The 118,370-nt window shown below is 39.2% G+C and overlaps 5 protein-coding genes and 1 long non-coding RNA gene across 11 annotated transcripts in view; 4 read left to right on the top strand and 2 right to left on the bottom strand.

Annotated features, from left to right (window-relative positions):
- The window catches only part of CACNA2D2 (calcium voltage-gated channel auxiliary subunit alpha2delta 2), a 731,412-nt gene extending 722,662 nt beyond the window's left edge, over nt 1–8,750 (top strand). The window contains exons 33-38 of the mRNA XM_070735804.1: nt 1,221–1,273; nt 1,675–1,730; nt 2,616–2,739; nt 3,338–3,447; nt 6,464–6,552; nt 8,622–8,750. Of these exons, the coding sequence (XP_070591905.1) occupies nt 1,221–1,273; nt 1,675–1,730; nt 2,616–2,739; nt 3,338–3,447; nt 6,464–6,552; nt 8,622–8,750 (561 nt within the window). The remainder of the gene's footprint in view (nt 1–1,220; nt 1,274–1,674; nt 1,731–2,615; nt 2,740–3,337; nt 3,448–6,463; nt 6,553–8,621) is intronic.
- Nucleotides 8,751–13,237: 4,487 nt separating this feature from the next.
- On the bottom strand, nt 13,238–23,104 carry LOC139160633 (uncharacterized). Its single transcript, XR_011557981.1, has 3 exons — nt 22,991–23,104; nt 18,523–18,822; nt 13,238–13,899 (listed from the first exon to the last, which is right to left on the bottom strand). It is a non-coding gene; the product is annotated as an uncharacterized lncRNA (long non-coding RNA).
- Nucleotides 22,984–29,605, top strand: TMEM115 (transmembrane protein 115). The gene is made up of 2 exons (XM_070738738.1): nt 22,984–24,514; nt 28,099–29,605. The coding sequence occupies exons 1-2, from the start codon at nt 23,661–23,663 to the stop codon at nt 28,304–28,306; spliced, it is 1,062 nt and encodes a 353-aa protein (XP_070594839.1). The 5' UTR covers nt 22,984–23,660; the 3' UTR covers nt 28,307–29,605.
- Nucleotides 29,606–35,249: 5,644 nt separating this feature from the next.
- On the bottom strand, nt 35,250–48,806 carry CYB561D2 (cytochrome b561 family member D2). 3 transcript variants are annotated; one of them, XM_070738746.1, is made up of 5 exons: nt 48,413–48,806; nt 45,058–45,362; nt 42,794–42,831; nt 37,283–39,613; nt 35,250–37,185 (listed from the first exon to the last, which is right to left on the bottom strand). In XM_070738746.1, exons 2-4 carry the CDS (start codon nt 45,182–45,184, stop codon nt 39,110–39,112), a joined length of 669 nt encoding a protein of 222 aa, XP_070594847.1. In that variant the 5' UTR covers nt 45,185–45,362; nt 48,413–48,806; the 3' UTR covers nt 35,250–37,185; nt 37,283–39,109. The 3 variants fall into 3 exon arrangements, with proteins under 3 accessions (XP_070594847.1, XP_070594848.1, XP_070594849.1); XM_070738747.1 differs by lacking the exon at nt 48,413–48,806 and adding an exon at nt 47,373–47,431; XM_070738748.1 differs by lacking the exons at nt 35,250–37,185; nt 45,058–45,362; nt 48,413–48,806 and adding an exon at nt 43,908–43,935 and having other exon boundaries at nt 39,016–39,613.
- On the top strand, nt 48,545–75,238 carry NPRL2 (NPR2 like, GATOR1 complex subunit). 4 transcript variants are annotated; one of them, XM_070738740.1, is made up of 12 exons: nt 48,545–48,869; nt 51,896–51,981; nt 52,650–52,741; nt 52,886–53,054; nt 53,710–53,818; nt 54,534–54,670; nt 60,259–60,356; nt 62,316–62,352; nt 69,790–69,883; nt 69,970–70,087; nt 72,154–72,296; nt 72,604–75,238. In XM_070738740.1, exons 2-12 carry the CDS (start codon nt 51,904–51,906, stop codon nt 72,669–72,671), a joined length of 1,143 nt encoding a protein of 380 aa, XP_070594841.1. In that variant the 5' UTR covers nt 48,545–48,869; nt 51,896–51,903; the 3' UTR covers nt 72,672–75,238. The 4 variants fall into 4 exon arrangements, with proteins under 4 accessions (XP_070594841.1, XP_070594843.1, XP_070594844.1 ...); XM_070738742.1 differs by having other exon boundaries at nt 48,579–48,869; nt 52,631–52,741; XM_070738743.1 differs by lacking the exon at nt 48,545–48,869 and adding an exon at nt 48,896–49,076 and having other exon boundaries at nt 52,631–52,741.
- Nucleotides 75,239–78,504: 3,266 nt separating this feature from the next.
- On the top strand, nt 78,505–114,798 carry ZMYND10 (zinc finger MYND-type containing 10). The gene is made up of 12 exons (XM_070738739.1): nt 78,505–78,662; nt 82,627–82,735; nt 84,593–84,709; nt 85,459–85,512; nt 87,087–87,239; nt 88,225–88,313; nt 94,807–94,907; nt 107,735–107,907; nt 109,046–109,171; nt 111,007–111,128; nt 111,452–111,577; nt 113,507–114,798. Exons 1-12 carry the CDS (start codon nt 78,565–78,567, stop codon nt 113,616–113,618), a joined length of 1,380 nt encoding a protein of 459 aa, XP_070594840.1. The 5' UTR covers nt 78,505–78,564; the 3' UTR covers nt 113,619–114,798.
- The last annotated feature ends 3,572 nt before the right edge of the window (nt 114,799–118,370 follow it).

Genomic DNA, 118,370 nt, shown 5'->3' on the forward strand with positions numbered 1-118,370 from the left:
CTTCCTCACTTAACTTAAAAGATGGATATTTGTCATGAACAAATTGTGCTAGACTAACTTTATCAAACTTTTGAGGGATTAATTAACTTAGCGGACCAACCCAACCTGCTAAGTCTGTATTTTTTTTAGGCAGGTGTATCAACTTTCATCTGTCCCCATTTTTGGACACTGGTAAAATTTGCTGTTGTTCTTCTCTGATTGTATGAAACCTTACATAACTGACCCTATTGCTACTCCTTCTCCATTCTTCTATTTAATTGTTTTTAAGAGTATGTTGCTTCACCACAGTGCCCTTCTGGACACAAACATATAGTGACATGGCTGATAGCTGTAAAACAGCAGAGTCATTTATAGGTTTACTAATTAAGCCTTTGATAACCTTGCAGGAATCTAGAAGGGAGGGGTGGCAAAAGAGAAGCATTGCAGAATAGATATAGCAAAACCTCTAGCACTATTTGAGAGCCAGAGTCCACACATGTGAATTTGTAAATGATGAAGCATGATAGTGGTTAGAAAAGGGCAACTTTAATGTAGCAGACCTCATGGATACCATCTGGATTGTATAGTTGTCCCCTTCAAGTAGGCACCTACTATAGTTACCAAGACTGGCCATTCTGATCATCCAACGGAATTGGAGTAGCCCAGCATTCGTGAAGGAAGAAAAGTAGGGTTTGTCATACCTGTTAATGACTACTTCACCTTCAACCACAACAACACACGAGCACGAAATCGATTTAAACTAAATGTCAACCGCTGCAAACTTGACTGCAAAAAATACGACTTCAGCAACAGAGTAATCAACGCCTGGAATGCACTACCCGATTCTATGGTTTCTACTCCTAATCCCAAAACCTTTAGCCTTAGACTATCTACAATTGACCTCTCCCCCTTTCTAAGAGGTCTGTAAGGGGCATGCATAAGCACACCATTGTGCCTACCGTCCCTGTCCTATTGTCTTCTTTTGTTACTTTTTATCATTACTTATCCAATGTTTTATTTGTACAAATGCAGTACTAGGGAAATCAAAGCTCAGTGAACTGCTGTTTCTCATGTGTTAATGACAAAATAAATAAATAAATAAATAAATAAATAAATAAATACATCATTAACACATGAGAAACAGCAGTTCACTGAGCTTTGATTTCCCTAGTACTGCATTCACTTCCTAGTAACAACTGTTTCCTGTTTAAAAGCATACTTCTTTATTTCTTTATATTTAGCCAACCATGGCAGATTTTTTAAACCTGGCTTGGTGGAGCTCAGCAGCTGCATGGTGAGTCTTCTCTTTTCTCTACTCTTCTTCTCTTCTCTTCTCTTCTCTTCTCCTTTCTTCTCTTCTCTTGTAGTTGATGAGATAAGCTACAAAACATGATGTAACAAAGCATGAATCACTCTAGGATAGATCTCACAACCTGTTACCGAAACATTAGTGGAATTATTTAAAATAGCCATTTTATTGGGTTTTTAACATTTTCCTACATACATACATACATACATACATACATACATACATACATACATACATACATACATACATACATTTACAAATATTTACATATATTTTGTTTTTGACTTGGAGATGTCAAAAGAACATTAATTCAAGGAACCTGTTTTGTGTTGTGACATGCAGTTGTTTTCTTTTACAGTCACCTAATTGTTATTTCTTTCCACAAGGTCTCTATTTCAGCAGTTCTTGTATGGGTTAGCGTATAAAAGCTGGTTTCAAACAGGTAACAATCCCTATTTGTATATTTTTTTCAGCATCCACCCCAAAAGATGAAATGACAGGAAGAAGCATTGTAAATTAACTATAGATGTATTAATATAGGAAGTGGGGGGCGAAATCAGATGTTATCTGACTGTCAGTTGCTCCTTCACAACTGAATGGTTAAGGGCTCTAAAAAGCATCCCCCACTTTGTGTCTTTAATCTTGAGAAGCAGATTGTTACCTAGTTATTCTGAGTGCAGTTTTAGGGGCACAAACATAAAATCTGCACACATAAATCTTCACCAAACCATATTCCAATAAATCTGATTTATCATGACAAAAAGTGAGTGGAACCACCAATAAGTTGCTAAATTGACCTTCTGCAGTGGAAAAAATAGCAGATGTAAGTTAATTTCACAAGGTGGATTAGTTGGGCAGGGGAACCCATCAGGTTTTAATGTAGATTAGTAGAAATTAGCAAAACAAAAAGCAATAACAAGGTTGATAGAAACAACTCTCTAGATTTCCCCATTCTGGCTAAGGAATTCTGAGAGTTGAAGTCCACACATATTCAAGTTACCAAGGTTGAGAAACACTGCTCTAGGCTGAGCAGAGAAATGTTATAATTCTACAATAAAATATAAGTATCTATATAAATATACATTAAAATGTTATACTTCTGCAATAAAATAAAATAAAATGTCTACATAGAAAAAAGAAACAGTATGGCAAAAGAGTACGGCAATAAGATAAATTGTTGGATTTCCCACCATACATTTTTGCCTTAGTATCTGTAGCATTTGGCACAAGCACAGCTTTAGTAAAAATCAATCCAACCAGATGAACTGCTTTTTAGATGATATCTGCTTTTATTTGCGACTCATTATATGTGCCTGTGTCAAAACAGATGATGTTTCAGCAGACAACATGGAATCTAAGGAGACCAGCTGCATCATGAAGCAAACCCAATACTATTTTAGTTCTGTTAACTATACCTACAACACCATCATTGACTGTGGAAATTGCTCTAGGTTAGTACAAAGAGCCCCACTTGTTAGTAAACATTGGTTCTTCAGCTCCGTCCTTATAACTATAGGAGGGGAATGACCTTCTCCATCCCCAACAAGATAGGCAGCAAATATAGTTAGATATTAGATAGATAGATAGATAGATAGATAGATAGATAGATAGATAGATAGAAGATAGATAGATAGATAGATAGATAGATAGATGATAGATAGATAGATAGATAGATGATAGATAGATAGATAGATAGATAGATAGATAGATAGATAGATAGATAGATAGATAGATAGATAGATAGATTATAGAAGATATGGTATAGATAGAAGGGGGGATGGATGGATGGATGGATGGATGGATGGATGATAGGGATGAGAGACATATGCATGAGAGAAAGAGAGGGAGGGAGGGAGAGAGAGGGGGAGATGATACATAGAGTTGAATAAGGTAGTCATAATGGCTGCTTCAGAAGCTGAAGCTCTTTACTAAGGAAAAAAATCCTACTATCAAAGCATTTCTTTACGGAGCACAACTATTTAAATTATGAAGGATAGGATAACAGGATAGCAGTACTTCATCTTCTTCTTCTCTCTCTTTTTTCTCCAGACTGTTTCATGCACAAAGACTTGCTGGATCTAATCTTCTATTTGTTGTAGCAGAAAAGCCAATATGCAATCAGTGTGAATCCACAAAACTTCTCCAAGCAGAGATAAAAGGTATTGGGAATCAATTGTGTTCCAGATCAGCTACAATATAATATATGATAGGACTATTATTGATTGATTTTTGTTGTATTTTGTTTAATAAACATTACCCGAGATACATTTCCCATAAGTAGTTTGATGCTCACATTATCACAAATAGTTTAAACATACAATAATCTGAGCTCAAATACATTACAATTTTGTAGACTATATAGATAAATGTGAAAGTGAATTTTGTAACAATTTAAGACAAACTACATTATATCAGACCAAAGGGCAACTGGTCCATTAATCCAGTGTTTCCCAACCTTGGCAACTTGAAGATATCTGGACTTCAAGTTGCCAAGGTTGGGAACACTGCAATAAACTATACCTGCAGCAGTGGAGTGTTCTCTGAGCCTAGTTGTTTGCTTGCCGACATTTTATTATCCAGCTAGGTAACATCGATGCTCAAGATTCATATCTTCTCTTCTATTATAACTGCAATAGCCAAACAGATTTATGGACAATCCACTACACATTCATGTTCTCCAAATCATCTCTTGTAGCCAGTGATACTCAGAGATACATCAGATAATAATAATAATAATAATAATAATAATAATAATAATAATTTATTAGATTTGTATGCCGCCCCTCTCCGAAGACTCGGGGTGGTTCATAACAATGATAAAAAACAATATTATAGTGGCACAAATCTAATATTAAAAGAAATAACTAAAACCCTATCATATTAAAACCAGACAACACATACATACCAAACATAAATTATAAGGAGCCTTGGGGAAAGATGTCTCAAAACCCCCATGCCTGGCGGTATAGGTGGGTCTTGAGTAGTTTACAGAAGACAAGGAGGATGGGAGCAGTTCTAATCTCCGGGAGGAGTTGATTCCAGAGGGCCGGTGCTGCCACAGAGAAGGCTCTTCCCCTGGGGCCCGCCAGACGACATTGTTTAGTCAACGGGACCCGGAGAAGGCCAACTCTGTGGGACCTTATCGGTCACTGGGATTCGTGCGGTAGCAGGCGGTTCCGGAGGTACTCTGGTCCAATGCCATGTAGGGCATAGTAGAAGTAATCCAGAGTTGTCATGATTAGTTGACACCTAGCCAATGATGAACTTCTCTGGAGATCCAAGAAGAGGAAGAAGGAACCTGCGGAACTTCAGTGTCATGTAGGATTTTCATGCAGTTTTAACATCATATAGTATAAAATTTATATAGTTTAGATCAGGCTGAAGACAAACTGCGTAGAACTAGAGCGCTGCACTGAAAGCTATGCTGTTATGTCTTACACGTACACATGTGTTCCCCTTATCCCACTGCAAGGAAAGCAGTTTCCTCCCTTCCCTGTCAAGCATCTTTTAGGAGAGAAAATCTAGTAAAAAAAAGAGAAAGGCAGCAAGTAGTAACATTTAAAAGGAGGGGAGGACATTTCTTGTTCCATTCCTGTTTCTTTCTCTCCCAAAGCAGAGTGAGTTGCTGGAGAGAGCTATTTTCTAGTGCACTCCTGTTCCTGTGCTACAAGGCAGTGTTTCCCAACCGTGGCCACTTGAAGATATCGGGACTTCAACTCCCAGAATTCCCCAGCCAGCATTTGCTGGCTGGGGAATTCTGGGAGTTGAAGTCCAGATATCTTCAAGTGGCCAAGGTTGGGAAACATTGCTATAAGGCAACCCAACAATCAGCTGAGCAATATACTTTTATGTATTACATTTTTGTGTGTATGACAAACTGCCCTGGAGTCAAATAAGAAGCCATCTATTTACTCATTGTTTAGATTTTTTTTTATTTCTAGGAGCCCTTTTAAATATACAGGCCGTTGAGAATTTTGGCAAAAATAGTACTATCACTTTTTTTTTCCCCTTCCACCAGCTACCATTTTTTGGATTTTTTAATCTAAAACTGTAATCTAGATTTTTAAATATTAGATTTGTTACTATGTACTGTTCTTCACCATTGTTGTGAGCGGAGAGAGGCGGCATATAAATCCAATAAATCTAATCTAATCTAATCCACCATTTACATTGATACAACTACAGACTTTGGAGAGAGGGAAACAAAAACAAGACAGTGAGGAAAGACAGAAACCAAGCACATACATAGAACTGTCTGGTATTTGAAAATGTAAAACAAAACATAGATTGGAATAACAGTTCAATATTTGGAGATGGGTTTAATATTTAATGCGTTCCGACTTGACAAATCCAAACAATCAGGCACTGTTGAGGCAATCCAGTCTCTTAATGCAGTGGTTCTCAACCTTTCTAATGCTGCAACCCTTTAATACAGTTCTTCATGTTGTATAGGTCACATTGGCCAATTAGGTGTCCACGTGTTGTGGGAAGATCTGGTGAACACCGGCTGAAATTTCCTTGGTTCTTGTTATCATCCAGAATGCACCTTCCAGTTTATACCTGTCTGTTGGCAAAACTGCAAAGCAGTGAAAATGAAAGTAGTTTGAATATACAGTGTTCCCTCGATTTTCGCGGGTTCGAACTTCGCAAAAAGTCTATACCACGGTTTTTCAAAAATATTAATTAAAAAATACTTCATGGTTTTTTACCCTATATCACGTTTTTCCCACCCGATGACGTCACATGTCATCACCAAACTTTTGTCTGCCTTTAATAAATATTTTTTAATAAACTTTAAAAAATAAACATGTGTGTAATAATCTAAATGGTTGCTAAGGGAATGGGAAATTGCAATTTAGGGGTTTAAAGTGTTAAGGGAAGGTTTGTGATACTGTTCATAGCCAAAAATAGTGTATTTACTTCCACATCTCTACTTTGCGGAAATTCGACTTTCGCGGGCGGTCTCGGAAGGCATCCCCCGCGAAAATTGAGGGAACACTGTACTTCAAACCTTGACATTGTTCATATTAGTAGTCTATTTTTAAATCTTTTTTTTAAAAAAAATTGTTTTATCCTAGAGAATAAAATAACCGTATTTTTAATTTTCTAATTCACATTGTTTAAATCTGTTTAATGTTCTTTTATCTTCTGCTTCATTTGCTTGACAACGCAAAGCTCCTCCAGGAGATCGCAATCAATGTGAGCTAGTAGAGAAGCCACGTTACCGAAAGGGTCCCCGCATCTGTTTTGATTATAATATAACTGTAAGTAAAAGGAGGGCTAACTAATGCAATTGTGCGTGTATGTGTGTGTGTGTTTCTCTGTCAAATCACCCTGGTATACCCAAATATGGGAGAGAGCATATTGCTTCGCTTTTGCCTTACAGGCAAACTGCCTAGGTTCAAATCCCAGTAAGGGTATAGCTAGCTGATGAGAGCAAAATAGCTTGAAATAGATCTATATTAGTCTCCCTCCATTATCATTATCAGCAAAAATATGTTTTTTTAAGAGTGTGTGTGTGCTGCATATGTATATGTAGGTCTTGGCATATTTGGGTCTTTTTCCGTGTAAGATTGATAGAATCTTAGAATTGTGATTCTATCAATCTTACACAGGAAAAGACCCGAATATGCCAAGACCTACATACCTATTCCTGTGAAAATCTACAAAAACAAATATATATAAAAGCAAATATCATAGAAAATAAAAAGAGAAATAGTAAATAGTGAAAAAAGAAAGAGGAGGGGAAAGGGGAAAGGGAGAGAAGAAAAGGGGCAAATGAAATGAAAAAGCTGTAATGAAGCTGGTTCCAGTCTTGACAATCATTCTAAGTACATTTTGGGTGGGATAAAATTTTTATTGTTTTTCCACATCTTACAGAGATTCAAATTCTCATACCTCAAATTAAAATACAATACAATATCAATAGCCAAATTCTTAATCAAAGAATTGACAACATTGAACAGGTCCAAAGATGGGCTACAAGAATGGTGGAAGGTCTTAAGCATAAAACGTATCAGGAAAGACTCAATGAACTCAATCTGTATAGTCTGGAGGACAGAAGGAAAAGGGGGGACATGATCGAAACATTTAAATATGTTAAAGGGTTAAATAAGTTTCAGGAGGGAAGTGTTTTTAATAGGAAACTGAAATTAAGAACAAGGGGACACAATCTGAAGTTAGTTGGGGAAAAGATCAAAAGAAACATGAGAAAATATTATTTTACTGAAAGAGTAGTAGATCCTTGGAACAAACTTCCAGCAGACGTGGTTGGTAAATCCACAGTAACTAAATTTAAACATGCCTGGGATAAACATAGATCCATCCTAAGATAAAATACAAAAAATAGTATAAGGGCAGACTAGATGGACCATGAGGTCTTTTTCTGCCATCAGTCTTCTATGTTTCTATGTTTCTAAAATGTCCTAATTATTTATGCATTTTATTCTGGCACACATCGTTCATCTTGTGCTACCTCCTTTTCAGATTTTATCATCCGGATTTCAGAAATTAATTTTCGCTTTCATTTGAATTCAAAATGCTATTAGCTATCCAAATGTCTCTTTTCTTTTTGCTTTTATCTACTAAAACTATTCCGTCGTGCTTCAATCCATTTCTTGTATTCTTACTTAACTCATTCCTGATTTTTAAACCCTCATTTTATTGTAGCTGCCCTTAACAAAAATACCCCCTCCAAATTTACTTTTCTTTATATCACAGGAAATTCTAAGTACATTTGATTGTGCCTCTGCCTCTAGAAAATATTCACTTTTAACTGACAGAACAAAGGTTATTGGACTCTAGAACCATTAATACAGCTGTTCTATTTTTCCTGTTTTTGAATTGTTTCTTTTTCTAAAGAAAATAATAGACTAGAAAACAAGTGTGCATGACGAGGGGCATAGTAATGCCTGCACTAGATGCAATTTTGATGAATTATTCTATGTACTGTATACCTGATAAAAGACCATTGAAAGAACCTCTGAAAATTAATTCTAAAATAAAATGCGGAAAAAAAAAACTTGGCATGAATTTTGACTTTTCTTAACATTGGTCTGGATGTCCTTTTAATCTCATTGTGTTTTGTTCTTTATCCGGAAAACAGTACAATTTTATTCTTTTCCCGGTAATGAATCTATTCCAGAATCCTAGATATTCAAAGCTGTTCTAATAGAACAAGGGATATAGGAGATAGAGTCTTGGATAATGCACAAATTTATTTGCATGAACATTTTGCTTAAAACAAACAAAATTTAAAAATACATATACCGAATTTCAGCAAGAAAACAAACCTCTCTCTCTCTCTCTCTCTCTCTTCCTCTTGTTTCTCTAGGAAGACACTTCGGATTGCGGCAGAGGGGCCTCCTTTAGACCTTCCTTGAATATCTTGCTATGCTTGCAGTTGCTCCTTCTCTATTTGACTGCAAGTCACCATTCGCTGCCCTTGGCATTTTGCCTTTGAAACGCCCATTTAGCTTAACCCATCCTTTTTATTTTACGCACATCATCATCCCCTCCAGACTTGCTAGAGGATGACTTCTGCCTAGTCCCATCAATTCTGGCTGCACCTTGGCATTCACTCATGAGGATTGTTGCTTTCTTTACTCAGAAATCCAGAAGTTGTTCTTGGGTTTTTTAATCCTTTTCCTTCATCAATCCTTGCCTTTCCAGTGTCTCTGCACAGCAGGTTGTGCTAAAGAGAGCTTTGATATGACAAGGGGAAGCATGGACCACCGTGATCTTCTCCACGCAGGGAACATTCTTGAGCTTTGATTCATTGTTCCCCATTGAGCTGTTGGCCAAATACAAAGAACATGGCCCCATGGTTTTATTTTTCCATTGAATCTGTGGAATTCTGGGAGACCTTTGTTAGTTTTCTTGTGGAGGACTTTTATTATGGTTTTAAAAGAATTTAATCAACAATACTGATGATACTATTTTGTCTGAAATAATGTACCTTCCCATTCCAATAATGAAAACTGCAGAAACAACACTGATCGTTATAACCAGGAAAAAAATGGAGTAGCCTTGCCAAATTGATTCTGTAACCTAGCAAATCTTTCAGCCAATTCCGGTAGCTTTTCAGACTCAAAGTAATCTTACAAGATCACCCCAATATCATCCCACCTGATTCACTATGAGGTTTCCAAGGCCACTGTTATCTCTGCCTTTCAATAGGTGGATCCCATTGCCAATCAATGGTGAATTGTTTTCATCCTAAATGGTTTAATCTAGATCTTAAAAACATCTGATTTTGAAGCATTTACCCTGATAGATTATAGTATTTATTACCAGCAACAAAGAAACATACACAAATGCAGAGGGTATCACTTGAACGTTAAGGTCAGTATTATTCATTTAAACTGCTTATTCTGAAAGGACGATTTGAAAACCAAGCAGGGCAGAAAGAAGAGGGCATGAAGATCCTTTTGCATACTATTCCAGTATTCCATGTATGGTTGGAAGATGCAGCAACTGTGACAATCTTTAAAAAATGAATATCAAGATAGAATTTTGGTTTAAATCCAGCAGGCCACGTTGATTATTTTCCTGTTTCCCCATTTCTCATTTGAACTAACTGAAAACCCCCAATATGAGCTATTTTAAGAGCTGTTCTACTCCCCAAATCACAATGAAGTCTTCAGTTTGTAGCTCTGCAGTATCCAATCTTTAAGATAAGCCAATTATTGAGATGGCGTAGTCAAAGATGAAGTCTTTTTTCTTCAGTTTCTTTTCTTCTAAACTTTAAGGAATGTTGTCCACCCTAGCGAAGGCATCACTGTGTGCCAAACCAACCCATGATGATGATGGCCAAAGTTTTTCTTCATATGCTTTGTGTAGAAACCTAACTGCACCCTTTAGTGTCTATGTACTTGAGCTGGGGGAAGTGGAAATGTGCTGCTACACAATGATGGCTGTTAAAATATCTACCACTAAGCTCAGACTCCACAAAGCACCTCTGAGGACACTGCAAGTGTACATTTCACATCTGGAATTATTTTACGTGGTTGCAACGGCTGAATAACTAAAGTCTAATGAAAGTCTAAAGTCCAAAAAAAAAGCAAATTTTTAGGATTTATCTGGAGCAGGTTACCGGTCTTTGTACCTATTAACTAATGCACATAAGGTAGCAAATACATCTTGCTTCTCATTATGAATTGAAATGCCTGCAGTCCCCTGACAATTCCAGAAGATCCTTCTCATCAGCCAAATATACCCCACTGCACTGCCTCTACACTTGAAATAGCCAGCAAAGTGAGAAGAATCCTGGTTAGTTTTGTTCCCGCTTAATGTTGTTCTGGACAATAGAGGGAACTGCAGAACAGCATGATGTAACTTCATCAGGGAGAAACTATTGGTTGTCACACCAAGACCTGCATGGTGTTATTCCCCTCTCTGGCGAACAGTGACTGCCATTACAAAAGCCTGCTAAAATATTGTACACAGCGATGCGCTCACTTCAACTTCATTTTCTCCATTCTTCAAACCAAACTTCTTTTAATCAAAAAATGCCAGTGCTATGGATTTCATTTGCTTTGTTGCAAGAACATCTGGAAAGCAAACTCTAGGTCATTACTTCAACCTGAAAAGTTCTAGAAGACAGGCCAGTTTGATTAACAACTTCAGATTATGTTTGAATCAAACTTTCTGTGGTCTTAGTGTCGTGATTTAGTACTAAACCAGAATTTTGGAGAAAAGTCTCCTGATCTCACAACTTACATGATTATTCAGACTCTGCCATTCGCAGTGGCCCCACCTGTTGCAAACAATAGTGCAGCTTGGAAGGTATACAATTTTTGAACGCAACCCATTCCTCAGCCAATATTGGAGGCATATCAGACAAAAGTATTTACTGATGTTCTTAGAAGTAAGATTTCTGTGGTCTTCATAGTATAAAGAGTCAAAAAGCATAATATAGCTGTAATAATTATGGTTGTAAAGTGCAAACATGTGGTGCTTGGACCTATTGTAGAAAAAAATACTTGAGAAACCTGGAAGTAGAACCAAGGGTGCACTTGCTTGCTTTTCAGTAAATTTTACTCTTGAGACTAGGAAATTCTTAATCTCTCAAAAGCTAACTTCATTCAAATTCCTTTGTGTACATATAACTCTCCTCCAAGTGAATCCTTGCTTTCAAGTAAGCACCTAACAAGACTTCTCCTTCCAAGTCTACATTGTTTTTGTCCAGATTGCTTATATACACAACAATTGCACTGGTGCTAAGAATAGTAGTTCTGCTTCATTGGCTTTGTATAGATTTCTACAGACGTAAACTGGGAGATTATAAATATATTATAATTATTATAAATCTAACTATTCACAATCTACTGGTTGTGAATAGACTCTCGGAATCTCCCTGGTCTCTTCTGAGCAGAAACTACAAAACTGTGCCAAATGGTGTGATTGTTTTGTGATGTGGGCAACTGTGTGTGCTTGCTAAAAAAAAACCAAATTCATTCCACGTTAGTCTGAGTAAAACCTCTCGTCTTCCTAATGCCACGTTGTCTGACTGTTCGGCTAGTGCTCTGAAACCAGTATCTATTCATCAGCAACAGATATTCAGAGAAGGAAAAATTTAGAGCACAAAAACTACACACAGAAATGATATTGGACCTGAAGTGCTTTTCATTCATACAAGAAGCTGACTGCATAACATGGCCTTTCCCTGCTTTTGAATACCTTACCATATCACCATTATCAATGGCCATGACACACCTCTTGGTCAGCCATAAGACTCTTTACTCTTGCTCAATTATTCAAGCTCAAAACTTACATGTGCTGGGGTTAAATTGGTATTCTTTTCATCCTTGACTGTTGGCCCGTGCCTTCCACGATGTTAGGGTGGTTTGGTTTTAACATACCCAATGAAATTTTATAGTCACAATGAAGCACATTTTGTTGTTTACATACATATACATGCAGACATGTTTATGTATGTAATAACCAAAGACAGATTTAAAAACATAACTTAAGTGATTCACAATGGTGCAAGTATATCTTGTAATTTTATGGGTGGTTGTTTTTTTTTTCCTTTCTGGAGGTGAGTCTGTTTTCAGATATCCTTATTTTAAGAGGACATTTATGTTGCAAATGAAAGCGCTTGCTTAGTCCTCTGGCTTCTTTCTTTGTAGTCCTAGATTTAGAATTGCTTGCTTTAAAACACATTTTTAAAACTCGAATCATACATATCTTTAAAACAATAATTGTTGTTCTAAGTCTGAAATGCCAAGAAATCTGAAGGCAGTAGGGGAAAAATGGTTTAGTTCCATTATAGGTTCTAGCCAATGGCTGCTAAGCCCAGGCACCTTTTGTTTTAGAACTTAACAAAAAGTTAAGCTTTTGTTATATAGAGTCTCCAGAGAGGGGCGGCATACAAATCTAATAAATTATTATTATTATTATTATTATTATTATTATTATTATTATTATTATTATTAACTTGTTTTCCTTGAGCCTGGTCCAGATTGGATAAAACACTGAATTGATATACCTTTGTTGCCATGAGAGATAACGAATCTCAACTTTCAGAACAAGTGTTTATCTGGGAAAGCAAAGCTCTTGGAGAGGAAAATATGAGCAATGCTGGTAACAGAGCTAAATGCAGATGACCACTTATGGAACAGTATTATCCTTCCTAATAATTTTGACATTTGTTCAGCTTAAGCTGGAGTGCATTCACCTTCACTCTTGGTAAAAAAATCTCATGATTTTTAAATGTCTGGGTGCAATTCTAGCCAAATAACTCCCTTACCATTAGTTGATTCTAGACTCAAGTTCAGAAGGGGAGATGGCAGAATGGAGAATACTGGAAGTGAAACATAAAAATGGGCCCGAGCAGAAGACATATTGAACTTAGCAAAGTGGAGATATTGCCTTGATTACTGCATATCAAACATGATCCAGTCTCTTTATCAGTCAGGGAATAACTGAGTATACCATGTCCCCAAAAATGCTGCCCTGCCTCCAATTATTTCAGTTGTGATATATGCAAAAAACACTGGTTAGAAAAGAATTTTCTGTTATTTACTTATAATATGTTCAATGGTAATCCTTTCTCACATTTTTCACAACTACTACATAAAGGGAGCAAAGTTCCGAGCAAACTTTTCCAAAGTTAGAGAATCGGCATTTGGAAGATGAAACTATGGCCCATTTTTCAATCCAGGTTGATGATTCCAATTTTCGGAGAGGGGATTGGGGTGGGCGAGATCGATATTTGTGCATGAACTAATCATATTGCAATATGTGCAGGTCTGAACAGAAATACTTTGCTCTTTCCCTGCTATTGTAGCAAAATTTGCCTTCTGAAAATGAGCTCTTCAGATGTATGTGTAAATACAAGTTGAGTTAGGCAACAACCAGCTCTTTTGAAATGGTTGTGTAAACAGGAAGTGGAATGTCCATTTCACATAATTTGTGTTATCTGCAGCTTATCTTAGAGTCTGAATGGTTGGTGCTATGTCCCAGTCAAAATCACTTGTATATTGTCATTAAGTCTTCCTCCAGTCTTTTTTTCCCCCACTGATGATGGATGATGTTGGTGTTGATTGATAGGAGAAGATATATTGGGAAACAGGAAGCCAAGAGCATGACCATTTTGCTTCAGTCACCTGAGGAAATCAGAAGTTTCACAGGGGAAAAAAACCAAGCAGGAAATAGAATGGTATTATCCAAAACTGTTAAAGCAGAAAATATAGTTCTGAAAAAAAGTAAAATATGAGACTGGAAGAATTAAAATGAATATTCAATTGAAACAATAGCATCAGCAAAGAAAATCACATGCATTAACCATGCAAAGAATTATGAACTTGAATTAAGCCAATTTCCTGAATTCAGAGTAAGAAAAATGCTTTGGAGAAAATGAATTGTCAAAGAGTCGTCTTTAGAGAGCAAGGGGCTCTTATTTTGACCTTGTCAATCCTTTAGAAACTTTTTGTCTAGGAAAAGCAAAGGACTGTGTAAAAATAAATTCCATTGGCTCCATGTGCTGATTTCTTCATACAAAGACATATTAGCAGAGGTGAAAATGTAGTCATTTTTCAAATACCAGCCTAATTCCTTTTAAAATCAGTTTGGACAAAACTTGTGGTAGGGTAGAGATGGGAAAGGAAGGGGGAGATCCATGATCTTGACAAGGTCTTGAAAATTTGATTCCAAAGTCAAGGGACAAGGAGGCGATTCACTGATGATGACAAGGTTAAAGGTCATTTTGCTTGTAGCTTTTTAGTGTGTGTTTGGTTATGTATATGGGAACTGTGCTTTGACCAGATGGCTGGCTGTGTTACCAGGAGTGTATGTAAATCTGTAGTCTAGTTGGGTGCTGCTCATCTGAGAAAAAAAAATGAAAAATATATATATCTATAAATATATATTATATTTTAAGTTAAGAAAATAAAATAAAATGTCAAGTTGCTCTTCTTATAGCTGCTTGAATCCTATTCCTATCATTCTTCACTTAAAAAGCTTTCTTCCAATAATTCATTTTTTGTTACATTAATTTTGTTTTGTACAGAAGAGTTGAACAATTTTAAAAAAGACTAAAATCTTTGTAAAATATTGTGTGTGTGATTCCTTGTAAAATATTTTCAAATTGTTTATTACAGAGGATCAGTTATTAAATAATGTTCATATTTTCACTTCAAATGCAGTTGGTTTGTTTCTTGATTATTAAATGGTAAAACAGATGGACAGATAAAATTCTCTTATAGTTTGACAATTGCTGTTCCTGTTTCTCAAGAAAGAATTTTACTGAATGAAACAAAAAAATAAGACTCAATAGTTTGACAATCTATTTGAAGCTTATTCATATTTCTAAAATGGGGCTTAATTTATGGTCCTCTGTTAGTTCCATATTTGAACAAGAATTGTTTTTCTTCTTACCATCAGCAAACTTTGCAACCATAGCTTCCCCCTCCCCTTACTAATAACATAGACAGAAACAGAAATAGGCAATAGAATTATAACATGATATTCTACCAATTCTCCATCAGTCTATAATATAAAACACTGGAAGAGCTGCCTTTAAGCAATTTTAAATTGTTTTCCTTTGATATTTCTCTCAAAAATAAGAGCATCCTACTAATTGTCTTTTCCAGAGACTGTGCCATACACTGAAGGTTAATATTTGCAAGTTTGTGCCTTTTGTTTATAAGCAAACTTTTTTTAATGTACATTTCCATTTGTACATATTTGCCAAACATGGCTGATTATATCACTGGTGAATATAGAAGGATCTGGTTTCAAAATGTAAATACATCATATGATTAAACACTTTCAGACAACAGAACCTCTTGGGTTAATTTTTTTTTATTTTACATATCCCAAAAGAAAGGCCATTTTATAAAGTTTGAGTTAAACTGTCGTCAGCTTTGCAGAAAAGCATGTGGAAATGTTTGACTAATATATTTATGCATAAACAAAGCTTGTTATTTTTAACATGCCAGTGTCCTGAACAGGCATTGAGGGCATGATGGAGATGGCAATTATCCATTTTACAATTTCCTGGTGTGGTTGTCACATAGAGACAGAAATGGAGAATATAAATACTGTACCTAAATAAAATATTTAAAACCAGTGATGGCCTACGAACCAGAATGCTAAATTGCGCTTGCCACCGCAGCTCTTGCAGGACCAGCACGATTTTGCTGCTGCACCTGTGGAGGTAGCAAAATTGCACCTGTGTTTCAGCAAGGTTTTACCTGCGGCCCCATGCGCAATTTTTCTTCCTCCACAGGTGCAGCAACAAAATCACACTGGTCGTGCAAGAACTTAAGAGCCGCCACGGCGAGCGCAATTTAGCATTCTGGCTCGTAGCCCACCGCTGCTTAAGACTAAGTATAAGAATATAAGCAGTGAGAATTCAGAAATTTATATTAATTCTTCTGCACTAAACAAATAATGGATGGCAAACACAAAGCACCTGTATCACACAGTGCATTGGATCCACCCCTTCATTTATATCTATGACTTCTCTTACTCTCTGCTTGCCTGCGCTCCTTGGATTCGGTTGTTACCAGCTTTCTTGTGTTCCTAGAAACTTCTATTTTTGTAGACTTCAAACATCCTATGACCCTTGTTACGTGTAAAGCCCCAACATAAGATTCCCTGGTTTTGGTATTGGGCAAGCTCAGTGGTCAATGGGCCTTGAACAGGGTCAGATTGCCATTTCTGCCACTACTGATGCGCTGCACATGCGGCTTCGGTTCTCTTGCGTGTGTGCATGCGCATCCCTGTGTGTTTTTGCTTCTGTGCATGCAACGGAAGCAAAAATGTACTGAAATCTTGCAGGGGGGACACACGCGTGAGATTTCAGCAAAATTGCCCAAATCTCACATGTGCACATGAGATTTTTCTTCTGGGCATGTGTACAAAGCATAAAATCTGCTGGGACACGTGTGCACGTATGCAAGACAACTGAAGCGCTGTGCGCAGCACACCATGCGCTACCGGTGTGCCGTCCTCTTGTACCGGTAGCAACCCACTACTGGCCTTGCATAAGGATAGAATAATTCCCATAAAGAAGATACTAAAAACTTTGAGACTTAAAGTAAGTAACACAATAATCTTATCTAGACTTGTTTGAAGATTTCTTGAATATGAAATCTCTATGCAAATATGTTTCAAGATATGCTTCTGTTAAATCATTAACTATTTCCTCTTCCATTTACCCAACAAAAGACTGTATCGTGTATATACAATAAGTGATCTGGGAGAGGTAAACATATCTCTAATAGAAAAATAAGAAAGCAGTAGTTACTTATTTTGCATTAGTACACATACATTACAGTGATACCTCGTCTTACGAACTTAATTGGTTCCCGAAGGAGGTTCGTAAGGTAAAAAGTTTGTAAGATGAAACAATGCAATGTAAAACCAATTAATGCATGAAAGCAAAAAAAAAAAAATCACAAAAACGGCGCTCTGCTGGGCGCCGCCACCCGGCTGTCACCTTTTGAAACAGCCAGGCGCTTCTCGGCATTCTCCCGAAACGTGGACTCCAGGAAGGATGTCTTTGTGACGTCAAAGCTCCGTCCATGGAATTCCCTATTGGGATTCCCCACCTCCATTTGAGCCTCCCGACCGGTCGACAGCTCTGCTGCTCTTCTGCAAAGGTGACAGCCGGGCGGCGGCACTTCTTGGCATTCTCCGGAACCCGAATGCCGAACCCGAACTTTTGCTGAATTTCCGGGTTCGGCGTTCAGGAGAACGCCAAGAAGCCCCCCGGCTGTTTCGGAAGGTGACAGCCAGGCAGCAGTGCTTCTTGGTGGCCTCCCGAACCCAAACCCGAACTTTTGCCGAACCTCTGGGTTCTGCGTTTGCAGTGGCAGATTCATAAGGCGAAAAATGTTAGTAAGAAGAGGCAAAAAATTTCTGAACCCCAGGTTCGTATCTCGAAAAGTTCGTAAGACGAGGGGTTCGTATCACAAGGTACTACTGTACTGAGTTTACTGGAGCCAAGTAATGCATAAACATAAGAATATTATACTATATATATATATATATATATATACCTTACATTCAACATAAAAAACATGTATACTTTACATGCTATACATTTTTTCAGTTCTGCCCTCTACCTTAGAACTGTTTTATAATAGAGCAGCTCCTCAATATCAGGTAGTCTGATACAGCTAGTCCTTGACATATGATCACAATTGAGAGCTGAATTTGTGTTGCTAAGTGAGACATTTTTAAAATGAGTTTTGTCCCATTTTACGACTTTTCTTGCCAGCTTTGTTAAGTGAATCACTGCAGTACGAGCATTAGAAACACGGGTAAGTGAATCTACCTTCCCCATTGCCTTTCCTTATGAGAAGGTCGCAAAAGGTGATTACATGGTCCCCTAGCACTGCAAACATATAGATACGAATTGGTTGCCAAGCATCTGAATTTTCATCACGTGACCATGGAGAATGCCGCAGTGGTCAGATGTGTGAAAAAAGGTCATAACTTTTTTTAGTGCCAACGTAACTTTAAACAGTCACTAAACTGACTACTATAAGTCGAGAACTACCTGTGTTATCTATTGCTGCCATTTTCCCCAAGTAATTTGTGAGATGCACTTAACAACCAAAATATAGCACTCAGTTTTTTTTCTCTGACATTGCACCTTTTTCCTCCCTAAAAGAGGCTAAAATTTTGTGTGCGTCTTACACAACAAATGTAGCGGGTTTTTCCCCGAAGCTTTTTTTCCCCAGCCTTAACTAGATGCTAACGATCTTCCCAGCTCTTACCTTGCAGGCTTTTTCATTGTTACTCTCTCCGAATAATGTTTTTCCAATACTAAGTCTTTGCAGGCTTTTTTCATTGCTACTTGCTGCTCGCCTGACCCCGCGTTTTAGATGCATGCCACTCTTGGTTGGTGAAGGCACAGATGCTGAGTTATCTATAAAGGGTTACTTTTCATGGCATAAGGCTGGGTTATGTGAAGCATTGCCTGGCTCCCTTTATTTCTCTCCATCCACCTTGCCTTCATAGATTCTGGGTGCTTCATCATTGGAAGGTTTTTAAGAAGAAACTGGACAGGCACTTGTCTGAAATGATATAGGATTTCCTGCTTGAGTAAGAGGCTGGACTAGAAGATCTCCAAGGTCCCTTCCACCTCTATTCTGTTATTCAGTTAAAATTTGTATTTTATCTATTAAAATGCTATTTTATTACATTTGCTAAGCCCATCTACATTGTTGCCTGCAGTCTGGAATAGAATCCCTCTAGAGTAGGGCTGTCAAACTCCCGACCTCAAAGTACTTTTGGATTAGAACCCAAACAAAAATTTATGCTACACTATTTTTACAGAACTACAGGACTACTGGTTTTTGCTTAGAATATTATCTTTCCAAAATCTGAACAAGCATATCATTAATCATTTTTACTATAACAGCTAAAGCTGAGCTAAATACGATTTGCCAGCAGATGGTGCAAGTTTGAATGGGTGCTAAGAATTGTGGAGTTTGCCACCCTTCATACTTCTTGTCCAATAGGTGACAAATGCTAAAGCTTTACACCAGAAGGAGCTTTCCCAATGCTCTTTACAACCCCTTCTCTTCACCTGTTGCCAGTCAGTGAAGCTATTTCTCAATAAGAAAGCACTCTTTTGAATGTCTTCTAAATCTGGCTTCAGAAATAGCTTGGCTGACAAATAATAGATCCAGAAGGCTGAAGGATCAAACAAGAAGATCTCCAAGTGCTTGGCATAATTCCTTTTCTTCACCTTCAAATCGTCTTTCAGGTGATTTCTAAATATGGATATAGTTCTCTTCTAAAATAGAACTACGGAACTATTCAACTGCAAAAATCAGTGTTCAAAAATAGACAGGCTGAGAGGTAAAAAACAGGGAAAGTATAATAGAAGGTAATGATAAATAACAGGCGAGCTTTGTCTCCAATGGGCTGCAAGAGGATGATGAAACTGATTGATGGCTATAAAGAACTGGCAAATTGGAGCAGATGATTCATGTAATTGTGGTGAGTCAGCTGCTGTGACAATGCTAGGTTATGGTCACTCAAAGGAAAAAAGGGCAGTGTATACATGCAAAGCCTGATTAAAGGCTTATAACGAGAACCGACTGTCTGGCATATCACAAGAGGCATTGAGTTAACGTATAAAGTTGAAACTAAGCCAATAGAGTGCCTTTTAGATAACTCCTAGAGTGCCTACTAGACAATACTTTTTTTATCTCATGCTGAAAAATGTACAAAACCTTGGGGAATCTTTTGTTCAAGGTCTTGGCATTTTGCTAGCTGACACCCCTTTTGCTGCAGTTCTTCAATAAAAGGAAATTAACTCTGCATCTTGACTCTGGGCATCTTCATTGGCTTTGGTGCCAGGCTCAGACCCAATTTTAAGAATAACAATCTGGGAGTTCGTCTGGGATCTGCCATGCCTGAATTCAATTGGAGGCCAACAGAAGAGGGCCACTGAATGAGAGTGGCTGAAAGGTATATGAATAGTCTAAAACACATTCCCAATCAGTGCTCAGGACTGTGTATTTCTGCATACATCAGCCACACCCAGTTATAGGGGAAAGCCAGAGAAAATGTTCTCTGTCTTTAGAACATATAACTCCACCTGAGCAGATATTCAGACATTCATGTTCTAACACTGGAAGAATGCAGATTGATGAGGGGGGCAATGGAGCAGAAATTAGAAAAAGAACATGATGATCATCCCCATTGGGAAGCCTGCCTCACGAAGTTGTAGCGGAATCCAGATGATACTAAAGACACTGAAAGGCTTCAGAATTATCTGTCTTTGGTCCTGCACGGAATCCAGAATGGAGTTCCCAAGATGTACCTACCTGTAATTATGAAATTAGACAAAAGAAAAATTAGAGTCCTGGGGGTTTTCTCAAGAGGATATACCAGATTTTCAGGCAATACACTTATCTAAACCAGGGAATGGAGCATATCTAGGCTAGAGAAAAGGACTAGGGGTACATGATAGCAATATTCCAGTAAATTAAGAGGTTGCCACAAAGAGGGGGGGGTTATTTTTCAAAGCACCAGAGGGCAGGACAAGAAACAATGAAGGGAAACTACAGTGGTACCTCTACTTATGAACTTAATTCGTTCTGTGACCAGGTTCTTAAGTAGAAGTTTATACGAAGAAGCAATTTTTCTCATAGGAATCAATGTAAAAGCAAATAATGCGTGCGATTGGGAAAACCACAGGGAGGGTGGAGGCTGTTTCCTCCCAGATTCCTAGAGAGGCCACATGAAGGCTTCTTCCTGCCTTTTCTGGCCCTGTTTCCTCCCAGGAGATTCCTAGAGAGGCCCCATGGACGCTTCTACCTGCCTTTTCCGGTTACAATTTCGGAGGCTCGGGTTTGTAATTGGAAAATGGTTCTTGAGAAGAGGCAAAAAAATCTTGAACACCCGGTTCTTATCTAGAAAAGTTCATAAGTAGAGGCATTCTTAGGTACCACTGTATATGTAGTCCTCAAGTTAATACAGCCTGCAATAGAATGTAATAGAGTGTTTAGTAAGAGAAGGAGTTCAGGTATTTTGTTAATGATGCTTCTTGAATTCATTACTTTACATTTAAGATTAGCAGTGGTTGATATTGAGGAAGGAAGGGGCGTGCATACCTAGTTTTGGTTTGGGGGGAGGGCTTACATAAGAACATAAGAAGAGCCATGCTGAATCGGACCAAAGCCCATTGAGTCCAGCATTCTGTGTCACACAGTGGCCCACGAATTGTACATGGGGATCTTGAGCAGAAAGAGAAGGCAAAACCCTCCCTTTTCTCTTGACCCCCAAAAATGGTACCCAAAGGCAGGGGTAGGAAAAGTTGGCTCTTCTATGACATGTGGACTTCAACTTCCAGAATTCCTATGCTAGCATTATTGGCTCAGGAATTCTGGGAGTTGAAGTCCATAAGTCATAGAAGATCCAACTTTCCCTACCCCTGCCCAAGGGAATCCTGACTGCCTCAACCAACAGAGGCGGCACTTGGATATCCGTTTCAATAACCGCCGATACATTTGGCATCCATGAATCTGGGTAATTCTGCCTTGAAGCTATCCAAGCTGACAGCTGTCATGACCTCTTCTGGAAGTAAACCAATGACCCTCTGGGTGAAGAAATATTTCCTTTTATTTGTCCTCGCTTTCTTACCTATGAGCTTTAGGGGGTGCCCCCTCGTCCTAGTATTGTGTGGTAGAGAAAATAATTTTTCTCTATCCACTTTTTCTATTCCATGCATGATTTTATACGCTTTGAACAAGTCACCTTTTAAACAGCGTCTTTCAAGGCTGAAGAGACCAAAGTGTTGCAACCTGGTTTCCTAAGGGAGGTGCTCCATTTCCTTGATCATTCTTATTGCCCTTTTTTGCACCTTTTCCAGTTCCATTATATCCTTGAGGTGCGGTGACCAAACTGTACACAGTACTCCAAGTGTGGTCTTACCCTCAATTTCTACAGATGCAATGCAACAATTGCCAACCTGTTTTCGATTCCCTTCCTAATCATGCCAAGCATGGAATTTCCTTTTTTTTTTTACTGCTGCTGCACACTGGGTTGACATCTTTATTGAGCTGTCCACTAAAACCCCAAGATCCCTTTCTTGGGTTGTCTCAGAATGCTTTGTCCCCATCTTTTGGTAGGTATAATTGGGCTTCTTTGCCCCGATATGCATAACTTTGCATTTGTTTGATGATAGATAAGATAGGTAGGTAGGTAGGTAGGTAGACAGATGGAAAGAGACAGACAAGTGGTAGGTAGGTAGGTAGGTAGGTAGGTAGGTAAGTAGATAGATAGATAGATAGATAGATAGATAGATAGATAGATGATAGATAGATAGATAGATAGATAGATAGATAGATAGATAGATAGATAGATAGATAGAGTAAGAGAGAGAGAGAGATAAAACCACCCTTCCCTAAAACCGCTCAGAGATCAATTCCACCTGGACTTAAATAGGAGTTCACGGGAAACTCTGTGTGTGTGTGTGTGTATGTAGCCCCTCCACGGGCCATATCCAAGGCAGTTAATTTTTTATAGCCGACAGACTATATTCTATATGTCATGTGTAACACATGTGAAAAAATATGTTTTACACACGCACACGCATTGCCCAATCTCTCGCGCGAGAATTTGGGTCCCAGTGTATGCCGGAATCACCCTTGCGCAATAGGTGCGCTTCCATTTCCCGTCATGCACCCGGAACAGCTCACCGACCAAGTCACGCGTGCGCAGCTCTACCGTTTGTTTGCGTTGGAGGAGTGCGGACGTTGAGAGCGGAGAGCGAGGCCGGCCTGAAGGAAAAGGCGGAGGCGACGGCGGCAGGAGGAACGCAGCGGGCGTGCCGCCGTGGGGGCGGGGCCAGCGGGCGGCGGCCTCGAGAGCGCGACTCAGCAGGGAGAGGGGAGGAGGGAGAGATTTCTGCTTCCGGCGAAGGGAGGCCGAAGCGAGGCCTTCCTTGGCAACCTTCCGCCCCTGCCGTCGGGTTGAATGGGGCTGCGAGCGCCTCTTCCTCCACCTCCTGCAAAACGGCCCAGCCGAGCCTCCGCCGTCTGTGAAGCGCCGAAAGGCCGGACTTTTCCCCCCAAGAAGCCACTTTTGGCTGCGCCGGTCACTTTCGGTGGGACGAGGTCCCTCTAAAGGTGCCGCAGAGTAAAGGGGACTCCGTGGCTCCCGAAGCTAGGGAAACGCCGGGGCGGGGGAGGGAGCGCAGATGCCGTCCTTTTCGAACCGGATCCCCAACTCCGTTCGGGTCCGCTGTGGAAAAAGATGACGGAGCGGAGAGTGCGTCGGCGCTGAAGAGAAGAGAAAGGCTTTCCGGGGCCGCCGGTTCTTCACACGCACCCCATTAATAAGCCAGAAGACCCTTGGATCAAAGTCTCTGGACTCCTAGGACGGGTGGAGGGGAACCATGAACAGATACCTCCCGGTAGCCCGGCAGCATTTCCTGGCTGTGCTAGCCAGCACCAGTGTGGTGGTCAAATCTATATGTGCCATTGTCATTTTGCTCTACCTTCTCTCCTTTGCTGTAGACACCGTCTTTGGACTTGGGGTGACCCCCGGGTATCTCTTCCCGCCCAACTTCTGGATATGGACGCTGGCCACCCACAGCCTGGTGGAGAAGCACATTTGGGATGTGGGCCTAAGCCTGGCCACGGTGGTGGTGGCTGGAAGGTTGCTGGAGCCGCTCTGGGGCGCCCTGGAACTTTTGATCTTTTTTGCGGTGGTGAATATTTCAGTTGGGTTCCTGGGGGCCTTTGCTTATCTCATTACTTACATGGCGACCTTCAGTCTGCCTTACTTGTTCTCGGTGCGCATTTATGGGATGCTGGGTTTCCTTGGCGGCGTCTTGGTGGCCCTCAAGCAAACCATGGGGGACAGTACTGTCTTAAAGATACCTCAGGTGCGTATGAAAGTGGTCCCCATGCTCTTGCTTCTGGTCCTTTCAGTGTTGAGACTGACCACTCTTATCGAAAGCAACCTTTTGGCTTCGTATGGTTTCGGGGTCCTTTCCAGTTGGATCTACCTGCGTTTTTACCAGAGGCATAGCCGAGGGCGTGGCGATATGTCAGACCATTTTGCATTTGCCACATTCTTCCCGGAGATCCTGCAGCCCGTGGTTGGTTTGCTGGCCAATCTTGTGCACACCATCTTAGTGAAAGTGAAAGTCTGCCGGAAAACGGTGAAGCGTTATGATGTTGGAGCCCCTTCTTCTATTACTATCAGCTTACCTGGAACAGATCCTCAGGATGCTGAACGAAGGAGGTAATTTTTTTTCTTGAAATATATCCAGGTTAAACTTGTGTTTGATCTGTGTCGGAAAGGAAAAGGGAGGAATTAAGTGAACTTTTTCAAGATGAAACTATTGAAAATAATCCCATTTTAAATTGGAGTTTGGCATTTATGTGCCTTATGTATTTGAGGAAAAAATATACCTTTGATTTATTGAGCTTTCTTGTTTGCAGTTTGACTACCACTGAGAGCTCTGCCCTCAGAATATTCTATCAGATACCAATACCCTTCCAAGTTGATGCATGCAAAGCAAAAGTGTGAAAAGATACATCTCTCCTGTTCCTGTGCATTTTAAAACGATTCCTTTTCTTTGCAGCAAAGGAGAGAGAATATTTAAACCAGAACAAGAAGTTATAGTTGAGATTCAAGAGAACTGTGAATCCAGCTGAATTCTTTTAATGAGCCCACCCGCTTACTTCTTTAAACTTTCTATTGTCAGTATTGCCAACACTAGGAAAAGTGAGTTGTAAGAAAGTTTATTTTTAAACATAGATTTAAATAATTGTTTTCTTTCAGACTTTGCATACATATTTGACCCATATATTTATGGGGTTACATATTTATATAAAGGTAATCTCACAGTAGTCAGGAGAATCGAATACTGTGCAGTGTGTTATTACTATTTACAGCACTGTAATTAAAACTTGCCAATGGATTCTGCAGTTTGTTTATTTATTATTAATATAATTTATATGCCGCCCACCTCCCAAAGGACTATGGGTGGCTTACAAATACTGTTTGCATTATTTAAACTTACAAAGCATTAGATTTGAAAATAAAAAACTATTTAAGAACAAAGCATTTGTAAGCTATTTCTATAATACTAATAAGAAAATTGCACATAATTGTGTGTATGAAATCAAATGGTTGCCAGTACCTTGTTTTCTTTTTCCATAAAAATTATGTCTAAACACTTTTCTAAAATGATCCATTGAATTAACTGGGAACTTCACACAAGTAAGTAGACACACCCTAGTTATATATGCATTGCTTAGAGTTGAAACTTGGAACAATTTAAATATCAAACATTGGCCTTTTTTTGTGTAAGTATGACTTTGACCAAAAAATGTCTAAAAAGAGCCAAAAGGACATTACTTTGCAATTTATAGTCGGTAAAGGGAATTGTAGACTTGGAAATTCATAATACATATGTTAAACTTCTGGTACACAGGTAGTCTTCAACTTACAACCATTCATTTAGCAACAAAAGTTATAATGACACTGGAAAAAAAAAGACTTATCCCTCTTTTTCACTTGTCTGGTGCAGAATCTAGTCATGTGATCAAGGTACTTGGCAATTGGCATGTATTTATGACAGTTGCAATGTCCCGGGTCATATGATCCCCTTTTGCAACCTTACAAAATCAATGAGGAAGCCAGATTAATTTAACAACTGCACTACTGACTTAACTGTATGATTCACGTAACAACTGTGACAAGAAAGGTCGTAAAATTGAGCAAAATTCATTTAACTGTCAATAGAATAGAAATTTTGTGCTCAACTGTGGTCGTAAATCGTGAACTATCTGTACATCTAAAACAGGGTTGTAAAACTCGTGGCTCGCTGGCCGAATGCACCACACACAGACCACACCCATGGCCAGTAGTTTACCGAAAGGAAAAGTTGTGATGCATCACGTGACGACACTGTGATGATGCAAGCTTGACACCCCAGATCTAAAGCCCTTTTTAAAAGTCTGATTATTTTGAGTCTAAAATCTGGAAAATTTTAATTTTGTTCAAGAGTTTAGCTAACTTTATTAACTAACTTGATAATTAACATACTGTTTCACCTCAGCAGGTTAATTGTATTAAAGAAAACATTACTATGTTTTATTATTGTTATTATTATTATATTGTGAAATTAATATGAATGTAATAGAGCAAAACAAGACACAATCAGTTTGAGTAGTTAATACTTTTATTATATTAACAGTATTAAACGTTACATACCCTGGGTATGAAATGTAATTATGTAAAGCAAAGCTCAATGTTAGATTTTTTACTTATAAGGCTAAACTATCGTCATATCTGTTTTTAAAAGTTATAAAATGTGTCTTTTGTAGATGTGCTTTCGGTGACTTGCCTTTGCAGGCACTTCTGAGCTGTCTTGCATAACTATTTGATCTCTTGTAGTTTAGATATTTCAACTCACATTCTCTTCTGCCTGTAGTATAAAAGCTTTCTGCTGTTACTGTGGTTTCTGTTTAGTCTGAATACAAATGCAGAATAAATCCGTTACAGGGTTGGAGTACTTGCTTCTGTATCATAAGGGGGGAAAAGGGGAACTAGTTTTCATTACGAGAAATTTCACTTAAAAGCACAATATATTCAGTGAACTATTTTTAGGTTAGTTTTTTTATGTTTTCTCCTTCTCTATTCCATTGTGATATTATAAAACTATACAGTATTCTGAATACTTTGCACTTGTGAATCACAAATTAATACTTGCAAATGGGAGCAATTTATTTATCCCATTTTATGATTAAGGGAATTATTAAAGTGACAAGGGTTTTGCCATTTGAATTATTGTATGTACACAAGTAACATGGTAACAAGAGCACTAAGCACAAATCTGGCCAAGAATTCTTCAACTGAAATCTCGAGCCACTTTGGGGTAGAAACAGGTCGATATCCAGCCCAATCAAATTAACATTTGTAGTTATTTAATACAGTAATACCTCATGATACGAACTTAATTGGTGCAAGGAGGAGGTTCGTAAGAGGAAAGGTTCGTAAGATGAAACATTGTTTCCCATAGGAAACAATGTAAAGTCAATTAATCCGTGCAACCAAAAAACCCCCCGCAAAAAAAACGGCTTTCGGCGACTGCTGGGAAGCCGCGCGGCTGTTTTAAAAGGTGACAGCCGGGCTGGGGGGCTTCCCAGCAGCCTCCGAACGCCAAACGCGGAAGTTTGGGTTTGGCGTTCGGCTTCGGGAGACGGCTGGGAAGCCGCGCGGCTGTTTTAAAAGGTCACAGCCGGGCGGCAGCGTTTTTTTTTCCGGGTTTTTTTTTTTGGGTTGCACGGATTAATTGACTTTACATTGTTTCCTATGGGAAACAATGTTTCGTCTTACAAACCTTTCGTCTTACGAACCTCCCCCTGGAACCAATTAGGTTCGTAAGACGAGGTATGACTGTATTCAGTGAGAATATTTCATTAATTCAGATCTAGGATGTGTTATTTGAGTGTTCCCTTTATTTTTTTGAGCAGTATATTTAAGATGTTATACATTGTTTTATTATATGTTGTAAGCCGCCCCGAGTCCTCAGAGAGGAGCAGCATAAAAATCCAATAAATAAATAAATATGTTAAATGGATATTGCTGTAAATATTAACGTAGAAGAACCTAGATAGTGCACATGAATGTAAAACACTCATAGTCTGCATTAGATGGATGTGATGTGGGGGAAGAATTATTTTCAGTCTTGAGCTGTTTATATCCCCAGAGCTTTAAAGTGGTTTCAGTCTCTTCAGTAATGAATACTAGAACATTCCTGTTCCGTGGAATGCATGATGGACTGTTCAAACTTTGTACCATTTTTTTCATTGTAGACAATTGGCTCTAAAGGCACTGAATGAGCGATTGAAGCGGGTGGAAGATCAGTCAGCCTGGCCCAGTATGGAGGATGAAGATGAAGAAAATGCCAAGGCCGATACTCCCTTGCTACCTGAAAAGAGCCGGGACTCTGCCAGCGTTGGAAAAGCTTCCAGTCAAGAATCCAGCCTCATTACCTTTGACGATGCCCCCTCTCAGTTGTGACCATGAAAGATTTGCATCTCCTGTCTGCTCCTGCATATCAGAGCTGCTAATGATCCTTTACCTGCCCTCCCTTGTAGCGTTCCCCGTTTTGCAGGAACAAAACACTATGCCTCCTGGCTACTTCCTCCAGCATTTGTGAGCCACCTTTGGTTTTGCCAGGTCTTGGGACTCTTTTGGTGAAAACTGAATTGTCAAACTGACCTGAGAAGTTGTTTCATTTCTTCAAAAACGTTTTGAAATTAAGAGCTTCTCAGAACTGGCATGGGAGGAAGGAGGACATAGCTCAATAAGGAGCATCTCCTTAAAAAGACCTATAAAATTTGCCCCAGCCTACAGCTGCCATTGTGGCTATTAACACAGTGCTTGTGTTTAGTTCTTTTAATGGCAATTCTGGTTAATCTGAATGGAGTCTTGTATTCTCCAATCTGATGAATCTGTTCTACTTTGAGTTCTAAATGCTAAATTATCACATAAACCCAAAAATATCACAGAACAACCCCTTCAAATGTACAGCATTCTCCTCGATTGCGGTTTTACTTGGTGGCAGTGATTGTTGTCAATTATTTGGTTTTCTTTCAGAATTAGTTATTGATTAAATAAGCAATTTAATATTGATTAAATAAGCAAAAAAGATCTTCGTTGCTCACTTTTATTTCCAATATCTATGGGTTTCATAATTTTAAACCCTGCCAAATAAAACTGTTAAGTTCCCTCTTGTAGAGGCAGCAGTTAAAGCATTTTAATAATAGTAATGCCATTGCTGATTTTTTTTTTTAAAAAGGTGAAAGGATGCAGGCTGCAGCTTGCTTCTAATTGTCAGTTAATACTGGATAGGAAAGCATTGTGTGAGACTTTCCATAGGATTTCAAAAGGAAATTAATTTGATTTGTTTTTCTTCAATTACAATTATTCAAAGTATAAAGCAGCTTTTGTCTTTAGTGGACAACCAATGTATTCAAGACACTACTGGGGTAAATTTTTGCCACAGTATGTTGCATACTACTACTATTTTTTTATTTTTTGGCAGGAGACTGACAATTCCCTTGATGCCTAATTTTTCTTTGGTGAGATCATTAATCTCTTTTCCTTTGGCTGAGATTTTTTTATATGGGGCAACAAGTTCTGATATTTCTTGCCTCGATAACCAACTAAAGGTGACGAACTGGGCTTGGTAGCACTTAAAAGAATGAAAAGAGAATGTATGAAAATGTTAAGATAATTTTTTGAAGGACCATGATTTTTTTTTGTCAACCAAGAAGTAAAACACAGATTTCAGTATCAATAAACAGTTCTTTCAAAGAGTGCCTCTTGATTGGCTTTCTAAACCTCCTGTCATTCATCATTTGACCATGTTAGTTCCTATTTTCAAAAGAACTCACAAAATCATTTTCACTGCAGTCAGTATTATTTACATGAGAGGATGTTAAAATGCAGTAACAAATGTTGGTCTGTGAAGCCTTTAACATGCAAACTCCTGAATGTTACAAGTCTTGCTTCTTTGGTAGAGTTAAGCCCAGTCTGATTAAGATGATGTACATCCTTGTTCATTTCCTCATTCCATTTCACTACAGAAATCCTGCATAATAAACACTGTCCATTTTGAACTTGAAACCTTGAGTAAAAAACTGAACCATGATATCTTAAAAGTTCAGTGTTTCCTTAAAGTTGCAGCTGTCTCCTAATTGTTTAAAATTTCTAGGGTTGAAATTTAGGTTTTAATGCTTCTTTAGCTAATAGGAATTTCCCCAATAAACCTACAATTCTCAAAGTTCATTGTACAATTCTGTCAGCAACAAATTAACTTCCAATCTATCCAATTGCAAGTCTGGTTACCTGTATCTGAGTATAGTATAAGGGCAGACTAGATGGACCAGGAGGTCTTTTTCTGCCGTCAGACTTCTATGTTTCTATGTTTCTATTGCCCTTAGGTTGATTTATAACTTGTTACATCATCGCTCTTTATCTAAAATTTCATTCACAACTTGTAAGTTTAAAAACTTTTTTTCCCAAAGGGTTTCAAGAAGGCTTTGAAATTAAGTTGTTCTGGCTCTCTCTTTTATATGTGTGGGCATTGTAACATATACGTAATATAATGCATAATGTTAATCCTTAATATATTGTTATTTTCCTTTTAAATATAATCCAGATTTCTTTTATAACCAGCTTTCACAACAAAACGTAGACAATTTCTCTCAAAGATAAAAAAGTAGATGTTCTGTAACGAAAATGTCTACCGGAAAAATTAAGATAATATCCCTCACAGGAATATTCCCAGAGAATAAATAGAAATGAAAGAAATTATCCCTCTCTTTAGAGAAAAAAAAAGGAAAACCAGATATATATACAAAATAAAGTAGCAGTGGATTTTTTTGAGGCAGTCATGAGGAGGTAAGTATCAAGGTTCCAAATAGCATCCAAAACTAACTCAGACTCCAAGGCAAAATATTCTTCAAATTTCCAATTTATTAGCAGAGCCATGTTAGCACATCTGAGAGAAACCAGAATCTGCAGTCCCTGGGATTTCTCCACCCAGTTGAAAGTCCAAGTCCTTATCCCCAAACCCCCAAGTCCATGTTGATCAATCTTCAACAGTCAACCTGGCAAGAATCCACCCATCTGCTTCTGTGCAGGTGCAGGAGTGCGAAGAAAAAGGATGACCTTGACTGTCTAGAAAGAATTTATTATGGCTATATACAGACAGTCCTCATTCAATTCCCCCTCCCAAATTCCCACAGTAAAGCCGCCCCCAGTCCACGAAGAAGGACAGCATATAAGTCCAATTAATAAATAAATAATAAAGAATGTGCATTAAAATACTATGACGTGTAGCAGGCTTCAGCCTCACAGTAACAATGATTTGATGGCTCATACTGAAGTGAATTAGAAATACTTTCATTTGCTTTGCAAAATATTTTGATAGTAACAACCATTGAGAAAATCCAGTAAAATGAAAAGATACCTATTTTGTCACTTAGTTTTTGTGCTGCTATAAAAAGAAATAGGATTTTTGATCTAGAACGTATCTTTAAACTGCCTTCATTAATTTTCAGGTCATTCCTTTTATCTGCATAATTCCATCTTCAATGAAGCTTTCAAGGTCCGATTTGAATAGGAGCCTTATTGTTAGCATTAATAATTTCTTTGATAGTTTAAGGTGGTTTTGGAATGTAGATTTGTTAAGAAAGCTAGTCACAAATTCTTAGCCTTGAATTGCAGCCACAGCTGTTTGTCAGTCACGCCTCTTTGACAAACCTGCACATATTTCTCCATATGGAAAAAGGGGAAAGGAAAAACGTCATCCGTTAATATAGGGGTGTCAAACTCAATTTCATTGAGAGCCACACAGGGGTTGTTTTTGACCAGGGGAGGGCAGGGTGGGTGTGGCCAGGGTAGGCATGGGCAACTCAATGCCACTTGTGTCGGGGGACACCTGTGTTGGCCCAAGCGTTCTGCCAATGCAAACAGGCTCCTGAAGTCTGTGTTCAGCTGCGACAGCCTACTGCAACCCTCTGCCAACAAAAATGGAGCTTGGGAGGGCTCTTTTCGCAGGCAGAGGCATTGTGGGCCAGTCTTTCACTGTTTCCAGGATGGCCCATGGGCCAGATCTAAGAACCCGGATATAGCCCATGCATTAATATTTCACCATCTTCCCATTATTACTTGCCAATCTAATTCATGCTGACATCACTCCGGTACACTTGGGCTTTTTCATATGTACAATTAGCTGCATTCCTTCTGTTTTATTTTCAGTCATTATTAACATTTTTAATTAGCCAGATAGATTTTTTTTTAGATGTCTCCCATTATTTATCATTAGAAATTATGATTGTGTAATTTATAAATTCTTCGGGAATTTCTAGCTACAGTATCTTGAGCTTCTTTTCCTAGTATACCTAGCCATAGAACAGTAACACCTCCCTGGTTTTATTTATATCAATTTAACTGAATTGTAGAATACATTCAACTCATGCATGGCTTTTCATACATTGAATTCCAGCAGGCAATCACCTCCCAGGCTCCTGAATTGTAGTAATTTTATTAGTGAATTTTGCTGTATTGGCTGAGATAAGATCCACATTCTGAAAGACGTTTTCGGCAATGTACAGTGATACCTTGTCTTACAAACTTAATTGGTTCTGGGACGAGGTTCTTAAGGTGAAAAGTTTGTAAGACGAAACAATGTTTCCCATAGGAATCAATGGAAAAGCAATTAATGCGTGCAAGCCCAAAATTCACCCCTTTTGCCAGCCAAAGCGCCCGTTTTTGCGCTGCTGGGATTCCCCTGAGATTCCCCTCCATGGGAAACCCCACCTCCGGACTTCTGTGTTTTTGCGATGCTGCAGGGGAAACCCAGCAGGAGAATCCCAGCATTGCAAAAACAAATGCTTCGCTGGCAACGGAAGTCCAGAGGTGGGGTTTCCCATGGAGGGCAGCCTCAGGGGAATCCCAGCAGCACAAAAACAGGTGCTTCACTGGCAACGGAAGTCCGGAGGCGGGGCATCCCAGTGGCAGCGGTGGGTTTGTAAGGTGAAAATAGTTTGTAAGAAGAGGCAAAAAAATCTTAAACCCCAGGTTTGTATCTCGAAAAGTTTGTATGACGAGGCGTTTGTAAGATGAGGTATCACTGTATTTGGGGAATTAGTTGCCATGACTCTGAGGTTTGTGTTTCTTAAACATCTGTATTTTGTTACTCTCATCTTACTTCCCATCATTATTTTATGGTTTTTCCACTGCACTTTCCCATTTTATTTCATTGATATCTCTAGTTTACTGAGTTATTTAAACTGGTAATGAAACAAAAAAATCAGGACAGGAGAAGACAGTATTCCAGAGATGTCAGCAGGAACAGGAGCAGTGCATATAGATGTCTTTATCTCACATGGCCTGATGGTTTTAAAATATATGGCCATGTGTGAATGAAGTAAGACTTTGCTATTGAAAAGGTCAATATAAAACATGTTCAATATTTTTATATACGAGGATCGCCCAGAAAGTAATGCACCACATTTTTTTCTTCAACAATTATTTATTGAACACAATGAAACTTACACACAAGAATGTCTTCTACACTTCCTATTTTTCCACGTAATCTCCGTCTCGTTCTATGGACTTCCTCCAGCAAGACACAAGTGTGTGTCGGTACCACTCCTTTTTCTGGTCATGAAGCCATTTCTGCGCTGTGCAAATCATCTCTAATGGCCTCACCTTCTGTGGCCAGTGACTAACCGTACTTCTGTCGGTTCTCCATAAACTGTACACAAATGTTTGTGAATGTTCCCAACAGTTTATTTCTCCACAGTGAGAATGACAATGACAACATGCTGCTTGTAATGTACATCACTTACAGATAATAATAATAATAATAATTAATAATAATTAATAATAATAATAGTATTATTATTTATTAAATTTGTATGCCACCCCTCTCCGTAGACTCAAAGAGGCCATTTCGAAACACTGCTGCAGCTACACTATCTGTCTGAAGAAATGCAACATTTAGACACGCATCCTGACAATTCAAATAATGCATATCTAAAGTTTCGCATTCATACCATTTCTGTAGGCTGAGAAAAAAAATGTAGTGCATTACTTTCTGGGCAACCCTTGTAGTCAAATAGAAAATTTTTGATAGTCGGTTTCGGCTTATACTATAATTCAAGTTAACATCAGGAGTTGATATTTATTTATTTATTTATTTATTTATTTATTTATCAGATTTGTATGCCGCCCCTCTCCGCAGACTCAGGGCGGCTAACAGCAGCAATAATACAATGTAAACAAATCTAATATTTAAGTTAATTTAAAACCCCAATTTAGAAACCAATCATACATACTAACATACCATGCATAAATTTTATAAGCCTAGGGGGAGGGAAAGTCTCAATTCCCCCATGCCTGACGACAGAGGTGGGTTTTAAGGAGCTTACGAAAGGCAAGGAGGGTGGGGGCAACTCTGATATCTGGGGCGAGTTGGTTCCAGAGGGTCGGGGCCGCCACAGAGAAGGCTCTTCCCCTGGGTCCCGCCAAACGACATTGTTCTGTGGGACCTAACTGGTCGCTGGGATTCATGCGGCAGAAGGCGGTCCCAGAGGTATTCTGGTCCGGTGCCATGAAGGGCTATGTTGTGGCCCTATTGGCTGTCAGCAGAAATAGCAGCAGTCGGCAGGGAGAGGCGGAGCCTAGGCCAACTTAGGCAATTTTGGAAGACTCTGATGAGGAAGCAGGACCAGAGGCAGATACAGAGGCAGATACAGAGGCAGGGCCTTCTGTCCTCCCCAAGGTGGAGAAGCAGCTGTCTTCAGAGCCTGAGCTAAGTGAAGGGGAGGAATAGATGGGGCCCATCCCAGATACACATATGCATAGGGAGAAGAGCAATAGAAAGCAGTAAGCCGGCTCTCAGAAGACAGACGCTAGCTAGCCAGCCCCACCCTGGCTGGGAAATAAATAATTGGGGTTTGGGAGTGGCCGGTTGTCCCAGACAACCATTTGTTTTCCAATGTATATCTATCATATTGGATTCCTTTGCCAGAACCAAGTTTGTTGGGACTAATTGCTCTATATTTGAGGTGCCAATGGAATCTTCCTGCTGGGAAATAATAGGGAGTGAATTTGCCTCCGCCAACGTGAACAAAACTGTTCCAGCTCTGGCTTAAACAAAAAAAGGGTTTGTGTTACTTGTGAGAAAGCAGTTTGTCGCTGCTTGCAAAGGCTGGGTCAGAACATGATGTGTGAATTTATACACAGGTTCTAATGAACAGATATTCCAATTCTAATCATTAACGGACAATGTTGCCCTGAAACACAGGCAGAAATTTTAATGAAAGGGAATAAGAAATGCTTTCACAAAATCTAAATCCATCATTCCAATAATTTCTGTATGACCAAACAATGCAAAATCTATTTGAAGGAAGGAAAAACAAGCATAATGGCAATAGTGGCTACATTTTTAAAAAAAAATCTTTATTTCAGCAATCATAAAGTACAAGCTTCCTTTCCCCACTCCAGGCTTCAAGTGGTAGGTTCATTTACTACAGTTTGGTGACATATATTTTGTTTTCAATGTTTTCAGATAACAAATATTATTTCTGTTCCTTCTTACCAAGGCAGCAATCACTACTTGACCAGTTTAATGAGTAAACACTGGGTAAAAAAGTAGCATTAAAACCAGTTATAAACTGTTCATTGATGCTATTTATGAGATGATTAATCTTCCCTATGCTTTCAGTGCAAATACAAACTTTTGCTAGTGTATGTTTTTTTTAAACTATAATACTGCATGGCAAAATATATGTTGGAACACAAATAGCAGATACAGATATCTAAACTATGTACCACTAAATAAAGGCATTTAAGTGCTGCTTGAAAAGAGCATATCTCATATCCATTACACTATCAAACATTATCAATCTTTGATCTTGCATTTGCAATAGAGAATGGAATTAAAATTGAAGTTACCTGTGGCCATCTGAAAACTATAGGATTTAAGTTAGTCTGTTTCATTGACTGCAATGAATACATCAGTACTAATAGTTCCTCTGTGACACAATATTATTTCCCCATTAAAGAAGTGATTATTTTTCTCCCTCTTTGGAAAGCAGGTCTTATCCTTTCTCAGTAGTAGGATACAAAGATATATTTATTTAAGGAGCTCCTGGAAATAATATAAGCAGGAATTATGGTTACCAAAATTGTTTTAACAAACATTAACAAAATGTTCGTTAACAAACAAACTCATTATGGGAGGTCAACTGTTGCTGATTTTAAAAAAAAGCAATTATAGTTGTTTCCCCTTTTGGAAAAGCAAAGGAAAAAGTATAATCTTTTTCTAAGTTCTTTAAGAACCTCAGCATGCTTGAGAAGTGCTCTGATGTAAGAATTAAAGATGAATGAAAATGCTGATTATGCACATGTATTTAATCACATATGAACTTTTCTCAAGCTGTTTGCATGATATTGCTTATCTTTGTCAAAAAACTGTGCATATGAAACAATTCCAAGTTTTGAGAAATGAGAGGATTTCCTTGTCAACCAGGCCAATGCATTTCTGTCTGTAATTGCAGGATAAACTATCTAGTACTATTATTCCTTACTACTCAGATATTGAAAAGTTTGAGTCAAAATGAAGTATAATTTGCCTGATTTACTGAGCAGAGAATAAGAAGCCTTCCCCCCACTTTACAAGTCTAAAAGATGAGGTTAGCAGTCACTTGTGACAGATTCCCCAACTAGTTTCCTGTTGAGTTTTGGGACTACAGTTCCCATCGCTCCAAGTTATCATCCGTTTTCAGTAAGATCTCACTTTAGAGAACAGGAAACTATATAATACAATATGAGAAGGAAGTTCAGGAGTTAAGTTTTGTGGAAACTCTGGTGGAGTTACTTGTTCTTGCCTCTAAAAAGAAATTTAAAAGAAACCTGAAGCAGCACACTTTGCTAGCCATTATGTTAGTGCTATGGGGAAGGGTTCATCCATTCTGCTTAACTTTGGTTTCTTTTAACCCTGACTTGTAAAATAAACTATGGTGGCCTGGTTCATAAAACTGCCATAATAGTATAATTAACATAAATGTCAAAACAAAAACCAATCACATTGTAATTTAGTTTTAACTTAGCCAGCAGGCTTTGAAATTTCATGGGTACCAAAGCTGTCAGCTAATGACCTCTAAATTCAATGCATACTGCCAAGGAACAGATTCAACTCATCTTACACAAGCCCATCCCTAAAGCTGCACTACAGTGTTGAGAGTTCTGAGTTGAGAATTAAAACAGTTCTGATTACAGCATTTCCCAATCTTTTGCACATCTCTTTGGATTCATGACCCCTTGAATTTTTGCCATGTATCTTCTTTGCATGTGGGATAAGCCTTATTAGATCTTCACTTGCATATTATTATTATTATTATTATTATTATTATTATTATTATTATTATTATTATTATTATTTATTGGACTTGTATGCCGCCCCTCTCAGCAGACTCGGATATATAAACCAAGTGAATTTTCATCTGAGTAAAAAATATGTACTTTTAAGAATCGGCATTCAGTCTTTATAATAGTACATAGCAAGGAAGAACAAGATAAGTTGAAAGAAGGTTAGAGAAGAAATATGAGAGATTACAAGACAAGAGCTGCCAAGAAGAAGCTCCCTATTAACTATTAGTAGGGAAAATGAGATAATCAAATGTGAATTTTGAAAGTCATTCAAAAATTCTGGGTGGCCTTGACATTTTTTTTAAAGTAATAGGGATACAATAGTATTCTTCACCCTGCATTTTCTCATCTTTCTAAAACTGGTTTGTGCTTACTTCCTTGCCCCCCTAGACTGGTGTTTTCATCTCTAGTCATTTTAAGATGTGGAGATTTGAGTCCCAGAATGCTCTAGCCAGCATTCCCAGCTGATGTATTCTGGAAGCTGAAGTCCATATATCTTAAAATATTAAAGTTGGGAAACATTGTCTTAGATCATTCCTTCCCTATTCCATCTTTTGTCTATAAAATTGTAGTGACACTACAATTTAGAATTATAGATGTACCTGGCCATATCAAGAATAATCTAGATTCTCATGGGTTACTTGCTCCTGGATAAAGATACCACATGCTTTCGGGGGACATGTCTTTTGAAAACTTATTAAATGGTTAGCAAAGTAAACAACTTACTGTTATGCTCTGCTAATTTTCCTACTAGGCCTTAAACCAGGGCTAATAATATACAACCTGCAGAAATGGTTGACTATAATTTAAATCCTAGCAAGAATCAAGGAATGTATGTTCCTGTTTTCTCCTTTAAATTAAAGTGCCTTTTTATAGCTCTGCATCTTTTAACTGCAGAGCAGAAAGTCAGAATATTGGTTGGAAATAGAGTTGCAATAATCCCGATGTACCTAGAGCAGGGGATTAAAACTGGTGGCCCGCAGGCTGGATGTATCATACACTGGCCACACCTACCCTCATTTTAGGGAAGGGGGAAAGTCACAATAAATCATGTGACAACATGACACCCCAAGTTTGATATCCCGATCTAAAGAATGGAGGGACATTGGTTTTAAATGATACCTTTTATGCTGAAGAGCTGTCTATATCTTACAGGCTAACATGCATTTGAAATCCTTCCGGGGATGACAATATTTGAGAGAAGAACAGATAAGCTTGAGTAAGAAAAACAACAGATAAAGCAATATTCTGAAGTCTTTTTCTTCACATTTTCCACCTGCGCAAAGCAATTCCACTTTTAAAAAATGTAAAATATATTATTAGCCCTTTATCAGCACATATGATTTAGCTAATATAGCTGGATACACTGTACCTTCACATAGCATGTGGCTTTTAAAAACAAATGAAGAATTGACCATCAATGCAAACAAAAATTGAATACATTGAATAAAAGCCATCCTTTCGAAGAGGAAGTTTAAAAATGCCCACGCCTTAGAACTGAGCACGAATATGAAAAAGAAGTTACAGCAAGTTAGATTTACAGTTGTAGATGTATATGGCCAATCATGGCCAATCCAGAATAATTTAAACCAGAATATTTCATTCAGAGGTGAAGGAATACCAGTACAGCAAAACTGGACTCTTATACAATACTATAATAATTGTTATAGTTCCAGCAATGGGATTGCAAGAAACCTGGTTCAACAGTATAGGCATCTGTGCTATGGAGAAACTGAAGCTATTTTTAAAAACCCATACAAAGTTAGAGGCAGGTAGAAAGAGATTCTTGAGTTCCAGTACTGCTGCATATAGCTATGGATTCCTTCCAGATAATGCAGAAATAGTTCTGGGATCCCACACAGATGTCTTGTTTTAAGGCTGGATCCTTTTACGGTAGAGATAGGCATTGGTCACTTGGTTCATGATAACCAAACTGGTGAGAATAGGGCACAACACAATTAGATACCAGGAGATTCCAGTCACAGTTGTGGAAAACCACAGGGAACACATGCCCAGCATCAAGCTGGCACAACCAAGAAGATACCCAATCAGCCCTGAGGTGGCATGGTACAGTTTCAGTTTGCTCAGGGTCCAGTTCTTCATCAGCTTGGGATAGAGCAGGACCAGCCCACCCATGCACTGCAGGCTAGCATATACCACTGTCAGCAAACCAGTCTGTCCGTGCCAGGTGACAAAGTGCTCTTTCCCATTGAGGTACTTGTTATAGATGATAATAGCCAATCCCAGCAATGCACAGCTAAGAGCAAGCAGCTGCAAAGCCCAGTGGAAGCGGACCTTGGCCTTGCGGGAGAAGGATCGGAGGAGGGAGCTCTCTGGAGAGAAAGTCAGCAGGGCCTCTGTCATCAGGAAGGAAAACTGGGAGAAGAGTAGACAAAAAAAAGACATAAGGGTTTCCCACCTAAAGATTAGTTGCAAAGAATATTTATCAATACAGTAGTACCCCTAGATACGAGCATACTTCATTCCATAAGGGAGCTTGTATCTCCAGGCAACTCGTATTCTGGAACAAATAACTTTTTTCCCCTCCTAGATAACCAAAAGCAAGGATTCTTCCGCCACCTAGTGGACACTCGGCTCATATCCCAAATTTGAGCTCGGAACTAGAACAGAAATGTCTCTCCCCTTGTGGCTCGTATCTTGAAATACTCGCATGTAGAGCAGCTCGTATCTAGAGGTACTACTGTACTGTACTTCATGTGAAAATTTGGGAAACCGTCAGATATTTAATGAGACACTCATTTGTCAATGGAGGAGGCTCTATTGAAGAAGAACTACTCTACATAACTTTTAAATGAAATTCTGCAAAAAGTGAAACTACAGATTTAGAGAGACAGTACAGGCGAAACTTGAAAAATTAGAATATCGCGCAAAAGTTCATTTATTTCAGTAATGCAACTTAAAAGGTGAAATGTAATATATGAGAGAGAGACTCCTTACATGCAAGGCAAGATAGTTCAAGCTGTGATTTGTCATGATTGTGATGAATATGGGCTACAGCTTGGAAAGATGAGAGAAATGAGACCAAACAATGCAGAAGAGCTGAAAGCCACTACTGAGGCATCCTGGTCTTTCATAACCTCAGCAGTGCCAGAGGCTGATAACTTCCATGCCACGCCGCACTGAGGCAGTAATTGACCTCAAGATTGACTCAGCCTTCCATCCTTCCGAGGTGGGTAAAATGAGGACCCTGATTGTGGGGGCAATATGCTGGCTCTGTTAAAAAGTGCTATTGCTAACATGTTGTAAGCCACCCTGAGTCTAAGGAGAAGGGCGGCATAAAAATCGAATGAATGAATGAATGAATGAATAGGGCAAAAGGGACTCAAACCATGTACTAAGTACATATGCATGCTTATACTTTTCAGAGGTTCGATATTGTTCTATGTACAATCCTTGTTTTATTGATCGCTTGTAATATTTTAATTTTCTGAGATGGTGGATTTGGGGTTTTCATGAGCTGTACTCCATAATCGTCACAATTATGACAAATTACGGCTTGAAATATCTTGTCTTGCATATAATGAGTCTCTCTCATATATTATACAGTATTTCACCTTTTAAGTTGAATTACTGAAATAAATGAACATTTGCACAATATTCTAATTTTTCAAGTTTCACCTGTACGTAGAGAGACTCATTCTTGAAACAGGGCAGCAGAAGTGCTATGCTATTTTTCCCAACCTCCATAGTGAAGAATATTTACTATGCTGTTGCCCCTTATTATGTGCAACAAAGAATTCTGCCTTTTTGCATGAAAGGCAACCACATGTATGATTGTAATAGAATGAATGGGGATGGTTGTTTTTTTTTTTTTAAATGGGGGGTTTAGATTAGATTTAAATTAGTTTTAAGGTTTGGGTTTCTTACATGTTCTTTCTGTATTTATTCCTGTTTTGTAAGCTGCCCTGAGTTTACGGAGAAGGGCAGCCTAGAAATCCAAATAAAAGAAACGAAAAGAAAAAGAAATTGAACAACTTGTTATAAAAGAAAAGGTTGTACAGGTATCCCTCAACTTACAATCGGCCACCTAGGAGCTGTCCAAAGTTACGACGGACTCCCCAAAGGCTACTTATGACCTAGTCCTGAAACAACAGTTGCTGCAGTCATTCTGCAGTCATTCATCCTTATGAACAACAGTGATACTGCAGTGCCCTCCTGCCTGTTTCCCTATTTCCCCCCACACACACTGGGTCCCCACAGGCTTTGGATCTGCTTCCCATCCTCCTTCTTACTTAACTTTCCAAGAACTCCAGAGCTTGAGTTAGGGAAGCTTGGCAAGAGGTTTTTTTGATGGGATCATATCTTCCAAGTGGCCATATTGAATTGCCATTTATAAAATGGCAGACACTTCCAGGATTATCCCACATAGGGTTGTTCATAAAATAGCAACCTCTTTTGGGGTTGTGCTATTCTGTTTGTTCTGTTTCCTAACATGGTCTGTGCAGTGCTATGGAGAATGCCGGAGCTTTCCACAGTATTGCGCAATTCATATTAGGAAACCAGAATGGATCGTTCTGTTAGTGGGCCATAGTTGCCGTTTCAGAGAGGCCATAAGGAACTGTGTTGCTAGGCAACACAACCCAGCAGCAAAGCAATCCATAGTCCAGGAATGCTGAGGGATGGTGTGGCATGCCCTCCTTCCCCATGTGAGGTACAGAACTCTGGAGAGCTCCAAAAGCTAAATGAGTGACAGGGAACAGGCAGGAGGCCAAAGGCCTGTGGGAAACCAATATGGAGAAGGAGAAACAAGCTCAAGGGTTATGGGGATCCCAAGGGGTGGGAAGCAAAGCATGGAATGTTTTATGAGGTGAAGGAGGCCTTGGGAAGCCCAGGGTAAGTGGGCATGAACCACATGTCAACTTGCAAAGCTTTCAAGTTGCCATAAGTAGGAGGGGGGGAGAACTGATGGAGTTGTTGGGTAGTCCTAACTGAAACTACATTCCACAAATGCCTTTCTTGCTGATTGTGTCCTAGGTTATCAGAGTCAGCAGAAGAGGGTGTGGGTTTCACAGCCTGCCAACGTGGTTCATTGGAGAATGTGATTTATGACATGCCCAGGGAGGAAGGAGGAGACAGGGTCATGGGGTCCCTTAATCTACCTGAGGTCAGTTCTGACTGCATCGGAGCATTGCCGGAATGTCGCTGCTACTAAATGACTGTATTTCTTTTGACACTTGGCTTGCGGCTCATAAATTAATCAGGGCATTTTTCGGAAACTTCACACCAGGACCTCCAGGACTTTCCTCCCATTGACACTCTGTGTTCTGCTTAATGACCTACATAGTCATTTTAATAACTGCAGGGGCTGGAGGTCATTAAGCAAGATGCTTTCTCAACTGTAGGGCAGGTTATACTGTGGTCATTGGTCAAGGATTTCCTGCATAGTTATTTATTAACTGCATAGTTAGTTATTTGAGAAATGATAACCAATAGTTGAAAAAAGAAGTATTATGTATCTATTGCTTTGAGTTATTTATAAAATAATAAATGTGAGATAAAAAATATAGAAAACATAACCTCATTGGTTTGGCTTACCGCAAGAGACATTAAGAAAGGATGCCAGGAGAACAAACCTGGAAAGGAATGAGAGCAAAAATCAATCTTTGCTACCTAATCATGGCTGAAAAGATAAAAGTATGCTCCTTACATTCAATTCTTAAAGTTGAAGTCTTAAAATACCCTGGTGTGAGATAATCCAACCCAACATTTCTATCATAGTTGTGCCTATGCAGTTTATTATGAAGTAAATTTTTAAGTGCTAATTCATGAAACTCTGTACTACATAATATAATTATAATAAGGTAACAGAACATACATTTTCAGAATTAAATGTTAGTCAATTTGGTCTAGTGGTTAAGATACAAGGCTAGAAACCAGTAGATCAGTGATTTTCAACCTTTTTTGAGCCGCGGCACATTTTTTACATTTACGAAACCCTGGGGCACATTGAGCAAGGGGGGGGGGGCAGCTAAAAAAAGTTTGGACAAAAAAATCCTCTCTCTCTCTCTTCCTCCCCTTCACTCTATTTCTTTCTCCCTCCCTCTTTCTCTCCCTTCCTTCCTCTTTCTTTCTCTCTCTCTCCATCCCTTTCTTTCTCTTCCTTCCTTCCTCTCTTTTTTGCTCTTTCTCCCTCCCTCCCTCCCTCCCTCTATGTCTTTCTCTCTCTCTCCTTTCCTCCCTCTCTCTCTCTCTCTCTTTCTTTCTCTTGTTTTCTCTCTCTCTTGTTCTCTTTTTAGCTCTCTCGCGCTCTTTCTCTCTTGCTTTCTTTCTCTCTCTCTCTTGCTTTCTTTCTCTCTTTTTTTCTCTCTCTTGCTTTTTTTCTCTCTGAGCTTCGCGGCACACCTGACCATGTCTCGCGGCACACTAGTGTGCCCCGGCACACTAGTTGAAAAACACTGCAGTAGATCATGAGTTCCATAGGCCTGCCTTATCTATCAGAGCCAGCTGGGGGACCCTGGCCGAATCATTCTCACAGTCCTCTTGCAGGGAAAATAGGAGAAGGAAAGTGTGTTGGATATGTTCTCCACATTAAGTTACTTATAATAAATAATAAAGACAGGGTATAAATAAAATAAACATTATATTGATTCATAGTCTTGTTTCCTGTGTTCCTGCAAAATGATGTATGTTCTCAAAATTCTTTACTCACCATGGAAAATGGAGCTTAATCCATGTTAAGCCTTTGCATTGAAGGCTCTTATTTCACTGTCATCTTCCTTTCACTAAAAGAAATTGATTACCTTTTTTCACAGAACATACAGAACTATAACTAGATTGGAGAAGACACTGCTATGAATGGATGGACTTGGTGGGATGAAGCTCAGTTTATAGTCAATAAAACAAAAGCAAAGGCTACATACACCAACCAAATTCAGCACAGGCAATGCAGTATGGATGCAATCGGTCATCAATACAGATGATTATACATTAAGCATCCTTATGGCTAGAAATTGGGGGACCATTACTACTAGTTTCACTTTAAATATGGAGCCAGCTGGGTGACCTTGGACCAGTCACTCATTTACTCTTTTTTCCCCCTAGGAAAACAAATGCAAGCCTCTTCTGCATACCTCACCAAATAAACTGAAGACTTGTCCAAACAGTCATCAGGATTAAACAATGACTCAAAGGCATGCACACAAATATAATTTTTTTCTCTGAGAACTAAAGGTAGCATTTATGAATTTATTTCCCAACAATGTATCACAGCAATGATCCTATAAATGGGACTGGGGGTATGATGAAAATGTCAAAACTGAATTGGATTTGAACCTAAATAGCTCAAAAACAAAACCTTACCTCTCTACTCCCCTAATTGTTTTAAGTATCTATAGCAGTACATTTGAGATTAAAAAATCCAGAGTGGATTGTTGGTCAAAAGAGGTGACTAGAATTGCCAAGATACAAGTCTAACTCAACCAGGGAGGTTACTGACTTTTAGCCTGTTTTCCTCTTCCCCAACCCCCTATGCCCAACCTTGATCTACTAGCTAAAGTCATCATCCAACAGGACGATGTGTAATAGTGTACAATATACAGTAGAACCACTGGTCACAAATGCTTCTGACCATAACAATTCACAATTATTATTTTTGTGGCTGATTTCCACACCATTTTTTTTGTAAGCGCCAAATTTCCAAAATTAGCTTCAGGTCACGATCAAATCAGTTTGTGACCAAAGTTGTGGAATGAATTATGATTATGACCAGAGATTATATTGTATGTTAAGCAGTCCTGTCCATATTCCAAGTACTATTAGGGAAATAACACTGCATGGTCCTCCCTTTGCCCTTTACTTACTTGATCCAGGTCTGGTGACTATCACCATGACAATGGTGAATCCAAGAGAAACCAGGTGTGTAACTGCACCAAAGACAGTCCTGAGAGAGTGGTAAATCTGAGATTCCGTTTCAACTGTCAGAGCCATGTCTTCTGGAATATGAACAAAATGTTGGCCTTCCACTGTCCACTATTTATTGATCTTCTGTATTTATGTGCAAACCCTATCAGGTGTTCCAGAACATCAAAGTGAGGGAAAATTCGAGCACTACTGTCTTTAAACAAAAAAAATCTGCTTCAGGTTTCTCATGCTTCTGTCAATTATCCTGTGTAGATAAATGTAAAGAGACAATATTAAGAAAAGGAGCAAAATAAAAGAATCTAGAAAACCCAAGAATCGTCTTTAGTCTTCAAGTATAATCAAACAAAATGCTAGACTATAGAAACATAGAAGACTGACGGCAGAAAAAGACCTCATGGTCCATCTAGTCTGCCCTTATACTATTTCCTGTATTTTATCTTACAATGGATATATGTTTATCCCAGGCATGTTTAAATTCAGTTACTGTGGATTTACCAACCTTGGATTGTTCCAAGGATCTACTACTCTTTCAGTGAAATAATATCAAAACAGAGTCTTCATTTCAATGAAGGTTTGCCATCAAAATCTGAGATTTTGCCAGAAAGGAAACTAGGTTTTAGATATTTTTAGGCTCTTAATGTAATTTCTCCCTCTTCTTTTTCCTGGTCTCATTTTATGTGCATTAAGAATATGCTGACTTTTGAGGGTTGGATGGAATTTTTTGTTGTGGGTGGGGAAAAAGTTTTCTAAATCTTTAATATAGGGAGGGCTTCAGATTAAGAGAGGCTTTAGTTCCCTCCTGGAACCAAAGCACTCAAACTAAACCTATATGCCTGAAGGAAGCCTAACTATATCACTAAATGCTGGTTTAGCTCCATTGTTTACATGTAGAACGAGATGGTATCAGTATTGCAATATGCAAGTACAGTATAGTAAACTGCTGCTGTCAACTTCAACTGACATTCAGAAGTTTTGGGAAGCTCCCCTGACAGGGATTGGTAATAAACCACAAACCAATGCAAACAAACAGAAGATGGGAACCACCCAGCCATGGTTGGTACATGAACCCCAGTAGTCTACCTTATGATTAATTTAATTAATCACAAGATAATTAATTATAGTTTAATGTTGGTTTAATTTGAAAAACCAAATGTCAACAAATCACAGCTAAAATATGGATGGCTACTTTATGGTTCAGCAGAAATCATGTAAACATGACCATTAATCTCTTGAAGAAGCAAAACATTCACCTCTTCAAAAGTCATGCAGATGTTCCTTTCTGGGGCCTTTTCAAAACAAATATTGTGCAGCATCCTTTTCTATGAATCATTAGCCAGAACATTTCATCTTATGCTACATTTCACTGCCAGTACAACATCAGAGCTTTCCCTATAGAAGCCTTTAAAAATGTAAACATCACTTTTTGTTTCACTAGGAAATTACAATTTCTTGAAGAACAGCCTGCAGAATTACATGCCGCCTTTACTACATCTGTGGAAATGCATCTCAGTCATAAGCTATGAGGATGTTTGAATATGTATTAAGTTAAAGAACACAGCAGGGTTCATGTTCATCTATCATGCTGCCCATCTCCAGCCCATAGCAGCATAGAAGTAGATGGCAAACATTTGAAACTCTGAAAAATAACTTTTCAAGATAAAACTCTTGAAAAATTGTTCAGTCACAAGCACTAAATAGAAAACACCAGTGGATTATGTTTAGTTTTTATGCACTATACAGCTTGCAAACTGTATTACCAATCTGTTTACCCATCTTTATTGCTAATGATTATATAAACATGAAAATAATTTTTCCTCTGTTCATATTTACTGTTGTTAAGTGATTGTAATTTGCCCAAGGCTACCAAGTGAGCATCACCCTGAGACTTCTTCTGACATTTCAAAATCCATCCATTAAATTATTTGCACCTGAAGATATGGGCAAGCAATTTAAATATATAATCATGCACGCGTGAGTTTCTTACAAATTTTCATAGTGGAAACTCATTGCTAACGGAATTACTGTTCTATACATCTTGTAACAGCTATTTTGGAATCATACATTTATAATATGCAAATTCAATTTGCCACAAATTTGCTGTACCTATGGGAATGCCGTAATAAATCAAAACAACCTGAGTGGAGAATTAAATGCCAAGCTTTGTAAGAAGGTGAATTGATAGAGATACAACCTTAATTAAATGAAGCCATGGGATTAAAAGTAAATGAGACTAGAACCAAGAAATTTGACTGACCTTAAGGCAGGTTGACCTTACCAATAGGCTTTCATATCATACCTTGTTCAGGTATACCTAAACAAATAAAACATTTTACGTGCTAGCTTATTGGCCAGGTTCCTACAAGACGCTGAACCACGAAATAACACAACCCTCTTTTAGCCTAGGGCTGTTCTCTCTAATACAGTATTAAGGCAAAGAGACAGACATCAGAGCTTTCCTTTCTTTGAGGGCAAGGCAAGGCTCACTCTTGTGCATTTTGAAAAAGAAGACGAGGGCAGCCTGCATTTTGATCCTGCACTGCGTTATCTTAGCAGCACAATCGAAAGTGGAGGTGCCTGCAAGAAGGAAGGAAATGAAACATGAGAAGCTACATTGTCTAAACAGACAAACAGCTCTCAGAACTCCGTCCTAAACGACAATACACAGGTTCGAGAATCCTTTCTTTCGAAGGAATCCTTTCGAGAAGAGAAAGAGGAGGTGCCCATCTTCCGCCACACCTGATCTGACAGCACCAGGACACACACATTCTCCTCGGATAAAGCAGCCTACTTCATAATGTCTCCCTCTTATTAGTACCCATCTCATGTATATAAACAGCGTTCTATCTATGTCTAAGGTGTGTAGTACAAGAGATGTGGAGAGATGCCTCCACCAACCAAGGACTATCCTTTTTTTTGCCAGAATTATTTATTATTTATTGATTTTGTCCATTACACAATGGGGGTTATAGTGGGTATACACGTAGTAAAATACATAATGAAGATTATAGAGGATACACTCATAGTAAAATATATCTAAGAAAGAAGAGAAGAGAAGATATAGGGATATCAATGAAAGAAAATAAAAAAATATAGGAAAAGAAGAATGGTATAGGAGATACAGAATGATAAGCGTTGAGTTTCCTGGGCTGCTGTTCCACCAAAAAAAAGCACTTCAAGCCCTGGAAACCCCAGTCGGAGCCCGTCATCCCCTGCCCTAATCAGCCCAGGAGGCTTTGAGAAAAAGCATCCCTCTCCCCAGCTCCAATCCAATTGGGGAGATTCTAAAGAACTCACCTCCGCCGACCACAGCAGCATCGCAAAGGACCATCAACTCCCGTGGAAGCCGAGGAAGTATCTGACGCCTTTTGATTGGGCAAGTCCGCCCAGCATTGTCATATGTCCCACCCACACCGGCGCCCAGGCTCTGTCTCTAAGAGGCTGAGCAGCGCTGCCCATCATCGGGGTGGGGGGTGGGGTGGGGGAAACCCTCTCCGAGACAGCTAACTGCGCGACACGTGACAAGCTTCGCACGTTCGGAACGACCATTCTGGGCTTAGCTTTAAGTGCCGGATGGTTACCGGCGGCCAAGGTCGGCGCCGCGTTTGCGAGCGGAGATCTGCAGGGAGGTGGTCTTCCTCCAGGGCCACTGAGACGCAGGCGCTGTGAGATCGCTCCCTCCTCCCCCCCCCCGCTTTTTCCCTCGCCCGGTTGGAGTTTCCTTGCGCATGCGTGCTTTGGCGGTATTCTTCCGGTAGGTGCAGAGCCTGTTGGCTGGTCTTTGGCTACCTGTGTGTGTGAGAGAGAGAGCGAGAGAGCGTGTGAGCGTGTGAAGGCGCCCGATGCTTCCTTTCGCAGGCACACTATCTGGCGGAGATTTTAGGGGTTTGACGTGAACCCCAAGTTTAGGCAGCTTTCTGTTAGTTCAGGGGACCGGGCAGTGGCGACTTAAGGCTCACAGGTGCCCTAAACTCTGATATATTTTGATCCCCCCCCCTCCTAGTTTTATCAATTTTGTAAAACTATATAACTACGTACACTGCTCAAAAAAAAAATAAAGGGAAAAGTTAAAGAATCCAATATAACTCCAAGTAAATCAAACTTCTGTGAAATCAAACTGTCCACATAGGAAGCAACACTGATTGACAATCAATTTCACATGCTGTTGTGCGCATTCAATTTTGTACAGAACAAAGTATTCAAGTATAAGGGCAGACTAGATGGACCATGAGGTCTTTTTCTGCCGTCAGACTTCTATGTTTCTATGAGAATATTTCATTCATTCAGATCTGGGATGTGTTATTTGAATGTTCTTTTTATTTTTTTGAGCAGTATACAGTAGTTATAACTATAATATACAAAGAGCGGTTGTAGGAACTGGGCATGGGCAGTCTGGCAAAGAGATGGACCAGGGGAGACATGGTAGCAGTGTTCCAATGCTTGAGGGGATGCCACACAGAGGAGGGGGTCAGACTATTTTCCAAAACACCAGAAGGCCAGACAAGGAATAATGGATGGAAACCGACTAAGGAGAGATTCAACCTGGAAATAAGGAGGAACTTTCTGACGGAACAATAGCAATAGCATTTAGATTTATATACCACTCCATAGTGCTTTTACAGCCAACTCTAAGCAGTTTGCAGAAACAGCATATTCCCCCCAACAATCTGGGTCCTCATTTTACCCACCTCGGAAGGATGGAAGGCTGAGTCAACCTTGAGCCGGTGGTGAGATTTGAACTGCTGAACTACAGCTAGCAGTTAGCTGAAGTAGCCTGCAGTGGAACAGCTTGCCTGTGGAGGTTGTGAGAGCTCCAACACTTAAGACCTACAAGAGGAAATCTGTCTGAAGTGATATGGGACTCCTGCTTGAGGGGTGGGGGGGTGGACTAGATGACCTACAAGATCCCTTCCAACTCTAGTAATCTGTATCTATAATTTTTTTTTACAAATCTTCATTGGGCTTCCCCCCCCCCCTTTTATTAATTTTGTGGTGTGTCCTTTGGGGCTGGTGTCCTAAGCATGTGCTTAGTCTGAGTAATGGTTAATACAGTGTTCCCTCGATTTTTGCGGGTTCAAACTTCACGAAAAGTCTATACGGTTTTTCAAAAATATTAATTAAAAAATACTTCGCGGTTTTTTCCCTATACTATGGTTTTTCCCACCCGATGATGTCATATGTCATCGCCAAACTTTCGTCTGCCTTTAATAAATATTTTTAATAAACTTTAATAAATAAACATAGTGAGTAATATTCTAAATGGTTGCTAAGGGAATGGGAAATTGCAATTTAGGGGTTTAAAGTGTCAAGGGAAGGCTTATGATACTGTTCATATCCAAAAATAGTGTATTTACTTCCGCATCTCTACTTCGCGGAAATTCGAACGCAAAAATTGAGGGAACACTGTACACCATTGGGACCCATTAGGCCTTTCTTGAGCAATAATGCCCTGTAATTTAAAAGGAAATTTGGTTATTGATTAAAGGCAAAAATATCGTTTGATATTCTATATTTGATATTCTATAAGTTTCTTCCACCAAATCATTTCCATCAGCTCTTCTAAAAAGAAAAAAAGACGGTCAATGCCAGAATTGTGGGAATCAGTTATATTTAAAGAAATGGGGACTGGCTTGTTGCAATTTATGAACTAGAGCAGTGCTTTTCAAATTTGGCAATTTAAGAGTCATGGGCTTCGGCTCCAAAAATTTGGGAGAGTTGAAAACCACACATTTTAAAGTTGCCAAGTGTGAAAAACATTCAATAAATTGATGGACTATGGTAGGTAGATTAATCTCCAAATGCTGTAGTTTGCAAATTTGTGTGTGCATAAATGGGAGGATTAACAGAAACATTCTAATGAAAAATAGGGCACCTGTTTTCAGCCAACGTAGAAGATTGCTAAGTATAGTATAAAGCCATTCTCAAGGAGATGGATAGAGTGGGGAGACATACCTATTGTCCTGCATTCCTTTGAAAAATGTGGGCCTTTGGAAACAGCAGGGCTGTTTGTAGATCCTCTTTATAGTATAGTATTTATAGTGTTTCTATGCTGTCAATAGGAACCAAAGAGTGAATGCTACGGACTGCCTTTTTTTTTTCAAATGTATGAATTTTATTTGAAAAGATATTGATCATTCTCCTAGAAAGATTAACGGTAAAGGAAAGAATGCTGAAAATTCTGTCATTCACAGCTGCCAACAATTAGGGACTGCCTTTTATGTTGCTCAAAATAACAGTTTCGAATTGCATTTCACAAAATGCACTGATTATTCCTTCTGGCTCTTTTTGACTATGGGTGACTCAGATCTTGACAGTTGATCACTTTCTGAATGTTGTTTTGGCTCACTGGTGCCAAACTACCTGTAGAGCCTCTTAGATCGGCCTGCCCCAGATGACTATTGGACCTGTGTGATTAAACTATGTCACCTTAAGGATTCAGAAGTTAAGCAAACTCTGTTGCAGTGCCTGCACCTTTTGGAACAAAATCTCCCCAGAAATTCATGCAACTCTCACATTTAAGATGTTTAGCAAATTATTTAAAACCGGTTTATTCTTTCAGGTCTTGGATAGAGTAGTTTGGGAGTCCTCTTTAGTTATGTAATGTTTCAGTGTTTTGTCCTTTGTCCTCCAGTTGTCCATGATTTCTTCTTTACTTTTTTATTTGTAAGCCATGCAGAGTCACCGGGGTCAGGCCTGGAAATTGTGTTAAAAGAAAATAAGAGTTATTTTTTCCAAATGTAGCTCTTCAATCATTTCTGTGTATTTCATCTTTTTTTTCAGTTACAACCATGGAAATCAGCAGCAGAATCGAGTGCATATTTTTCAGTGAATTCCACCCAACACTGGGGCCTAAAATAACGTATCAGGTCAGTTGTGCAAAAGCTACCTGTCTCATTTGTTATTTTATGTTCTGATTGGCATCAGTTGTCCGATATTTTAAATTTGCTACAGAGGTAGGTTTCAGCAGGTTCTGATCAGTTCTGGAGAACTAGTAGTGGAAATTTTTAGTAGTTCAGAGAACTGGCAAATACCATCTCTGGCTAACACTGTCCCTATCTTTTCTCTGCCTCCCTAGTCCCAGCTGATTGGGAGAATTGGGGATTTTGCAGTAACCTTCCCCTGGAGTGGGGTGGGAAGGAAGATTTTATAGTATCCTTCCCCCGCCATGCCCACCAAACCATGCCCACAGAACTAGTAATAAAGAAAATTGAATCCCATACTGATTTGCTCTTTACTATTCTTGATTGGAGTTGAAGCTGAGATCTAGGAAAACATAGTGTTCGTTATTCATGGGGACCCTCTTTTGTCAGGATGTCTTTCATCAAGTGTATCAAAGCTTTTAATTTTGCATCTGCTTGTCTTTTTATCTCTGATTGCGCTATTTTGTTTTTGCAGTGCTGTATAAAATGTTTTTTCATCTTTGTTTGAAGACCATATTGCCATAGCTTAAAATAGTTTTGCCCTAAAAGTTAAGGTCATTATTTATTGATTTGTTTGTCTATTAATTATTTGCAGCTCTGTCTTGTTCCTGCAGGTACCAGAGGATTTTATTTCCCGAGAGTTGTTTGATACAGTGCAAGTGTATATCATCACCAAACCTGAACTCCAAAATAAACTTATTACAGTGTGAGTATTATGTATGAGCACTGTAAGAAGTATTGTATGAAGAAATACAATTGCTTGATGAAGAAATACAATTGCTCAGTATTTTGGGTGCTGGAAAATTAATTGTTTTCTTTCTCTTCTATCCCCTGCTCCACAAAAATCCAGTACAGCTATGGAAAAAAAGCTAATTGGATGCCCAGTTTGCATTGAAAATAAGAAATACACCCGGAATGCCTTGCACTTCAATCTTGGCTTCGTTTGTGATGCTAGAGCTAAGACCTGTGCACTGGAACCGATTGTGAAGAAATTGGCAGGTTATCTTACTACTCTGGAGGTTAGAAATAGCCTAAATATGATATTCTTCATTCTTGCTCCCATATACGAGTCCCAGCAACCGGTTAGGTCCCACAGAGTCTGCCTTCTCCAGGTCCCGTCAACTAGACAATGTCTCTTGGCCGGGCCTAGGGGAAGAGCCTTCTCTATGGAGGCCCCAAACTTCTGGAATCAGCTCCCCCTAGAGATTCGCATTGCCTCTCCCCTTCTCACCTTCTGCAAGAGTTAAGACTCATTTATGCTCCAGGCTTGGAGCGATTAGATCTTGGTCCCCGGCCAACGAATGTTTTGTATGATTGCTGTCTGAATGGGTATGATAGATTTTTAACGTTATCGGAAATTTTAGATTAGTTTACCTAGTTTAAATTAATTGGATTTAGACACTATATTTTACTGTTCCTTTTATATGTTGTAAGCCGCCCGAGTCCTCGTAGAGGGGCTGCATATAAATCCAATTAATAAGTAAATAAATAATAAATGTGTATAGAAAAGCTTAATTTACTTTTGAATTTCCATTTTATTATTGCTATGAAAAATATGCTCAGGTTTATTTGAATGAAGTTGCATTTTCTTTTAGTGGGGCACACAGTCGATCCATGCTACTGCTGCTAGTAATAGTTTGATTGTAATTGATCATCAATTCTGCTCTTTCCTAGCTTGAAAGTGGCTTCATTTCCAATGATGACAGCAAGCAAAAATTGATACCCATCATGACCATTCTACTTGAAGAACTGAATGCTACTGGCAAATGCACTCTGCCTATTGGTATTTTCACCAAGCATATTGTTACAAAATATATTTTGGAATGAAGCATATTAAAATTCAGGCTTGTGATTTTTGTGTAAGTCTGTGGGGCACATTTAGAAAGGACATTTATTATTTAGTGCTGCCTTCTCCACATGCTTCAATATGAGCAGGTAAAGTAGATAAGAATATGATTTTGCTCAACAGCAGGAAGAATTATGTACCAATGTTCTTGAGCAGTATTCTCTAGTCTAGTACCTCCACAGTTCTCAGCCAGTTTATGTCAAAGGTCCACTAAGTGCCAAAAAGTGTTGAATGTTGGTTCTTTAAAGGAAGTTCTTTCTGATGTTTCCAAATATACTCTGGCTCTTATAAATAGGCATGATTAAAGAAAAGATACTAATTGTCCTTGGGGTTTTGCATAATTTGAATATTCTCTCTAGTAGTAAGGGCAACATGCTTTAAGACACTGTGAATAGGCTATACAGTAACACTATCCTATTGGTTTGGTGTGTCTTTCACTTGGGTTATTGAATTACCCGCTGGTTTGAAAATTGTTGTACATACAACATTAAAACTTAATCATGATTGTAATGTGAGCACTCCTGTTGCACACACAGTCCAATTATGCCCTATGAAGTAGGGTCTGTTATTGTTGTACGATGTATTTCAATTCCAGGAGGCCTGTTGCGATAGTATAATCTTGCATTGAGATAAGCATTGCCCCTTTTCACAGATGAATCAAACACTATTCACCTGAAAGTGATTGAGCAACGTCCAGATCCCCCCATTGTACAAGAATATGATGTCCCTGTCTTCACCCAGGATAAAGATGACTTTTTAAATTCCCAATGGGACCTCACGACTCAACAGGTTAGTGCAAAAATTTAGCCTGAAATAGTCCCATCCATGGATTTCACAATAATATCAACATTGGATGAAGAACTTGCCTGCAGTTCCCACCACCACCACCACCATGTCCACCACTAATCTATATTTATTTATTTATTTATGATTGATTGATTGATTGATTGGATTTGTATGCCGTCCCTCTCCGGAGACTCGGGGCGGCTAACAGCGACAATAAAACAGTGTACAATAGTAATTTGGTATTAGAAATGATTAAAAATCCATTAATATAAAAACCAAATATACATACATACCGTATTTTCCGGCGTATAAGACGACTGGGCGTATAAGACGACCCCCTAACTTTTCCAGTTAAAATATAGAATTTGAGATATACTCGCCGTATAAGACTACCCCTCTTCTGTACATCATAGACCTGACTGAGTCTAGGTCTATGATGTACTTGCATTGAGAAAAAAATCATTTCTGAACATGATAACACAATATTTTAATTACTAATGATGAAGATCTTATTGTTAAAATTATGAATGAATTATTTAGAGAGAGAGAGCCAAGTGGGAGCACTCTTCTGTCTATCTCTCCATATGTCTCTGTCTATCTGTCTTGTCTGCCTCTCATATTTCTCCTCACCACAATTAAGTTTATTATTATAACTCATCATAATTTGTCAACACAAAAAGGTGAACCTGGCTATTTTTCTTTCTCCTACCATCTATTCTGCAGGTATCTTTCAGTCTAACATGCAGCATGCTGACACCTATGTGAGAATCTATTATGGAATGAGAATCTGTATGTGATATCATGATATGGCAATCCAAACAGCCCATCCATTTTTTCCTCTTTCCGCACTTTCTGTCTTTATCCTCTTGCAATGTCACTTAAACAGATTTTAACTTGTCGGGTTTAATTAGTGACCCTGCCAATTTTCAGTACTGTGCAGTGTGCTATGATACAGAGCAGGGTGAATAATATGACCTCAGCTTTTAAAGTTATTTTAAAATGTTGCCTAAGAAATATGGAAAGATGATTCTTTTTGGAGGAAAAGTACATTTTCAATGGTTAAACATAAGAACAAATACAAACAGGCAGAAATAAATGCATCCAGTTTAACATTCAATTTTGCAACCACTAATAATGTTGGTCAAGTAGGTACAAAAATACCTGGGGAAATGATCAAAGTCTGGGAAATGGCTCCCTTGTCAGTTAAAAGGAGTGCTGATTTACCACCTGCTAGAGCAGTGATTTTCAACCTTTTTTGAGCCGCAGCACATTTTTTACATTTACAAAATCCTGGGGCACACCACCAACCAAAATTACACAAATCTAATAAATAAATACATACATACACACACACACACACACACACACATAAATAACCCCCTCATATATACAATCCCATGTAACATCCCCTTATAAATACAGTCAATCATCAATCATCCCTCCTCAAATTTATACCACTGTCTCATTTCTGGGTTATTCTCCTGTCTTTCCCCCTTTTCTCTCTCATGTTTCTCATTTCTCTCTCTTCCTCCCTTTTTCCCTCATTCCTTCTCCCTCTCACTTCTCCTCTTTTTCCATCCCTGTCTCTCTCCCCCCCCTTACGTGTGTGTGTGTGTGTGTGTGTGTGTGTATACACACTCGAACCATTTCCAAAACCAGTTGAGGGCTGGGTTTTTTTTTCTCTTTTATTCTTTTCAAACACAGGTGTGGGCTGGGGGGGGGTGTTTCTTATTATTTGGGTGCTTTTTACCATATGCTTCAAGAATCACCTCTCTCCCTCTCTCTTGTTCTCTCTCTCTCTTGTTCTCTCTTATTTTCTTTCTGAGGCTCCTCCCACAACGGTGGCTACAGCGGCGCTGGTGATCCGGCCGCTAGCCGCTCCGAGCGCTGTGGGAACGCCCACCCCTCTCACAGTCCGGTCCCGGGATGACAGTAAAGGGGCTGCTTCCCATCCTCCTTCTCAGAAGGTTTCCTTCTGAGCAAGCTGGCAGGAGGATGGGAAGCAGCCCCTTTACTGTCAGCCCGGGACCGGACTGTGAGAGGGGTGGGCGTTCCCACACCGCTCGGAGCGGCTAGCGGCCGCATCGCCAGTGCCGTTGCAGCCACCGCTAATGTAAAGGGGCTGCTTCCCGGCGGCAGGAACTGCGGGGGGTAGCCGGCGTACGCTCCGGCTAACAAGCTCTTGCTGCAGCTATCCGCCGCTTCTTTCTTCTCCGCCTCGCCTCCGCTATTCCCGCCGCCGCCTTTGCTCTCCCCGCCGGGCAAGAGGCAAAGGCGGCGGCGGGAGTAGCGGAGGCAAGGCGGAGAACAAAGAAGCGGCGGATAGCTGTGGCAAGGGCTCGTTACGCCGGCTACCCCCCGCAGTTCCTGCCGCCGGGAGTGGCGCTCCACCCCAGCAAAGCCGGCGGCGGGAGTGGCGTCGTCCAGCAATAGCAGCGCTTCGATGAAGCCGGCGAGGGAGCTCCGGAATCGGTTGGCGCTCGCCCGACGCCTTGTTTTTTTATTTCCCCCTTTGGTTTCTCTTCAGAGGCGGGAGTTCGGGAGGCAAGGGAGCGCTCGAGGAGACAGCGTCTTGCGGCATCGCCTCCCGTTGGGTTTATGACGAAGGGACGCTCAGCAACTTCTTTTTCCTTTCGGCGCCATAGCCACCCGCAGTCCCCGGAGCCCGCGGGTTGAGGCAAAGGGCTGCGTTTCCCTTCCCTCCCTCCCTCCTGCCCCCGTCCTGAATGGAAGCCCCGCTCGGCCAAGCAGCCCGGGATCTCCGCCGCTTGCAAACCGGGCGGGCGGAGCGGACCCGCGCTCACTTTCGGCTCCGGGGACTGCGGATGGCTATGGCGCCGAAAGGAAAAAGAAGTTGCTGAGCGATGCCGCAAGACGCTGTCTCCTCGAGCGCTCCCTTGCCTCCCGAACTCCCGCCTGTGAAGAGAAACCAAAGGGGGAAATAAAAAAACAAGGCGTCGGGCGAGCGCCAACCGATTCCGGAGCTCCCTCGCCGGCTTCATCAACGCGCTGCTGTTGCTGCTGTCGCTGCCGCCTGAGGCGGCGGCACTCGAATCTGGCGTGGTGGAAAATCTTTGCCTGCCTCCAGATTTTCCACCACGCCAGATTCGAGTGCCGCCGCCTCAGGCGGCAGCGACAGCAGCAACAGCAGCGCTTTTTCCTTTCCCCGGAGCCGAAAGTGAGCGCGGGTCCGCTCCCCCCCCCCTCAATCCCGCTCCCGGCCTCCTCCCGCCCGCGGCTGTGGAATGGGCGCAGTATCCGGCCTATAAGACGACCCCCCACTTTGGAAAAGATTTTCAGGGGTTAAAAAGTCGTCTTATACGCCGGAAAATACGGTACATACCATGCATAGAATTGTAAAGGCCTAGGGGGAAAGAGGATCTCAATTCCCCCATGCCTGGCGGCAGAGGTGGGTTTTAAGTTGTTTACGAAAGGCAGGGAGGGTGGGGGCAGTTCTAATCTCTGGGGGGAGTTGGTTCCAGAGGGCCGGGGCCGCCACAGAGAAGGCTCTTCCCCTGGGCCCCGCCAGGCGACATTGCTTAGTTGAGGGATTAAAAACTGACTTCAAAATTTTTTTTTTTCCAAACAGGTTGAATATGTATGAACTTATTCAGCCTGTCCACACTAAATGTTTCCTTGTTTTGAGATTCAGGCTGCAATTTTGTGTTCTTAATAACTCTGTATTTATTAAATTGCATATTCAGTGAGAATATCATTCATTGGAATGGAGTTTTTTAAATAAGGGTAGCAGGATTCCATGAACATTATAAATAGCAAACAAAAAGTTGCAAATCATGGTAACATATCTGCAGGATGCTACAGCTGGTCTTAAAAGCAAACCAATTCCCAAGCAGCTGAAATGGGATAATGTGACAGCATTGGGATGCAGGAAGGTAACTTCAAGGATGGGTTGTAGGCATATTTTTTTGAGATCCATCATAATAGGTCATTAAGTGACCATATGTTAAGCAAAGATTACCTGCATTTTAGTTATCAATGGCAGATTAATTGAAAATGAAATTTACCTGTGCAGTTATTTGTGTGCACATGAAGAGAGTTAAACTCGAGTGAAGCATGTGGCTATAGAAATCAATATGAACACATTCCTTCCCTAAAACTAGGTATTTGCTAAGATCTTTGTTCAGCACAAAAGCAGCAATGTTTACATATGGTCAAAGTGGGAGAAATGTTAAAAGTGAGGCAAGCGGTGGAATCTTTGCCCATTTTCTGTATGCTCATAACATTACACATTCAAGGGGGCTAAGGCTTGTGGCACAATGCTAAAATGCTGCTTTGTCATTTTGATAAAGCTGTTAAGAGTCTGCAAATCCTGCTGCACCAAAGGAAATGGCTGTACAGGTAACAAATGGTGCCAGACATTGATATATGTAACACCACTTACTGCATGATCTACATTGGCTACCAGTATATTTCTGGGTGCAATTCAAGGTGCTAATTTTCACCTTTAAAGCCCTGCAATGGCTGGTGTCTGTGATATCTGAGGGACCACCTTTTTCCAAGAGTCTACCCATTCAGACTTTGGGATTGGACATGTTGCTGATCAGCCAGTGTTGGCTGGTGGGGACTATTTGACCTTTTCAGGAGTAGCTCCTGCTCTGTGGAATATCCTTTCAGAGATTAGAATGGCTCCAACCTTGTTAGCCTTTCATAAAGCTAAATAGGCTGTGTTTCTGAACCTGCAGTGCTAAATGTGCTAAGGGCCATTATTGTCAACTGCCCATGTATCTCAGCAGCTGAATTTATTTTGGATGTTTTTAGAGGATTTTTGTGGAGTTTTAAAATGTTTTGATTGTACAGTGGTACCTCTACTTACGAACTTAATTCATTCTGTGACCAGGGTCTTAAGTAGAAAAGTTTGCAAGAAGAAGCAATTTTTCTCATAGGAATCAATATAAAAGCAAATAATGCGTGCAATTGGCGAAACCTGGAGGCCAGGTTTCCTCTCAGGAGATTCCTAGAGAGGCCCCACAGAGGCTTCTCCCTGCATTTTCCGGCCCTGTTTCCTCCCAGGAAATTCCTAGAGAGGCGCCACAGAGGCTTCTCCTTGCCTTTTCTGGTTACAGTTTCGGAGGCTCGGGTTTGTAAGTGGAAGATGGTTCTTGAAAGGAGAAAGTACGTAACTATAAGTGTTCTTAGGTAGAGGTGCCACTGTAGTATATTTAATTGTAAGCCTCCCAGAATCATTGATTGATACTGCTGGCTATAGAAACTAAATGAATAAATAATTTTGAAAAATTCCAAAGCTAATGTTCACACCTGCCAATTCTGTCCAATTAAGCAATTAGTAAAAAGTTTGCAGTTGACCTTAAGTTGCCTTGGCCATCCACTTAACTGTAATTCATATGCAACAGTCACATTTCCTGAAATGGGAAGCTACATACATTTCATAAGCAAACAAAGTGAAGGGGCTTAAGTTAAGACACGCTTCTACTGAAATCAAATTGTTATTTTATATGGATATTTTCTCTCATTTTGTCTTTCTGATTTAGCTTATGAGGAAGAAATTGCTTATACTGGTATTTATGCATTTTTAACCTTATATTCATTGCATGCATCCTGTCTCACATTAGATCCTGCCATATATTGATGGATTTCGGCATGTTCAGAAAATATCAGCTGAAGCAGATGTGGAACTCAATTTGGTTCGAATTGCTGTCCAAAACCTTTTGTAAGTGTTAGGTGTGCAAAAGAAAAGGCTACTGGGATTGATTTCAGGAAAGGAAAGAGAATGCTTTTCATTACATTATTGTGACATGATGTAACATAATGTACCGTATAATATTCCAGCAACCATGCTTACATCCACTTTACATTGGATTCTGATTCTTTTTTGATGGTTGCAGAATTTTTCTTGTGTATTCATCCATAGTTCGCTAAGGTTCTTTTTTATCCTTATACTGCTACTTTAATGGCAATAGCATGGCAATAGCATTTAGACTTATATACTGCTCCATAGTGCTTTTACAGCCCTCTCTAAGCAGTTTATAGAATCAGCATATGACCCTCACAATCTGGGTCCTCATTTTACCCACCTTGGGAGGATGGAAGGCTGAGTCAGCCTTGAGCCGGTGATGAGATTCAAACTGCTGAACTACAGCTAGCAGTTAGCTGAAGTAGCCTGCAGTGCTGCACTCTAACCACTACGCCACCCAGCTCATAATCATCTTCCTAATATTTCCATAGGATTTAACTGACAGCTTTTCTCCACATAACTAAATTGGAGAAGTGGAAGTGTCATCTGACATTTATTAGTTAAGCAAGAAGCTGAAATGGCCTGAAATCATGAATTTAACTTTTGTAAAGTCGAAACAAATTTTTCTTTTGGTTTTTTTTTTCTTGTGCAGTCTAATTTTTCACCTTGTTTTTTGGCCCTTTATGTCACTTTTTCAACATTTTAATTCATTTTTTGGTCTTTTTTTCTGTTGAAATGAGGTAAGGAAGTATGTTTGCACACACAGGTATTGGAGTATATTTTATATTTCTGCATGGAAAATATTTTATTATTATTATTATTATTTATTGGATTTGTATGCCGCCCCTCTCCGAAGACTCGGGGCGGCTAACAACAATGATAAAAAACAACATGTAACAATCCAATTTAATAAAACAACTAAAAACCCTTATTATAAAAACCAAACATACGCACAAACATACCATACATAACTGGTAATGGCCTGGGGGAAGGAATATCCTAACTCCCCCATGCCTGGCCACAAAGGTGGGTCTTGAGTAATTTGCAAAAGACAAGGAGGGTGGGGGCCGTTCTAATCTCGGGGGAGTTGATTCCAGAGGGCCGGGACCGCCACAGGGAAGGCTCTTCCCCTGGGGCCCGCCAAACGACATTGTTTGGTCGACGGGACCCGGAGAAGGCCAACTCTGTGGGACCTTATCGGCCGCTTGGATTCGTGCATTCTTATGTATAAATGAGAATTGTTTGTATAAAACAATTGTCTTATAAGTAATATTCTGCTAGAGGTTCTAGCTTTGATTAATATTGAACCAATTTGGTGGAAGTTAAGGCGCCAGATTAGAAACCAGGAGACTGTGAGTTCTAGTCTCAGCTATGGAACAAAGACAGCTAAGTAATCTTGGGCCACTCATTCTTTCCCAGCCCTCAAAGAAAATAATGGCAACCCACTTCTGAAATCTTGCCATGAATAGTGCAGGAATTTTCCAGACCGTCACCAGGAGTAAACATGGATTCAAAAGCACATAGTTTGTCTTCCTGGCCTCTCCCAAACAAGCCCCCCCCCCGTGCCTTTTTTTTGAAGATTAACTTCTAGAAAGTATAAAAAAATATGCCTATATGCTCATAAACATAACACATTTATTTATGGGATCATGGAAGAATCTGGTCTAGTGATCCAATTACTATCCCACCACAATACATTTCAGTGGTTTTGACAATTCTAAGTCAACAATAGTTGTATATGTTTTATTTTGTGTCAATCATTTGGAAGTGGTGGGGAAGATTATATTAATTCACAGATTATCTTGAATTAATATCACATATCCAAACACTTGCTTCTCTATAATTCATTACTTTTCTGGATTTTTCTTTTTCTTATAATATACATATAGTTTTCTATGTTTGTTACTTTCTAATGTTGTTGTTTTTTATTGTTAGATACTACAGTGTAGTCACTCTTGTTTCAATACTTCAGGTGAGTAAAATCTACATATAGTATGATGAACTGAGATGATAAAATATCAAGTTGATAGACTGGCATGATTATGCATGATCAAATAGTGCTTTGTTAATGTTTGTTATCTGTCAAAGAACATAGTTGTTAAGGAATAGAACTCATACCCTAATAGAGCAATTATTTTTCCAATAATCCCTGCTTCAGCTCATAATAATCTGATGAGACATAAAAGGATATGCATAGACCCATACACTTATAATCTGTTACAGTATCACAAGAGAGAGTGTTGATCTGTCTTCTCCAGCTCCTGTATCTTTTCCCATTAGGCTTTAGTGGAACCTCAAAAAAAGAAAATTTGAGATTATCTAGTCCCATTTTAAATAAAAAAAGGAACCATAATTGCCATACAGGATATTTTGAGGTTTAAAAATCTCAGTTATTAATGAAATGTGCAGTCCCTGATATTTGATAACAATATATTTAAAGTACATGGGGGGCATGATGGTTATCATGGAAAGATGTATACTAATTGCCAAAAATGTCAAGAGTTCAGCTACTATCTTGCAGTGTAAAGGAAGGTGTCTTAGAAACTGTAGGAATTCACTATTCTAACCCACCTCGCTCAGGGAACAGAGATACTGCTGATGTTAGAAGAAGAAAATTGACTTTGGCACTCATCCTCCATCCATATCAAGGCCTTTTGAGTATCACGAAAGGGCAAAGGAGCACCTTATTTCTTCTGTGTGCTAGACTTTCCCAGCTCTCATTCTGTATCAATTCATTACTTTCAGATGAAGGGGAGCCAATTGCTTTTTAACAAGAGTAGGGATAGGAAAGAACATACCACCCTGGCTTTTGTTTTGCTGACAAGAGCAAGACTGAAGGTCTGCTGGAGTTGATGGTAGCAGAGAACTCGTCAGATTGATAATAGCTCAGATTGATCTGTCCCTTGGAGAAACCGGAAGCATCGCAACAATACAGTCTGGAAATAGCAGGCTCTATTGAGCCCAGCAAAATTCTAGGCTGACAAGCTACTGTCAGGGGGTTTTCATAGAAACATAGAAACATAGAAACATAGAAGTCTGACGGCAGAAAAAGACCTCATGGTCCATCTAGTCTGCCCTTATACTATTTTCTGTATTTTATCTTAGGATGGATATATGTTTATCCCAGGCATGTTTAAATTCAGTTACTGTGGATTTATCTACCACATCTGCTGGAAGTTTGTTCCAAGGATCTACTACTCTTTCAGTAAAATAATATTTTCTCATGTTGCTTTTGATCTTTCCCCCAACTAACTTCAGATTGTGTCCCCTTGTTCTTGTGTTCACTTTCCTATTAAAAACACTTCCCTCCTGGACCTTATTTAACCCTTTAATATATTTAAATGTTTCGATCATGTCCCCCCTTTTCCTTCTGTCCTCCAGACTATACAGATTGAGTTCATTAAGTCTTTCCTGATACGTTTTATGCTTAAGACCTTCCACCATTCTTGTAGCCCGTCTTTGGACCCGTTCAATTTTGTCAATATCTTTTTGTAGGTGAGGTCTCCAGAACTGAACACAGTATTCCAAATGTGGTCTCACCAGCATTCTATATAGTGGGATCATAATCTCCCTGTTCCTGCTTGTTATACCTCTAGCTATGCAGCCAAGCATCCTACTTGCTTTTCCTACCGCCTGACTGCACTGTTCACCCATTTTGAGACTGTCAGAAATCACTACCCCTAAATCCTTTTCTTTTGAAGTATTTGCCAACACTGAACTGCCAATACAATACTCAGATTGAGGATTCCTTTTCCCCAAGTGCATTATTTTACATTTGGAAACATTAAACTGCAGTTTCCATTGCTTAGACCATTTATCTAGTAAAGCTAAATCATTTACCATATTACAGACGCCTCCAGGAATATCAACCCTATTGCACACTTTAGAGTCATCGGCAAATAGGCAAACCTTCCCTACCAAACCTTCCCCTATGTCACTCACAAATATATTAAAAAGAATAGGACCCAGAACAGATCCTTGTGGCACACCGCTTGTAACCTGACTCTGCTCAGAATACTCGCCATTAACAATAACTCTCTGATGTCTACGCTTCAGCCAGCTGCAAATCCATTGAACTATCCAGGGATTAAGTCCAATCTTCACTAATTTATCTATCAGCTCTTTATGTGGAACCGTATCAAAGGCTTTGCTGAAGTCCAGGTAGGCAATATCCACGGCACCACCTTCATCCAACACCTTTGTGACATAGTCAAAGAAATCAATGAGATTAGTCTGACATGATTTGCCTTCAGTAAAGCCATGCTGATTTGGGTCTAATAAGTTATTGTTTTTTAGGTGCTGATTTATCCTCTTTTTGAGTAGAGTCTCCATCATTTTAACTACAACTGATGTCAAGCTAACTGGCCTGTAGTTACCAGCTACTTCTCTACTGCCCTTCTTGTGAATAGGCACAACACTGGCCATTCTCCAATCCTCAGGAACTTCTCCTGTTAACAAGGATTGGTTAAACAAATCAGTCAGGGGGGTAGCAATGACAGATCTGAGTTCTTTAAGAACTCTGGGGTGGATGCCATCTGGACCCATTGCCTTATTTATCTTTAATCGTTCAAGTTCTTCTAAGACATCGGCTTCTAAGATCACTGGAGCTGAATCCGTACAGCTGGAAGCAATGCTATATCCCTCTATAGTATTATTTTGTAAGGTGTCTTTTGAGAAAACTGAACAGAAGTAGCTATTAAAATGGTCAGCGATCTCCTTATTCCCATTAATGCATGTATTATTCCCGGTACTAAGCTTCGTGATGCCGCAGTTTTTCTTCTTCTTATCATTAATATATCTGAAGAAGGTTTTATCCCCCTTCTTTACAGATTTGGCAATTTCTTCCTCTTTTGAGGCTTTAGCAGCATATATTATCTGTTTCGCCTCCTTCTGTCTCATTTTATATACCTCCCTATCAGCTATACTTCCAGACTCTTTATACCTCCTATAGGCAGCCTTTTTTTCATTGACTATAGCCCTTACATCATTGCTAAACCATAGCGGTTTCTTCTTCCTTTTACCTTTAGTTATTTGTCTTACATACAGTCCAGTGGCTTTTAAGATGGCCTTTTTTAATACAGTCCACTGGATGCTCGCTCCTGCCATTTTATCCCTCCCCTTTAATTCATTATCTAAATATTCTCCCATTGCATTAAAATTTGTTTTTCTGAAATCCAATAATTTGGTTGCATTATAGGATTGCTCACAATGAGTTTTTACATCAAACCACAAACATAGATGGTCACTGCAACCTAAATTTTCTCCCACCTTGACATCTGAAACCCAATTCCCATTCGTAAAAACTAAATCTAGAATATTCTCCCCTCTAGTTGGTGTCTTAACCAGCTGTGCCAGAGCTGCTCCTGTAAAGGCCTCTACTATATTCTTACTTTTGCATGTAAGGGCACTGGGGATATTCCAGTCAACATCAGGCATGTTGAAATCACCCATAACCACAATATCTCCCTTTACTGCCATTTGGGTAATTTCATCCACCATCTTGTTGTCATATTCCTCGGATTGCCCTGGAGGCCTATAGATCACCCCAATTCTAATGACAGAACCTTCTTTATTTTGCATGCAAATCCAGAGAGTCTCTAGATCTTGACACGTATTTTGAATTAGTGTTGTTTTTAGACTTTCTTTAATATAAATGGCTACTCCACCTCCCCTTCTCTCTATTCTATCCTTCCTATACAGTGTATATCCTGGTATGGATATTTCCCATTCATTAGAATCCTTAAACCATGTCTCAGTTATGGCAACCAGGTCCAAATTATCTCTAGATATTATGGCCATTAATTCACAGAGCTTGTTGCTCAAGCTTCGAGCATTTGTGCACATTACCCGAAGAACATTATTTTCGTTATTAGTTTGCCCCTTATCATCAACAACTACATCTATATTATTTGCAGCTCCCTTTTCATAAGCTTCCAAAAACTGCTTTATCCTCATTGGTCGGGGACAGAAATCACCCACATCAGTTACATCTCTGTCCCCTTTACCTAGTTTAAATGCCTGTCCAAAAAAGTTCTGAATTCCTCACCGAGCACCTGGGTACCTCTGTATGATGGATGCAAACCATCCCTCTTAAACAACTCCCTATTAGACCACCTACTGACATCATGACTTACATAGCCAAAACCTTCAGCTTTACACCACTGCCTTAACCACACATTAAACTCTCTGATACACGTTGTTTTATCCTCTTGGCCACAAACCGGTAACACCTCTGAGAAAGTCACTGAATCAGTTATTTTACCCAGCTCCACACTTAGACATTGAAAATCTCTTTTTACTACATTAACATTTCTCTGGGACAAATCATTTGTGCCAAGATGCACCACCACATCAACGTTATTACCTTTACTCACAGTCTTAACAATGTTTGTAATCCGCCTCCTGTCCCTGCTGGCAGTGGCCCCTGGGAGACACCTCAGCACCTTAACCACATCCTTGCTCTGTCCCAAATCAACACCTCTAACGGTCGAATCACCCACAAGAAAATGTGTCCTCTTTTTATTTCTACTAACTGTACTTGATGGTTTGGTGACATTTACGACAACTTCCCCTTTGAACATCCCCTCATTCTCTGCCTGAGGGACCTTGCTAATATCTCCAACATCCTTACTATTTAAATCCGCAAGAACACTATAGGAATTCGATACAGAGAGACCAAAATTGCTATGTTTTTGCTCAACTGCACGCAATCTTCCTGAACCGACAGTTGTCCACACAGCCCTCCTCCTCGGGGGGCGCTGTGGAAGTGGAGGCTGGACACATGGCTGCATTACAGCACATGGCTGGGACAATCTTTCCACTTCTGACTGCAAGCTACAAACTAAGGACTGCAATCTAGAGATCTCGCCATCTAACCTAGATGTCCTTATGCAAAGAGGGCAGTACCCCAAGTTCCACAAGGTACTACGGAAGACAACAGCCAAACAAATGTTACACTGCACCAAGCCAGTCATCTTAACAATGTATTGAAATACAAGTACTTAGCAGGAAAATCAACAATCCCTATTGCTACCAAACTTTGCTGATTTTGGTTTATAGTTATATGATTCGCGCTCCGTTAGGCGCGCGGGCCACTACCTTCTTCTCCTTCTCTGTGATCTGAAGTGCAAATTAAAATGGCTTTTTCCTGCCTTTTATACTTCCCAGTCTAATCCTGCCCCAGCCTAATCTGATTGGTCTGTGTTTGAAAACAAACTGCTAATAAAATTGTCTGTAACAGCCAGTTATAAATGCCCCTTCTCCTTGAATTCAAAAAATGCAAATGCAAAAAGTAAACAGCACTACCTTCTTCTCCTTCTCTGTGATCTGAAGTGCAAATTAAAATGGCTTTTTCCTGCCTTTTATACTTCCCAGTCTAATCCTGCCCCAGCCTAATCTGATTGGTCTGTGTTTGAAAACAAACTGCTAATAAAATTGTCTGTAACAGCCAGTTATAAATGCCCCTTCTCCTTGAATTCAAAAAATGCAAATGCAAAAAGTAAACAGCACTACCTTCTTCTCCTTCTCTGTGATCTGAAGTGCAAATTAAAATGGCTTTTTCCTGCCTTTTATACTTCCCAGTCTAATCCTGCCCCAGCCTAATCTGATTGGTCTGTGTTTGAAAACAAACTGCTAATAAAATTGTCTGTAACAGCCAGTTATAAATGCCCCTTCTCCTTGAATTCAAAAAATGCAAATGCAAAAAGTAAACAGCACTACCTTCTTCTCCTTCTCTGTGATCTGAAGTGCAAATTAAAATGGCTTTTTCCTGCCTTTTATACTTCCCAGTCTAATCCTGCCCCAGCCTAATCTGATTGGTCTGTGTTTGAAAACAAACTGCTAATAAAATTGTCTGTAACAGCCAGTTATAAATGCCCCTTCTCCTTGAATTCAAAAAATGCAAATGCAAAAAGTAAACAGCACTACCTTCTTCTCCTTCTCTGTGATCTGAAGTGCAAATTAAAATGGCTTTTTCCTGCCTTTTATACTTCCCAGTCTAATCCTGCCCCAGCCTAATCTGATTGGTCTGTGTTTGAAAACAAACTGCTAATAAAATTGTCTGTAACAGCCAGTTATAAATGCCCCTTCTCCTTGAATTCAAAAAATGCAAATGCAAAAAGTAAACAGCACTACCTTCTTCTCCTTCTCTGTGATCTGAAGTGCAAATTAAAATGGCTTTTTCCTGCCTTTTATACTTCCCAGTCTAATCCTGCCCCAGCCTAATCTGATTGGTCTGTGTTTGAAAACAAACTGCTAATAAAATTGTCTGTAACAGCCAGTTATAAATGCCCCTTCTCCTTGAATTCAAAAAATGCAAATGCAAAAAGTAAACAGCACTACCTTCTTCTCCTTCTCTGTGATCTGAAGTGCAAATTAAAATGGCTTTTTCCTGCCTTTTATACTTCCCAGTCTAATCCTGCCCCAGCCTAATCTGATTGGTCTGTGTTTGAAAACAAACTGCTAATAAAATTGTCTGTAACAGCCAGTTATAAATGCCCCTTCTCCTTGAATTCAAAAAATGCAAATGCAAAAAGTAAACAGCACTACCTTCTTCTCCTTCTCTGTGATCTGAAGTGCAAATTAAAATGGCTTTTTCCTGCCTTTTATACTTCCCAGTCTAATCCTGCCCCAGCCTAATCTGATTGGTCTGTGTTTGAAAACAAACTGCTAATAAAATTGTCTGTAACAGCCAGTTATAAATGCCCCTTCTCCTTGAATTCAAAAAATGCAAATGCAAAAAGTAAACAGCACTACCTTCTTCTCCTTCTCTGTGATCTGAAGTGCGTTTTCAGACCGGATCTGTCCTGTAGGGACAGAGAAGAAGGAGAGGCATCTCGGAAGGCCAAGAGGGTGTTAACTAGATAAGGGAATAAGAAAGTTTTGGGGTAAGGGCAAATGGCAATATTGTTTAAATGTTAGAAAAGAGGAAGGAGATAAATAGAATTTTAAAACAGAGAAAGAATGTGAAATATATAAAAATTGTGTACAGGGATATTGTAAGCTGTACAAAAAATTTGACTTGAGCAAAACTCTATTCAGAAAGTTGTATGTTTTCCGTGTGTGTTAAAAAATAAAAATACCTTTATATAATAAAAAAAAGATTGATCTGTATCATTATCACACACACAAAAACTGTGTATTCTAGAGCTCCACATTTTAGAATGCAGGTATGTCAGAAGTTATGTAATCTCAGTGAGAAAGTTCTATAACCCAGAAGGCAAATTAACATACTACACTATAATCCTACTTCATACTACTTGATTATTTCATGTAATGCTAATATTATTATATGCCACTATGAACTCTGTTGAATGCTTTTAATGAGTAATTAATAGGAATCCCAGCAATAGCTAAAATGCTGCCACTCTGCCACTATTGACTGAAATCTCTTTTTTTTTCCCTTCCACAGTACTCAAATGTTTACTGCACAACTCCTAAAGTTCAGGACCTGGTGGATGATAAATGCTTGCAGGATGAATGTCTCCTATATGTCACAAAGCCAGGTAAAGAAATATGGCTGAAAGTGCAGTCCTGTTTGTATCAAACTACATCCTTGGGAGTTGAGTTGAACTTTTACTATTTTCTATAGGACACAAGCGAGCCAGTTTGAGAGATGTTTTCCAACTCTACTGTGGACTGAGCCCTGGGACAACTGTTCGAGACCTTATTTGCCGTTATACCCTCCAACTCCAGAGAGTGGATGAAAGGTAGAAAAACTTCCCCTCTCATCAGAAAACCAATAATTCAGTAACAATATATGCCACATAGAGCAATTAAAGGCTAAATGTGTCTGGTTTAAATTTAATCACTGTTGTCTTATCTACAAGGCTGAGAACTTTGCTTGAAAGCTGGATGAGATATATTCATCAAACTACAATTCCTAGGGCTCTATCTAGACAAGTAGAAAACAGCACAGTTCAGCTCACTTAAAATAGATATATATTTTCAGAACAAATACAGTGATCCCCCGCTCGTTGCGAGGGTTCCGTTCCAGGACCCCCCGCAACGAGCGGGTTTTCGCGAAGTAGCGCTGCGGAAGTAAAAACACCATCTGCGCATGTGCAGATGGTGTTTTTACTCCCACAGCGCTAGCGAGGAACCGAAGATTGGGGGCGGCGCGGCTGTTTGCCGCCGGCATGGGGGGCTTCCTAGCAGCCCCCCAAACCCGGGTTGGGGGTCCGGGGGGTGCTGGCAAGCCCCCCATGCCGGCGGCGACATTTTAAAATAGCCGCGCCGCCCCCAATCTTCGGCTCCTCCGCGCTGGCTCTCGGCGCTTTCGAGCTGAGTCCGGGAGCGAATTCGCTCCAGGACTCAGCTCAAAAGCGCCGATAGCCAGCGCTAGCGAACGGCTCCTCCGCGCTGGCTCTCGGCGCTTTCGAGCTGAGTCCGGGAGCGAATTCGCTCCAGGACTCAGCTCAAAAGCGCCGATAGCCAGCGCTAGCGAACAGCTTGTCCACGCTGGCTATCGGCGCTTTCGAGCTGAGTCCGGGAGCGAATTCTCTTCCGGACTCAGCTCAAAAGCGCCGATAGCCAGCGCTAGCGAATGGCTTGTCCACGCTGGCTATCGGCGCTTTCGAGCTGAGTCCGGGAGCGAATTCTCTTCCGGACTCAGCTCGAAAGCGGCGAGAATGAACCACGTGGGCGGGCAAAGGGCGGGCGGCAGCGAGGAGTTTGCGTGGGCGGTGGGGAAACTCCTCGCTGACGCCAGCAAGAGGGGGAAGACCCAGGGAAGCCGGTTGCCATCTACGCATGCGTGCCCATAGAAAAAACGGGCACGCATGCGTAGATGGTATTTTGACTTCCGGGTTGAAAAATAGCGAAGTACCCTGTTCGCAATGGTTGGGGACGCAATAAACGGGGGATCACTGTACTTCCTTTTCTTTCTTGTATCTGTCAGATCACATAATAACGGGCTAAATCAAAATATGAAGTTCCTTATTTTAATTTGTTTGCAATCCTATTCTTTTCAGTAAACCTGTATGTAAGAAGAGTCTGGTTATTTGCTTAGTAGCAGTAGCATTACTTAGTTGCATAAAATGACATTCTTGCTGCGTAAGTGTTCAGACTTGCCTTTTAGCATCAACTGGGCAAAGCATTTGTTCTAGAAAACTTAGAAACTTAGGGATGTCTGGAAACAGAAATAATTGTCCTGATCTATTTGTGTCCATCAAATATGTAACATTATACATCATATACTGTTTGCCAATTCTGGCAGGCAGAAATTTGATAAGAGTGTGCCTGTTGTTTGGTTTTAAATTGTCCTTTGAGCAATTCCCTATCCAAATCATTATTTCTACTCATTAAACATAGTGCATGTTTGAAAAAGGTTCTTCTATTCTTACAGCTTTTAATATTTATATTAAAATTTTCCATGCATGTGTGGACAATAGCAGAACAGGGGGGAAAAACAGTCCAAAAGAACACATTTTTGTACCAGCAATACCTATAGTATGATTCCTGCTGATCTCAAAATTGTTTTTAGCAGCTATCGAGATGGATAGCAAAAAAAGCACAGCACAGTGTTTTAAGAACCTTGGTGGCTCAGTAGTTAGAAAGCAGTATTGCAGGCTAACTCACTGCTCACTTCAGGAGTTCAATTCTGAGCAGCTCAGGGGTATGAGGATCTAGATTGTTGGGGGCAATATGCTGATTCTGTAAACCATTTAGAGAGGGCTGTAAAAGCACTGTGAAGTGATATTTAAGTCTAAGTACTATTGCTATCGTTATTAAATATTTCTGCATCTTTCTCTGAGCACATTTTTCTCTTGTTTAGAAAACTCATCCAATTTGGTTTGATGAAGGGTCTTATTCGGCGGCTCCAGAAATATCCTGTAAAAATAGTTCGGGATGAAAGAAGTCATCCAGCTCGATTATACACTGGCTGTCATAGTTATGATGAGATTTGTTGTAAAACAGGTAAGGAATCCATATTCCAGGTATTCATCTACTCAGAACAAATTAATAGATAACAAAGCAGAAACAAAACATTTAAAAAGTAAATAGGGGTAACATTATACCAAACAATTCTAAAGCCAGGACAATCTTTAGATCAGTGTTTCCCAACATTGGCAACTTGAAGCTATTTGGACTTCAACTCCCAGAATTCCCCAGCCAGCATTTGCTTTAGATAACCTGGAAAATATAAATCAGTTTACTTATTTTGTCTAAGCAATAAAATTATGCTAATGCTTTTTTTTCATTATTATTATTTATTTCTCTTTAGGAATGAGCTATCAGGAATTGGATGAAAGATTAGAGAATGATCCCAATATAATTGTTTGTTGGAAATGAGACTCTTCGAGACATAGGATAATTATTATGCCCTGTTAACTTTTAATTGGGTCACATGAGACGTTGCCCCAGGACTCCTCTGGCTCATGAAAAACAGCATGGCTTAAATTCTGGTAGTTCCTGAAAAAAATGTGATAAATGGATTTGACTCTCTTTGATCAGCAGAGATGCAGAAGCAGGCTTCATTCTTTTGTGGAAGTTGTGTTATAAGACACACAGGAGTATAAAGAAACTTCAGAAGGCTATGGTATGGAGCAAGGGATAAAATAGTGAAAATAGTTTGGAATGAACTGAAGTGGAAAAATGCCTAGCGGGGAATGCTGCGACATCAATTCTCCTGTTTACTCTGCTGCTTCTCAGCAGCAGAAAAAAAATCTATTCTGTTTATTACCATCTCATTCTGGATTTCCCTCCTTACTAATAACTATATGCTTCTCTATCATAATATGCCTTCTTTTTTAACAAAAGGGATCTGGATATCTCACTTGAAATCCTTTACGAGTTTTGAAAAAAAAAATCTGCAGATTATAAATAATGGATAATCATGCTAATGAAAAGCAAGCACACTCCTTTGGGGAAGTAAAATACTGGAAATAAAGATGCAGCATAATTATATTTAATATAATCAGGGTCAACCTATTTACCTTGTATACTTTTAAAAACAACTGGTTGTGAGAAAGAATGATGGGCCTCTTCTACTTTAGAAAGCTCATGGAAACTAGAAATATTTTTATGTGGAAATTTAATGCAATTGCAACAATTGAAAGGGAAACTAAACATAGCAAAGAAGTTTACAATCTCTAATTCATTATTTGATACTTTTCTCTTATAAATCAATTAAAGCTTTTCTCTCTGACGAAAACTTGATATACTGTATATGTATGGGATTTTGATAAAATGTGAGTGCTACCCACAAGCTGACTACTTTAGTAAAGATTCACAATGCCAAATATAGACCACAGTTAGGATCCACAACTCTGTTATGAAGCAATGTGATTGCAGAGTGAAACATCACATGATTAATCACAGCAATTCCAGCTGCAGCCGTGGAGCATGAGGTCACATGATCAAGTGTGACTTCCTGCTGGCTTCCCTATTGACTTTGCTTGTCAGGAACTGGCTGTGAAAATCGTAAATAGCAGTCACATGGCTGCAGGACTCTGCAATACCGGTAGTTGTAAGTGTGCACTGGTTGCCAAGCCCCAAACCTTAAATCATGTCAAGAGTGGGAGGGGGGATGATGCAGTGGCCACAACTTTGGGGATTAGTTGCAATCTCCTTTTTCAGTGCCATTGTAACTTCAAATGGCTAGTGAATGAGTGGTAAACTGGGACTACTGTACTTGTATTAATTTGAAAACATAGTGAGCACATTTCTCTCACAAGACTTCCCAGAAACACTTATCACATTTCCTTAGCTGTCTTTTTTATGTGGGTGATTCTGCGGCTGCAGCTTCAGAGACTTCCGCAGTTTGTGCGGTCTTAATGACCTGTTGTAAAGATGGCTCATCTTCAGTGAGGAGTTTGTTCTGGACAGACACGTTTCTCATTCCGAAAATCAAAACGTCTATCAATCTTGACTCGGGGTTGTCGAATTTGCATTTTGACATTACAGCGCGAAGGCGTGTAGCGTATTGATTTATCGATTCTCCCTCGATTTGAGTCATCCGGGAGAATTGGTGCCTATACACGATGGCCGGCTTGGTAGGTTTAAAGTGAGACGCCAATTTGAGTTTGCCAATAGCGGGTCGGTTAAGGTCTGAGCTAAATCATAGATTTCTGAGCCGCAGTAGTTTAAGAAGATGGCTCTCTTCTGACCGCTGTCGGCGTTTTTCATACCTGCCGCTTCAAGGAAGACCTCGAATTTCCCCATGTATTCGTCTCAGGAAGACTTCTTGGGGTTGAAATGGTCGGGTGCTTTTCCCACAGGCAGGTTATCCATTCTGGAAGTACGTAGGTAAGACCTCCTTCATCGCCCATGAAAAATACTGAGGCTGTAGTCAGTTTCAAATAGCTTTTATTCTCAGCATAGTAGAAACAACGTTACTATGCGGGCTCTAACCCAGGCGCGAATGACACAGTATCGGCTCTTCTGCTTTTATACATTGTTTCTTCCCGCTCAAAGTAACTGACACTTATTTGAATTTCCCGGGCATTTTAAACCAATCACCATTCAACACTTTATGACTCAACTATTTACATCATGGTAATAAATATTCAACAGGTGGGTCATTTCCAAATATAGCACTGGACTGTATCTCCCCTGTAATTTTCATTTTCTAAGAATGCTCTGTATACATACATACACACACATGAACATACATAGAGGATAGAGAGGCATTGCTGGAAATAAAAGTGTTGTTTGAGCAAATGTTCTTTGCAGTATGCTAATTTCTCATTACTTCAAAAATAAAGTATGTTAATGTCCACGTGTGCTATGCTATTTATGAATACAGTAGCAATATACAATATAGTTGCCAAATATGTACATCTTAAAGTCCTGTAACAGTTTTATGAACTTTTTGTATTCTATTACTGCTGCATTCTATTAAATTGACCTTGACTGATTGATTATGTGTCATTAATTTCAACTCTTAGTGGCCACACAGATTTGCTGCCTGAGTGTAACTTAAACTGATGGAAATTATTGTTTTAAAAATATATTTTCTGAATCTGTCATTTTTATTTTAGAGAGGTGCTTCCTAATTCTTGAGAGGGAAAAGAGATTTGAGTCTAAATAGTTGACCTTTTTGTGCTTTTTTTTTCTCTGCCAGCTTGATAAAACTCTTTGATTATTTATGTTTTGACGGTAAATAGCTGTTGAGCACATAAAAGAAGATTTTTGAATATATTATCATTTCAAGAAGAGAAAAACCTTAGGCTACCCAAGGGAGTGCTCTGATTTTTAAAAACTGCATTTGAGAATAAAAAGGATATGTTACCATTCTTGTAATTACAACCTATTGTAATTAGGGATTAAAGATGTAAGATGAAACCTGACATACGGTATTTCTATTTTGCCCTGACTGCAGCTATATTCATATTTATACTTTATTTAAGGGTCTCCCTCTTGCTGCATTTTGTTGTTCAAAATAATTCTATAAGGCAAGTTAGATACTGTTGTGGTTAGCTCTGGCCCAGCTCCTGCCCCAAGGACTGTGGATGTGGGGGAGTCATCCACATGCTGCAGGCCTGTTTTGCTCCCGGTGGAATCTGATGATAAAGGCTCCTCTGATCAAGAAGACATGAGTGACAGGGAGGAGGAGAGTGTGGCAGACAGCTCAGAAGGAGATCAATTATCTCTCTCCTCGGATTCGGAACAAGAGTTAATGATACAGCCACACATGTGGAGAGCGATGCATAGGCAACAACTGAGAGATTATTATAAAAGAAAATGAGGTCACCTGTGGTTGGGTGGGGCTATGGTAATTAGTGAGGCTGCTATAAGGAGCAGCCTGTGGGTTTGGCCATTGTGGAGGATTATCTGATCGTTGTGTTTCATGCCTGCTTTGCTGACTTCGATCTTTGTGTGCTGATTTTTCCCCGCTTTGAAACTAAACCAGAGCAAAGTGTGTTTCACTTTGTGAAAGAAGAAGGACTGTGAATTGCCTCACAGCTGCAAGCTAAGAATCTCAGAACTGATAAGGGACTTGTACAAATTACCAGTTTGTTTGGAGACGAGTGCTCTTTTCTATACAAAAAGAGTGCTTCGTTTATTTGCATTTTCAGTATAAAGAACATTGTTTTGTATTTTCAAACGTGTGTGCGTCTGAAATTGTATCTGTGCATTTTTGGGAGGATTCTACCAGAGAGCTCGACAGAACAGATACCAAGTAAACAATTCCAAAAGATCAAAGTTGTTTCATGGAGGGATTTGCATTTGCCCCCCTTAAATCCAGCCAATATTTCTGCTTGCTGAAGTCCCTGATCAAGATTAGTGCTCTTCCTCGTTTATGACCAGCACTCTGGTCATATTGATATCATGTAACAGGCTAGAATGTGTAATCTGCAGTTTACTGGTCTTGTGCAAGATTTGTTAGGTGTTGGAAATCTACTTTACTTAACCAAAAGCCAACCTTAAATAAATCTGGGCATGGATGGGGACTACAAGGGCTCTTTCATGCAGGCTGTGGAATTCTGAGAGTTGAAGTCCACACATCTTATTGCCAAGTTAGAGAAACAGCACCAAGACTAAATAGGGAAGATGGCCATCAAAACAATTGAGAGTCCAGAAATATTTCACAAGAAGAGTCCTCCACTCCTCAGATCGCAGCAGAGTACCTTCTCCTACCAGACTTGAAATTTTGGGCTTAGATAGCTTAGAACTACGTCACTTTCGATATTTATTAAATGTAGTTCATAAAATCATCTACCGCAATGTCCTACCTCTCAATGAATACTTCAGCTTCAACCGTAACAATACACAAGCACACAATCAATTCAAACTTAATGTAAACCGCTTGAAACTCAACTGCAGAAAATACAACTTGAGCAACAGAGTAAATCAATGCCTGACATGCCCTACCTGACTCTGTTTCCCCCCCCAAACCCCAAAATCGTTAATCTTAAGAATTTCTACAATTGACCTCACCCTATTCCTAAGAGGTTTGTAAGGGGCGTGCGTAAGCACAACATTGTGCCTATCGTCCGTCTTAGTGTCTTGTTGTCCTAATTTACCTTTACCTACTTTTTGCATTTGTTTATGTTCATTCCAATATCTGCTATCTTGCATATGTTTTGATAAATAAATAAATAAATCCAAAGACAGAAACAGATGCATCCATGAAATAGTTGTTGAAGTGTGGAACTCATTACTGGACTCCGTAGTGTCATCCCCTAACCCCCAACATTTTATCCTTAGACTATCCACGGTTGACTTCACCAGATTCCTGAGGTCAGTAAGTGCACTAGAGTGCCTTCCGTCCCCTGTCATATTGTCTCTCCTATATCTCCTATATCTTTTCTTCTATTCCTATATCCTTTCTCCATTCTTTCATTGATATATTTTATTCCTATATCTTTATTCCTATACTCTATTATCTCTTCTTTATCTGATATATTTTACTACCAGTATATCTTCTATAACCTTCATTGTGTGTTGGAATGAATGAATGAATGAATGAATGAATGGTTGAGCCTTGGTGGCGCAGTGGTTAGAGTGCACGCCGCTTCTGCTGACTGTAGTTCACCAGTTCAAATCTCACCAAGTTCAAGGCTGACTCAGCCTTCCATCCTTTCGAGGTGAGTAAAATGAGGACGCAGATTATTGGGGACAATATGCTGACTCTGTAAACCACTTAGAGGGGGCTTGTAAAGCACTGTGAAGCGGTATATAAGTCTTACTATTGCTAATTTAAGAAGGGCTTTGTGTTCTGCAAACCGGAGTATTGTAACAATTGGTCCAATTGATTAGAAACATAGAAACATAGAAGTCTGACGGCAGAAAAAGACCTCATGGTCCATCTAGTCTGCCCTTATACTATTTTCTGTATTTTATCTTAGGATGGATATATGTTTATCCCAGGCATGTTTAAATTCAGTTACTGTGGATTTATCTACCACATCTGCTGGAAGTTTGTTCCAAGGATCTACTACTCTTTCAGTAAAATAATATTTTCTCATGTTGCCAAAATGTCTGTGAAATGATTTATTCGTAGCCATTGATATGCGCATATTTAACATACCGGTATTTATTTATGGGCTAGTAGCACGTTGAGAGAACCAGCCAATGAAATCCCTGGTGGTCGCACTTTTAACTTCCCAACGCCCAACCGCCAGGAAGAAGCTGCCATGTTGAGGGAGCGCCGCTAGAGGGAGAAGAAGCCCCTTGCGGGGAGCGCGCGCTCGTCACCACGACAACGGCGTCCGGCCTTCAGCTTGTTTTGGCCGGCGCCATGGAGGATCCGTCGCCGCAAGTTTTACTGCCGGGCGAAGCCGAAATCTTGGTGGAGTCGCTCAGGAGTTTTCAGCTGCGGGATATCGGAAGCCATGAGTATGGGGGAGGAGGAGGGGAGCGGGTAGTGCGAAGGGGATACGGAGCGGCCCCGTAGGGAGAAATTCGCGATGGCAGGTTTCGGCTTTGCCTCGGGGGTTGAATGTCAGCCGGGACTACTGGCTTTCCTTCCTCGAGCATCCCCCCGCTTATTCTTTTACAAAAATGGAAGAAATATCCTTGCAAAATAATAATAACAACTTGTTAGGTTTCTGCCTGATGGCCGGCACTTGTTATTTTCAAAAGACTTCAAGTCGCGTTTTCTCATGTATTTGAGCGTGTGGGATAAAGGAAAGAACAAACATTAAGAGCCTTGAAAGGGTGGAGATGGGAGGGAGGCTGCCAAGACATTCTGCTCGAGTCTTCGGCATATAAGGGCGGCATATAAGTCCAAATAATTAATTAATTAATAAAATGAACTGCCCCATCCATCTAAAGGGAAGATCAAAACGTTGGGACAAACCCACTTTTATATCAGTTCCATTGCTGCAGTTGGAAATAAGAGTGGGCAATGAAAGAGGTGTCAATGTTTATATTCTAATGGAAAAGAAAATAGTAAGAAATATCACCAAAGCCATCAATACCTGGCTCATCTCTGTAGGTTGCTTGCTCGCTTGCTTATTCATTCATTCACTTTGTATGCCGTCCATCTCCCTAGGGCAAAGATGGCGAACCTATGGCACGGGTGCCACAGGTGGCATGCGGAGCCATATCTGCTGATACATAAGCCATTGCCCAAGCTCAGCTCCAACATGCATGTGTGCTGGCCAGCTGATCTTTGGCTCGCTAGAGACTTTGAGGGGGTGTTTTTGGCTTCCAGAGAGCCTGGGGGTGGGGAGATGGGGGAGGATGTTTTTACCACCCCCTGGCTCCAGGGAAGCCTTTGGAGCCTGGGGAGGGCGAAATACGAGCCTACTGGGCCCACCAGAAGTTGGGAAATGGTCGTTTCCAGCCTCCATAGGGCCTCTGGCGGGTGGGGGAAGCTGTTTTCACCCTCCACAGGCATTGAATTATAGGTGTGGGCACTCACGCATGTGCAATAGTGTGCACGCATGCTCTTTTGGTACCCGAGGGGGAAAAGGTTCGCCATCACTGCCCTAGGGACTCCAGGCTGCTCACAACCAAAAATTAAAACATACAGATAATATTGAAACCTCTAAAGAACAATTTAAAAACAATTTAAATCTAACTGTTAAAAACCATACATTCTGAAATAGTTATTGAATTTTATTATTGATTGATTGATAGATTCATTGATTGATTGATTTGATTTGTATGCCACTCCTCTCCAAAGACTCGGGGTGGCTTACAGCATATATTGCTAATTCCCTTAGCAATATTGACAATTATACTTGCCTCACAGAAATGTAGGCAGAGGTTTATTTCAAGTAAAGCAATTGCCAAAGAAGAAAAGCATCCAAATGGGCTGATTATGAAAAAGACAGCGGACAGCAAGCATTGATGCAGGTTAAAAAATTGGAATTCATTAAAAGTACAAGAAAGAAAAAGTGAATATCAAAATATTGTCATAAAACTAGAACAGTATGCTGGCAACAAAAAGCATTGCATAGTCAATTTCTACAAAAGATACAGAGAGAAGTGGATAAAGATAAAACCTAGCAATGGCTTATAATAGGAACATTTCTTTTAAAAATGAAGATTTGATTTTGGATAAGCAAAAGCAATTTATTTGAATTAATGTAGTCAAGATCAGACTTGGGAAAAACTATTCAAATAGCAGATCGGGCAAAGAAGCGTAAGAAAGCAACAGATCATATAGATTACACCAGAAGATTATAAACAATAATGTATCACAATTAACAAAATGATTCATTGAAACATCTCTAAAATTTCTACTTTCCCATTATTATAATCACTGTCACTTATTCTTAATTTTGTTTGCATTTATCTAAAAAGTGTGTTTCATTTCCATATCACATGAGCAGATTATGTATTTGATCTGAGATCTTTCTTTCCTCGTCTTCTCTTACAATAATTATTTCCCAAATCAGCTTTAGAAAGAGGTTTATAGCAAAAGGATTTACAGTAGAGAAGGCAATAGACTAATACAATTACCAGTGTCCATTCCATTGGCAGAGAGATATCATTGAATGACTCTGAAACAAGGGTTTTGTGTTTATTAGTGGAAAAATATCCTCCAAAGTGAATGAAAAGCAAATTCTGTTGTTTTTTCCACTAGTTTATTTTATTTTATTTCATTTATTTGTCAAATAAGTATTGGTATTATACATACATATAACGCTGTTTATATACATGAGATGAGTATTAATAAGAGGGAAAAAATAGGACAGGGATGGTAGGGACACTAGTGCACTTATGCATGCCCTTAACTCAGCGTTTCCCAACCGGTGTGCCACGAGACACGGCCAGGTGTGCTGCGAAGCCTAGGGAAGCTCCAGCTGGGCGGGGCGCTGCCGGTGCCGGACCGCCGGTGCCTCGGACCTGGAGCTCCCACTCGCAGCTGTCCCCCGGCTACTGCCCGATGCAGCTGTTTCCGGCGCTCTCCTGCTGGGCCCCAAAGAAGGAAGGCGGGAAAAAGGAGAGCTTCATTATTCGCGCCTCCTTTTTCCCACCTTCCTTCTTTGGGGCCCAGCAGGAAAGCGCTGGAAACAGCGGCATCTGGCAGTAGCCGGGGGACAGCTGCGAGCACCGTTCCCCGTAAGCTGCCCCCTCTCCTCCGCCGCCGTCGCCTCCTGTCTTGGGGCACGATCTGCCCCCTCTCCACCGCCGCCGCTTCCTGCCTTGGGGCGAGCAATCCGGGAGTCCGGGACTGTGTGGCTTTGCGCCATGAAGAGAAAACGGCCGACTTTTCCCTGCTGCCCGAGCCGTTTTCTCTTCATGGCTCAAAGCCACACAGTCCCGGACTCCCGGATCGCTCGCTTCTCCGGTCAGCAAAGCCATCTGCCCAGGAAAGCGCCGAGCATTGAAAAAGTGCGATGCCTTTCCAGCAGCTGGCTTGCTGGCTGGAGAAGCGAGCGATCCGGGAGTCCGGGACTGTGGCTTTGCGCCATGAAGAGAAAACGGCAGCAGGGAAAAGTCAGCCGGGCTAACGGGAGGCGGCGCATGGCTGGGCTCTGGGGACGTCTGGGAGGGCGAGGGGGCTGATCGCTGCTGCCTCTTAGCTGCAGAGCCAGCGGGCGGAGGCAAAGACAACAGCCGCCGGCTCTCTCCCTCCACTCTCTCCGGCTCTCTCACTTTCTTTTTCTCTCTGTTGCCGGCGTGGTGAACGAGAGAGAAAGAGAGAGAGAGAAAAAGGAGGGGAGAGAGAATGAGAGAGAAAGAAAGCAAGAGAGAGAAAGAAAGGGGGGAAGGAGGGAGAGGGAAAGACATAGAGGGAGGGAAGGAGGGAGAGAGAAAGAGAGCAAAAAAGAGAGGAAGAAAGAAAGAGGGATGGAGAGAGAGAAAGAAGGGAAGGAAGGGAGAGAAAGAGGGAGGGAGAAATAGAGTGAAATGGAGGAAGAGATTTTTTTTCTCCAAACTTTTCTTTAGCCCCCGCCCCGCCCCCCCTCAGTGTTCCCCAGAATTTTGAAAATATGAATAATGTGCCGCGGCTCAAAAAAGGTTGGGAAACACTGCCTTAACTGACCTCTTAGGAATTGGGTGATGTAACAGTGGATAGTCTAAGGATAGTCAGATGGTTTGGTGATGAATCTACAGAGTCAGGTAGTGAGTTCCAGGTATTAACTACCGTACTTGATTGCTGAAGTTGTATTTTCTGTAATCTCTGACTTTAGCAAGCCAAGGAGTTATCTTTGAGATTTTTTTTCAAAATTGGATTACATTAAAATATAGATGATTAAAAAAAACATTGGCAGGGAAAACCCCTTCCAGATTTTAGGATGAATTATGTAATACAGTGGTTGCACTAGTGGTTGTAGGGAAGTATTGGAATACCAGCCATAGACATGAACTGAATGCTAACTGCTTTTACTGTAATTCCTAGGTGGGTACGGCAACAGGAAATAATTGAAAAGTTGAACATTGAAGCCATACTGAATGCTTCTGCTGGCCATGAACAGATCCTTATTGAGCTTCTGGTGAATAATGCCAAGGTATAATGAATTTAGCCACTTAGTCACAAGAAAATAATTATATTATGAGAAAGGCTACATTAACCTGAATAAATATGAACTTGATTTGGATCAAAAATTCTTTTATTATTTATGCATTTGTTATATTTATATTTAGAAATGCATAGCTTTATAGAATTAATTTCTGGATCAACATAATCTTACTGTAATCATATAAATATATACAGCAATAGCACATAGACTTATATACCGCTTCACAGTGTTTTACCGCTCCCTCTGTTTATAGTGTCAGCATATTGCTCCCAGAAAGCTGGGTCCTCATTTTGCTGACATCTGAAGGATACCTTTGCTCTGGTTTTACAAATAGAATAGAATAGAATGGAATTCTTTATTGGCCAAGTGTGATTGGACACACAAGGAATTTGTCTTTGGTGCATATGCTCTCATGTACATAAAATAAAATATACATTTGTCAAGAATCATGAGGTACAACACTTAATGATTAATTGGTAGAATAGAAACAATATGCTTTGTTGGTCTATGAAGATTCTCAATCATCCAGGTCATGGTTGTACCAAAGGTGCTTTTTCAAAAGGCAACTGGGACTTTGTTTTTCTTTGAAGATGCTCTGCTTTTCATCCAAGAAGCTTCCTTAGTTCTGAACCGATTATAAGCAAGACATCTTCAAGAAAAAACGAAGTCCAGTTGTCTTCAGTTAAATTATAAAGAACTAACTCATCTGGAATGATTGGTTTTAACTGCATATATAAACTATAATCCTATTGGAGAAAACATTTATTAATATTTTATTTATTTATTTATTTTGTCCAATACACAATAATACACAATGAAGGTTATAGAGGATATAGTAGAGAAGATATAGGAGATATAGGAGAGACAGAAGGAAAAGGGGGGACATGATCGAAACATTTAAATATATTAAAGGGTTAAATAAGGTTCAGGAGGGAAGTGTTTTTAATAGGAAAGTGAACACAAGAACAAGGGGACACAATCTGAAGTTAGTTGGGGGTAAGATCAAAAGCAACATGAGAAAATATTATTTTACTGAAAGAGTAGTAAATCCTTGGAACAAACTTCCAGCAGACGTGGTAGATAAATCCACAGTAACTGAATTTAAACATGCCTGGGATAAACATATATCCATCCTAAGATAAAATACAGAAAATAGTATAAGGGCAGACTAGATGGACCATGAGGTCTTTTTCTGCCGTCAGACTTCTATGTTTCTATGTTTCTATGACTATAGGACAGGAGACGGAAGGCACTCTTATGTGCTTATGTACGCCCCTTACTGACCTCTTATGAATCTGGAGAGGTCAACCTTGGATAGTCTAAGGGTAAAATGTTGGGGGTTAGGGGATGATACTACAGAGTCCGGTAATGAGTTCCACGCTTCGACAACCCGATTACTAAAGTCGTATTTTTTACAGTCAAGTTTGGAGCGGTTAATATTAAGCTTAAATCTGTTGTGTGCTCTTGTATTGTTGTAGTTGAAGCTGAAGTAGTCTTTGACAGGCAGGACATTGCAGCATATGATCTTCTGGGCAATACTTAGATCATGTTTAAGGCGTCGTAGTTCTAAGCTTTCAAGGCCCAGGATGCACAGAATGGGAGCATAAGCGAGATACAGTTATGTATTCCTTACAAAGCAAAATATGTTCCCTTAATTGTTACAAATAACATTTCTTGTCTTCCTGGGTACAGAAACAGAAGTAAAATAAGAATGCCTTCTGCTTGGATTTAATTTGTCTTTATGAATTCAGGCATCAGACAGAACTTTCCCAAGTCTGATATGTTTCCTCTTATTTATGATCTCAACCTTGCAAATAATATACTTAATTTATCCATTCTGTGTAGATCCCAACTCTCATTGAAGAATTAATCACTGTGGCCATTTGGAAGCAAAAAATCTTCCCTATACTATGTAAACTGGAGGATTTCAAACCAAAAAGCACCTTTCCCTTGTATTTAGTGGTATGTATGAAAAATGCTTTGAATTAGCCTTTGTATAATACTTGCTATTAGAACATTTCAAAGCTTCCTATAAGATCCACTTGCCAAATGATGCTTCTAATATTTATTTGTTAGAGTAATAATGTATATCTTATTTTCTGTAAGAGCTAGTGAGGGTCAAGGTATAGGGCAGTCTTGGTTGTGGAAGTTCATGTGACTTTCTGCCTGTCTTTTTCCCCCTCAACCTATCATAAACTTTTTACTGTGAAAAATTAGACAAAGGAGTGCAATATAACTCCTGTTGAGTTTCTCAAAAAAAAAAGAATGTAAGCCTTACAAATAAACCATTCTGCATTATGTTGCATATTATTTTTAGTAAATGTATATAAAAGACAATGTCAAAAGAGAACCTGTGAGAAATTGAAGGAGAGCACTTCTTCAGATAATAGAAAATCAGTTTACCCTTTGGATTTCAGTATATAGTACAGGTTGGCTTTTTTATATAGAGTAGAAAACATTCAGTGCAGTCTGTTTGGATAGCACAACAAGGGAACAGTTCTGAATTCTTCCTCACAATTTGATAAAGAAGAAGGAGGAGAAATAACTATTCACATTGTGGTCAACTATAGCTTGTTAGGCTGTCTAACATTTATCTCAAGAAGCCACACAAATGCAATATTTTAAATTTCTGATTCCCTATTACTTTGTTTTCTGAGAATGGTAATATTTGTATTAATTTCTGATTTCTCTCTGCTGTCCCTCTTATTCAGCTGCGACATGAGGCTTCAATTATTAATTTCTTGGAGACAGTATTTTTTCACAAGGTAGGCAATAGTGCTACAATGTAAATAAAAGTTTGAAATAAAAACTTCAGTTCTTAATTTAGACCATTCCAGAAGAAACACAATTATTGGACTAAATTCTTAGTGCAGCAAGTAGAACTTCAATCTAGAAGACAGCTGCTGGTATAAACATATTTTCTATTGCCTTGGTTATGTATATACTTTGCATTCCATCTTATTTTAGTAATAGCTCCATCTACTAGTAGTTTCTTTTCAAATAGAATGACTTTGAAATGTCTTTTTGTATCTTGAGATTTTAGGCTGGACAAATTCATACAATATTTCATATCATTTCATTCTGGAGACACAAATTGAATATAAATAATCCTAATAAATAGGATAACCAATTATACCTTTAATATTTTTAATCTGGTGCTCCCCAAACAATAAGGGAAACAATAAGTATATACTTCCCTCCTTTGGAATCAACTGATATGAAAGGACTTAATGTGCAAGCCAATTCCTCTCAGGTGTTTACTTGCCTGGCATTTATTTGTTTGGAAACCATATTCCAGACTCAACAGCTTTGTTCATTTGCACCTAAACATAAACATACCCTTGACATTATTTTTTCTGCCATTGCCTTCATCCCATCTGTAGCACAAGAGTGAGACAGGCATAATGGTACTTTAACTATAAATATTAAAATAATATTTCTTCCATTATTCTGATATAGCAAAGGCAACCCCAACATGTATAAAATATATCTGTTACTTTCAAGGGAAATTAGATGCCTCCAGGTACTCAGAAACAGACCCTTAGAAAAGAGGCCGGGATTGGTAATGGGGACAGCAGTGTTCACTTGACATTGACTCAAGAATGGATGGGAAAAGTTCAGTTCATCTGAGAAAAAGTCCTCTAAGAATATGCAAAAGAAGATTACCACTTCCATAAAAAGTCAGGCACTCCATTTAAGAACTAACTCAACTCTTCCTTTCATAATTACATTAGCATTTCAAATCATATAATTGACAAATCAAATGAATTTTAATCATTTTTGTATCTTATAAAGAGAATAAGCAAAAGATGAAGGAAAATTTCTGTTTTTAACTAGCTTGAAACTTTTAGATAATGTTAATACTTCCAAGTAATTAACTTGTCTCCTTTTTGTTGAACTATCTAAATCCTATGATAATCTACAGAAAGAACAAGATTCATCCTCAAACTAGATGCATCTCTGGCCAGATTTCTTGCTGTTTTCTGTACCGGTGTAATCACCCCTGCAAATCTTTCTCAAATAATTGCTCTTAAACTTTTGGTATCAATATAATTCAATTTTTCTTTACTTTGAGTGAATCCACAATTCATTCCTTTGCAATACAAAATCAGTAAGGTATTTTGCTGTACATTGGGAATACAAAATTTTACATGCCTTGTACTAAGTCATAAGATACAAAATTATAATTGACAAAGATTGTTTAAGTGAGAAACATTTTCCAGATAACCAATGAGTAATCTACCAGTTGATATGAAATTAAAACAATTTAAGTGATATTGACATTTGCTTTCATTTTGGAAGATATTTCCATAAAATATAGCTTGTCTTCTTTGTATAGGAGATCTGTGAATCAGCAGAGGATACCATTTTGGATTTAATAGATTATACCCATAGAAAATTGACCGTGTTAGCAGCTCAGAGTGCCAATGGGAAGATACCATTTGAACAAAAGTTTCAACCCGGGGATCTTGCTAATCTTTCATCAATGCAAGTGAGTAAAGGATATTATCTCTTATTCATAGGTAACCACTCTAGGTACAAGGAAAATATAATGTACCATAACTGAACACCATTACAAAATGTTGAGTTGGCATGAAATAAAGTTTAAATCAAGTTTCTTCATTCTGTGGAAACCAGTGACAATGTCGCAATCAGTTAGCTTTCTTAAGAGATAGTAACACAGCACTCTCTCTTCCGTCAATTTAACAGTATAATTATCTGCTTGTGTCTTATCTTCCACCAATTGAAATTGGCTGGCCTCAAGCTTCCCAGGATCTAATTTCCTAACATATCCATGTGTTTACATCCAATTGTTTATATGGTTAGTTAGCTTTTCTCACAATTATATTCTTTCTGCTTGGCATTTTTCTGGCTCTGATCTTCCCTCCCAAGATAGTGATCTCTTATGCTTGGATGACATTACACAATGTCACTATTCCATTTATTATATTTTCTTCCTCATTTTTTCTTAATTGTAAGTATTGTATATTTGTTTACCAGAAATTGCCAATCAACAGCAATAATATTTGTTCCCTCATACAATTTATCCAGCACTTTACATTTTTCTTATGAAATTATCTTGGACTTAAAAGTATTTAGCACCACACGCTTCTTTACTTTTAACAACACAGTGGAAGGTCATCACACTCCAGACTGCATGGTTCTTAAACTCTTAGCAACACATATTTTTTCATAACTCAGGCCATGCTTGGAGTCATCTAAATTCAATTCAGACCACGTATTTCTTTAATGAAAAGTATAGTCACCCTATTACCATGCAACCTCCTGGGTATTTAGATTTTGGGAGCAAACTGATATGGAAAAATGGCATTGGCATTAAAAGAGTTTTTCTAGGAAAACCTTTTAGGAATTCAGAGGCCATTGCTATGGCTGCCCTCCAAATTTCCAGCCATTTAAAAAAAATTAGGAACTTCAGATTTCTCCATTTAGTAGGATGTATCTTTTACTGTTTTCAGGAACTGAAGAAGCAAGCTGAAATGATGGATTTTGAGATCTCACTGAGAGCTCTTTCAGTGTTCCGTTTTATTACTGATGTGATAGAGAGGTATGTTAACTTTCCATAAAAGAAATAAGGCACTTGGGAAAGAGAATCTTTTCAAGAAGAAACTATATGTACTGTAGCTCGGGGCTGAACTATTGAGCCATTGGAACTCTCTCAGCTTTATAGTTTGCTTGTGGAAGTTTTTTAACATTACAAATTAACATCATCACTGTTAGTGAGTGTGGGGTTTATTCCCTACTTACATACAATAGTTTGTTCTGCCAATGTTGGTAGAGGTGTAATTTTCTCCTTGATAAGTTAATTGTTTGTCTGGAATTAATCCATGCTTATCAGAGTGTCAGCTGCTGGAAGGGATGTGTTCTGGTCTTTTTTCCATTTTAACTTTTTCTTATGTCTTTTGAATGTTATTTAAATATGGTTTATTTGTATGTACCTGTTGCCAGCTAATTTGTCTGAATGCCAAGCTTCTAGAAGTTCCCTAGTGTTAGGGAATTGGCTTGATCCAGGATGCTCATACTTTCTCAGCTAGAATTGTTGTTGAGTTTGTCCACCTGAGATTAAGAAGTTTTCCTAATGCCTTCTGACTGCTAGTTAACATTCATGGACATGCTCTGCTAGACTTCTGCCTGACCATCATACATATTGGCTGTTATAATCCTTAAACTATCCACAACTCCTGGCCACAGACCAGTACTGCTTTATGGTCCATTGGGGTGGTGCATGAAGCTTTATTTATGCATGCACAGGATTAGGTCGCATGCACAAAACCATCCCCTTCCCCCGCAGTTGCTGCCACTATCACCACTGCTGGGCCATGGAGCCAAAAAGGTAGTTTTTGTGCTTGAAATTTTGGGTCTTTTGGTTTAAGCTGTTTTGAAGGGCTTTAGTTGCCAATAAAGGAGAATATTTGTATCTCAGGGTTGAAATGAGGAGTCCTTGGTGGTCTCTGAACTTGCTTATTTTCTTGAAGATGTTTCATTACCCAAGCTAGGTAACATAATCAGGGCTTTAGTTGATTTACATACTACAGAGATGCTATGGGGTTGTGATAATCTGTTGATGTTGATGTCCTTGTGTTGGTTGAGCTGTAGTGGTTTGAGAAGTCAGGCACTTTTTTTACTAAAGTTTTATTGTTGGAAGATGCTACATAGGCAATCTCCTTCCTTTCTCAGTCTCCTTCCCAGTTTTCTGCAGTACAATTGTGTTCATCTGAATCATGTTCTCTAAATAAAACAATAAATAAATAAATGTTCCCTTCTCACACAGCTCCTTTTATGGATGGTGGCGTTGTTACTAAAGCAAAAATAATTTGATTTCCATAGCATGGTGTAATTGTGTTTTCTTTTCTTTTTTTCATTAAAACTTGCATTAAAGGGAACTGCTCTCAATGTCTGGTCTGGTGGTCATGATTTGATAATACAGTAATTTGATTTTGGCAGTGGTTCTCATATTGACCAAAATGTTACAGAATTAGGATGTAACTACTGTATATACTTCACTTGTAGAACAAAGTATATGCTATGATCAACCAAATTATTCTACAGTTTTGAAATGTCTCCTAAAAATAAATATGTAACATTTAACATATCCAAAATTGGGACATAATTTCTGCCTTGTTTATTGTTGTTTAATGTGACAAAGGTCTGAATATGCATACCTTGACATTGGTATAAAAGCAAAATTGAAAGGTTTAATGGTATTCTTATTAAAAGTAAAGTGGTATTAGTAAGTATTATATATATATATTTTAAATGTTTTAGTAGAAACAAATAGATTGGGTGACTGTGTTTTAGTGATTTGATTGGTTGGTGGAATCACACTTACTTGGAAGATTGATATGGTGATTATTCTGATATGTTTTTTTGTTTAAGGCTGGTTTCCAAATCTCTGGTAGGCGGGACGTATCATCCCTTTTATTTATGCATAGGGGGCGTTTCTCAATCTCTATAGCTTCTCTGGTAATTCTTCTGTATAAATTTTCTGTTTTGGAAAGTAATTTAGTTTTTTCAAAGTCAATTTCGTGCCCTGTTTTTTTAATGTGCTGGACAAGGGAGGAAGTCTTTTCTTCTTTTTTAACTGCATTCTCATGTTCTGCAATGCGTTGGCTCACTCTTCGATTGGTTTGTCCAATGTATGTGGCTGCACATGTTTTGCAAGGGATTTCATAGATTCCTTGGTGTTCTAGTCGGATTTTATCTTTTAGGTTCCTTAGTATGTTTGATATTTTTTGGTTAGTGACAAATGAAGTTTTAATATTATGTTTGTGCAGGATTTTACTAATTTTGTCTGCGGTGCCTTTGATGTAAGGGAGAAGGGTGGTACCATTGTCCTGTTCTTGATCTTGATTTTTGGGGGGTGTCTCTTTTTTTATTAGGTTTGTGATTGTATTCCTTTCGAATCCATTAGAAATTAATACATCTTTGAGTTTGTTCAATTCAGTTTTTAAGTGCTCCTGGTCAGCTAGGCGTTTGGTTCTGGTGATGAGAGTTTTGGCTACTGAGGTGATTTGTGCGGGGTGGTGGCGGGAGTGTGCATTTAGATAACGGTTGGTATGGGTTTTCTTTTGGTAGATGGTGTGTCCTAGGGTGCCATTGGTTTTTTTATAGATTAGTACATCTAGAAAGGGAAGTTGATCATTGACTTCTGTTTCCATAGTAAATTGTATTTTGGGGTGTAGGCTGTTGAGATGTGTGAGGAAATTGTCTAGTTTTTTCCTTCCATGTGACCAAATTACAAAAGTATCATCAACATATCTCAGCCAAAGTTTAGGTTTGTGTTTAGATTGCTCTAATGCATTATTTTCAAAATATTCCATATAGAGGTTGGCGATGACAGGTGAGAGGGGTGATCCCATGGGGGCTCAAAATATGTAGATTGTTCTGAGTTCGGGTTTTGCCCCGTGTAATATTTTGAGTGTCTATGCGACGTTTCGGTGAAATCACATTCACCATCATCAGGCTGAAGTTTCAAGCTTCGTGCTGTTGTAAATATGGAATATATATTTGTTTTCGTAGATTATATAGATATATATATATATGTATATATGTATATATGTATATATGTATATATGTATATATGTATATATGTATATATGTATATATGTATATATGTATATGTATATGTGTATATATATATATATATATATATATATATATATTTGTTTTCGTAAATTTTCACGGGTATATGTATGTAGATTGTTCTGAGTTCGGGTTTTGCCCTGTGTAATATTTTGCATGTTTATGCGACGTTTCGGCGAAATCAATCTACATACATATACCCGTGAAAATTTACGAAAACAAATATCTTACCTCTACGGGGAGGACACTTGCCTACTGACTAGGACCTATGAAAAACTTGAAGTCAGAAAAGCCTCCATCTTATGTGATCTCACATTCCTACGCAACTGCAGGGACAAAAAAATAATTCCCAAATACTTCCAACTAAAATTCCACCCAAAAACCCCAACCATTGAGAGGATCCTAAAAAGAACTGAATTAGCCCTAATCAGAAATGAACTCCACAAAAAAAGATTCATACTTGATGAAATTAACAAAAGTCTACTCTCTCTTCACCTTAAAATCAGCAACCAAATACACCCTATACTCTGGGATAAATTCAAACAAATATCAATCTGGAGAGCAGAAACAGAAACCCAATACAAGACAGACACACATAATAAGAAACTCCAAATACTAGAGGTACAGCAGAAACCCAGCCCTCCACAACAACTTATGACCAAAACAGTACATAACATATCAGACAGGATACTCACCACTACAGAAACCAATATTCTTTCAAAAGGATTTAATTTTGCAATAACTCCAAAACGCATACCAACTGAAAACATCATATGTGGAATTGAAACAACTTTAAATAAAATCAACCCAGATACTGCTAACAAAATCAGACTTAAAGTCACTAATATTCTCTGCTCTAGTAAACCTCCTAAAAGCAACATACAACAGGAAGAAAGAGATGCACTTATCAATCTGAAGAAAAACCAGGAAATAATAATCCTCCCAGCCGATAAAGGAAACTCCACAATAGTGATGAACACAGCAGACTACAAAGAAAAAATGACAACTCTACTACAAAACCTGGCCTACAAACTCCTAAGCACAGATCCTACCACCTACCTAGAAAAAACCACCAAATCCAAAATCAAAGCCTCTCCCATCAGCGAAGAAATCCAGCAAAAAATCATCCCCAGAGAAAAATCTTCCATATGTCCAAAACTCTATGGCCTTCCAAAAATACACAAGGAAGGAATACCTCTCAGGCCAATAGTCAGTTCTATAGGCTCCCCTCTACAAAACCTTGCCAAATTTTTAGCCAAATACCTTCAACCATATACAGAAACTATTACCTCATATGTTCAAAATTCATTCCACTTTATACAAATAATTAAAAAACAAAACCTACAACCCGATGACCTACTTGTAAGTTTTGATGTCGTGTCCCTGTTCACACAAATACCTATTAAAGAAGCCTTGACAGCTATCCAGGACAAACACAAACCCCCCCAAATATATCCTAGACCTTACCAACCACTGCCTGACCAATACATACTTCATCTATAATGAACAAAGATATAAACAGATAGAGGGAGCCCCCATGGGATCACCTCTCTCACCTGTCATCGCCAACCTCTATATGGAATATTTCGAAAATAATGCATTAGAGCAATCCAAATACAAACCTAAACTTTGGCTGAGATATGTTGATGATACCTTTGTAATTTGGCCACATGGTAAAGAAAAACTAGACAATTTCCTCACACATCTCAACAGCCTACACCCCAAAATACAGTTTACTATGGAAACAGAAATCAATGATCAACTTCCCTTTCTAGATGTACTGGTCTATAAAAAACCCAATGGCAGCCTAGGACATACTATCTACCAAAAGAAAACCCATACCAACCGTTATCTAAATGCACACTCACACCACCACCCCGCACAAATCACCTCAGTGGCCAAAACTCTCATCACCAGAACCAAACGCTTAGCTGACCATGAGCACTTAAAAACTGAATTGAACAAACTCAAAGATGTATTAATTTCTAATGGATTCAAAGAGAAAACAATAACAAACCTAATCAAAAAAGAGACACCCCCAAAAAAACAAGATCAAGAACAGGACAATGGCACCACCATCCTTCCTTACATCAAAGGCACCACGGATAAAATTAGTAAAATTCTGCACAAACATAACATCAAAACTTCATTTTGCACCAACCAAAAAATATCTAATATCCTAAGGAGCCCCAAAGATAAAATCCAATTGGAATACCAAGGAATCTATGAAATCCCTTGCAAAACATGTGCAGCCACATACATTGGACAAACTAACCGAAGAGTGAGCCAACGCATAGCAGAACATGTGAATGCAGTCAAAAAAGAAGAAAAGACCTCCTCCCTTGTCCAGCACATTAAAAAAACAGGGCACGAAATTGACTTTGAAAAAACTAAATTACTCCACAAAACAGAGAATTTATACAGAAGAATTGCTCTAGAAGCTATAGAGATTGAGAGGAGACCCCTTTGCATAAATAAAAGAGATGACACGTCCCGACTACCAGAAATTTGGAAACCAGCCTTAAACAAAAAAAACACTTCATAATAATCAGCATGTCAATCCTTCTAATAATTATGATTTTAGAAATTTGATATTTGGAAATCAGCCTTAAACAAAACACTTCATAAAAATCTCCATGTCATTCCTTCTAATAATTATGATTACACCAACCAATCAGATCACTGAAACATAATCACCCAATCTATTTGCTACATTCAAAACAAATCTCCACCCCCACACTATATACTAGGAAGAAATGACAGTTGCTAACATTCCATTTTACAACAACACAAAGATTGGAACTTTAGCCTGATGATGGTGAATGTGATTTCGCCGAAACGTCGCATAAACATGCAAAATATTACACAGGGCAAAACCCGAACTCAGAACAATCTACATATATATATATATATATATATATATATATATATATATATATATATATTTGTTTTCGTAAATTTTCACGGGTATATGTATGTAGATTGTTCTGAGTTCGGGTTTTGCCCTGTGTAATATTTTGCATGTCTATGCGACGTTTCGGTGAAATCACATTCACCATCATCAGGCTGAAGTTCCAAGCTTCGTGTTGTTGTAAAATTTTACAACAACACGAAGCTTGGAACTTCAGCCTGATGATGGTGAATGTGATTTCACCGAAACGTCGCATAGACATGCAAAATATTACACAGGGCAAAACCCGAACTCAGAACAATCTACATATATATATATATAGTGGTTATTCAGTATAAAAATGTAGCTTTTTATTTTGTCATGTGAAATTTTTTAATTGTTGAAACAGTATGAAGGTATCCTAACATGAGTGTAATTGCGATTATAATTTTGTTACATTATTGAACATTAATAAAGGCATTGTCAAATCTAAGGAAGAATGTAAACGGCTTCATTGTATAAAGTAGACATGTTCACTATATCCTTTATCTCTCATATACTTTGTCAGTTTGCCAGTAAGTGCTGTGACAAGAATGTTGAATACCCACAATTTTCCATGCCTTCTGGTGCAGCTGTTAGAGCAATGTCCATGGACTAATCGTGAAGGAGGTCTGTATCATGTCTTAGTGATTCTCTATGTATGTACCAAAGTAATAAAGTAAACATTTCTTTCTATATTCTTTTTTTATTAGAAAAGTAAGGATTATTTAAAAATCTGACTTTTTCTGGTTGATACTTCTTTTTCCATTGGCTAAAAGATTATCATGGCACCTATTGATTAAATTCTTGTTTGTTACTGAATGTAGTTTAGGATTTTGAGATAAATTAGGAAATTCTTCCAAACTTCAAGATTTTTAGTACAATTTGTCCTCCGTTTTTTAATCAGCACATATGATTTTTCAGTAAGTGTCAAAATTAGTGGACCAGAGGAATACTGTCCATATAATTTACTTGGACTTCAGTAAGGTATTTGATAAAGTAGACCGTATTTTACTACTAGATAAAATTAAAAAATGTGGGTTAGACAGCATCACCACCAGATGGATTCATAACTGGCTGACGAATCACACTCAGTGTTACAGAAAATGGCTCAACATAGAAGCCTCTTTGATGGAACCGCATCTACATGAAATGAAATATGCAATGGGGTACCCCAAGGCTCTGTTTTAGACCAAGTACTCTTCAACATCTTCATCAATGATTTGGATCAGGGGATAGATGGGGAACTCATCAAATTTGCAGATGACATTAAGCTTGCAGGAATAACCAACACTCTGGAAGATAGGCTTAAGATACAGAAGGATCTTGACAGACTTGAACTTTGGGTGTTATCTAACATTGGGTGTTATCTAACAAAATGAAATTCAAAAAAGTAAGATTCTAAATTTAGGCAAAGAAAACAAAATGCATAGGTACAGTATATGTGGTACCTCTCTCAATAGTAGTAATTGTGAGAGGGATCTTTGAGTCCAGTGGACAACCATTTAAATATGAGCCAGCAGCGTGCAGCAGCTGTCACAAAAGCCAACACAGTTCTAGGCTGCATATACAGTGGTATAGAATCAAGATCAACATGTAGTGTTAATACTATTTTATAATGCCTTGGTAAGGCTACACTTGGGATACTGCATCTAGATTTGGTCGCCACGATGTAAAAAAGATGTGGAGACTCTAAAAAGAATGCAAAGAAGAGTAACAAAGATGATTAAGGGACTGGAGGCTAAAACATATTAAGAATGGTTGCAGGAACTGGGTATATCTAGTTTAATGAAAAGAAGGACCAGGGGTGACATGATAACAGTGTTCCAATATCTCAGGGGTTGCCACAAAACATAGAAACATAGAAGACTGACGGCAGAAAAAGACCTCTTGGTCCATCTAGTCTGCCCTTTTACTATTTCCTGTATTTTATCTTAGGATGGATATATGTTTATCCCAGGCATGTTTAAATTCAGTTACTGTGGATTTCCCAACCACGTCTGCTGGAAGTTTGTTCCAAGGATCTACTACTCTTTCAGTAAAATAATATTTTCTCATGTTGCCTTTGATCTTTCCCCCAACTAACTTCAGATTGTGTCCCCTTGTTCTTGTGTTCACTTTCCTGTTAAAAACACTTCCCTCCTGAACCCTATTTAACCCTTTAACATATTTAAATGTTTCGATCATGTCCCCCCTTTTCCTTCTGTCTTCCAGACTATACAGATTGAGTTCATTCAGTCTTTCCTGATACGTTTTATACTTAAGACCTTCCACCATTCTTGTAGCCCGTCTTTGGACCCGTTCAATTTTGTCAATATCTTTTTGTAGGTGAGGTCTCCAGAACTGAACACAGTACTCCAAATGTGGTCTCACCAGCGCTCTATATAAGGGGATCACAATCTCCCTCTTCCTGCTTGTTATACCCCTAGCTATGCAGCCAAGCATCCTACTTGCCTTTCCTACCGCCCGCCCACACTGTTCACCCATTTTGAGACTGTCAGAAATCACTACCCCTAAATCCTTCTCTTCTGAAGTTTTTGCTAACACAGAACTGCCAATGAAATACTCAGATTTAGGATTCCTTTTCCCCAAGTGCATTATTTTACATTTGGAAACATTAAACTGCAGTTTCCATTGCTTTGACCATTTATCTAGTAACGCTAAATCATTTACCATATTACAGACCCCTCCAGGAATATCAACCCTATTGCACACTTTAGAGTCATCGGCAAATAGGCAAACCTTCCCTACCAAACCTTCCCCTATGTCACTCACAAACATATTAAAAAGAATAGGACCCAGAACAGACCCTTGTGGCACACCGCTTGTAACCTGACTCTGCTCAGAATACTCGCCATTAACAATAACTCTCTGATGTCTATGCTTCAGCCAGCTTGAAATCCACTGAACTATCCAGGGATTAAGTCCAATCTTCACTAATTTATCTATCAGCTCTTTATGTGGAACCGTATCAAAGGCTTTGCTGAAGTCCAGATAGGCAATATCCACGGCACCACCTTGATCCAACACCTTTGTGACATAGTCAAAGAACTCAATGAGATTAGTCTGACACGATTTGCCTTCAGTAAAGCCATGCTGATTTGGGTCCAATAAGTTATTGTTTTTTAGATGCTGATTTATCCTCTTTTTGAGTAGAGTCTCCATCATTTTAACTACAACTGATGTCAAGCTAACTGGCCTGTAGTTACCAGCTTCATCTCTACTGCCCTTCTTGTGGATAGGCACAACACTGGCCATTCTCCAATCCTCAGGAACATCTCCTGTTAACAGGGATTTGTTAAACAAATCAGTCAGGGGGGTAGCAATGACAGATCTGAGTTCTTTAAGAACTCTGGGGTGGATGCCATCTGGACCCATTGCCTTATTTATCTTTAATCTTTCAAGTTCTTCTAAGACATCGGCTTCTAAGATCACTGGAGCTGAATCCGTACAGCTGGAAGCAATGCTATATCCCTCTATAGTATTATTATTATTTTGTAAGGTGTCTTTTGAGAAAACTGAACAGAAGTAGCTATTGAAATGGTCAGCGATCTCCTTATTCCCATCAATGTATGTATTATTCCCGGTACTAAGCTTTGTGATGCTGCAGTTTTTCTTCTTCCTATCACTAATATATCTGAAGAAGGTTTTATCCCCCTTCTTTACAGATTTTGCTATTTCTTCCTCTTTTGAGGCTTTAGCAGCATATATTATCTGTTTCGCCTCCTTCTGTCTCATTTTATACACCTCTCTATCAGCTATACTTCCAGACTCTTTATACCTCCTATAGGCAGCCTTTTTTTCATTGACTATAGCCCTTACATCATTGCTAAACCATAGCGGTTTCTTCTTCCTTTTACCTTTAGTTACTTGCTTTACATAAAGTCTTGTGGCTTTTAAGATGGCCTTTTTTAATACAGTCCACTGGGTGCTTGCTCCTGCCATTTTATCCCTCCCCTTTAATTCATTATTTAAATATTCCCCCATTGCATTAAAATTTGTTTTTCTGAAATCCAATACTTTGGTTGCAGTATAGGATTGCTCACCATCAGTTTTTACATCAAACCACAAACATAGATGGTCACTGCAACCTAAATTTTCTCCCACCTTGACCTCTGAAACCCGATTCCCATTGGTAAAAACTAAATCTAGAATATTCTCCCCTCTAGTTGGTGTCTTAACTAGCTGTGCCATAGCTGCTCCTGTAAAGGCCTCTACTATATTCTTACTTTTGCATGTAAGGGCACTGGGGATATTCCAGTCAACATCAGGCATGTTGAAATCACCCATAACCACAATATCTCCCTTTACTGCCATTAGGGTAATCTCATCCACCATCTTGTTGTCATGTTCCTCAGATTGCCCTGGAGGCCTATAGATCACCCCAATTCTAATGACAGAACCGTCTTTATTTTGCATGCAAATCCAGAGGGTCTCCAGATCTTTACATGTATTTTGAATTAGTATTGTTTTTAGACTTTCTTTAACATAAATGGCTACTCCACCTCCCCTTCTCTCTATTCTATCCTTCCTATACAGTGTATATCCTGGTATGGATATTTCCCATTCATTAGAATCCCTAAACCATGTCTCAGTTATGGCAACCAGATCCAAATTATCTCTAGATATTATGGCCATTAACTCACAGAGCTTGTTGCTCAAGCTTCGAGCATTTGTGTACATTACCCGAAGGACATTATTTTCATTATTAGTTTGCCCCTTATCATCAGCAACTACATCTATTTTATTTACAGCTCCCTTTTCATAAGCTTCCAGAAACTGATTTATCCTCATTGGTCGGGGACAGAAATCCTCCACATCTGGTACATCTCTGTCCCCTTTACCTAGTTTAAATGCCTGTCCAAAAAAGTTCTGAATTCCTCACCGAGCACCTGGGCACCTCTGTATGATGGATGCAAACCATCCCTCTTAAACAACTCCCTATTAGACCACCTATTGACATCATGACTTACATAACCAAAACCTTCAGCTTTACACCACTGCCTTAACCACACATTAAACTCTCTGATACAACTTGTTTTACCCTCCTGGCCACAAACCGGTAACACCTCTGAGAATGTCACTGAATCAGTTATTTTACCCAGCTCCACAAAGAGGGAGTCAAGCTATTCTCCAAAACACCTGAGGGTAGAACAAGCAACAGTGGGTAGAAACTAATCAAGGAGAGAAGCAACTTAGAACTAAGGAGAAATTTCCTGACAGAACAATTACAGTGATCCCCCGAGTTTCGCGATCCCGATCATTGCGAATCGCTATATCGCGATTTTTCCACCCGATGACGTCACTCCCTTCCTTTCTCATCTTTCTTTCTCTCTCTCTTTCTCTATCTTGCTTCTTCCTCTCTCACACTCTCTTCCTCCCTCTCTCATCTCTTTCTTTCCTTCTCTCTCTTTCTCTATCTCTCTCCCTCTTGCTCTCCAGCGATGGGGAAACCCCATCTTCGGCTCCTCGCTGCTGCGGCGTTGCAAGCGAGCAGCCGGGCGGGCGGGCGAACAGGCAAGCGGCAAGCGATCTTGGGGTTTCCCCTTTGCCTGGGCAACGGGGAAACCCCAAGATCGCTTGCCGCTTGCCCGTTTGCCCGCCTGCCCGGCTGCTCGCTTGCAGCGCCGCAGCAGCGAGGAGCCGGGGGGGGCGGGCGAACGGGCAAGCGGCAAGCGATCTTGGGGTTTCCCCTTTGCCTGGGCAACGGGGAAACCCCAAGATCGCTTGCCGCTTGCCCGTTCGCCCGCCCGCCCGGCTGCTTGCTTGCAGCGCCGCAGCAGCGAGGAGCCGGGCGGGCGGGCGAACAGGCAAGCGGCAAGCGATCTTGGGGTTTCCCCATTGCCAAGATCACTTGCTGCTTGCCCGTTCGCCCGCCCACCCGGCTGCTCGCTTGCAGCGCAGCAGCAGCGAGGAGCCGGGCGGGCGGGCAAGCGGCAAGCGATCTTGGGGTTTCCCCGTTGCCCAGGCAAAGGGGAAACCCCAAGATCGCTTGCCGCTTGCCCGTTCGCCCCGCCCGCCCGGCTGCTCGCTTGCAGCGCCGCAGCAGCGAGGAGCCGGGCGGGCGGGCGAACGGGCAAGCGGCAAGCGATCTTGGGGTTTCCCCTTTGCCTGGGCAACGGGGAAACCCCATCTTCGGCTCCTCGCTGCTGCCGCGCTGCGGAGCAGATCAGCTGTTGGGCGGCCGAAGGGGTCTTCCCCGCCGCCCACACGCAAACTCCACCATCTGCGCATGTGCGGCCATGGAAAACAGGACGCGCATGCGCAGATGGTATTTTTACTTCCGTGCCGCTACATCGCGAGTTTACGATTATCGTGAGGGGTCTTGGAACGGAACCCTCGCGATAATCGGGGGATCACTGTAATTAGTAAAACAACTTGCCTCCAGAAGTTGTGAATATTCCAACAATGAAAGTTTTTAAGGAGATAGTGGATAACGATTTGTCTAAAGTGGTCTAGAGCAGTGTTTCCCAACCTTTTTTGAGCCGCGGCACATTATTCACATTTAGAAAATCCTGGGGAACATTGAGGGGGGTGGGGCTAAAAAAAAGTTTGGACAAAAAAATCTCTCCCTCCCTTTCGCTCTATTTCTCTCTCTCTCTCCCTCTTTCTCTCTCTCCCTTCCTCTTTCTTTCCCCCTCTCTCCATCTCTTTGTTTCTCCCTTCCTTCCTCTCTTTTTTGCCCTCCTTCTCTCTCCCTCCTTCCCTCCCTCTATGTCTTTCCCTCACCCTCCTTCCCCCTCTTTCTCCCTCTCTCTTTCTCTCTCCCTCTCTTGCTATCTTTCTCTCGCTTTCTCTCCCCCCTCTCTCCCTCTTTCCCTCTCTTGCTATCACTTTCTCTCCCCCCTCCCTTCCTCTTGCTATCTCTTGCTATCCTCTTGCTATCTCTTGCTATCTCTTTCTCTCCCCTCTCTCCCTCTCTCTTTCTCTCTCTCCCTCTCTTGCTATCTCTTTCTCTCTCTTTCTCTTCCCCCCTCTCTCCCTCTCTTTCTCTCTCTCCCTCTCTTGCTATCTCTTTCTCTCTCTCCCCCCCTCTCTCCCTCCCTCTCTTGCTATCTCTTTCTCTGCCCCCTCTTTCCCTCTCTCTTTCTCCCTCTCCCTCTCTTGCTATCTCTTTCTCTCCCCCCTCTCTCCCTCTCTCTTTCTCCCTCTCCCTCTCTTTCTTTCTCTCCCCCCTCTCTCTCTTTCTCTCTCTCGCTCTCTTGCTATCTCTTTCTCTCCCCCCTCTCTCCCTCTCTCTTTCTCTCAGTAGCCGCATTGGGCAGTAGCCGTGGGGCGGCGGCAAGGTCGTCAGCTGTGAGGCGGAGCTCCGGAACTGAGGCACAGACGGCGGCGGCTAGACGTGTTGCTAGACGCCATACATGGACGTGGGGCTGGAGCCTCCGTCCCGGCCCAGACAGCAGGCAAGTGCCAGCCACGCAATTCTAGCATGTCCAGCCGCCGCCGTCCGTGCCTTTGTTCCGGAGCTCCGCCTCACAGCTGACCACTCTGCCGCTGCCCCACGGCTACTACCTGCTGCGGCTGCCGCCGCCATCACCCTCCCACTGCACGCTGCCCTTCCGCTGCACTACCCTCCCACCAGGCCCCAAAGCTCACCTGCTGCCGCCGCCAGGGAGGCTCCAGCCGGGCGGGGTGCTGCAGTTGCCGGAAAACTTGGAAGGCGCTAAGAAGGAAGCTCAGCTTCCGTTCTCACAACTTTTTGCTCTTCGCAAAAAGTTTCGAGACCAGAAGCTGAGCTGCTTTCTTCGCAGCACACCTGACCATGTCTCGCGGCACACCAGTGTGCCGTGGCACACCGGTTGGGAAACACTGGACTAGAAGACCTTCAAGGTCCTTTCCAACTCTGTTATTCTATTCTGCTCTAGTATGTATAACAAATGCCTTTGTGGGTTATTTTTTAACACTCTGCCTCTCATTCAAAACAAAAGTTTTGGAACATGCAGGAATACATACAAAGCATCTTTCAAATCTTTAAAACAGCCATATCTTTTTACGCGTGAGTTGTCTTCTTTGGAAACTGTTCCCAGCTATCACTGTACACAGGTGTTCGTATAGTTTGCATAACACATAAATATAAACAGATTACAGTGGCATGAGTCTGAAAAAAGACATTTAATTTATGCTACTTTAATTATTCCAAAAGACTGGCTTCTGATGTAACTCACGTCTCGAAAGACTTTATTCAAAAAAATATGCTGCCTTATCATTTCCCATCATTTTTGGAAGACTTTGCCCAGCATCTACTATTTTAATTACTTTTTGAACTTTAGTTGATGCAATTTGTGCATCATTTCATCTCATAATCATTTCAGTAAACCTAACTGGTATTCTGCTTGTATATAGGTCTTCATGCATGCATGTGGCATATTTATTTATTTTTTCAGATATCTCAGTGTCACTAATATTTGTCTTATTTATTTGCATTTATCTTTAGCTGTCTTTTTCTCTATTTTTACATACCTTTAATGAGGGGTTTGCCTCAGGAATGCCTGGAAAGATAAAGTAAAGAATAAGGAACAAACATAACAATTCATTTAAACAAGTTGTGATGCCTACTGATGGGTTTCCCTTCCATACACAGATTATTTTCAATTTACGACCACAATTTTGATTGCTAAGCAGTGCAGTTGTCATTTGAATAGAACCAGTTTTAAAATCATTATTATATGGCCATTAAGCAAATCATTGCAGTCTTTATGCAAATCCAGATTTGCCAATTATCTGCTTGTTGGAAACCATCTGGGAAGGTCACAAACCATGATTACAAGACACTGCAACTGTCATAAATTAGAGCTGGCAGCCAAGCACCTAAATTATACTCATTTGACTGCAGAGGTGGTACAATGGTCATACCTTTGAGGACAGGTCATAAATCACTTTTTCCAAGGCCATCATTTTAATTGTTCTTAAAGAAACAGTTTTAAATTAAGGATTTGCTATAAGTTGATACATTAGTCTGATGTTACAAAAGAAGAACTCCTTTTGTTTGAGAAAGATATATATCCAAGAGAGATATTAAGGACATCTCAAAATAAAATAAAATTTGTGAAAGGCATTGATTTTAATTGAACTCTTAGGTTTGAAAACTCAGCAGATGAAAACAGCACCTAGCCAAATGTGGCTGACCTGAGACATTAAACAGGGTCAACCCTGCCTAGTATTGTATGCAGATGGAGGACTACCTGAATTTCAAGGTTGTTAGCTAGACTTGGGTAAAAAACCATCCTCCCAAAAAAACCAACTGTAAACTATGTAGGTACAATTGCCAATAATTTATTTGTCAAGTACATATTGATGATATACAGAGATATAATAATATTTATATAAATGATACTAGTAAAAGAGAAACATTAGGACAGGGGATGGAAGGCACTCAGGTGCACTTATGCATGCCCCTTACTGACTTCTTAGGACTCCGGAAAGGTCAACATTGGATAGTCTAAGGATAAAGTTTTGGGGATTAGGTGATAATACTACAGAGTTGTATTTCCTGCAGTCGAGTTTAGAGCGATTTACTTTAAGTTTGTATCTGTTGTGTGCTCGAGTGTTGTTGTGGTTGAAGCTGAAGTAGTCATTGACAGGAAGGACATTGTAGCAGATGATTAAGAATATAAGAACATAAGAAGAGTCATGATGAATCAGGCCAAAGCCCATCGAGTCCAACATTCTGTGTCACACAGTGGCCCACTGTGCATGGAGATCTTGAGCAGAAAGAGAAGGCAAGACCCTCCCTTTCCCCTGACCCCGAACAAATGGTACTCAAGGGAATCCTGCCTGCCTCAACCAACATAGAGGCAGCACGTGGACATCCATTTCAATAACCACCAATACACTTGGCATTCATGAATCTGTCTAATCCTGCCTTGAAGCTATCCAGGCTGACAGCTGTCACTACCTCTTCTGGAAGTGAATTCCATAAACCAACAACCCTCTGGGTGAAGAAATATTTCCCTTTATTTGTCCTCACTTTCTTACCTATGAGCTTTAGGGAGTGCCCCCTTGAACTAGTATTGGGTGATAGAGAAAATAATTTTTCTCTATCCACCTTTTCTATTCCATGCATGATTTTATACACTTCAATCAAGTAACCCCTTAAACGCCGTCTTTCAAGGCTGAAGAGACCAAGGCATTGCAACCTGGTTTCATAAGGGAGGTGCTCCATTTCCTTGATCATACTTGTTGCCCTTTTTTGCACCTTTTCCAGTTCCATTATATGATTTTATGGGCTATGCTTAGGTCGTGTTAAGGCGACGTAATTCTAAGCTTTCTAAACCTAGGATTGTAAGTCTAATACGTTTAGTTAATAGCTTAATGGAAAATTTTAATTTCTAACGTTTCATTAAAAAATCAGTGTATTGTTATATTTGAAAACTATTTCACTTTATATGGAGAAGCCTTTTTCCAATTTATATCCTCTAGATATATTTTGAATCACCAATTGGGAATTTTAGGAATTGTAGGTCAAGCACATCTGGAGGACACTAGGCTAAAAAAAGATTACTAGGAAAATCCCATTATTATGGACTTTAACTCTTCATCATGTGCCTTGTGCTGAAAATACATTTTCAACATATTCAGACCAATGCAGTTTTTACTATATTATGCAACTGAAATAAATTTCCCGCTCCAAATGGGATCCCCAAGCCTACTGACAAACACATGTCTCCAAGGCTTTGCGGAATATCTTATTTCTAGGAATGATGTTCTAAAGCAGTGATTTTCAACCTTTTTTGAGCCGTGGCATATTTTTTACATTTACGAAACCGTGGGGCACATTGAGCGGTGTGTGTGTGTGTGGGGGGGGAGTGTTAAAAAAAGTTTGGACCAAAAAATTCTCTCTCTCTCTCTTCCTCCCTTTCACTCTATTTCTCTCTCCCTCTTTCTCTCCCTTCCTTCCTCTTTCTTTCTCTCTCTCTCCATCCCTCTTTCTTTCTCTTCCTTCCTTCCTCTCTTTTTTGCTCTCTTTCTCGCTCCCTACCTCCCTCTATGTCTTGCTCTCTCTTGCTCTCTCTCTCTTGCTTTCTTTCTCTTGTTCTCTTTCTCTCCCTCTTGTTCTCTTTCTCTCGCTCTCTCTCTTTCTCTCTCTTACTTTCTTTCTCTCTCTCTCTTGCTTTCTTTCTGGAACCAACTCCCCCCAGAGATCAGAATTGCCCCCACCCTCCTTGCCTTTCGTAAGCTTCTTAAAACCCACCTCTGTCGTCAGGCATGGAGGAATTGAGATATTCCCTTCCCCCTAGGCCTCTACCATTTATGCATGGTATGTTTGTGTGTATGTTCGGTTTTTTAAATAAGGGTCTTTTAATTATTTTAAACATTAGATTTGTTATATGTTGTTTCATTATTGTTGTTAGCCGCCCCAAGTCTACAGAGAGGGGTGGCATACAAATCTAATAAATGAATGAATGAATGAATGAATAAATAAATAAATTTCTCTCTCTGAGCTTCGCGGCACACCTGACCATGTCTCGCGGCACATTAGTGTGCCACGGCACACTGGTTGAAAAACACTGTTCTAAAGGAAGGGAACCATCAAAGAGAAGACCCTTTTCCTAGCTCCCATCAGATGTTTTTCCTTGATTGTTGGGGCTTGTAACTTGCCCTGCCTTCCTCCTCTGGTAGATGTTATTGAGGAGAGGTGGTCTATCGAATAATCTGGCCCCTAGCCATGTAGAGCTTTAAAGGTGATAATCAGCACCTTAGAATATTATTCAGACTTTAAGACGCACTTTTTTCCTCCCTGAAAGAGGCGGAAATTTTGGGTGCGTCTTATACTACAAATGTAGCTTTTTCAAAGCTGTTTTTTTCAGCCCTAACTAGGTGCTAACAATGTTCCCAGCTCTTACTGGCTTGCAAGTTCTTTCATTGTTATTCTCTGCAAATAATGTTTTTCCAGTCCTAAATCTTTGCAGGTTTTTTTTTTCATTGATCTATTTTCTCCAAATAAGTTTCTTTCCAGCCCTAATTAGGTACTTATGATGTTCCCAGCTCTTACTGGCTTACAAACCTTTTCATTGTTGCTCTCTCCAAATAAGGTTTTTTTAAGCCCTAACCAGGGGATAAAATAACGTGCTGAAGTTGACCAGACTAAGGACTAAGCCAGATGACTATCTGGTAGGCAGATTTTTTCCCCTATTTTCCTCCCCAAAAACTAAGATGCGTCTTATAACCCGTTGCATCTTATACTCCGAAAAATACAGTAACTTGCATGTAGAAGCAGAGTGTAGCTCTGGCAAAAAAATCTTTGCACATGTGTAAAGATGACACATATGGACTTGCTTAAAACTATGAGGGCATATTCATTCATTCATTCCATTAATTAATTCATTCATTCATTCATTCATTCATTCATTCATTCGATTTTTATGCCGCCCTTCTCCTTAGACTCAGGGTGGCTTACAACATGATAGAAATAGCACTTTTCAACAGAACCAGCCTATTGCCCCCACAATCCAGATCCTCATTTTACCCACCTCGGAAGGATGGAAGGCTGAGTCAACCTTGAGCCAGTGATGAGATTTGAATCGCTGATCTACAGATCTACAGTCAGCTTCAGTGGCCTGCAGTACAACACTCTACCTGCTGTGCCACCCCAGCTCTTCTATATATTATAGTACTTTCTTCACCTTTTAAGAAATGATATAGTTTTAGGTAGCCCTCACTTAATGACTGCAATTGTGACTAACAACTCTGTAGCTAATTGGCACTTTCCTTAAGCAACACATCATGTGACTACCTGATTTATGACCTCAATTCTGCTGCAGTCTTTAAATGAATCACATGTGAGCATTAAGAATGACATTGTGTGACTACAATTTGCAGCTTTGATTTTGCTTGTAGGAAGCTGGTTGTTTGTTTGTTTGTTTGTTTGTTTGTTTGTTTGTTTGTTTGTTTGATTGATTGATTTTTATGCCGCCCTTCTCCTTAGACTCAGGGCGACTTACAACATGTTAGCAATAGCACTTTTTTTTAACAGAGCTGGGCTATTGCCCCCACAATCCGGGTCCTCATTTTACCCACCTCGGAAGGATGGAAGGCTGAGTCAACTTTGAGCCAGTGATGAGATTTGAACCGCTGACCTTCAGATCTACAAGTCAGCTTCAGTGGCCTGCAGTACAGCACTGTATCTGCTGCGCCACCCGTTATGAATGTTGCAAATGACAGTCACATGATCATAGATTATATGATTGTCATAAATGCACATCAGTTGCAAAGTGCTCAAATTGTCATAATATGAACGTGAAAGTGGGATACTTTGACCTTCATAAATTGTGCTGCATACGAATCAGATCATTTGATCATGGACATGCTGCAACAGTTGTAAAGTTCAGTTATAAAAGTACTTGTTCATTATCCTCATGAGCTTGAACAGTTGCTAAATAGTGCAATTGCAAACAAATGTTCTGTATGCTTAAAACAATATTCAATATCAAAATCATTTTTTCTTATATTTTTCTTAGGAAAATTGAAGAAATTTGAGAACGGTTCATGGTATGAAGTTGCCCCTGAAGACTATATGAAGATGACTAAATTGGATGGGCAAGTGTGGCTCGCTCTTTATAACCTACTCCTTAGCCCAGAATGTCAGCGCAAGTACGAATTCAATAACTTTAACAAAGGCCAGCTCCTCAAGGTAAAGGATTGCAGAACTGGCAGACTTTTTATGTGTACTTCACGTTATCCTTAGCATATTTAGATCTAATATTGTGTTCTATTTTTAAACAATATAACAGGGAACAGGAAGGAGATTGTTTAATCTCCATCCTGTTCCACAATGGTGCTTCCTTCCTGTTCCTGTTCCATAATGGTGTATAAGTGCACCATCATGCCTACTGTCCCTGTTATACTGTCCTATTGTCCTCATTTATGTGTATTTACTTTACTTATGTTTATGTTTGCACCTGCAAGCAAATAAATAAAATAAAAATGATATTTTTAATCAATTGGTCAAATGGTAATTCATTCTTAGATAATGACAAACAAATTTTAACTCTGAAATAGAATGTTAAAAGCTTTTTAACTTAAGAGTCCCTAGGTACCATAATTTTATTTTAGTATGCTACAGAAATAGAAAATAAGTATGAACTGGAATATAAGATTTTTAAAATTTATAGTTTAATTTCCTTTCTGCTCTTAAAGCACAAAATGACTACTCTCTATTTATTAGTTGCTTTAAAAATAAGTTTAATTTTAAACCTTAACAAATACCTGTCAGTCACATATTATCTATGTTTTTATTGTTTTCTTGCTTTTAAAGCTTTGAGCTGCCCAAAGTTTTGTAGAATAAGCTATCTTTAAATTGTACAAAAAAGTAAATTAAATTTAAAATGTAATAAATAAAAGAGGGGGCCTAATGCCCAAATCAGTGGGCTGGACATTGTCTGAATGTTGGAAAAATGCATTTTGGGGGGTGGGGGTATGTCTTCTTAGAGGCCCCAATGTTGACATCAATATCGTCAGTCTAGTTTTTGTATGATTAATATACACATATAATTTATTGAAGTGGCATAATGGCAAAATTGTCTCTTTTATTAGGGAGAAGACAAAATATACATTTATTAATCATTGAAAACCCTTTCTGTAAAACCCTTTTTTGCTGAAAATAGGGAAAAAATGAGATGGAGATTTGAGGCAAGAAAATGAGTCTGGCACAGGACAGATTGCTTAAAGTTCCCATAACATTTTTACAATTCAGCTTTGTAATATAAAATAGGTATATGCCATTTAAAATGCATTACAATATATTTTAGTTTTGTCTTGTCTCTGTTTAGCTTCGTGCCTTCCTGACCGATGTTCTTGTTGACCAGTTTCCAAATCTTTTGGAGTTGCAGAAGTTCCTGAGCCATCTGGCTGTACAAGATCCTGCTCCACCCAAGAAAGACCTCATATTGGAGCAGGTAATGTGCATTATTTATTTTATTTATTCAATTTTTATGCCGCCCTTCTCCTTAGACTCAGGGCGGCTTACAACATGTTAGCAATAGCACTTTTTAACAGAGCCAGCATATTGCCCCACAATCCGGGTCCTCATTTTACCCACCTCGGAAGGATGGAAGGCTGAGTCAACCTTGACCCAGTGATGAGATTTGAACCGCTGACCTTCAGATCTACAGTCAGCTTCAGTGGCCTGCAGTACAGCACTCTACCTACTGCGCCACCCCGGCTCTATCTTATGTTCCGCAGTCTCAGAAAATATCGTCTATATGTCCCTATATTCTGAATAGGACACACTAAAATATTGCATTACCAGTGGTAGCCATTTTACTTGCAAATTTGTATTGCATTCTCTCATCAACAAAAGATGTATTGTAGCGGCCATAGCATGTTAGAATAGGATTTGGTATCTGGACTTCTAACAACAAATGCCTTACATGCTCTGACTTCATTAGCCAGAACAGGACTGTACATAAAGGTCACATAGTGAGTCTGCATTTCTGGTGAAATCTGCTTAGGAAGTGACTGGCCATAAAGCGGCTCAAAGTAACTCTCCTCGAATAACAAGAATGTAAACAGGACGAAGGCTATGATAAAAGATCTTGCTTTGTGGTAAACAAGAGATAGCTGTATTAATAACAAAAGGTCCCAGGAAATTGGCCATGAGAGACATTTGTTCAGTAGAAACTAGTTACGTGCCATATGGAGATGGGAAGGACTCGGAAGTTGTGTCACATTTTAGAGTTACGTTATTGGATGTTTGTATATCACTTGACATGTACATGTAACCATTCCCATTTGCATATCCCCCCCAATAAAAGGAGGTGCACAGCTCAATACTGTGTCATTTCACCCAGAGAGAAATGTGTCCAAGTTTTCTTTCTAGGATTTGCGTTCTTGAGTGACCCCCATGGCTGTGGTTGCTCTAAGTCCCTCTGAAGACATCGTTCCGCTCAGGGACTTTGCAGCATCCGCAATGTATAACCAATGTTATTTTCACTAATGTTGAAGCCACTACAATAAAATCTATGAAGCCAAAGGAAAGCTACTAATGCTCACGATTTTCATACTTTCATGATATAAAATGTATAGTTTTTAATCTTCTCTTTATTGGAAGTATCTCACAAAACCTTCTCTTATTAAGTTCCTATTGATTAGTTTAATGAAGCAAATATTAGTTATTCCTCAAACAGGCTAGGATTCTAATTTAAGACCTTATATGAATGATAGGATTTCAAATTATATTAGAGTTTCTTCTTTTTACAAATGAAATTGTTCAACAAAATACTGCATTATAAAATGCCTTTAGGTGGGTATTAAAATAACAGTTTTAATATTTCCCTTTCTTTAGATTTTTATTCCTACCTCTCAGCCTTCGAAAAGCATCTCATTATTAATATATGGAAAGTGTATAGAACTTTATACATAAATTGAATTCATTTGTGAACATATCAATGTTCTGATAAAATGCCCTTTAATTAGTGTATATACTGATCCCCACCTTGGGGATGATTTTCTAGAATGTAATATGGCATGGTGAAGTGGAAAAGAGGTCCCCCATATATTAATACCAGTCTATAAAAATGGGATTCCTATTTAATCTAGTGTTGTCCCTACTTTTCTTTAAGGCAAGTTTTCCCAGGATAAAACCTCCAGTATAGTATTATACTTTTTCTTCAAGTTAATGTTTATGATGCCTTATCTTAGGGATGTGTTGCGATGAATATAAGAATTGAAAAATATTTTTGATATAGCGTTTGAAAGAAATAAGCCTTCTGTTCTTTTATTGTCCTAACAGGTTCCTGAAATCTGGGAACAAGTTGTCAGAAAAAACTCTGAAAAATGGCAAGCAATTGCCAAGCACCAAGTCAACAATATGTTTAGTCCTTCAGAAGAGGAACTGAAAAGCCAGGCTTATAGGTAAGACTCATTCAGCTTCTTCCTCTATCAAATATCATAATCGTTACAATTATTAACTATTATCCTAATAGTCCATATCTTGAAAAATAAAAAAAAACCATTTTCCTAATTCAGTCAAGTTTAGAAATCATTTACTTAATGTTATATTCTAAAAATCTTTGTCTTCAAAGAGTACTAAAGTCCATTTCATTGGTATCAATTTGCTTTTAATAATGTTTTATTAAAAATGAAATTAACATGAGAGTTCAGTTTCTATTGTAGACATCACTGGATAATTGTTGCAGTTATTGTGTTTTATGAAGGCTGCTTTCTTTCTTAAACAGATGGGCAAAGACATATAACCTGGATGTAATGGAAGCTCTAATTCCAGATAAACCCAGGTGTGCAATGTGTGGCTCTGAGGCCACAAAACGCTGCTCCCGTTGTAGGAACGAATGGTATTGCAAACGGTAAGTTTAATACAACTGGTTTTCATGTTATCTTAAATCCTCCACTAATATTATGGTAACATAGATACCTGGAAACAAAAACACCAAAATTAAAAATAGGATATAAATAGTATAAGGTTGAAGTGATAATTTTCATTTAACAGATTCTCACTTTGATGATCCATACACTGTAAACATCTCATTAGCTTGAGCTCTATAAACAAACTATGCATACATATGTGTAGAAATATTTAATGCATTCACATTTTAATAAATTACATCTAATTCTTATGTCCCCAGTTAAAATAAAACTATATTTAATTACATTGGCTTTGTTTGTGAAAAAAGTAGAATTCAGACTTACACTTTCTCCATAGTATGTTTTATAATTAATATTATTACTGATAATTAAGGATATTTGGAGCATTTTCACTTCAGTAGAACCTGGACTTTCCTAAGAGTAGAGATTATCCAGAATTGGGTTATTCTTTCTGATCGCTATAAGACAGTTTTAAATATTTACTCATGTTGCTATTGAGCTTCCAATAGAGAAAACTATACCATTCAATGCTACCTCTATAGGCAATATGATTGAGATTTATTTTACTAAATAAACTGTTCTAAGTCAAGGATTACATGTACAAAAATACAAAAAGTTTCTTTGCTTGCAAAAAGCTGCCCTAAATACCAGTCATTAGATTAGAAATGGGGGAATACACAAAAGATCAATGAGTCACAGCCTTCATGGAAACCTAAACCATTCTGTCCAAATACCTTCCTTTTCCCCAGCAATACCTGCAATCCAGAGTTACAAATCAGGCAGGTTTCCAGAGCACATTGAGGAATTAAAATAGTTAAAATACAAGGATAACCATCAGCAGCCAAGTTACTGTTTCTCATAAAGTGAAACCCTTTAGCAGAGAGGTCATTTAAGCTCTCCAGAAAGTGGGTGGTCATACTTGACCTACAAAATGCCAAGGTAAATTAACAATTTGAGTGAGGGCTAATCCCATTCTGCCTTTGTTCAGACCTTGCTGCAGGGAATTTTTGCCTAGGAATCTCTATCTCTTAAGTGCTAGGGGCTGCTTTCTCCCTCTAAGAAAACATGTTTCTCCATTTCTCATCCAGGGAAATATATTTGTCCTTTTTAATATTTCTCAAAATATTTCATTCTTCTAGGAGAGGGGTAGGTGCTAACTTTATACAATTGGTGCCATGTTGCTATGCCATATTGTCATGAGAGCAAATGGTAACAAATTGGAAGAAGGGTCCACTTATTACCAGTGGGCAATATGTAGCTTGGCCACTCTGAAGCAATGCAAGAGACTCCTGTCCCAAAAGATGCTTTTTCAAGATGCAACAGTTGCCTCTTCAAAAAAGTACCTTTGGGACAACCATGACCTGAATGACAGAAAAATCCCCATAGACAAGGGATTCCTGTGCTTAGTGAACTACAAAGCACCAGGAGAAACTTATGAGAAGCTCAACTACTGTATACCCAGAAAGTCTGGGTTACTGCCAAAAACCATTAAGACTGTTAGAGGCAGTTTCTGAAAACATTTAAAACAGCAGGGATGGCAATTAAGATAAGGATTAGGCTATAAATACAGGCACATAGAATCTTTCCTTCCTGCATTCCTTGCAGGATTAGTCCTATAAAGCGGGAAAAGATTTCTTCCAACAATCAGATCTCAGAACTCTCAGAAAATTAATATATGGCTCTCCCAAACTGGTGCAAATAGGAAGGAGCCCACCACTGTATATAGGCTTAACATCCAAATCCCATTTATGTATCCTCTGTACCATTTATGAAATCATTTTTATGAATAAATAAAGTAAATGCTTGACAGTCGTGCAGATATTAGTAACAAGGAAAAAATTGGAATGTTGTTACTATAGTTATCATCATAATCATCATTACTATTTTTTTCATCCTTTACTCATCTTTAGAGAATGTCAAGTACAGCATTGGCAAAAGCACAAGAAAGCTTGCAACTTGATTGCTGATTCACTGAAGAAAATCCAGGAAGATGTACAGATGCAAGTAACATCCATTAAGTAATTCTGGTCGGAAAAAAATCTCATTTAACAAATATACACCATTCAGAATGACAGAGTAAAAAAATGCCACCAGGTTAATAAAACACAGAGAAAGATGTTTTTAAATCATTTGATTTAGCAAATGTCAGCAAAATGTATCTTAAAAAAAACATGATTCTTGAATTCTAGAAGTCTTAGTAGATAACTACTTCTGTTCTAAGGTCATTGTTCTCCCTTATGAATATCACTGTCATGTACTGGTATGTATCCTAGATTTTAGATGAGTGTATGCTGGAATGCTCAGGCATTACTGTCAGGTTCTGAATTTCCTGGGAATTTTGAAGAGTTAATTTTGTTTTAAATGGAGATTATTTTTTGTTTGTCATTCAACTTTCTTCAGCTTCTAAGGCCTATTTTGTAGTTTGCCTAATGCTATGTATCTTTCCTATGGTATATATACTTAACTAGTATTTCTGCAGCAGTGAATAACATCGTAAGTAATGAAATTGACTTGCAAGACTTATTCCTTCTTAGAAACAGAAATAGAGTAGCTTGCAGCCATTTGAGAACAAAAGCCTATGCCTTAATTTTAAAAGGGCCTTTTGGGCTTAATTATATTGCTAACTTAAAAGACACATCTCCTAAAATGTACATAATAACTATTTCTGCACTGTTGGAGACTTTCAAAATTTGGTTTTATTGTATCTTTTTTTATTATTAGGACAAAAATTTTAAGATACTAGTTCAATGTTCTGTTTTCAGCTCTATGAAATCACATTAATACATAAGTCTGGCCTGAGGAATTTACTTAAGGTTTTATGACCAGTAATTTCACAATTACATTACAGTTTCTTAATTAATGGCCTAATATTTTGGAAATTAATATAGCAAACTCTTTGTCTTTATGAAACTAATTGGACTTGCATGATTGTACATGATTATAAATAGACATATTGTAGCCTAATAAGCATTTTTAAAGAAAAAATATATTGCTGGAAAGGATGAGTAGAACTAGAAAATGGATAGGAATATTTAATTCCTGCCCTTCTCAAATCACCAAGCCACTTATGCAGCATTTCCTCCTGTACAATTTTAAATTTGTATTTGTAAGGATTAGTTATAACTATTTGTGGGAAATTGTTTATCTTAACTGGTTCCAGTTATATCAATAGAATAATAAAGTACAATTAACGTTTTCTGGACAAGCCTTGATGTTTGCAAATTATTTGTTCTATAAAACTGGTTTACATGTTTGTGTTGTGGAAATGAGAATGCTCAAGAGGTTGCATTGTTGACTACATCACAGTTTCTGAATTATGCAAGTGTTTGATTATATTTTTTCCCATGTCAGAAGAACTGGCTTTGAGGGAAGAGAAGAGGAAAGGATGTGGTAAATTAAGCATTTCAGTTTACTGGGTTGTTTGGTTTCAGAATTGATGGTATATCACATGACATTTTCCATGCTAGTGAGAAGGCTGACTGTTATTTAGAACTTATTTTGTTAATAAAAGAACACTAATAATTTGGTATACACACACACACACACACACACACACACACACACACCTCATCTTACAAACCCCTCGTCATACAAACTTTTCGAGATACAAACCCAGGGTTTAAGATTTTTTTGCCTCTTCTTGCAAACTATTTTCACCTTACAAACCCAAGCCGCCGCCACTGGGATGCTCCACCTCCGGACTTCTGTTGCCAGCGAAACACCATTTTTTTGCGCTACTGGCATTCCCAGCAGCGTAAAAACGGGCGCTTTGGCTGGCAAAAGGGATGAGTTTTGGGCTTGCACACATTAATCGCTTTTCCATTGATTCCTATGGGAAACATTGTTTTGTCTTACAAACTTTTCACCTTACAAACCTTGTCCCAGAACCAATTAAGTTTGTAAGACGAGGTATCACTTTGTGTGTGTGTGTGTGTGTGTGTGTATCACATATTTTTGCTGAATATTTAAAATTAAGGGAGACTAAGATAACGCTATTTCAGCCTTGTTCTGGCCTCATCAGCTAGCCATACCCTTACTGGGATTTGATCCCAGGGCTTCTGCCTTGTAAGGCAGAGAATTAACCTCTAGGCCACCAGATCTGATACCTTCAGCTTCAAAAAGGAGCTGTGAGGTTCCTCTTTGTTCCATGTATTTTCAATATGCTTTTTCTCTTCCCTGCCTCCATAATATAGTCCAAGGTTTAAATGCCTTTGGGAAAAATTTCTGAAATCTCAATGATTTTGAGGAAAGATGTCAAGAATTCCCTCAAAACTATTTCTTCCTTAGTCCTTCTTTCTATCCTGATTAAAGACAGTGAGTACATTATTTAAATAAGCAACTTGACATATCCCAGGCTGTCTCTATATGTTTTTTATGTTACAAAGCTGAGATACCAATTGTTCAATAATGAATCTTTACCAATTATTATTTTCAGTCGGGAAATATCCTTAAGTCACATGTACAATAACTCATGTTACAAATATTCCCTTCATTAATTTCCATTTTAGTTTTTCATAACATACTCTGATTATATGTCTCCTTCCAGGAAAGCTGGAAACAAAAAAACCCCATATACATTGTCTTGTTAATAGATTTTTAATTATTTGGCAGTGGTAGATGAGCTGCTGGCTACAAGAGGGGAAATTATTCCAGCAGTTAAATTTATGTTGAAAAATTGTTAACTTGGCTCACTTTAGAGTGAACTTTACAATGCTGCAACTTTCACCAACAGAGCCTTACTACCTATTCCTAAAAAGCTCCTCCCATGTAGAAAATACTGCAGTGGCAGAAGTTTTTCAAAGTTAATTTGCTTTCCATAGTCCTGGTAAATGCAGGGCACATAATGATAGATATCTGATAGAAATTAGAGTAATGTTTGTTTGTTTTTTCATTGTTAATAAAACTTTCTTATTGCAATTGTGCATAAGTTCAAACTATTCTTTCATTCCTAGACATTCAGAGTTGGTGTTAACATTATTTATGCTGTATCCTGCCTTCCTCCAAAATTGAGACGTGAAGGCAACTAGTTAAAATTCAAATGGGGGGGAGGAGTTTAAAATTAATAAAAACGCAGACTACTGTAAATAAATAAATAAATGACTGGTTAGAACATGTATTATGTCTGCTCTAACGGTAGAAACAAGGAATACTAAACATGGCTTCCCATGAAGAAAATGGATACTGCTGATATATGAAATTGTTGTTTCCTATCTTGATGAAATATGCTTTTCAGAATAATACTATGAAATGTTAGATATGTGTTGTTATCTGATTCTATCTCGTACAGAATTCTGAGCATTTGAGATCACAGTTCAAATGGTAAATAAGGTGGATCCTTTACAGTTTTAGAGGTGTTTTTCCTCAAAGTACAGGTAATACTCTGGTAATGGTTGTTCTAAATTAAACAGAACAACTTGGTTTGATGGATAAGAGGAATGGATTTTAATGTTTGCCATCCGGAATGAAAAACAACACTGAAAAATGAAAAATGAAAAACAACACAGAATGAAAAACAACAACTCTTTCCAGTGTTACTGAGACAAGAATAAAACTTTTAATTTAAATCTCATTTATGTGGTTGAAAAAAATGATTTAAACATATCTTTAAAGGAATTAATTCTGAAACCTATCAGATAAATGGTCAGCCGAAGAAGCATGGAAGTTACTGAACAGAAGTTTTCAGCTGTATAACAGTCTGTGGTATAAATTTAATCATGCTAATCTGAAAATACCAGCTCAAGCAAAGCTAGCACAATTGCTACTCCCAAATGTTTTAAATAATGAAAAGATAAGTACTGTAATTGCTCAATCTGTAAATGAAAACATATTTCAGGTCAGTGTCAGATTCACATCTTTTGGTATAATCAAATTTACAGCAGTTCATGAAATAATTTCGCTAATACAGTTTAACAAATTAAGTTCTGAAAATGTATTTATACTCATAAGGGTATTGAAGAGATTAAGGAGGCTGGAACTCAATAGTAGGGGAGAAACCATAATATTATCTTTGGTTGAATGTTCAAAAAGAAGATGGCTTTATGTTTCTAAAGTCTAAAGTTAATTATTATAAATAAGCCATTTTTATGACATCACATAATCATAATCAGTATATCTGCTGAGCTGTTTAAGAAGCTTTCATATTAAATATAAGGGACAATTTAAGATTGTAGGGAGGACATGGAAATCCTTGCTGCATCTTGAGATTACAAACAGCTGCAGATTTAAGTTTCCAAGCTGGATAAAGATAAATACCAATAGTATTTATTGCTTCTGAGACCTCTCTAAATTTAATATTGCTGGGAAACAGCAAAAATAGGACAATTTCTAGTTTTGTTCCAATGATATTTTTGGATTTGTTCAAAGGGATTCTGTTTCCCATAAGAGTTCAAAATGCAGTGCCTGGAGCAAGCGGAAGAGCCAGCAGCCCTCATTCTAGCTTCATTCTTTTTCCTCCTTTTGATTTGGAGATAATTTTAGAAAACGAGTAAGCTCAGTAATATGAATCTATGGCAACCACCATCAACAATCTTAAAGACTTAGCCAAGATTTTCAGTAAGACTTTTGCTACAAAAGCTGTATTTAGTAAGATCAGCACAAGTGATCCCCTCTATTATAAAGCCACACAAACCAAATCATACTATAATTAACACCAGTGAATGGGGCTAAACTATATATATATAGATTAATGGCAGATAAATCCCCCGCCCCCAGGTTTGGGGTTCAAATGGAAGGACTCACTTCTCTAGTCATACCAGACTTATGTTGGTGAAAAGC

The sequence above is a fragment of the Erythrolamprus reginae genome, chromosome 2, assembly GCF_031021105.1.
Source record: "Erythrolamprus reginae isolate rEryReg1 chromosome 2, rEryReg1.hap1, whole genome shotgun sequence".
Classification (NCBI taxonomy): Eukaryota; Metazoa; Chordata; class Lepidosauria; order Squamata; family Dipsadidae; genus Erythrolamprus; species Erythrolamprus reginae.

Bases quoted from the DNA above. Each gene is read 5' to 3' on its own strand.
- TMEM115 (XM_070738738.1), top strand. From the start codon at position 23,661: ATGAACAGATACCTCCCGGTAGCCCGGCAGCATTTCCTGGCTGTGCTA. The intron at 24,515-28,098 runs GTAATTTTTTTT...TTTTCATTGTAG, and splicing joins CAGGATGCTGAACGAAGGAG to ACAATTGGCTCTAAAGGCAC.
- CYB561D2 (XM_070738746.1), bottom strand. From the start codon at position 45,184: ATGGCTCTGACAGTTGAAACGGAATCTCAGATTTACCACTCTCTCAGG. The intron at 42,832-45,057 runs GTAAGTAAAGGG...ATTCCTTTCCAG, and splicing joins AGTCACCAGACCTGGATCAA to GTTTGTTCTCCTGGCATCCT. The intron at 39,614-42,793 runs GTAAGCCAAACC...CTCTTCTCCCAG, and splicing joins CTTTCTTAATGTCTCTTGCG to TTTTCCTTCCTGATGACAGA.
- NPRL2 (XM_070738740.1), top strand. From the start codon at position 51,904: ATGGAAATCAGCAGCAGAATCGAGTGCATATTTTTCAGTGAATTCCAC. The intron at 70,088-72,153 runs GTAGAAAAACTT...TCTCTTGTTTAG, and splicing joins CTCCAGAGAGTGGATGAAAG to AAAACTCATCCAATTTGGTT. The intron at 72,297-72,603 runs GTAAGGAATCCA...ATTTCTCTTTAG, and splicing joins TGAGATTTGTTGTAAAACAG to GAATGAGCTATCAGGAATTG.
- ZMYND10 (XM_070738739.1), top strand. From the start codon at position 78,565: ATGGAGGATCCGTCGCCGCAAGTTTTACTGCCGGGCGAAGCCGAAATC. The intron at 87,240-88,224 runs GTGAGTAAAGGA...TACTGTTTTCAG, and splicing joins CTAATCTTTCATCAATGCAA to GAACTGAAGAAGCAAGCTGA. The intron at 88,314-94,806 runs GTATGTTAACTT...ATACTTTGTCAG, and splicing joins ATTACTGATGTGATAGAGAG to TTTGCCAGTAAGTGCTGTGA.